General features: G+C 31.7%; 5 protein-coding genes across 9 annotated transcripts in view; 3 read left to right on the top strand and 2 right to left on the bottom strand.

The window, feature by feature from the left end:
* Positions 1–9,374, top strand: part of LOC134701495 (uncharacterized) — a 23,998-nt gene extending 14,624 nt beyond the window's left edge. The window contains exons 5-6 of the mRNA XM_063562649.1: positions 2,050–2,192; positions 8,283–9,374. Of these exons, the coding sequence (XP_063418719.1) occupies positions 2,050–2,192; positions 8,283–8,964 (825 nt within the window). The 3' untranslated portion in view covers positions 8,965–9,374. The remainder of the gene's footprint in view (positions 1–2,049; positions 2,193–8,282) is intronic.
* A 4,817-nt stretch (positions 9,375–14,191) lies between these two features.
* Positions 14,192–28,120, bottom strand: LOC134701538 (uncharacterized). The gene is made up of 12 exons (XM_063562688.1): positions 26,860–28,120; positions 25,374–25,461; positions 24,722–24,894; positions 24,249–24,347; positions 23,357–23,429; positions 22,840–22,896; positions 21,334–21,441; positions 20,108–20,578; positions 18,842–19,080; positions 18,233–18,322; positions 17,241–17,389; positions 14,192–14,572 (listed from the first exon to the last, which is right to left on the bottom strand). The coding sequence occupies exons 1-12, from the start codon at positions 27,823–27,825 to the stop codon at positions 14,383–14,385; spliced, it is 2,703 nt and encodes a 900-aa protein (XP_063418758.1). The 5' UTR covers positions 27,826–28,120; the 3' UTR covers positions 14,192–14,382.
* A 4,905-nt stretch (positions 28,121–33,025) lies between these two features.
* Positions 33,026–47,554, top strand: LOC134701362 (26S proteasome regulatory subunit 4). Its single transcript, XM_063562498.1, has 12 exons — positions 33,026–33,083; positions 39,548–39,601; positions 40,175–40,271; positions 40,751–40,875; positions 42,810–42,995; positions 43,627–43,755; positions 44,156–44,252; positions 44,993–45,081; positions 45,414–45,514; positions 46,118–46,214; positions 46,535–46,744; positions 47,366–47,554. The coding sequence occupies exons 1-12, from the start codon at positions 33,081–33,083 to the stop codon at positions 47,498–47,500; spliced, it is 1,323 nt and encodes a 440-aa protein (XP_063418568.1). The 5' UTR covers positions 33,026–33,080; the 3' UTR covers positions 47,501–47,554.
* Positions 47,555–56,883: 9,329 nt separating this feature from the next.
* Positions 56,884–111,857, top strand: LOC134701490 (kinesin-like protein KIF28P). Of its 4 annotated transcripts, XM_063562642.1 has the most exons (25): positions 56,884–57,145; positions 62,076–62,261; positions 72,599–72,805; positions 81,318–81,446; positions 82,431–82,565; positions 88,285–88,445; positions 90,083–90,194; positions 91,333–91,400; positions 92,056–92,207; positions 93,549–93,566; positions 94,228–94,242; positions 95,739–95,820; positions 96,500–96,636; positions 97,136–97,196; positions 97,824–97,953; positions 99,883–100,146; positions 100,565–100,672; positions 101,402–101,547; positions 102,148–102,408; positions 102,877–103,043; positions 104,118–104,176; positions 105,590–105,625; positions 107,022–107,139; positions 109,335–109,460; positions 109,874–111,857. In XM_063562642.1, the coding sequence occupies exons 1-25, from the start codon at positions 57,095–57,097 to the stop codon at positions 110,029–110,031; spliced, it is 3,087 nt and encodes a 1,028-aa protein (XP_063418712.1). In that variant the 5' UTR covers positions 56,884–57,094; the 3' UTR covers positions 110,032–111,857. The 4 variants fall into 4 exon arrangements, with proteins under 4 accessions (XP_063418712.1, XP_063418715.1, XP_063418713.1 ...); XM_063562645.1 differs by lacking the exon at positions 105,590–105,625; XM_063562643.1 differs by lacking the exon at positions 94,228–94,242.
* A 5,123-nt stretch (positions 111,858–116,980) lies between these two features.
* On the bottom strand, positions 116,981–119,964 carry LOC134701413 (uncharacterized). 2 transcript variants are annotated; one of them, XM_063562562.1, is made up of 2 exons: positions 119,591–119,660; positions 116,981–118,817 (listed from the first exon to the last, which is right to left on the bottom strand). In XM_063562562.1, exon 2 carries the CDS (start codon positions 118,807–118,809, stop codon positions 117,289–117,291), a length of 1,521 nt encoding a protein of 506 aa, XP_063418632.1. In that variant the 5' UTR covers positions 118,810–118,817; positions 119,591–119,660; the 3' UTR covers positions 116,981–117,288. The 2 variants fall into 2 exon arrangements, with proteins under 2 accessions (XP_063418632.1, XP_063418631.1); XM_063562561.1 differs by lacking the exon at positions 119,591–119,660 and adding an exon at positions 119,731–119,964 and having other exon boundaries at positions 116,983–118,817.
* Between the last annotated feature and the right edge of the window lie 5,189 nt (positions 119,965–125,153).

Raw genomic sequence — 125,153 nt, forward strand, 5'->3', positions numbered from 1 at the left:
ATGGTTCAATAAATTCAAAATAATTGATAGCCATTCATTAATTGAATATTATAATAGATAGAGATAAACTGTAAAAAACAATAAATGTTGGCAAAGTAAGATCTACAAATAAGTTAACATGACCAAAATTGTCAGTTGACCCCTTTAGGAGTTATTGCCCTTTATAGTCATGTTTTAACCATTTTTTGTAAATCTTAGTAATCTTTTACAAAAATCTTCTCCTCTGAAACTACTGGGCCAAGTTAATTATAGATAGAGATAATTGTAAGCAGCTAGAATGTTCAGTAAATTAAGATGTACAAACACATCACCATCACCAAAACACAATGTTGTCATGAATCCATCTGCGTCCTTTGTTTAATATTCACATAGACCAAGGTGAGCGACACAGGCTCTTAAGAGCCTCTAGTTTAGCAATCTCACAGGTACAATTCAAGTACCGGTACTTATCCTGTAGGTTAATATCAGCAATATCTTTGAAAATTTCTAAAATAGTGGTTTTTTTTAAAAGTTATTCCCCTGACTGAGAATATTAAATTTATGGAAAATGGACTCGTTTAAGTGCTCTCACAGGTACAACTCATGCCAGATTTTTATAAAACTTATACTTTAAGTTATAACCAGTTATATCTCGGACTAGTTCTATAATGGTGGACAGTTGACTTTTTTCAAAAATGAGTGGTGCCTTTTGGAAATATTCAATAAGCGCAACTCAGGGGACATAAGAACTCTGTTCTTTTATTCCTGTTCTTGTGTTCACAACTCATTGGAAAGCACACAACAGAATTTTATGAATCTTTGTATATAATAAGGACCTTGATGTGCAGCTTATTGACAGGAAATTGGAATTTCAATTTTTTTTCTTATATTTATGCTCCTTTGAACTTAGAATGTTGACCCAAAATTAATTAATATACCACTGCATTAGAATTTCATAAATTTTTGTAGATAATAAGGACATAATTTGAAGATGAGCATATATATCAGAAATTTTTATAAGTTAATGTTTTATGGACTTATTAGTCTTTAAACTTAGAAATCTGGTGAGATTTTGTTAGTCCAGTGAGTGACAATGTCGGTATGTGAGGGTGCTTTCAAAGGTTCTTTAGTCTTTCAGATGCTTCAAGTACTGTAAATTCAGGTATTATTGCAAGGTTTTTATTTATTCGAATCATTTGAAAATGCTTATTTGGGAGTACAGCAATAATAAAATCTGTCATTCTGATAACTGATAAAATATATCCATATGCAGTTTTTCCTGCACAATAATTAATCTCATATCTTTTTCTTTCTTCAAAAAAAAGCAATGAAAAATACATGTACATGCAATAACTTAAATTCTGAATTCACAGTAATCTACCAAATTAATTTCATTGATTCTAATAAATGTGCCTTAAGTTGTATTAATCTAGTATAAAACAAGAAAGTGTCCACAGTACACGGATGCCCCACTCGCACTCATTTTCTATGTTTACTGGACCGTGAAATTGGAATAAATTCTCTAATTTGGCATTAAAATTAGAATGATCTTATCAAAGGGAACATGTATACTAAGTTTCAAGTTGATTGGACTTCAACTTCATCAAAAACTACCTTGACCAAAAACTTAAACCTGAAGTGTAACAGACGGACGAACGAACAGACAGACAGACGGACGGACGGACGGACGGACGGACAGACAAACTAACAGACGAAAGGACGCACAGGCCAGAAAACATAATGCCCCTCTACTATCGTAGGTGGGGCATAAAAACAACTTCATGCATACAATTAAATTGTATCATATATAGATATTTATGAAGAACAACTATGAATCTTAAACATGTTAACTATGAAGAATCAGTAAGAGAAGGCAGTGTCTGGTTAATGATGATTTGATAAAGTTGAGATAAATTTTGTATTCCTTAAGATAGAAGTTCTGTGAAATGAGATCCTAGCCTTAACCAACTGGTTTTTCTTTTTCATTGAGTTTTGACAAATCTTTTTATTTTATTACCATGGAAAGATTAATCTTCTAATATTACATTGCTATACAACCATTTTTTATAGATTGCTTATGATTTGATGAAGGAAAGGTGTTTAGATGCCCACATCACAGAACTGAATAAAACTGGATTCAGTCCTTACAACTGTATCTATAACATAAATACTGTGTGTTTGACCTACATAAAGGCATATCAGTATTTATCACAGTAAGTATTTTAGTTGATTATATATACCAGCAATGTTGAGTTCTAATAATTATTTTAAATAACAATAATAGCTGATTAAAAGTAATAAACTTAAAAGAAAACCACAGCAAAAATTTAACAACAAAACTATTTCAGGATTTTTATGCCCCACCTATGATAGTAGAAGGGCATTATGTTTTTTCCTCTGTGTGTCCGTCTGCCCTTCCTTTCGTTCGTTTGTCCATTCATCCCGCTTCAGGTGAAAGTTTTTGGTCAAGGTAGTTTTTGATGAAGTTGAAGTCCAATCTACTTGAAACTTATAGTACACATGTTCCGTATGATATGATCTTTCTAAATTTAATGCCAAATTAGAGTTTTTAGCCCAATTTCTAGGTCCATTGAACACAGAAATTGATAGCAAAATTGAGAAAGGAAATGGGGAATGTGTCAAAGTGACAACAACCCGACCATAGAGTAAACTGCCAAAGGCCACCAATGAGTCTTTAATGTAGAGAGAAACTCCCGCACCTGGAGGTGTCTTTCAGCTGGCCCCTTAAAAAATATGTATACTTATACGTACAGTGATAATGGATGTCAGACTAAATTCCAAATTATACACAAGAAACTAAAATTAAAAATCATACAAGACAAACAAAGGCCAGAGGCTCCTGACTAAACAGGAAATATTTGTCAATAATAGCGGATTAAAAGTTAATGAACTTAAAAGAAAACCACAGCAGTGGGGCATCCATGCACTATAGACACATTCTTGTTGATAATAATTTTGTTACCATTAATTGTGTTAGGATTAGAGAAAATCAGGTAAAAATTTGTGTGTTCTCTGAAAACATTTCTTTTTAATCCTTGCTAGATAGGAATGAAACTTATCAGATGGAAAATATATGGTAAGGAAAGATGCCAATATATTTTTAAAGGGTTACTGTTAAAAAAAATAATTTTAAGTCAAAGTTCATCGTCGATGTCACTAAAATAGAAAACAAAAATAAAATGGTTTCAAGATGGTAACCTGTGTTTCCTTTTTTATTCATACTGACAACTTTATATGTAAATGATTGATTTGTTGTGGATCCTGCGACTTAGAAAGCTTGACATGTGAATAGTGATCTGGTGGCAGCTACGGTGGTGTTAATTTCAGAAGGTGGAAGACCTGGTTGCTTCATGCTTTGTATATACGGTAGATGCCTCATGTGACAAAGTTTTTGTTTGTCACATGCCCATTGTCCTTGACCTCATTTTCATGGTTCAGTGACTACTTGAAAAAAAAAGTTCATTAATTTCTCTTTCTACTATGAGAAATAGGATAACTGTATTTGGTAAGTTTTGGTGGTCAAGTCCATATCTCAGATACTACAAGCAATTGGTGTAGCATATTTGGTGTATGGAATGATTGTAAGGTGTACATGTCTAGCTGGCAGGTGTCATCTGACCTTGACCTCATTTTCATGGTTCAGTGGTCAAAGTTTAGTATTTGAGATTTGGTCTTTTTTTCTAACACTTTATGCAATAGGTGGCATATATTTGGTGTATGGAAATATTTTATGATGTGCATGCCAGGCTCACAGATTTTATTTGACCTTGACCTCATTTTCCTGGCTCATTGCTCAGTGTTAAGTTTGTGTGTTTTGGTCTGTTTTTTTTTTAACTGTAAGCAATATGTCAACTATATTTGTTGTATGGAAGAATTGTAAGCTGTACATGTCTGTTTGGCATGGTTCATCTGACCATGACCTTTTTTCATGGTTCTTTGGTCAATGTTTAGCTTATTTGGTTAAGTCTGTTTCTTAGAAACTATAATTAAGGTAAACTATATTTAGTGTATTGAATGACTGTAAGGTGTACATGTATTTCTTGTATGGTTTATATGACCTTGGCCTCAATTTCTTGGAACAAGTTAAGTTTATGTGATTGTTGTAGTAAAGCTTCATATTTAGGACTATAATATCAATGATTAGTACAGAAGGCGAGGCATTTCAGCATGTGCACTCTTGTTAATCAAAATGTCAAATGTCACTGTTTACGTTGATAAAAATTGACTGAAAATAAAGTACAAATAATTGAAATTAATTGTTTCTAGGTAATGTTTTGAGGCTCCGTTCACTTGGGTTAAAGCAGGGAAATGTTGGAAGCTGATAGATTTTGTGTTCATTTGGTCAAAAGTCAAGGTCTTAGCTCCTATGGAAAGCTGAACTCAGAATTAAATTCTAAAAATTATGGTTTCTAGATAAAAATGTTCTGAATAACTCTTTAATTTTTTTTAATAATATTTTAACTGGACATGTGCTTCCAGAATCCAGACCTGACAATTGTCTATAGTGTATGCCCCAAAAGATTATATTTATGAAGTCCTTGCTTAGTCATGTCTTGTAATTACTGTAAATTCTAAAATTATTGCATGCATTTATTATTGCAATTTTGTCATTTCAGTCTAAAATGTGATTTTAATTTTTCCAAAATTAAGAAAAATCCTGTTCAATTCATATAAAAAATTTCAGAATGCATGTTTAATTTATTTCGAATATAACCATGTCACATAATAAAATCATCACAATAATTTGTTAATTTACAGTACCACAGTATTCCATCACAAAATATAACACATACAGGCAAAAAAGTGAAAATTGTAAGATTGTAGTACTTGTAACGTGACAGTACCCAAATTGCACCTATTTTGACAGTTTTTTTCTGATAAAGACAAAAATGTCCATTCCGTGTTTATTTTGTAGCCGTATCCTTCTTTAAATACTTATATAGGTACTGCAATTTGATTTTTAATCCATATGGGATCCTAGAAAAATTGGTCTAAACTGACCTCCAAACCAACAATGATTCTGAAATGAGGAGTACCAAAATTACATCCATGCTCAAATTCGCATTGTCAAAAGTCTAATAACAGAGTTTTTGTTTAATTTCTTCAAATATTTTGAACAATTGTATATTGGTCCATGCTTGCTCTTCATTTAAAAAATAAAGGATAACATATTGTGTTTGATAATTTTAAAAAGATGACGTTTTGATGACGTTGCATGGCGACGTTTCAGTACATTTTGCTTTTTTCAGTAAACACTTCATCTACTGATAAATATTGTGAACGTTTTGAGCATATCTCAATATGTTTATCTATGTTGAAAGATGTGCATAGTATCAAATCATAAAAATACAAATTGTTTAGTCTCTAGAAAATCTTGTAAGATGGCCACTGCTATTTTTACTAAATAGGTGCAATTTGGGTACCGTTATGTTATATGCTTATTTATCCATTGACCAGACATCCAACTGTTTTTATACAACCGCAAAATTTGAAAAAATTTTCTTCTTATATTGCTATCACGTTGGCGTTGCGTCGTTGGCGTAGTCGTTGTTGTCGTCCGAATACTTTTAGTTTTTGCACCCCAACTTTAGTAAAAGTGAATAGAAATCTATGAAATTTTAACACAAGGTTTATGACCACAAAAGGCAGGTTGGGATTGATTTTGGGAGTTTTTATCTTAACATTTTAGGAATTAGGGGCCAAAAAGGGCCCAAATAATCATTTTTTTTTTGTTTTTCGCACAGTAACTTTAGTTTAAGTAAATAGAAATCTATGAAATTTTGACACAAGGTTTATGACCACAAAAGGAAGGTTGGTAGTGATTTTGGGAGTTTTGGTTTGAACAGTTTAGGAATTAGGGGCCAAAAAGTGGTCCAAATAAGCATTTTTCTTGGTTTTTGCACCATAACTTAGGTATAAGTAAATAGAAATCTATGAAATTAAAACACAATGTTTTTGACCACAAAAGGAAGGTTGGTATTGATTTTGGGAGATTTGGTCCTAATAGTTTAGGAATTAGGGCCAAAAAGGGGTCCAAATAAGCATTTTTCTTGGTTTTCGCATCATAACTTTAGTATAAGTAAATAGAAATCTATGAAATTTAAACACAAGGTTTATGACTATAAAAAGAAGGTTGGTATTGATTTTGGGAGTTTTGGTCCTAACAGTTAAGGAACAAGGGGCCCAAAGGGTCCAAAATTAAACTTTGTTTGATTTCATCAAAAGTTGAATAATTGGGGTTCTTTGATATGCCGAATCTAACTGTGTATGTAGATTCCTAATTTTTGGTACCGTTTTCAAATTGGTCTACATTAAGGTCCAAAGGGTCCAAAATTAAACTTAGTTTGATTTAGACAAAAATTGAATCCTTGGGATTCTTTGATATGCTGAATCTAAAAATGTACTTAGATTTTTTATTATTGCCTCAGTTTTCAAGTTAGTCCAAATCCGAGTCCAAAATCAAACTTTGTTTGATTTCATCAAAAATTGAATAAATGGGGTTCTTTGATATGCCAAATCTAACTGTGTAGATTCTTAATTTTTGGTCCTGTTTTCAAATTGGTCTACATTAAAGTCCAAAGGGTCCAAAATTAAACTTAGTTTTATTTTAACAAAAATAAAATTCTTGGGGTTCTTTGATATGCTGAATCCAAACATGTACTTAGATTTTTGATTATGAGCCCAGTTTTCAAGTTGGTCCAAATCAGGATCTAAAATTATTATATTAAGTATTGTGCAATAGAAAGAAATTGTCAATTGCACAGTACTCAGCAATAACAAGAAATCTTCAATTGCACAGTATTGTGCAATAGAAAGAAATTTCAATTGCACAGAATTGCGCAATAGCAAGAAATCTTCAATTGCACAGTATTGTGCAATAGAAAGAATTTTCAATTGCACAGTATTGTGCAATAGTAAGAAATATCTAATTGCACAATATTGTGCAATAGCAAGAAATTTCAATTGGAGTTATCTTTCTTTGTCCAGAATAGGTAGTTGAATCAACTTAAATCATTGTTTTATACAATATACAATGTATATTCACTTTTACTACCAACTGATAAATTAAAACAATCTTCACCATTCACTGATACATTTTAATATTTTATGATGTATTTAAATGAGTAATTATTGTTGCAAACTCCATTAGAAATTTGAATTGAGATCAGTTTTGGAATAAAGGATAGGGGGATGTGAGAAAAAAAAATGGGGGGGGTTCAATTTTTCTCATTTGAAATTTCATAAATAAAAAGAAAATTTCTTCAAACATTTTTTTGAGAGGATTAATATTCAACAGCATAGTGAATTGCTCAAAGGCAAAACAAAAATTTTAAGTTCATTAGACCACATTCATTCTGTGTCAGAAACCTATGCTAGGTCAACTATTAGGTCCAAGGACACAGTTATCGTCCTTTGGTTTTCATTGTCTACGAATATAGTCCCTAGTGTAAACAGTGTATAGCTAACATGTTTTATTTAATACACTTTCCCAATTTATTTCTTTATATTAAATGCATGAAATATTAAGAAGGGGGATGTAATTACATGTCAAAAAAATTGTGGTGCTGAAACTTTATGTTAAGTAGTGAATTGGTCCAGTTCTAAAAGGTCAAATTTTATCACGTCTGAAGCTGTCAAACTGAATTTTACACCCCCTTAATACAGAATTGTCGATATTTTGAGGTGCGATTTTTTTAATTTGAATTTATTGTCTTAAAGAAATGCACTACGAAATAACTGTGTTCTCGGGCCATTAAATCACAATCCAAATTTAGAGCTGAATCCAGCTTGAATGTTGTGTCCATATTTGCCCCAACCGTTCAGGGTTCAACCTCTGTGGTCGTATAAAGCTGAGCCCATGGGGAGCATCTGGTTTAGTGCTGAAATGAAATTGCATGGCTCTTAATAAATGTGCTGTTCAGACAGAAAAGAAACAAGTTTATACTATGAGGGGGGAAAGGAACTTTATTGGGATTCTGGGATTGGGTGTTTTTAAGCTCAGGATTTCGGGATTGATCCTTTCAGGATCTGGGAATTATTTTTTTCAAATTTTTGGATGTCAGGATTTAAATTACTTTAATTTGGGACCTCAGAGTTTGTTGGTTATGTTGATAAACATGTTTCTCCCCTCTTCTATTATAAATCATTACAATGTTAACTTGACATTTTAAAGCATGCCAGGTGCTCTGTAATTTCAGCCTTGTATGATAATTGAAACAAATGAACGTTATACAATTATTAAGTTTAATAAGAATCTCTATACAAAAATAATTTTACTGCAGGGTCCAATTTCAAAAAGAAATAAAAGATTGCAAGAAACACCTGTTTGAAATGGTCAGGGCTGAAATTAATTCAGAAAAGTTGAAAAAAGCTAAAGAGAGAAAGAAAAAAGAATACAAAGCTGCTAATAAAGAAAGGCTATCTCACTTAGGCCGAACATCAAAGTTTAAAAAACAGAAAAGAAAGATGGATTTTCCTGTTCATCAGTTGGCTTCAGAATTAAAGGAAAAAGAAATTACTAATGAGAGAGAGGAAAAATTAGAAAACATTCCAAGCAAGGATTCTACAAGCTATCAAAATTTTACAGCTGCCAAACAATTGCCAGAAAACTGCAACTCAACAATTAATTTGCAAGCTGGTTTAGCACATGTATCTTTGAATAACAATTTACAGCAAGAATTTAATGAAACCAGGCAAATGGCAAAACAATGTGCAACACAAAAGTCACAGGAAGAACAATGTCAGGTTATTGCTGTTGTGAAACACGAAAGTGTCGACTTTCCTGACGGACGCAGATATACATGTAGATCAACTATAGTACCCGATCCTGTCAGCGTTGAAGGAAAAAGTACAGCCACACAAACTGAGTCAGATAAATGTAAAGATGTAGGCGTTCAGTGTGAAATTATAGATTGGAACAAATATCAGAAAATGATCGAACTAGCAGAAGTCGTTCTTCGGTAGAATATAAACCTACAAGGAAATGTGATCTTTTGCCATCACTTGGAGTCTGTTGTTCAGTCATCTGTCCGGTGAAAAATATTTCAAACATCTTCTCTTCTGAAACTACTAAACCAATTCCAACCAAACTTAAGCTGAATGATCCTTAGGTTTTTTAATTTTCTGTTACGTAAAAAAAAATGGCTGTGGCTAAAAATAGAATCTATATCAAATTATGCCAATTGAAAAACTATCTTTTATTATATTTGTATATGTGTTTGCTGTTGATTTTGAAGGTTGATTTTTTTTCAAAACATTCCAACTTATTTTGGGTCAATTCTGGTAAATTAAAGTAGACAAAAAAGGATAGTGATCGATATCATGAATATCTGTGATATCTTTGTTCAATATATATTTTTGTGCCATGATTTATACAGTAGTTTTTTTAATAAATTATTTTGTTGCTTTTGTAGTTGTTCTTCTATTGCAAAATCAATTGAAAATCAGAAACAAGAGGAACTGAAATTAATTAAGTAAAATTGAGAATGGATATAGGGAATGTGTTCAAGAGACAATAACTGACCAAAGAGCAGAAACAGCAGAAGACCCATTGAGCAGAAGAGCATCAATGGGTCTTCAACACAATGACCAAATCCTATCTGTTTTGACTATTGAACACATTTCTTCCTTTTCTATTGCCAGCACAACATGAATGTGGATTTTTTATTATTCATGGATACCAATTTTTCTGGATTTCATGGGTAAAGGTAAACCAAAAATTTAAATGTTCAACAAAGAATGAATTGTCTAAAGACTTGTATACTTGCAGACTTAGGCAAAACCATGAAATCAAATATCAACAAAAATGCATATTTTCTTCAATCTATGAAAATTGTTACAAAAAAAATAATGACTCCAGTTATTCCTAAAATGAAAATATATTCTACTACATTGTACTAGTTTTTTTCTAACGAACATAACTATCCATGAGGATTTTACATGATTGATGAAGATATATTCTGCATCTAATTGACAAGGGCTCCACTGGAAGCTGAAGGATACAGTAGATGCAACTGAAAGCTTTTTGGTAGAAGTGTTTTTCTCACTCTAAGAGCACTATCTCCTAGGATTAAATAGTTGATTAATGGATTAAGTCATATGTCCAATTTTTGCAGGGATTGACCCATTAATGATCTGAAAATTAATTGAGGTGATGACTTTGAGACCATCTACAATTAAAGTCATCAAAGATACTAGTCCAGTCAATCTAGCATAAATTTGACTCTAACCTGAAAGTAATTGCAACAAAAGATTTTAAAGTTGTAATCTTTAGCATTATACCCTAAATATACACAGAAAGAAGTCCCATAAAATCTAACTTGAGGAAGACTAAAAAAATCACCATTTAAAATTCCTATGGAGATTTGCATTGAAAAGGGAGATAACTCTTGCAAAAAGGCAGAAATATCAATTAAAATTGACTGTAGGAGGAGTTAACTGGAAACACTTCTCTAATGCAAATTAAAACCTTTCTTTCTTAGGAAGGCCTCACAGTTACCGATGGTTGCGTAAATTGTTTAAAGTTATTAAAGCTCTTTTGGATAGTTGTCTCATTTTCAATTATACAACTCTTTATTACTATATCATCATCATCATCTTATCCAGATAAATATTTAAAATCTATCTGTTTTAACCAACTGACATAAGCTTTGGTTCTAATATCTATGAAATAATTCAAAGTCTAAACACTTGCCATATTGCCATATGTACACAAAAATGTTCTGAAGAAGTCCTCTGGTAGGAAATATGACAATCTTAAGTCACTTAAGATTTAAGTTAATTACTCTTACCACATGGTGGCATGCGAGATTCGAAATTCACAATCTCTAAGTGTTGACTGGCAAGTGATACAGTAGTTTAAATACAAAGACCACTTGGCCACAGAGGCACATTTTCACTTGTGATACAAAAGTAGCCAAGGGAAGCAAAGGAGTAAGTGTGTTTCACCCTCGGCCATGATTTACTTATGTGTTTAAAATTACAATCACTGACTCTATCAATTAGTCCAAACTATCACTTGTTTCATTGTTGGAAATTTTTATTAAGCTATAAAACCTCATTAAAAGACATGTTTTAATACACTACTGAATGTCAAAATTGGACAGTCGAAAACTCACTGATAACTTACAATGATTTAGACATGTTCAAAACATATCAAATCACAAAACTACTAATGTAATTTTATTTTGAATATAACAAGCATTTAAAATGTGAAACATTAATGAACTTTAACTAGGGCTACATTCAAACTGCCCATGTGTAACATGTTTTGTTTACACAATTTTTAATATTTACATCTTTATATTTACATACAATTAATACAAATTTATGTATGGTCTAAGTACCCTTTTCATAAACTTTATTATTTGTTATAACCTTCAACATAAAAAAGTAACCCCTTAGATTGCATCCAGACAGGTGAGGCAAACATTTTAATAAAATGTTTGAATTGAGCTCAATTCTAAATTTAAAATTGAATTTGTTATAAAAATTTACAGGTTGAAATTTTTTACTTAAGGTGGTACCTAACACTACAGGGAGATAACTCTGTAAAATCAGCTTAACGTTTTAATTACGTTGTGTTGTTAAGGGAAAATTAAGCTTTTCAAAGATTAAAATAAGTTTTTGTCAAACTGCTATATAACCAGTGTAATTTTTCTGATAAAACGGTTGGTTCAAATTTTTTTGAAATTTTTATATTTTTGTCAAAGGGTCAAAGTAAACACTTTGTCAAAATGTTGAGAAAATTAACCGAGCCAAATTAATTTTTGTTAAAGTGTTGGATACCACCTTAATGTTAGATAAATTGTTTAAGCCTCAGTGTAAATGCAGCCAAAGACACATAAATATCATTATCTTAACAATTTTAATATCTCCTTCTGCACAGAAGTTTATACAAAAATAATTCCTAATGATGAGGAAGTAATTTGATTGTTTATTCACAATCATCAATCCCTAAACTAATGGTCACATATTGAATTCAATGGAACATAATTTTACATAATTTTCAAATAAAAAAAATAATATATTGAAAATTAGACAGATTGCGACGATTTAAAAAAAAATGATTTCAGAACAATTCTAGGTGATCCACTACATAAAAGACATAACTTTTTCTACAAAGAAGTAAAAGCAAGCTATAAATTTCAAAACTATAATATTGATAACATTACACGAAAAGTCTTAAAATACTTATGATATATCAGGGCATAGAGAATATGACAACACAATGTTGACTGAAAATGTTTTGCCCTGTATAATTTTGCAAAATTTCCAGAAGCATGCTATGGTTTTAGTTCATTTTTTTTATATTCAAAATACAGTGATCCTTTAATAATACATTGTAGTGAAGTTAAAAAGAATTTTTAATAAAAAATATTTCTGGTAAACAGCAACACAAATAATAATTGTAGATGGTTTTGAAGCTGAAAGGAGTTTCTCGACTACAATTACATTTAAAGATGAATAAGAAAAAACCTTTCATATCATGATATGGAAAATTATAACAAAAATAAGACTTAAACAGACTAAACACCAACAATGAAATCACATTTAAAGCATAATACTACATGTATTGTGGATTCAGTTATTTTCGTGGGTACCAATTTTCTTGGATTGCTGAAAACTTGCATCTTCGTGGATATTTGATTTCATGGTTTTGCCAATATCTGTATACAAAGCATATTGAGAATAGGTACTTAGTTGAACATTTGACTTGGTAGTTAACCTGTACCCACGAAACCCACGAAAATTGGTATCCAACGAATAATAATGAATCCACAGTATAACAATAATTAAAATACTCAAACTCATAATGTGTCGACTATTTATCTTACAACTGGTTAGTTCCATCTGGTGATTTTTTATAAGCAAAACCATGAAATTAGGTATCCATGAAAATACAAGTTTTCATATTTCCAGAAAAATTGATACCCACAAAAATTTATAAATTTACAGTATTGTTTTGGATTTAACACAACCAGTTATAGCTATAAACAATTCAACTCTCGAATGTAATGTCAAAAATTATAATTTACTGGGAATACATTTTTTGTTAATTTATGGTTTATTCAAACATTCACATTTACATATCCAAGGGCAGTAACTTTGCTATTACCTGTGATTTTAATATGTGCAAGAAATCAACATTTAAAATTTACAATAACTCTCACAAACATACAAAGATACTCAAAGGAAACTTAAATCAATGTATCAGCATGACTGCATTTTACATAATGACAATATATATATTTTTTTACCAAATTAATTTAAAAAAATAATTATAAAAGTATATGCCTTCTTTACTCAATTGCTGGCTATCAAACATAAGAGCTGCCAAATGTATGTGTTAAACAAAAAGTTGAAAATACAGAATACCACTCAAGTCCCTTAGCATTGCACATTTTAATCAATTCTTTTCTAAGCATTTAACTTTTATTTAACATCCATCCAAATCATAGCTTTATGCTCTTTATTCAAAGCATATAACAATCGTATAACACCATAGAAATTACTAGTTGTTATAAATGTGGTACATAAACATTTTTAAATTGTACATGGATCTTGAACATTGCTTTCAAGAAAACTGAGACTAAAAAGACAGATATGCATTCTATGATATCACAATGACTATTTACAGGTTACAGGTATATTTTAATATTTGATGGGTGAAGATTCCATCGTAGGATTTCAGAGATCTCAATTTACAAGCATATAATGGCATTGAAATATATTAAAATGTAACATTTTAAATATAAAATAGCACTGTTGTATGAAAATAGACAGCATTAACACTTATTTCACAAAGTTATTATTTTTTTAATAAATTTTAGACCCAAGCCTCTGTTATGGGAACAAATCAATAAATAAAAGAAAAAAATACTTGTTAAGATATGAATCCATGACGCATAAGTATCACTTTCCTAAACTTCCAATTAGAAGTAGTGTGGATCAGTTTTTCATGTATTAGCAGCATGAAATTTCCCGTCAGCACGATATTTACAGCACTTTTCTTTAATGTAAGCCTTGTGAATTTACATGTTAGCACTATGTAAAACAATTTCTAAATAATTTTTTTTATGTAAAAGCATAAGTTACAGCACTATATTGTCAAAACAAAAAGAAAACAGCAACAAATATTTGTAAATTCAACAATTTATGATGCATTTATTACTACAAGAAAAGCTGTGCGACTAGCATTGCATTAGTTGGAACTCTATATTTGCATTTTGTAACATTTTATAAATTGGCACTAATTTCACATGTTTGTCCAATAACCAAAAAAATAATAAAAAAATAGTATATGTACACATTTTTATTGTATTCACAGTAAATAATTAATCCTAAATCTTTCTCTGTTTGTTTGCCTAAATTGTCTGGTAATCAGTGACCCCCTTTGTGCTTCTTTGTCTTTGATTTTTTTGGTTCTTGGGCAGTGATTGCTGCTTGATGGGCAACTTTCAAATCTTTCTTTATTTTATCTTTTAGTTTTTTCATCTTGCCAGTATCAATGTCAGCCTTGACCATTTGAAACAGTAGTTTCTTGTAATCTTTCAATTCCTTACTCACTTCACTGAAAATATAAATATAAATCAATGTTTTATGGTTTTTGAATAAAAGGAGATTGTGCAAATATCAATTGAAGGCTCTAAAGAGCCTGTGTTGCTCAACTTTGTCTATATGCTCATCAACAAAGGACACTCTCAGACATTGTAGACAAGAAAAGAATCAATGACAAAAATTTCATATTGCTGATCATGGAAGTCTGTTTAGTGTAGCTCTATATTTTTAGCTTTTGTTCCAATAACAAAAGAGAGTAAACAAAATTTCCTAATAAATGGACAAAAACTCCTATAAAGAGTATTCTAATGCAATTTTTTTTCATTGGCTCAAAGTTACCGTCAAATCTACAGTTGACCAGGCATAACTAAGCAGGGACCCGCCATTTTGAATTGATTGAATCAACAAATGTTCGATTACTACTATATAATCGAAAATAAAACAACACCTACCTCGAATTAGCCTTTTTAATGTAATTTTATCAGAATTGGAAGCGTACAGGTAACATAATAACCCCCAGTTTGTAAGTTTTCATTTGTATGACGTCACGTTTAGCCATGCAGGTCTTTGTGCCAAAATCATACATGAAGTTTAGCTGATTTTTTTCTTTTTGTCAAATTTAGACATTTTTTTCAAGTTTTATCGTATTTTTATGCCCCACCTACAATAGTAAAGGGGCATTTTGTTTTCTGGTCTGTGCGTCCGTTCGTCCGTCTGTTACACTTCAGGTTAAAGTTTTTGGTCAAGGTAGTTTTTGATGAAGTTGAAGTCCAATCAACTTGAAACTTAGTATACATGTTCCCTTTGATAAGATCATTCTAATTTTAATGCCAAATTAGAGAATTTATCCCAATTTCACGGTCTAGTAAACATAGAAATGATAGTTCGAGTGGGTCATCCGTGTACTGTGGACACATTCTTGTTTCTTTTTGTTATGCATTAGAATCGGAATAACAGTACTGTAGTTGAAGACTTGCCACCATCAATTTTGATTTGAGGGTCGCAAATCTCCATTTTACTGTCTCCACTACGCGTCGCCAGTAAAACTGCATTTGTGACCGTCAAATCTACAATTGACAGTGGCAACTCTTCAACTACAGTACTGTTATTCCTTAAATAGTCTACTAACTATTTGGCAAAAATTGACTGGTTAGAAGGTCTTGTAATTCTTATCATTTTTGTTTATTTTTAAAAGTTTCTATCTATCTATATTATAATTGTTAGCATATATAGCAAAATGCAAAAAATGGTGAAAATGGTTATGAAAGGGCAATAACTCCAACAAAGAGTCATTGGACAATTTCAACCATTTTATCTTCATTGCAGATCTTTTCTTGGTCATCACTTTTAGTTTCTTTCTATCTCTTATAAGTTTTAAGAAATAAGACAACACCAAAAAATTGTACAAATCATCAGCAAAGGGCAATAACTCTAAAAATGAGTAAACATACAATTTTAATCCATTTACTTATTTGTAATCTGATCATTTTTGCAATTTAACGTTTCTCTCTATCTATAATAATAAATTTCAATATAATAGGCAAAAAATGAAAAAAAAGTGGTAAAAGGAGTAGGTCCAGTAAGACCCCTTTTTGGCCCCAAAATATAGCAGTTTTACAAAATTGATAAAATGTAAACTTTTAAATATTTATTGTACAGTAGAATGGTCCTGCTACATAAAAATGGTCTGTTTTTGACAATGCAATGCACATATATCAGGTACTAGCACCATTAAGTCAGGCTAAATTACAGAAATCTTCACAATTCTAGCATTTTTGTTAAATTTTAGGCGATTTTCGTGTGAAAAGAAAGTGGCCGCATTAGTGTTCATCCTTAATATTAAAATGTAATTTGTATTTTATGATAATACATAACATATATAAAGATTGAGGATGAACACGGATGCGGCCACTTTCATTTTAAACAAAAACCATCTGAAAAGTGACATTTTTTGGCATATTTGGTAGATTTTCATATTTGAGCTTGAATCGGGTCATTTAAAATGACAAAATCAGTTAAAATCTTTCACATAAACTTATTGATTTAAATGAAATAGACACCTAAGTGTTTAAAAAGTGGTCAAAATCCTTCGTAAGATGAACCTGAAATTTGAGGGCAAAATCGGTCCTTACCGGACCTATTCCTTTGTAAGTAAAGACACAACAACTATTGGAGTCGTCAGACAGATTTAATGTAAATGGTAGATTACCGTATAGTGATGAATAAAAAAGCACTTGACCCTTCAGTCTAGATGAGTAAAGTATGACCTCATTACAGCTCTTTTCATAATGCTAGTAAGACAAAGGTATGATGGACTTGCATGTTTCTTTTGTATAAATGTTTGCTCAAGCATTGTTAATAAGATTGACGTCTGCAAAAAACATATGTAGGCAGAGTTAAACATGCGTATAGGTATATTTGATTATTTGATAATGTCCCATCAAATTTAAACAAAATTTATATGCAAGTCTAAATCAGCCATTTTAAATTGTTTCAAGAGTTTCAATCTAAATTACAATACTTGAGCAAAAATTGATACTATCAAAGCAAGAAAGTCCATCAAACCTTTGTTTAGCTAGCATTATGAAAAGAGCTGTAATGAGATCATAACATAAAATTAAAACAATTGTGAATGAGAAATTTATCAGATTTAACAGAAAACAGAATAAGGATACACTTACTTAGAGAAATACTGATATGCCTTTAGGTAGGGTAAACAAACAGCAGTCACATTATCTTTGTCAACAGGGACACAGTCAGGAATGAATCCAGTCTTCTTTAATTTATCCATATCACCAAAACTTCCATCCTTCAATATATCATAGGCAACCTGCAAAAAATTACCAGGCATATAAAGACTTTATTTATTCTAAATCAATTTGCATCTTCAACAGGTGTTTCTACATTATAAATAAAGAAATGCAGCCTTTGTGAATGACAGCCACTCAAAATTTTCATAATTAATATAAGAATGACCTTTGTTACTTTATTTCTTGAATTCAAAACAGTTATACTAAATCAACTCTCAAACTAATTTAAAAGAATTTTTTTTCTTAAATTTCTAGATAAAGGAATGAAAATGAAATCAGTCAGTCAGGTAAATCAATCATTGAAGCTGACAAAAATGTAAACCATTAAGCTTCATGTTCATTCTGAACATATTGATGATCAGTGGTTAATGAATAGCAATAATGTAGTTGGAGTTCCCACCATTTATTGTCAATTTCAAGGTCTCCAATGCAGAAAGGATATATGTGACTGTCAAGTTCAAATCATGGAAGAAGTCAACTTGACTACATTACTGTTGCATCACAAAAAGAAATTGTTGGTTAATGCTGAATCCTGTGAAACTTTTTTTTTTGTAGCATATATTTCATTGCAAAACATGATGTCATTCAAATGTAAACTTTCATGAGGGATGATATTTCATGACTTGTACAATTCAGATATCAGATAATATCCAATTGAAAAGACGATTTCTAGCTTGGTGTTGTTATATTTTTATGAATGTCTTAATAATAGAACATAAATGCATTCAAGCAATTCAATATGGTGGCTCCAGAGGTGTCAATTATGGATTTGATGACACATTATACCAATGAACAAAACTATTTCATATAGATTGCATTAGAAAAATGAATATGATTACAGAAAAAGAAATGAGAGGACAAACCTTGAGATCATATATTTTAGTTCCATCCAAAATAATTTCATATTTGTCAAAAAACACAGCACATGTCTTTGAATCTAGTCCATGAAATACCTGAAAGAAAATGATGGTGTTAGTATAACTAAATTAAATACTATTTACACATTTTTTCTCAAAATGATTCTATGAACGGTGACAGTTATTGATCTGTAAAAAAAAAAATTATGCCAGATAGTATCTACTTGTCTACTTAAAAAAATCAAAGTGCATTTATTAAAAGAAAAGTTAGAAAAATTCAAAATGAATATTTTAACAAGTGAAACTGCCGCCTTCTGCTCTGACACTGATGATACCCCCAACCAAATATTTCGGTAAACATAAAAGTTGTTGAGTGATGAATCTGAAAATGTATCATACTGTAAAGCTGAATTATATTTAACTCTGAAATCAAATTTCATAAATCCTTGTATTGCAGTTCCTGAGAAAAATGTGATGAAAACTTTCAACTTTGCTATCATGTGTAAAATGATAAAAGTGTTAGGCAAACAGGAAGTTGTTGAGTGATGAATCTGAAAACGCATCACACAGTATAGCTGACTTATTTAAACCCTGATAACTTTTTTAAATCCTTACTTTGAATGGACCTTTTGGTTCAGGGATCCAATTGAAAAATTCTGCCACTTTGCCAGAAGTCATTAAGTAAGGACTATTTTCCACTTCAAAGATGTAAGATTTATCTTCAGTTACACATGTAATTCTCTTTAAGCCATCTTCAGACAGTTCCACATGGGCAGCCACCACAGCCTTCTCCATCAGATAATCTACAGCACTCATACTATTATCAGGGTCATTTATTGTGATTATTTCTTCACCTAAAATAAAGTTCAAAATATAAACATTAAGAAAAGCTTTATCTTATTATGTATAGCATCAATAAACTGTTGGCATACAGACACGTCTTGTCGATGTGTAGTTTCAATAGAACAATATAGATGTAGAACCTTATTCAACGGCTATTTCAAATGTTTCAATATCCCCAATATCCTAAGTTGTGTGTAAACAAAAAATCTCTGTGTAGTGATATTGGATATTTTTAGGTGTAATACCACCATTGATTTTCCCCTATTAGTCTTTGTTAAATTTGCACTTTTCAAAAAATTGTGCAGAATTTATCTTTGTTTCAAATAAAGAAAAACTTCATTGACTTGGCATGAGTAAAGTTTTATCCTGTCCAGTTCTATAGAAAAAATTTCACATAACATTTCATTGCATATAAGAAAATAACCATCATTGGAAGTTAACCAATCAAATTTCTCCCCTTATTCTATCTGTGCACAAGGTTTAGTCACCATGTAACCTCAAGATTACAAAATTTTCTATAGAAATCACAAATAAAAAGTAATGGTGTTTTGAAATACCCAAGACATATGTTTATGACACAGAAATAGTTTTACTGCAATAAAATGTAGGATTAATTACCTACAACGGTCAAATTCAAGGGAATATTGTTTTAGACCTACTTGCGTTTACAACCGGATGTGACGTACCATGATTTGGTGGTATTACACCTTTTACAAGTGATTGAGCTCAACCATTTATGCTGATTTGGAAAGTAAAGGATTATAGAATATATGTAAAAACTATGGAGTTATTAAAATGTATCTTCATAAGTTTATTTAGAACTGCAAATCATAAAGAATATGTGTAATTAGTTTCAAGATGACATTATACTTTTAAACAGACTGATTGACATTGACATTGACTGGAAAAGATAATCAAATATGGGGCACATAGAATTATTATGATACAAATACTAGTCATATCTTTTTATCTACATAAATAGTTATCAAAGGTGCCAGGATTATAATTTAGTACGTCATTAAGTCATGGCATACTTACTAGATTCCAGAATAACATCCGGACCAGATCCATGAGCATCCACAAATTCCTCATCCGGTTCCTGATGCTGTACCTCCTGATGCTGTACAGCATCTTCAAACTTGTCATCATCCTCCCAGCTATTAGGAGGAGTGTTAGGATAATCATCTTTTAATTTACCCAGTGCTCCAGATCCACTTGCTGCTTTAACATTCTGAGCTTCAGACTTCCTTGGCACATCCACAGCCTTAGATCCACTTGGTGAATCCACTTCCATCTTTTCATTAAACATTTGTGCTGTATCTTCCACTGCAGTCTCGTCTATTTCTGTCTTATCTTTCTTTTTCTGTGTTTCTGTTCCTTCTTCTTTCTCTCTATCTCCTTTGTTTTTCTTGTTTTTCTTCTTCTTTCCTTTTCCATCCTGTACCAAACTTGCACCACCAATAGGTACTTTTACTACTTTCACATTCTCATCAAACTGTAATCTCTGTCCTGATTAAAAAAAATATAGAAAAAATATATAGAGAAAAAAGACCAAACATGCATGTTACATTGTTACTTCAAGAAACAAGCTTTTCTTGATGTATCCTGTAACTTCCACTGATTAGCCAGGTTAGTAGTCTGTTGATATATATGTATGTACACATTTCTTGAAATACAATTGTACAACAGTTTAATGCATTGTGTTTTTATCTATTCAATTGTCTATACTTCATTTTAGAGACTTCAGTGATGGATTTAATTTCATTGTTCTCTCTATCATGTAACTTAAGCATACTTACAATTCATTATTAGTTAAATTATATTTCATGGCTATTATTAAAGTGTTGCCTATTATTTCAATACATTTTATTATGGTAATTAGATATTTGAAATGAGACAGGAGGTAATTTTTTAATTGTTGTAAAATTGTCCAAACCAAGTTTTTATACTATTCCTTCAAAAAGTCTTTAATATCTATAGAATAGACATTAGTTTATACAGTTAAATAAGCTGCATTTTTTATATGTCTTTGGCCCCGCATGTTATACTCAGGTGTGCTTCATGTAAGTGTTTTTCTCTGTTTCAGGACAAGCATGGAAAAAACATTACTGGATTTTTAATTGAAACCCTTAAAAGATTGTCAAATGCTTTCAGTTACTTGATACATTGCTTATGTGGCATTCTTCTCCCCCTTCCTAGAAAAAACTGCGTTGCACCTTAAAATTCTTTTTTTCAAGTACATTTTGTACAGTAATATGACTTACTTGGGTTCCTCTGTACAGCTTCTACAAAGTATTTTGGGGGAATAACTCCATCTTCATTTCCAGCACAAAGTATAACATTATTAGCTGACCGGAAAAACTTGAATCCATCTAAAATAAATAAATTGTCCTATATAACATACTGTGGATTCATTTATTTTCGTGGGTACCAATTTTTTGTAGATAAGGGAACACTTGCATGTTCGTGGATATTCAATTTCGTGGTTCTGATGCAGTCTACATACAAGTCTATAGTAAATTTGTCATTCACCTGTAACCACGAAATCCACGAAAAATCTGTAGCCAATAAATCAATGATTCCACAGTATTTAAAATAAATTATTTAAAATTGAAACATGGGTGAACATTAAATAGGACAGCATACTAAATTTGTACAAGTGATTCTATGGTCAATGTAAAATGTATTGTAAAATTTACAAACTGATCATTCAATAATTTAATTTTGATTGGCTGACGTCATTTTGTTATGAGCCCATAGACATAATTTAGTCATGTGACCGTGACGTCATCAATGTTTTTTCATGGTTTTCTACAGTTTAAAATGGAATTTAGAATTAAATTATAAGAAATGACTGTAATATTTTTTCTGTCTATTTGAAATAACATAAATAAATGTAGTGCACACTGTTAAATAACCCGCTATGCGCGTTATTCAGTGTGACCACATTTTTTATGTTATATCTTCATAGACAGAAAAATTATTACAGTCATTCCTTAAATAATAAACTGTTGACAGAAATATGGTCTCATTATATATAGAAAATTCAGAAAAAAGACAATCTGACGGACAGCTACATAACATTGATAATTAATTCAAAGTTTCTGGATCACAAACAAGGAGCAGGGCCTTGAAGTGGTTGACAAATTGATAGTAATGCAACTGTATTAATTTGAGTTCTATTCAATGATGATGTCGATGAAGTGATGTTTAACATCCAGTGGCAAATATTACAAACATATCAGAAGAATATTTGTGGGTACCAATTTTCATAGTTTGAGGAAAACTTGCATATTTGTGGATATTTAATTTCAAGTCTGTATACATTTCTTAACAACATTTGTAATTACTTGAACATTTAAATTTGTGGTTTCCCTACAATGCCTATATCAAGGAAAAATAGGTCTCAAATGAATATTGGTGAATCCACAGTAGTATTAAGGTGGTACCCAACACCTTGACTAAAATTTGTTTGGCTTGTTTAATTTTTATAATTTTTTTACAAAATACTTATTTGACCTTTTGACAAAAATATAAAAATTTCAAAAAATTTAAACCAACAAATATTTCAGAAAAATTTCACTGGTAATATATCAGTTTGACAAACACTAATTTTGATCATTGAGAAGCTTAATATTCCATTAACAACACAATGTAATTAAAACTTTTAGCTGATTTTATAGAGTTATCTCCCTGTAGTGTTAGGTACCATATTAAATATTTTCTAGAAACATTTGAGTATCCGGTAGGAATTCTTGATGATCTCTTACCTTTTAAAGCTGTCTCTAGGTTAATAAATATCATAACTTCACAGGATTGTCTCATGCCTGTAAAAAATATATGGTTAGTAAAATAATTAGAAACAAGAATGTGTTCATAGTACATGTACACGGACACCCGACTTGCATTTTCAATTTCTATGTTCAGTGGACTATGAAATTTGGGTCAACTCTTATTTAGCATTAAAATTCAAAAGATTATATCATAGGGAATATATGTACTAAGTTTTAAGTTGATGTACTTCAAAAACTACCTTGACCAAAAACTTTAACCTGAAAGAAGATAGACCTAGTTATCAGTTTAAGGAAAGAAGCATAGATTAAGATTTTAGACCATGGGATAACTTTAACAGATGGTTTAGTGATTCCCTAAATTATCAACCATTTTTTCTCAGAAATTTTTTTATCAGTAATTATTCAGTAATCAATAAAAAAAAAAAACTTCCACGAAAGGGGGAGGGCTAGCACTGTGGGCCCCTTTCCACAATCTGCCTCAGCAAAGACTTACCACTGATGACTCCATTTTCTCCTGGTTCTCCTGCAGCAAAGTGGATATGGTTTCTATTCATTCGACTTAAGCCCTAAAAAATTTAAATCAACTTTCATTTATTTGTTCAGTGTGTATGATACATACATATAGAAATTGCAATTGAAATTACAAATAAAGTACTGTCTGTCATATGTTATATGAAACATTTAATTTTTGACATTTTAAGAGTACTGCATTAGGAATAACAGTACTGAATTTGAAGAATTGCAACCATCAATCGGGGATTTGACGGTCACAAATGCAGTTTTACAGGGGACTCAGAGCTGAGCCAGCAAATGGATATTTGCAACCATCAAAACCCTGATTGGTGGTTGCAGCTCTTAAATACAGTAATGGTATTCCTTAATTGACATATAGATAATATGAAATAATGGTTACTACAGTACAAGAACCAATGGCAAAGCTCAAAACTTTGAAATAAGAAAACAAAATCGTTGAGTACTGGTTATTAGAAATGAAGATATTCTAACCTTGTCATTTCAGTCAAATAATTTCACTTGTGTTGGACTGATGCTGATGAGATACAAAAACAGAGTGGAAAGTTGGTACTGTGGATTCATTATTGTTCGTTGGATACCAATTTTCGTGGATTTCGTGGAATTCAAATGTTTAACGAATTACAAATTTTCTAAAGGAATGAGTGTAGACTTTGCCAAAACCACGAAATTAAATATCCACTAATATGTAAGTTTTCTCCGAGCCACGAAAATAGGTACCCACGAAAATAAATGAATCCACAGTATTTGTATATGTATTTAGGTCAGATGGTGTTAGACCATTTATTTTCTGTTATACTAAAAACATAAAACTTTTTGGAAGCAAAGACACAATAATTAAATAAACTACTTACTGTGTTCTTTATCTTCTCCCAAGAATTATAATAAGTTCCATGGATAACCATAGAAACTTCCTTGGCAGATAGTAGTGGTTTTAATTCAAGATCCTGCACCTGAAAAGATACAAATATTCATTTATAAACTTAAATAATTGCCAAAAACTCTATGAAAGCTTTGTCAGGATACTCAAATTAACCCAACAGGGTCTTGGTTTGTAAAAGGACATTTTAAACAGCAACAATAGAAGGTACAAGAAAAATTATCAAAATATTGTTATGTGATGTCATTGAAAAATAATGTTTTCAGGGTTCCCACCATTTTGGTTCGGGGAAATTTGTTGTTAACAATGTTTTTGAGTAATGGTAGCATTTAAGCAGTTACTGGTAACAAACTCTTTTTGATTTTACCATTCAAATTAGTTTATTTTCGCTTAATTCAATAGTATTACCTTCTATGGTTTAATGTCCATAGTTTGATTATTACTTACTTCAATACTGTGTCCTTGGTTTGCTCGGATTTTCATTTTTCCTGTTTCTTTATCTGGCTCCATATGAAATCTCTTTTTGTCATTTGTTTCAACAATTCTTTTCACATCTTCAAGGTTATAATCCCGTAGATTGTTTTGCTTTTTAAGAATTTCGTCAACATACAGAAAACCACCTTGAAAACAAATTAAATGACTGTCAGTTTTAAGTCAAATGTAAGTGCAGCATTTTATTTTATTATAGTGGCTTCAAGCAACAAAACCCAATCAATCAAACCATAATAATATTCACAGCTAGAATAATATTTCACATTGCATGTAGTTCTATGTAACTTACGGAAGAATTTTTGAATTTGTTATTATTTTACAGATATTATATGTAAGAATTGGGGCCATCACACAAATAGCTGACTATGCAGTATAGGCTTGCTCATTGTTGAATGCCGTGAGTTGAGGAACTTATAGTTGTTCATTTCTGTGTCATTTTGGCTGTTGTAAAGATTTGTCTCTTTTTTTTTAGATTTCAAGCAATTGATCCAAAATGTTCAAAATCCAAAATATTATAAATGACAATAAAAGTAAAACTTTATTTTATGGACTATTAACATTTTACAAAATTACATAGGTTTTAATCATAAGTGAACTATACACCTACCTGGCATCATTTTATATCCCTGTTTTTCTGCACCATGTCTCAGTATAAATGACAGTGCTTTTGATAGCTGGAAGTCTGATTTTTCTCCCTATAATAATTATGTAAAATAAACTATAATTATGTTGTAATACTGTGAAAGTACTTTATTTCATGGGGTACCAATTTTTTGTGGTTTTCATGGATGACATTATCCGCGAATTTAAGTGTCCAACGAAATAAAACAACCATTGTCCAAATCAAGACATCATGGAAAGATACCAATGTAGGTTTGACTACTGTTATGATCTATAGAATATATTGAATAATGCCAAATCTGAGAATACTATAATAGTAGTCACAGGGCAAATGCACTATGAACTACAGCTGCATGCAGGATTATATCCATTTAATCTTAAATAACCTAAACTGTACAACTTTTGATATTTTAATTCTCATAATAAATATTTTTGATCAATGAAAGTCAGATTTCCGGTACTGATATAGTAGTATGATAAAGTGTTCATTTTATATCCTCATAGTTCTCGTACATATGGGAAATGAAAATTTCATGCTGGGCTTGATTTTGTTAAGAATTATTTTACAATTCAAGATACATGTATAGCATTGTTTATGTTACTATATTCTTTAGGTGACATGTTTATGGCCTAATAAACACATTTGATGGTCTGTTGATCACTTTATCTTGTGTTAATTAGTGTTGTCACTACGATTTATACGGGTCATTGTTTACTAAGCAATTTCCTTCAATCCAGACTACATGTAAGTGTAACTGTCGTTTCTAAACACTTCAATTTTTCATTTTTTCCTTCTTTCTAGATAACTTAAATCAACGAATTTATAAACCCAGGAACATGTAAATATTGCTGAAACCACAAAAAATTGATACCCATGAACTTAAGTACTCTCACAGTATTGACAATTAAAAGATAAAAAATGTTTGTTCACTTTTTCTACTGATTAGATCTGTAAGAGACACATTTCCTAGTCATGAATATATTGCTGTATGACATGTTATGATTTTAATATATAATATAATACTCAACCAAAGTAAGCGATCTTATTTTATTAACTGTTTTAGAGAGAACACAAACCTGGGAGCATTGTTAGATGTGATGAGGTGAACTCGTTATCAGTATTAAGATAAAACTTTGAGCAAGTCAAGTGTGTGCTAGTTCAAAACTGATGATAGTTTTGTTTGCCTCAAGATTTGTAATTTTGGCAAACTTTTTCTATGCTGCAACTTAATTTGTAGTTGTTTGCCTCCTAGTCCATCTAGTACTTTTATTTCTTGGTGGACACCTATCTTCCTTTCTAAATACTAAGTTGTGCTGTCTCGTTTACTTATCCAACATGAGTTTAGAAAACTTGACCTTGTAATTATCTAAATTCTTGATGACAGTATCATAGGGTGTATGAAATATTTACTGGCATGATTGAAGCATGTGGAAGAAAGAGTATGATTTTAGAACCTAAAACAAAATATTACCCATGATCTTTGCTGTCTCCTGTCATTATTTTGTTGATAGACTCTTCTATTGATTCCCTGACCTTGCTGGTACCCATCTTTGTTGTCAGAATATTCTTGATTTCTTTGATCTCTACCATGACCCTCTCGTCTTTCATCATACTTCTGGTACTGTCTGTCATAATTTTGATGATTATCACGGTTTCTATTATACTGCTGATTCCGATGATCCCTGACCTGACCCTGTCCCTGTGTGTCCTCCCAATTTTCATTATGTTGTTGACCTCTACCTCTATTGCTGTGTTGACGTCTGTAATCTTGTCCATGTTGGTTTTGATTGTAGAATTCTTTTCCTTGGCCTTGTTGTGCATTCCATTCCATATTTTGACTATCAAAATCTTGTTGGTTTATGTTCCTTCCCTGGGAACCTGATGCCCCAGTATTTTGGACTTGCTGTGACTGGTTTTGGGTTGAAGCATCAGAAGACGAACCTTGATTCTCCTGTATACAGTGTTCAGGTAAGCTTCTATCTGGACTTGGATCCCTGGTATGATCCTCATCATTTTTGTTTGTTGGCCGTGATCTGTCTTGTCTGTCTGGGCTAGTATCTCTCACATGATCTTCATGATTCTTGTCTATAGGTCTAGCCCTATCGTTGAAATTGTTTTGACCTTGTTCCATATCTTCCTGGTGTTGTACATTTGGTCCCTTGTGGTAAGAGGGTTTACCAAATCCGCCACTTTGTGGTCTCTCTTCTCGGTTAAACTGTCTGTTGTCCTGTCTGTAATTGTCTCTGTTATTCGGTTGATTACCTGATCTATTATTACCTCTGTTGTATGGTCTGTTACCACCTCTATCATATCCTCTACTACCACCTCCATCATATCCTCTTCCTCTACCTCCACCTCTCTGATTTCTGTCGCCACGTCCTCTCGAAGAACCACCATCTTGGTGCTCATACGCTCTTTGTCCAGTTGGTTGATCCATGACAAAAGAAAATGCTAATCTCTGAAAATATCTTGTACGCCACGTCGTGACTTTTCAAAAAATTTCACATGCAAATGGAACTTCCATAAATGCAACTTTCACTTTCACTTTACTTTCAATCGGGATCAAATCTGTAATTTCCTTTTGGAATTACTATTTTATACTTTGTTAAATCTGACTGAAAATGTTATTAACGAAAACCTCGCCTAGAGTAATATATAAAATACACACGACTTTCACTTCAGTATAATGTCAAAAGGCTTGTTTGGACTCTTGGAAACTAAAACTTAAACGGAAATTGTCAAAGGGGAGATAATGTACTTTCATTTTTAGTTCTCAAAAGAAATATCACTACAGACCATATTATGAATGTAAATATTCATATACAGTAATGACCAATAATAATCTGTAAATAGCAGCAACGTTCTTTCAATTCCAGTGCCATCTCGTTACTTGTATTTTTTCTACTTTAATAGGGACTTTTTATACAAAAAAGAATAGAAAGATCCAGCTGTTTTTTTTTAAATATTCCTTCCTTTTTCATGGCCATGATAGTTACCATAATAATCATCTAATATTAAGATATGATGCTATTCAAAGTAAAAGTGTCTTTTTTTGACTGCCAGCTAAATCAAAATGTTATAAAGTTTTGTTTAGATTTCTAATACCATGATAAGAAGTTTCTGATTTCAATTCATTTTAGGAAATAAGTCAAATGTTGTACACATATCTCAGAAAGGAATTACATCATTCAATTTAGTTTTTATTTGTCGTGTATATAGAAAACGGTTCTTAAACTCATCCAGACATGGATCTACAATCTATCAAATCCTGTGTCTTGGCACTGCACAAAATCATGTTTTTGTCTGACTGTTTAATATGACACCTTTATACTAAAATCCATCATGGATGTTGGATGTGTACCGATTGACAATTAAGACTTTACGGATGCATGCTTTTTCTTATTAGTTGTTTTTGGCTTTGAACTAGCTGTCAGTTGCTGTGAGTACTCTCACATCTGTATTCAGTGTCATTTTGTTGTTGTGATGTACAAGTTCCCGTCACATCATGTATTTGTAAGATGTATTTTTAATTGTGTCCATCTGATGAAGTAAGCCTTTTTTTAACTGATATTTGTTACACAATGTGTATTCCAATCTACTAGTAACATAATTAATACAACTTCAAGTAAAAGTACATGTATCTTCCAGACATTTATCGTACATGTATTCTGCCGACGTAATAGCTAGACTACTCTATAAACCGTCACAAGTGACATTTATGGCTATTGTTGAAAGCTAATGAATGACCCTCTGAACTATATAAGATCCAAGTCCTACAAAAAAGCGCCCGGGGAAAAGAAAAAGCGCCTGGGTGAAGGAAAAAGTGCCCGGGGAAAACATATAGAAATTGTAATGGCATGAGACAACTTTGTGTCGATGAAATAAGTTATGCACATTGATTTTTTTTTTGCAAATTCAGATATTAGACATTTGTAAAAAAAAAAAGCACAAAAACAAGTATGAATGTATCAATTTAAACCATTATATATGAATACTATTTCGAAAGACAGATAATAATAGATCACAGCTTATGCTGAAGATTTATAAAATGTTAGATATCAGAAGACATGTTTTTTCAAAAACGATATCAAAATGAAAAATGTCAAAACGATTCAAATTTCACAGACAAATTTTAATTTTATAAAATTAAAAGAGTTACACATGATTTAAGAACGATAAAAGTGACATGCACATGTATATCATCATCAGCAAATAAAACAATTATACTATGCATGTTAAAAGCAGGTGTTTGGTATAAAACAAATAACATTGAATCACCGATTAGCAGACGCGGTTTAAACAGTTTTGGTTTTATACAAAAAATTATAATAAATTTTACAATTTTTACGGCATATTCCGCAAGGCCAGAATTTCATATTTGCTTCAGCAGTGGGGTTGACCTTTCTTAGTGACAGGCATGTTGAAACCCTTTCACAATCTTCCAATGTCAATTCAAGTGTGTTTAATAAAATACAAAACTTGGGAGAGTGTTAACTGATTTTGATCGAGGACAATATCGTTCATGATTCTTCTATTTCCTCTTGTTTATATTAATGGCTTACTTACTTATATACAATTTTGAAATCCAAAATGTAAAAGTGCAACAACACTATCTACACACTTTAGACAAAACAAACAAATTCAATGATTTTAATTTGTTTTATTCAGGAAAACATTTATTGTTATAAAATGTTATTATTTTCTTCTCCCGGGCGCTTTATTCCCCGGGCGCTTTTTCTTTTCCCAGCCGCTCTCGGGGGCTCCCGGGCGCTTTTTAGTAGGACCGTAATATCCAGCTTTGAACTCGAACAGGAACAGCTTGGTACAAGAGATTCCTAGAGAAAAATTTGGTACCGGAGATTCCGCCAAGGTCTCCCCTCTCGTGGGTAGGCTGGGAAACATGCACTTAATATCCGAATGCACTCCACCAGGACTGAACAGTTATACCACTATACGATCACGTGTCCGTGCATGTGACGATTTAATGAACATTTGAACAATTCAACTTTAGAATCTTTCTTGTAATTACATTATAAAATTATTTAATCCAATTACTGTCTTCGTAACATCAGAGATATATAATAAATAGTATATGTCTCTGGTAACATATGTATAGTTCGTTCTTTGGTTTAACTGTTACAACACTGTCCCAGGTTAGGGCCACATTCTGTATGTATTTGCCTGTTTCTGTAATTCAGTGGTTTCGTTTGTTGCTATGTTGCATATTTGCTTTTTCCGTTCATTTTTTTTTGTACATTAATTATGTCGTTAGTTTTCTCTTTTGAATTGTTTTATATTTAAGATTTCGGTGCTTAATATAGCTGAGCATGCGGTATGTAACTACATTGGGGCAAATGAGGCAAATGCCTCGTGTTGGAAATTATAAGAAGAAAAAAAAACCTGAAACTAAAGACTGTCTTCGTATCAAATTGTTTTCACGGAAAGTGTCTTACAAGAAGCAAGTTATCTTCACTCTCTGATGTCGCCCTTGTATGTTTTTCGGGATTCATGTATTATATTCGACTTTTTGTTTTCAGAGTTGATGGTCTATTGTTAAATTAGTACTTCTGTGTTCCGGGTTTGTCTTTTGTTCATTTATTGTCCTACTTTATGACTAATATTCAATTTTCTATATTTATAATACTAATCTTTCACTTCTGTGCATGTCTCACCTAGTTTCGAGTGATTTAAACGACACGGAGAAAATACTCATGTGTTCTTAGTATGGATTGGTCTAATTAAGCGCCTGTGGATAAAACTAGATAGCTGACACGGTTTAAATTAAAGTAAGACAACATATTTTCCGGTATCAAATCATTTGAAAAAAGTTACAATGTATTGCCATATGACCTTTCACATTGAAGGGTTAAACTTGCATTGAGTGGTGTTCAGACTCGTTAATAGAAAAAAAGGGAATATGGATTAAATTGTACATAATGACTTGACTATACATGCATTATTCATATCATTTTAAAAATTGTATGTTTTGGAATATCATAGATATAGTTGTGAAAATGAATAATCAGTCCCCAACTTGAATGAAAATGAAAAATCTTGCTTCAATAGTGCAGAAAATGAATAATCTGTCCTTTTAGTTTACAATAATAAATAACCGATCAAAAACAAACCTCCTACCCCCCCTCCCCCTCCCCCCAGCCCATAATATTAAATGGTCGTCCCCTTAGTGTAATACATTTTTTTCTATTATTCTGTGTAGATTAGTTTTCATTTAAGCGGGATGAGTTGGCAGAACTGTTCATATAGATTTTACCTTTTGTAAGAATTGGCAGGAGAAAAAAAATAACGGGTCCGTTCGCGCCCATTCTCGTTCGCACCTACTCATGTTCGCCCCCTTTCACTATCGCACCCAAAGTCCGTTCGCACCCTACATGTTCGCGCCGTATTTTAATTGGTTTTGTGTTTAATAACTTTAGCTTTGTAATCAAATTTTGGCAAGTGTATTCTTATATTTGTTGTCATTGTCCCAAAATAAAGTGAGACAGCATTTTTTTTTGTGTTGAATAAATCTTAATCATGTTTTGGATAGTGTATTGTTAAAAAAAAATCCTTTCTAAATGAAGTGGGATTCTGTCCGGCAACGTTTTATTTTGTGTTGAATAACTCTTAATCATGTTTTGGTTAGTGTATCATTTGTGTATTGACCCCCCCCCTTTTCTATAACTTTGCGAAAGTGTATTGGGGGTCTCATTGGGGGTTCCGATCCCGGATCACGCTTTTTGTTTTGGTCAGATTCCCGTATCCCGCTTACACTATTTACGTTAGCAATTCTCATTTATTTGTCATTTCCCGGGTCCTGCAAGACCTCATTTCCCGTTTTCACGCCACAATAATTTGACTTTCACGTGTCACGATTACAAAATATCGGCAATCCTGCGTCACGATTAGACCCCAATGAGACCCACTGTATTGGTCGCGAACGAACCTGATACCTTTACGAATGGGGGGATTTTATAAAAAGTGCATAGTTAGTAGGATAGACATCCGCGGAAACGCAATATAACGACATGAGAATATCTATTTTGGAAGGTATAGATAACAAATTCTAATGCAATTTGGATGTAACAATTTTTTTCATTGGCTAAAAGTTGCCGTCAAATCCACAGTTGACCAGGCGTAACTAAGGAGGGACCAGCCATTTTGAATTGATGAATCAACAAATGTCCGATTGCTACTAAATAATCAAAAATCAAGCAACACCTACCTCGAATTCGCCGTTTTAATGTTATTTTATCCGAGATTGAAGCGTACAGGTAACGTAATAACGTCCAGTTTGAAAGTTTTCATTTGTATGACGTCACGTTTAGCCATGACGTCCTTGTGCCAAAATCATTCATGAAGTTTCGCGGATTTTTTTTATTTGACATATTTAGACATTTTTTCAAGTTTTATCGTATTTTTTCTTTTTGTAATGCATTAGAATCGGAATAACAGTACTGTAGTTGAAGAGTTGCCACCGTCAATTTTGATTTGACAGTCGCCAGTAAAACTGCATTTGCGACCGTCAAATCTACAATTGACGGTGGCAACTCTTCAACTACAGTACTGTTATTCCTTAAATATCAATATATTGTACGTTGTTTGCTATAGCTTTAATGTGAATACGAATTGTCTTTGGATATATCAGGACATTCAATGCGCATGCTTGATTATATTAATTAGTTTCCGGTAAAAATGGTGAGGAATGATTTTGGGTTTTTGACTTGAATGTATGCTATTTCTCTCTACGACCGTACGACAGTGTCCCTTCTTCACAACTACATACCATTTTAAAACAAAAACGTAACTGTCGAAAAATCAAGCGTTTCAAATGAACTGTGCTTCTAAGAAAATAAAAAAACAGGCCGGCTAACGATGATTTGACAAAATTGAAAATAAAATGATTTTCCGTTTACAAAGATGAAATATTAACCAAAATTATTAAGGTCCCCTTCATTTTTTCCTTCTTCATCAGTGTTTCCAAATAAAACATGTTTGTACGCAGGGCCCAAGTGGTAGAAAATGAAAGAAATAACTTATATCAGCCCTGGGGTTGAAGTCATAAAACTTTGCTCAGTGCTTACAGCACAAAAATCATACTTGAAACACAAAATCCAGTATTTTGATTGGTTGAGTCTGAATACGAAAATCGTGCTCCGCAAGACAAAAAATAATGTTGAATTTTATCAACAGATCATTGGTTTTTATACAATGAATGGTGTTTATATATCTCAACTTGTACAATTTGCTTGTGCATGTAACAATGTTTTAGATTTAAATGAGAACAATTTATGTATTACTGAAAAATAATTACACTAGGGTTTTCAATATCACAAACTTTATACTCAAATGCACTCATGTTTAGTGAAAGGTCCTACAACATGATCAGTGAACAAAACTTAATTGGATCGACACGTAAAGAAACGATCATTGTCATTGGTCGCTTCAAACCTGATTTGACCTTCAAGCGCTGAAGCTCCGCCCAGACAACTCACATGATAAACATAGCAAGAGTTTTGTGAATGAATCAATGGGTGAAATGTGTATTTGTTTACACATATGATCGGGAGTTTCCCTTTTTTTCTAGTTATGATGTGTGAATTTTATAAATGTATAAGTATTATTCAAGTCTTTTGTTTTACGTTTGATCAATCTTCTATCCTTTCACGGCGTCACGGAGATATAAAGTCAATTAGATCCCATGCTCATGCACAGGCAGATCCAGCCTGAAAAAGTGTGAGTTTTTTTTGTTTTTTTTTGTATTTAATTTGTTTTTTGTGTGTGGGTTTTTTTTGGGGGGGGGTCATACAATACGGGAAAAATGGGTGTTCCAACCAGTCCAAACGTCTCCATTTAAAACATTGATCGTCAATGTATTTCCACTGACATGTTATTTCTGTTTTTAAATGTTTAAAAAGGAAGAAGATTACGTCAATAATTAATAAACGACAAAAATATTCAAAAAACTAACTAAACCATATGCTCCACTAAATGGTCAATCAACGGAAGGGATGGATGTCATATTCCTGACTTGGTGCTGTATATATGTTGTTGTTACCAATTATACGTAAATCAAATGTATCTGATTTTATGCCCTTTATGGGCCCTGTAATTTGGGAAATACAAAATTGTCTATTCTATTCTATTATATATGTCGGTCTAGTACACTACATGCACTTCAAATTTGTGGATTAAATTTCATCGGGTATGGAAAATCTTAAACTTCAGTTGTCAATAGCAAAACCAACATGTAACATTTGACACAAAATAAAAAGCTAACAAAACATGTTTAACTCCGCCACATACTAATTGTAAGAGCCTGTCCAAACCAGGAGCCAGGATTTAGTGATTGTCGTCTGTTGGTGTGGGCATATTTGTTTTTCGTTTATATCGATTTTACATAAATTTTGTCATTAGAGTTCTTGTTTAAACTACATTTGTCATTTCGGGCCTTTTATATTGGACTATGCGGTTGTTAATTAATGAAGGACGTACGGTGACATATAGATTTTAATTTTTGTGTCATTTGATCTCTTGTGGAAGAGTCGCATCATTGACAATTATACCACATCTTTATATGTACCACATATCAGGCGCTTAATTTTTTTTTTTTTTGTAAATACCGTAGATACTCGCTTATAAGTCGGAAGTTTGGGAGTAAAATTCAGAACCCAGAGAGGGGTACCGACTTATAAGCGAGATCTAGAGACCAGAGGAAAAATCCAAGCTCGAGAAAAGTGGTCAGGAGTGAATTTCCTGGTCAAAACTACGTTGGTGATTACCAAACCTACTTAAATCCCTAAATTGAAAGTTTTTGGCGAAAATAAATGACTACAATACTGTCTTTGTGTTTTATTTGTTCTCTGTTAACCTTTTTCTGACAATTTGTGTTGAATTGCCAACTGTTTCCGGTTTGTGTATTGATTTTCATGGTCAAATGGTTTGTGCATAAACCCAAAAAGAAAGAGCCAAGAACCAAAAAAGTAAACGAGATTACAATGTACCAACTATGTAAAAGGATTAATTCAGTTGAGTTATTGTGTCATTGTTGTGATATAATGATATCAATTCAATACTTACAAATCATACAATAATAAAAAATAATTTTGATAGTCATTTCTAAGATCAAATTATTATTCATTAAAATGTCTCAGGTAAACACAAAGATTACAAAATTAATAGGCAAGCCAATATAATCCATTGATAACCCCTAATTAAGAGACAAAGAGTTGTATTCACTAAAGGTGTGAAAAATATCAGTGATAGGTGAACAGATGACACTAATGAGTTGGGAGGTATTTTAATATAAAGTTGATTAGCTTCACTTAATTTTTTTTAATCCTTTAATCATCACAATATAAAAAGAATTATGAAGTCTACATGCTTCTTTATATTAACACTGAGTTATTTGTGCTGGGAAAATATTGATTGACTTTAAAAATTTTAAGGTTCATATTGGTTTAAGTTCGCTTTTCTCAAACAATAGGTTGTTAGTCATACCCTACAAAATCATTGATGCATTACGTAAACAACACATGGCCAATCTGTAATCAAACAGTGAACAAAACAACAGGAATAAATACATCTTTATTATTAAAAGATATATAAATTATCAAAATCAACTTAATTCAAATCAAACAAACATTCATGCTGGAAATGAATAGTATTCCTGTATTTGCATTGGTTTTACCGGCGTTCAGTAACTGTCAGCTGCAAAAAAAATGTCCCAATTTCGTCCGACTTATAAGAGGGTCAAGACTAAATCCTCAGAATTCGGAGCTAAAAAGGGCATCCGACTTATAGTCGGATCGACTTATAAGCGAGTATCTACGGTATGTGACAAATGCTAAACATCACAACATAGTAGCTAGTATCAACGGCGATGTATTTTTTTTTACCTTGTTATATGTATTAATGTTTTACATGTGCATTGGTTTGGTTCGAAAAGACGAAACACTATATATCTGGTCATTGCTATTCTTTTTGCAACCATTTCGCACTTCATCATACCTTGGCATACATGAAGTATGCTAAGCGTTCTGTTTAACTGTTAATATAAAAAAACATGTTTTATTCACATCTTCTTGTGTCCATATAAAATTGAGAATGGAAATTGGAAACGTGTCAAAGAGACAACAGCCCGACCATAGAACAGACAACAGCAGAAGGTCACCAACAGGTCTTTAATCCAGAAATTCCTGCACCCAGGGGCGTCCTTCGGCTGGCCCCTGGGCAAATATATATACTAGTTCAGTGATACTAGTAATGAACGCCATACTAAACTCCAAATTGTATACAAGAAACTAAAATTAAAAATAAATACAAGACTTACAAAGGTGAGATGCTCCTGACTTGGACATAAATAGTTTTCACATTAACAATCATGCACATTGCATTCTACCAGTGGGGGTAGGGGAGGAAATAAAACTTCCATCAAACGACGTGTCATGCCCAAGGTTCAGAATTGAATATATAAATTACACAAAATTGCTGAAAATAGACCGCCTGGTGGTTACAGTTATTTTGTCTCAACAAACTGTACGACAAGGGTTTTACTATTTGTTGAAGTATTTGTTCATATATAAAAAAAAAAAATCTTTTTATCCGATGGATAGATGGCCCATTTACAATCATACTACATCTCCATATTTGTACATTACGATCCGAACATTCGAAATGCATCAGGGGCATTATTAACGAGTTTGCTTTGCTTAGTAAGAACTGAACTTGTCACAGACAGGATGAAAACTTATATATTGCCGAACAGACTACGAAAAGGACTTTGCCAAATGTTGAAATCCGAGCCAGACATTTTTTATTGGGGGGGGGGGGGGGGGGGGGGTATTGATAGTCGTTTCTTAACAATCATACTGCATCTCTATATCATTGTATCATCGGATGGTTTCACCCAACAAAATGGAGGCCATAGTGGGAATATTTTTAAGCTCCGCAAGGGAACTGATGGTTATCTCCTAACAAAGAAAACAGCAATATAACTGAAAACTAGAAAATTAAAAACAAATTTTAACAATAATAATGTTTCACCAAGTCTTATGGCCAATCATATTTCTTTGGTTTTTCTCTGGGTCCGTGATTATCTTTTTGATATTTCTCCAAAATTTGACCAAAACACCTGGCAGCCGAGTCCAAGTCTTTAGGTATAATGCCCGGTAATGTTTATCTAAAACTATTGCCCCCATGGAAAGTTGTCTTAAACCAAAACTTCCTACCGGAAAGTACTTAATTATCTGTGTTTGTGTTTACAAGATGAGGTAACACTCTACTGAAAAATGTGTCGCATGTATTCTCATGTTTACTTTTTTAAATGAAGGTTTTGTTTCACCTTCTCAAGATCCTTGGTTATATTTTTGACTGTTGTGGATGCGTCGCAAAACTGCTTTTTCTCAACATCGACGTCATCATGCTTGTCATAAAACAAGAAGGATTTCAGGAACTTGTCAGCAAAAACCTTAAATAAGCCGTGATAAAAGCAATTGAGGAAATAAATCAGTCTGATATTCAAGGATTTTATAGACATACCGGCTATTTTAATGTTTAGATATTTTGTTTTGTTTCATTGCAACATTGAGTAGTTGTAGTAAATTCTTTTGAAGTCACTTGAGTTCATTGATGAAATTAAATCAATACTATGATTGTTGTGGTTATCTTATTGGCCAATGAAATCGATCGATACATTTCAATTTCTTCAATACAAACAACTTTGTAGTGATCGGGCAATCGCTAAACATGAGTGCATTTGAGTGTAGTTAAAACATTTACTAAAATTATGATCGGTATAAGGACATTATTCGTAAATATAGCTCAACATGCAGACTTATACGTTCAGGTATTTCACATCCAATTTTTTATGGAAATATTCTTGTTAAAGCACAAAAATGTCAGTATTCACCTCAGAAACTAACAAAACCTGATTCAAGCAATGAATTATAGTTATCCCATACCATTGTAAACTCGTACCAACGTCAACTCGTACCACTTTACAAAAACTTGTACCAATGCAAACTCGTACCACTGCTAAGTCGTACCAATTTATTTAAATGGTGTTTAATGATGTATGTAATTTACTTTCACTCAATACCTCTCAAGTCTGTAAAATGTATATAATTTGAAAGTACAATGACCAATTTGCAGCTATAAATGTTCCCTGTCTATTGGATAGAAAATACCGTGGCAGATTTGCTTTGTTGTCTCCTTTGACTTTTTTTAAAACTTTTACTAATTATTATTGAATTTAATTTTTAATCTTTCCAAATTAATTTTTCATGAATAAATCCTAGCACTTAATCAAAATGATTTCCAAAATGAAATTCTTACTTTTTATAAATAACAAGTTACCACAGGCACTTGTCTCAATTTTTTTCCCCCTATATACCTTAATATAACACATTACATTAAGGTATATAGGAAATCTTTTTTTGAGACAAGTGCCTGTGCAAGTTACAATGAAATGTAACCGTTTCCTGTTCCCGAATTTTCCCGCCAAAAAGCACATGGCTTTCAACAATTGTAAACATAGCATTCAATTTGTGATCATGGATTACAGCATTAATTAATTTAATTTGGATATAGATATTCAACTTAAGGTACAGTTAAAGCAATGTTTTTTTCTTTCTTCTGGATTATAACTACTTTGAAATATCAGCTTAAAAAATAAAGCTTTTTAGAAAAACATTCGTATTTTTGTCTATAAAATCCAGTATAAAATTCAAGTAATTCAACATTAATTTTATTTAGTTTACAAAATAAATAACATAAAATATTTGTAATTTTTAATATATTTTCGATGGTACGAGTTTGCAGTGGTACAACATCCCAGTGGTACGAGTTAACTTTTTTGGTACGAGTTAACATGGTACGAGTTTCCGTTGGTACGAGTTAACTTGCTTCCAAAGCAATTATACATCACCAGAACTGTCATCAATTACATGTAAATAACTAATTAGGAATATTTATGAATAAAAGAAACATGTAAATAGCAGTTAATGTTTACCGACAAAATCCATGAATAAGAACGAATATTATTTTAAGTTACATTTCAGTTTCTGAAAATTGTTGGTGAAAATATTGTTCAACAACTTTCAATTTTGCAAAGTTTGTCCTGTTTCACTTAAAAAATAAACTTTTGACATTTCTTGTTACAGGGACAGCAACAGTCTGGAGGACAGGGAGGTCAAGGGGACAAGAAAGATGACAAGGTAAGTCAGAGGTCACAAGAATCCTGTAAGGTAGTTTTCTACTTCTACTTTGTATTGGTCACCTGAAATTTATCCTGTAGGAATTGTGACAAAAAGCAAACTTACTTCTCTAGTCTTATCAAGAATAGAAAGATCCAGGGCTAGCTGAAGGTTGACAAGTAATAATAAGTAAAGATTACTGAACGAAAACATAGGGGGTTTAGACACTTCATAATTCTTTAACAACAAGTCCGAAAGGTATTTCATTCAAAATGAAGTAAAGATATGAGAATAAGTAGATGATTTAACAAGTAAGGAAAGCCTTAGTTCTTGATAAGTTTCCATCTCTTCTATTAATGTTTGACATTTATGAAGAAATCTTCTCATGTAGTCTCATTTTTAGCAGCAACTTAATTATGGGTGTCATTATATGGCACAAATGTGATTGTTTTGCAAAATTTGACAAATCATTAAAGTTGCAAGAAACATTTCAGATTTCTCCCTTTTGTAGATTAAAGAAAACATCATTTTCTCTTATTTTAAGATAAAAAAAATCCCTTTGAATAAAGATGACAAATTGGATTTTTTTTTTAGGAAAAGAAAAGGAAGTATGAACCCCCAATTCCAACTCGTGTTGGTAAAAAGAAGAAGAAGATGAAGGGACCTGATACAGCCAGCAAACTCCCACAAGGTAAAACTTAATTAAAGCTAATCATAGAATAACACTAATTTGACTAATAAACGCTCATTATGTGCACATAATTTTGTGATCTTTTAGATTTGCTTTGAGATGTTTTCCCAAGTTTATTAAAATTTAAGTATCCAATTATTTAAGGTACAACTAGAACCATTCACTGTAGATTGTGAGTTTGAAAGGTTTAAACATTTGATATTATTGAAGATTAATAAAAAAAAAATCTTGTGTTAGCTTTGCAAGATTGAATTTGTAATGATGTTTCAGTCTAATTACATTATTTATCAACTGAAAGTTAACAATTCAAATGTATGAAAACTATGTAAACTGCAGTAATCATAACTTTAACTTATACCCTCTACCAGAAAGATTGCCAACTTGGACTAATAATGGTAATTTTAGAATTGTATACAGATCCACATGAACAGAATACTTGAAAACCCTAATTATTATGTTTGATTTATTAATTTGAATAGTCACACCACACACAAGATGTCGACTGAAGTTACTGAAACTAGAAAGAATAAAAGATTATTTACTGATGGAGGAAGAATTCATCCAGAATCAAGAGAGATTGAAACCTCAGGAAGAAAAACAAGAGGTACTGCACCTGAATGAGAACAAAAAATGAAAAAATTAAGCAATGAAAAAAATTAATATAAAAAACAGAAGTGGATTGATTCCCAATAAAACAACTATCCACCAGAGGTTTTGTGTTAGCAACTATGGCTCACCATATCACTTTCATAAATGAGCAAAACCCATATTGCTAAGTAAGCTATAAAAGGCGTAGATATGACAAAAGTTAAACAATTCAAATGAGAAAACTAACTGTTTTATGTACACAAACAAACTATAAATAGAATATCTTATACAGCAACAAATATGACCTTCGATTAACAGATTCCTAACTTGGGCACAGGTATATACTGAATGTAAAAAGGGATATACATGTGTGTGTGTATCACCCCAAACCAGGGACAGTTGTTTAACATCACAGCATAAGAACAAACTGTAAAATTCAGTTTCAAAGGACTTTAGTCATCAGATGGATAAAAAGCACAAAACTAACAATACTCAAGGCATAAAGTACTGATTAGATAGTACTCTCAGTTACTACATGCTAGTTCAAAGCCAATAACAACTAATAAAAAAATCATGAATGCAAGATTAAATATCAATCTGCACATTATTCCTGTGTAAAGGCATAATAAACATCACCTTGGGCCACACTTAAAAATATTTTGTTTTGCCCAAACCCTACCCAAAGGTTGAGACAGTGGGTAGGTAGGTAGGCATTTTCTTTTTGTCGAGCCTTCGACTTTAGTCGAAAAAGCGAGACTAAGCGATCCTACTTTCCGTCGTCGGCGGCGTCCACAAATATTCACTCTGTGGTTAAAGTTTTTGAAATTTTAATAACTTTCTTAAACTATACTGGATTCATACCAAACTCGGACAGAAGCTAGTGTATGATCATAAGATGGTATCCAGAAGTGAATTTGGTAAAAATAAAATTCCTTTTTTTCCATATTTTACTTATAAATGGACTTAGTTTTTTCTGCGGGGAAAAATTTTATTCACTCTGTGGTTAAAGTTTTTAGAATTTTAATAACTTTCTTAAACTATCCTTGGTTTGTACCAAACTTGGACAGAAGCTTGTTTATGATCATAAGATAGTATCCAGAAGTAAATTTTGTAAAAATAAAATTCCTTTTTTTCCATATTTTACTTATAAATGGACTTAGTTTTTTCTGCGGGGAAAAATTTTATTCACTCTGTGGTTAAAGTTTTTAGAATTTTAATAACTTTCTTAAACTATCCTTGGTTTGTACCAAACATGGACAGAAGCTTGTTTATGATCATAAGATAGTATCCAGAAGTAAATTTTGTAAAAAAATAAATCCATTTTTTCCGTATTTTACTTTTAAATGGACTTAGTTTTTCTGCAGGGAAACATTACATTCACTCTGTGGTTAAAGTTGTTAAATTTTAAAAACTTTCTTTAACTATCCTGGGTTTGTACCAAACTTGGACTATTATAAGATAGTATCCAGAAGTAAATTTTGTAAAAGTATAACTCCATTTTTTCTGTATTTTACTTTTAAATGGTCTATAATTTTCTTCCAGTTAATATTACATACAGTCTGCAGTTAAAATTTTCAAAACATTTATAAGATTAATTAACTATCCTAGATTTTTACCAAACTTAAACAGAAGCTTCTTACAATCAAAAGATAGTATCAAGAGGAATATTTTTATTGATTTTTTTCCTCATTGTTGTTGATCCTGCGATTTACAACAAAAGTAGGCGAGACACTGGGTTCCGCGGAACCCTTACAAATTTTTTTTTCAAAAAAAGAAATTGAAGTATCAGATGTTTATTAGTCTTCATGCCTATTTGATTAAAAAAAAACTTCTTCAAATCAGGACAATAAAAGAATTTGAGTAGGCAGCTTTTTTCTGGGTAGGTAGCATTTGGACAAACAAACCTATTATTTATTATGGCCTTGTGAAATGCTTTATTTTCTACTAAAGGAAGAGAGAACTAAAGTTGATGAGTTGAGAGGATCACCAATGTCAGTGGGATCTCTAGAAGAAATCATTGATGATAATCATGCCATTGTCTCCACATCTGTCGGTAGTGAACATTATGTCAGTATTCTCTCCTTTGTTGATAAAGACCAATTAGAACCTGGATGTTCTGTTTTATTAAATCACAAGGTAAGAAATAGTTGGATTCATTACCGGTGACATCTCAGAGTGGAGGAGAAAAGGTAGAGATAAATTACTTGATAAGGAAAATTAAACCCGATTCTATTCTAGACATTTTGAGATAATTTATTTAGATTTTGTTTTGTTATTTACTTTATCGGGAAGATTATTAACAACTAAACATAGATATTCCTATTATTATTATCAACGTGCATGTATTAGGGGGGAAGAATAAAACTGGTATTTTTTCTAAGTCCCAAATGGATAAGAAGCTAAGGTATTTATTTAGCTCAAATCAAATAATTTCTACTACTTGGTGGTGCTTTTTGCATGCTTAGCTATTATTTCTTAATAATTGATGACAAGGACTTAACAATATCTCTATTGACTGTATACCTAGTTGGTTTTGTACAGACATTTCATCTTGAATTATTCAATAAATTCCTTTGATTTTTGCTATGCAGATAATGGTGACATTTTATTTTTTAAAACGTCTGAGATAAATTCTGATCTTTTAGAAACTCTGAACACTAAAGATTTATATTGCAGTTGATGTACTGTTAGATGACATAGATGCTATAGTTAGTATATTATATTGGAAAACTAGATCACTGCAACCTACTTATGATACTATTTATAGGTACATGCTGTGGTTGGTGTCTTGGGAGATGACACAGACCCTATGGTCACTGTGATGAAATTAGAAAAAGCACCACAGGAAACCTACGCTGATATTGGAGGTCTTGATCAACAAATTCAAGAAATCAAGGTAAATTACAGTATTTTCTTATTAAAGAAGCAGATATCTTACTAAATAGCATCAATTTCAGGTTTTTTTTCATCCAATTTATTTGTCAGTTAGGCAGCATCTATTTGATTTTCTGGGCGGGGCTATGGATTTTTTTGGAAAAAAGTTTGTTTCCAGTTTTAGGAGAAAAAAATAACTTGTTTTTGACCCTGAGAAAAAAAAAATGTTTGTTTCACCCTCAGCTGTAATGCTAAAATTGAAAGAAAAAAATTGTTTTCGACTTGTCGCCCAAAAAATAGATTGTCTTTCGCCAAAGGCGAAAAAAAAAAGTTTGTCCAGAAAAAAATCCATAGCCCCATTTTAATGGGAAAATCCTTAACTATGAATGAGTTTAGATTAGATTATCTCCTCTTTTTTTTAGGAATCAGTAGAGTTACCTCTTACACATCCAGAATATTATGAAGAAATGGGCATCAAACCTCCTAAAGGTGTTATATTATATGGTCCACCTGGTACAGGTAAGGAGATCTATATTTTCTTATTATATCATCAGCACAAGTATAAAAGCTGTAAAATCAGAAAGTTTTGTACAATTTAGAAATATTTGCAAGTTTGCTTGGTTATTTATTGTGATTTTAGGAATTGTGCATGCAATAATTTCAACAAAAAAGTTCAAATGCATTTTTTTTTTAAATCATTGTTCTTGCAAAGTTTTCTAAGTAATAAACAAAGCGCAAATTGATGAGTTTGCAGTAGTTTAAAAGTATTAATTCTTGTAAGAGTTTTCTTATCTTGAATTAAGAAATCAGGGAAGAAGTGTGACTAAATATGTAGGATTGTAATTTTGAGTTTCCTGCATTAAATGTGACAAAACATTTTTACATCACCCTTCAAGAAAATGGACTCATAAATTTAGATTGACTAGTAATTATCTCCCCTTAATAAGGAGGTCCTGTCTTGAAACAGATTTCATGACATTTGATGAATAGAAGCTCTGATGTATATATAGTATATGCTTGTTGTGATGACAGCTTGTAAAGTTTCAGTTTCAATTTTTTCAAACTTCAAAATATATTAAAGGATGAATTATCGGGTGAAATATGATATGAAATTTTTAAAAAAAATACTCTTTTGTGTTACACTATCAAAGTAAATATATTTTGTTACAATAGAAGTAGCATTAATGAATCTGCAATTATGATTTGGATTCTATCAAAGTTGTGGATCTGATTATATTAACTTTGATATTTCATTGCAGGTAAAACTCTATTAGCCAAAGCAGTGGCCAACCAGACATCAGCAACATTTTTAAGAGTCGTAGGATCTGAATTAATACAAAAATATTTGGTAAGTGAAGAGTTTATTTGAAATTCCTCATGATGGCTACCGCAGGTCTCTCCAATGCAAGGGGCTGACCCAATCAAGGCAGAACAGGTTTATTTGCAATTAGATATACTTTATTTTTATTTTAATATCATGAGTGTTCATAGAAATGGGAAATATATACCTCCTTTGTGTTATTGTCTTTTTTTTTTAAATTCACAGCAATAAATTTTCTTTGAAAGTTGACCAATTGTTGATTTGCAGAAATTGTCATAAAAAAACATATTTCTGAGCTTTTAGATTTTGTTTAAAGGAGAAAAAAGAAGTTGACTTATGTGGTCTTTTATTATTTTTAGGGAGATGGTCCAAAACTTGTGAGAGAATTATTTCGTGTGGCAGAAGAACATGCTCCCTCAATTGTATTTATAGATGAAATAGACGCTGTTGGTACTAAAAGGTGAGTTCTTCTATTTAGACTGACACAAACAATGATGAATGCACTTTGTAGAAAGACTACATATGTTAAAGCTGTGTACTTGTAGATTTTGATTTTCTTAAATTGTACACTAAGTTACTATTATATAAATTGGTGATTTCCCATATATGCCACAGGGTTAGTTTGTGAAGAATGTGTTATGACTATTCTATTTCGGTAACACATGTTTTTTTCTCTGTGGGTCCTATTTGTAAAATGTATAAAAATGCAGCCATATGTTGTAAGAGCAAGATTCTCAATATTTATACCCCACAACGGGGACATTAAGTTTCACCCCTGTCTGTCTGTATGTCTTGAAATTGGTTCTCATTCTTAGCTAAAGTTTGCCTCAACAAAATTTTATTAAACTTGTACCTAATAGATATTACCCTTACACTTTTATCATTCTTGAGTTATGTCCCTTCATAAAATGAAAAATTGCTGAATTTTAGATTTCAGTTCTCTAATGTAATTTTGCCTCAACAAATTTTTGTGACACTTATTCACAATGCTTATTACCACTTGACAGAGATCAAGTTTGAATTTTTTCTGTCATCACTTTTACCATTATTATGTATCTTACAGATATGAATCAAATTCTGGAGGAGAGAGAGAAATCCAGAGAACTATGTTAGAACTGTTGAATCAGCTGGATGGTTTTGATTCTAGAGGGGACGTTAAAGTGAGTTTTGAAAGAAATCATTAGAGATGTGAGAGGGGGTAGTAGGGAAAACAATTCAATAATTAGCACTAGAAAAATGTCAAACTTTTAATCGTTAACAAGTTTTAGTTTTTGATGGGGTGTAAAAATAACTGATTTCAGTCTTTTTGCATGAAAGGAAGTAGCATTCTTTTTTTAAATATTTGTTAATGGGATAAAGGTTTTGATGCAATATAAAATAACATGGAATCATTTTAACTGGCAACTCTGATTTACAAATAAACTCACCTTAAAGATTCTTGTACATAATTAGGTAAGTGTATTGTTTTGATCATTTTCAGGTTGTTATGGCAACAAATCGAATAGAAACATTAGATCCAGCTCTTATTAGACCTGGAAGAATTGACAGAAAAATTGAGTTCCCTCTGCCTGATGAGAAAACCAAAAGGCGAATCTTTAATATACATACCAGCAGAATGACATTAGCAGAGAATGTAAACATTGATGACTATGTCATGGCAAAAGATGATCTCTCAGGTGCAGATATTAAGGTTAGTAGATTGTTCTTAACTTTTTTGGATTTGAGCGTCACTGATGAGTCTTTTGTAGAGGAAACGCACGTCTGGCGTATATAATTAATTTAGTCCTGGTATCTATGATGAGTTTATTTACTTAATCTATATTTAGATAAGAGTGGCATTGTCATACAAAAATAGGTTGATTTATATCAATGATAACAAAAGCTTTATCATTAATATCTGTTGTCATTATTTCCTTGATAAAAAATTGAATTCAGAATGGAAACTGGGAATATTTCAAAGAGACAATAACCCCATCAAAGAGCAGAAAACAGCTCAAGGACACCCATGGGTCTTCAACGCATCGAGAAAATCCTGCACCCTGAGGTGGTCCTCAGCTGGCCCTAAATAAAATTGTGTACTATAGAAAAACTGTCATCTAGTGTTTTTATGAAAATACCCAACAAATCGATTTTAAAAAATACAGAAATAGGTTGAAAGTTTACATGAAAAATACAAAGAAATAGCTGGCAAGTTCTCATGAAAAAAATGCAAAGAAGCACAAATGGTTTCTTTTAATATAAAATAATTACTAATAAATTTTCTGGATGCTGTAAATTTAAATAAATTATAAACTTCTTGAACTATTTGCAGGCTATTTGTACAGAAGCAGGATTACTGGCTTTGAGAGAAAGAAGAATGAAAGTAACAACTGAGGACTTCAAACAGGCTAAGGAAAATGTGCTCTACAGAAAGACCGAGGGAACACCAGAGGGACTTTATTTATAGTGATAAAAACAAACTTATTTCACTTGTTTCTTGTAAATTAAAATTTATAAATGATTCAAATGTATTTTTTCCACCTTTTATGGAATAGTATTCACTGTCTCTATGCTTATTATACCCCCGCTTTAAAAAGGGGGGGTGGGGGGGTATACTGTTTTACCTCTGTCTGTCCTTCCGTCAGTCCGTCCGTCCGTCCCATGAATATTTTTCGTCGCATTTTTCTCAGGAACTACAATATAAGGATTTCTAAAATTTGGTTTCAGGGTTTATCTAAGTCAGCTATACCATGTGATGCGTTTTCAAATTGATCACTTGACAACTTCCTATTTACCAAACACTTGTATGATTTTACTCATGATAGCCAAGTTGAAAATTTTCGTCACATTTTTCTCAGGAACTACAATACAAGGATTTCTGAAATTTGGTTTCAGGATTTATATAAGTCAGCTATACTGTGTGATGTGTTTTCAGATTCATCACTTGACAACTTCCTGTTTACCGAACACTTGCATATTTTTACACTATTAATATTATCCACTTGCGGCGAGGGTATCATCAGTGAGCAGTAGCTCACAGTTTCACTTGTTGATTTTATTTGGTAGTATGATCGAATATGTTGTCCATTTGTAGCTTTGTGACCCCGAAAAGGTATGACAAGATCGAGTTGAAAGGATGGCAAAATATTTTAGAAATTCAAATGACATTGTCATCATTATCTTTAAAAAAAAGTAGAAAATATGGTGTTGAATATTAAAGTTTGGTATTAAATTCTGAAGCAATAACATTAACTTTTCTTATAACTGCAATCATGGTCTGTTTTGTGCACTTCAAGTGCTGTAGTTTGTATCAAAACTGCTCAGTCTTTAGTTTTTCTGTTGTGTTTTGTATACTGTTTGTCATTTGTTTCTTATTCATTTTTTGCCACAGTGTTATAGCTTGAGTTTGCATATCCCTTTGGTTTCTTTTGCCTCTTTGATTAGCCTTGAACTGTAATGCCTTATTAAAGATATATGTGATTTGAATTTTGGTTAGCTATGGTTACCTCTAATTAATTATTATTATTATTATTATTATACAGTGTTTATAACAGCGCATTATATAAAATTAAAATTACCCTAAGCGCTTTACAATATATTTCCATATACATATATAAGTATTAACAATAAAATATAAAAGCCCATGTTTCAAACTTTTAAAACAAAAAGATTTGAAAAATCTAGCATTTTACTGCATACAAATGTTGTAAAATATCAATTGTTTGAAACATAAGCTGTTGCTTTACCTTGGACAAAAATCATCATTTTGTGATTCCCAGTTGATATTTTGAGATATTAATATATAAAAGAAAAACTTACATTCATTACAATAGTTCCTGTTATATTCATTCACCACAGTTCCAGGCTTAAAGCATGGCATATGGTATATTTATTTGTCTTGTTTAAAATCATATTTTGACCTCAAAATGCATTTGTTTTTTTTGTGTCGTGTTATTGGCATGAAGTCATCATCTTCTTATATTCATAACTTTAAATGGATTTCAGTGCATTCATAAAAAAAAATATACAATAAAATGCATTAAAAATAGTGGTCAAAAACATGGAAAGATCATAACATGGATTGAAGGAAAATTGTTAGATAGATAGTTTATTCTCATAAAACCATGCAAGTACAAAGGTTACAGAGAAGTTAAAAAAATAATATAAATAATAACAAAAATAAATGTTAGTGTTACCTAATTGCATACCTGTTTATTCATAGGAATTTCTTTGGATCTTAAATTGTTTGGCCTAGATGCAGAAAGGGCAACCTTTCTTTGTTCGGAATTTCTGACAGGTAGGGAAAACTTCAAAAGAGGATGCCTATTTTGTATTATTAACTTCTATTTTTTAACTCATCCCAGCAACTTCAAAGAAAGATTGCCAGGGGCGTAGCTGCTGTTAGGCACTTAAGGCACGTGCCTACACATAATATTTATACGACTGCAACAATTTTATTTTTTGGTCGTATATTGGTATTCATTGGCGGCATCGTCGTCGTCTTCTGAATACTTTTGGTTTTCGCACTATAACTTTAGTTTAAGTCATAGAGCTGAATCCAGCTTGAATGTTGTGTCCATACTTGCCCCAACCGTTCAGGGTTCAACATCTGCGGTCGTATAAAGCTGCGCCCTGCGGAGCATCTGGTTCACAAATAATTTTTTTTATTTAAAAAAAATGATAAACAACCTTATCTGTAGATGAACTCTACAAATGATTATCGAATGTCATGTGTACACTTGTCTATCCTATCATTTATAGAGATATCTTATTTACTTTCAAATTAAATAAGATATCTTATAAAAATTAAAGATATCTTAATACTTAATAAGATATCTTGTTAAATAAATAAGATATCTTCAAATTTGAATAAATATAAAAACGGCGTGCCATAAGCTACGCCCCTGATTGCATATATATGTTGAAGTTGTACATCTACTTTAATTGAATATTGAAAGAGGCCAGTACACGTCTGTGTAAACAACTCTTACACTTTCAACCCAGAAAACTTCACTGGAAGATTGTGCACTTGCTTTTATGGAACTGTTGAAGAAAGGTACAAGTTTTTGCAAATAACACACTCCAGGTAACTGCAACTACACTGTAGACATTCTTCAATAGTAACACAAATTATTCAACTTAACCATTTGAGGCTTTGACTCATTTTTTCTTTCTTACACCTATTTTATTGGAAATTTTGATAGAAGGAGAGAAACAAAATGAACAATATGACCAGATCTACTTAAAATTAGGTTAACTGCAATGGCCGAAATCGTCAGATAATAAGTTATGCCAATATGCATGGGAATTGCTGCTTTTAAAATCGTGAAAAATGACAATGCACGTTAAAGAACCTTTTTTGAACCGATGGTTAACCCAGTGTTTTATGTTGCCCAACAAACCTCTTTCCTCAGAGCATTCCAAATTCCTACCTCCATTTCAGCAGTCAATATCTTTTGTGTTTGATAATGGGTTGTCCTGAATACTCATAAAATATACGACATTGGACAACATTATGCAAACCGCAATCAATTAAAGAAGTTTAAAAAAAACGTGTATATATAGGGATTGGTGCTTTCTCTCTTGATGAACGTAAATTCACACCACATTTCAATTACTAGTAACTTAAATTGGAGAGTGCTGATCAAATCTGTCTGAAAGTGGTACACATTTTCGTTGGTTTGACCACTAGTTTATGTGTTGCCGCCCAACCTGAATGCATTCAGTTCGTGCGACTATTTTCTCTTAAACTAAAAATAAAGTGAAAAGGACAGCACGCATTCACTTAAATAACTAAAATTGTATTGATTATTAAAAACACGTATACTAAGGGAAAATGAGCCGAAAAGCTAAAACCCATTAAGGGTAATATAAATAAAGACTCATGTCTCAAGAATAAATTAGTATACAAAAGTATAAACACGTATATAATTGGTACAGAGATGACAGCTTAAAACTGTGTGCCATGAATGACAGAAAAAGTGCGCTTGTTCTTACCAATGCACTTCGAAATAGTGGTCTTTACAGACTTGTTTGTTTTCTTTTCTGTTTTCTGTTTGTATGTTGTAGTTTTTTGTGTTGTTGTTCTTATATATATACATACTTCAGTGTGGATAAAATAAAACAAAGATAATTTTGCTTCCTTGCTAGATAGATTACTGGAGCAGAGCAATGGTTGGCATGATGAGTCATGCAATTTTTTGTTGACAATAGAATAGTCCACTAACCTCTCATTTGCCAATTGGATGATTCGTAATATTATTTGTTTTTACCGCTATAACACTTACAGTATTTAAAAAGCACAGCGGGTTTGTACTTCATTTTAACTTTGAAATCCTTTTAAATTTCCAATGTCTTGACAACGACACGCGGAAACTTCCCAAAACCCGTAAGTGGAGTTGCTCTATAAGAAATAGGATATTGACATTTCACTTTTAATTCTATAGCAAATACGCTGAATACACTTAATATAGAAGAAATCAAAATAACCAGGGCTTTTTTCAGTATGTGTTTCTTTGTTCAGATAATCAACTAAATTTTGAACTGGATCAACCTTCATTCTACAGCTGCAAACGAAAATTATGTATGCCTAGATATTAAACATACCATTGAACTTGATATAAAGGCAGGGCCGTAACTACTTTAAGGATATTACATGTAGATAATATGATTTATCTCCTGACTTGCATTAACATCGGACATTACACATAAGGGATTGTCTCAGTTTATTCGAGAAAACAAAAACTTATATGTCAATTTTCAAATAGTGATCTTTCCATTTCCGTGTGTATCTGTTTATTTATTCTAGCATATATATGTATTGCATCTTATTGTTGCGGAAACGGTATCACTGAGCCTCTCATGGGTTTTTGTATAGTGTGATTACTTTGACATTTTTATAGTGGTTATCTGAGTACTAGACCAAAATTCGGACGCACGAAATTTATAAAGTTTATATAATTCCACAATTTATTAGTATTTTGTCGCCGGATTTTAGTCACCGGTGGAATCATCAGCTTAGTAGCCTGAGTCAGTGCATCGGTACTGACGTGATGTTAAACATGCATTTCTCAAATTCCAGTTGATAAAGAAAGAAATTAATTTTAAACAAAATTATTAAAAAATAACGTCATCGTTTAAAACCTTTTTCTTTTTTATTAGAATTACCATGCAGTAATACTTCTTCGTTAAATCTTCATTAGTGATTAAAAATACAGTATAGTCATATTTTGGCAAATTAATATCCCTGCTGCACGTTTGTTTGCAATTGAAATTATTGTGCCCAGTGAAATCTGCCGCTGCAAATACTCCCATATAGGAACAACGGCCTGAGAAGTGAAGACATTTTCTGACCAAAATCTCATTATTATTTTATGGTTGATACCCCAAGTAATGTCCAAGAAAGAGGGGGGGTTCTCCTGATTTCAGAACTACATGTACTTATATCGGACATTAAGTGACCACTTGCCGAAACTTTAATAGAGGTTAGAACAATAGCCAATAAATACAGGAAACAACCAATAAAATGTATGGCATGCTATAGGAATTTAAATTTAAAAATCCAAATAATATTTAAATAAATCGAGCTGTACAGGGGGTACTACTAAAGAAATTAATTTTAAACAAAATTATTAAAAAATAACGTCATCGTTTAAAACCTTTTTCTTTTTTATTAGAATTACCATGCAGTAATACTTCTTCGTTAAATCTTCATTAGTGATTAAAAATACAGTATAGTCATATTTTGGCAAATTAATATCCCTGCTGCACGTTTGTTTGCAATTGTACAGGGGGTACTACTGTTGTCTTTATTGTTGCGTTTAGACAATAGAAAATGAAATTACTCCTCATAATTACCTGACTGCGCATGTATACATTGGACCTTAAATTTACAAGGATTTCATATTTTTTTGTTGAAGTCTCCCCTAACAATACTGTTCAACGTATTTAATTTACTGTTCTGTACTTTTAACATACTGATTAAATTTAATTTTGGAATCATAACATTTGAATCTATCGAGGTTGTCTGTTTTGTACAATGATATAGATAAACAAAAAATAGATGTTTATACTGGTCTAAATATTAATTGAAAGATCTACTTTATTTCAACCCTTAAATTAAGCCTCTTCAGGAAAACTATGAATCGTAAGAGATACTAATGTTAAGAAAAACCTTGCTTTGGGAAGAATCACAGTGATTTTAATGAAAACAATCCTGAAGTCGATTTCTTCCAAATGCTGGGCTTTGTTATCGACATGTTTTTTGTTGAGTTTAGTTGGATTTTAACAAATAACCAACAGTCTTCAAATGGGTACGGACTGTGCACTTTTATTGGTCGACATGTTTTTGCCCATATTTATATACGGCATAGTTGATACACAATCGTTTAAGGCCAAGTTTCTTAATTTCAAATTCAGATATATTTTTGATGCTCTGTAATTCAAACCCCAACATTTCACAACTCCCAGAGAGCTTGAAATTAAGGACTCTTTATACTAGTATCTATTGGCTTCATACACGTACTAGGACCTATGACAAGTATGAAGATTAAGGCTTTCTCACTAGTAACTTCCCATCTTTAAGCAGAAAAATACCAACTCTCCCATCGATTGACTTTTTATATCTTAGTTAACTGTTTAGATATAGGAAGATGTGATATGAGTACCAATGAGACAACACTTCATCCAAATAACAATTAAAAAAAGTAAACCATTATAGGTCAATCATTACGACCTTCAACACGGAGCCTTGGCTCGCACCGAACAACAAGCGTTTGCTTGTTTACCATTACCATGAACTTCATTTGTATGCATGTAGGCCTGACACAAGGGCTGCTTCGGCAAGTTTATCACGACTTGGTTGACTTATACAATATGTCTGTATCTTGACTGAAACATTACATATTTTGAGGAATTAATAGAATAATAAGGTATAAGATGCCAAAATTGTTGTATATCGGTATAAATGTACTGTGTCTATGTGTATATTGTGAAATTTTGACAGAAAATGAATTTGCATGATGAGTAATGCCCTTCTGACTCTATCGTTCTCATTCTGATTTGAGTTTTTGCGATTCTCTCAACATTTTAAAGTAATTGTTAATAGATTAAAGAGATTCGAACAGTAGTTATATAATCTCTGTTGCTTGACAAAGTTTTTTTCTGTCGAACTGGATTAGTCAGTCCAATGAATAACCATATTTCTTCACCCTAAGCTGGTTGGCTTGAGTTGTACGTGTAGTTTGCTTGTCTGTAAGTCTAACCATGAAAACAGTACTTTTGTTCGCTTGCAATTGATTTCAATAGTCAAATATTTCATACCTTCGTGAGTGAAAAAAGGACGATTTGAAATCCTATTTGGCCAGGTTGTTAGGGTTCCATTTTTACAAAGAAATTGAAAAAAAGGATACAATATCCTTGCATGAGCAACAGGACGGGTTTCATATGCCGGTAGCACATTAGATCACAAACGGTTTATGATGGGATTCGTGTTGCTCAGTCTTTAATTTTTCTATGCTGTTGTTTGTATTTTGGTCTTTTTCTCTTTTTTTTTAAAAGACATATGACTATGAGTGTCCCTGTTGGTATATATCTGTTACCTTTCTTAACAATAAACAAATAAAAAAAATGGTAAGTTTTTGTAAGTTCAACAAAACGTTTGCTCTACATACTTATAAGTAGTCTAAATGACATAAATAGACTGCTTAACTGTAAAAAAAATAATAAATATGTCAGAATACAGTTGTTGCACAGTGATACTGCGTGTTGACTGCAAAAAAAAAGTTGACCACTGAAGTTTTTTAGAGGTCATGTGGCGCTAAGTTGCCGGGTTGCTGTCTACTTTTCCTATACCATATATTTATGGACTGTAAATATATAGTTAAACTGATAAATTCATATTCAGTTGGGGAAAACATGTTTTAAATTATCATTTTGGCTCATTTATGGGCATTATGTTTTCTTTTCTGTGCATCCGTCCTTCCGTCTGTCCCGCTTCATGTTAAATTTTTTGGTCGAGGTAGTTTTTTATGAAGTTGCAGTCCAATTGACTTGAAACTTGGTACACATGTTCCCTATGATATGATCTTTCCAATTTCAATGCCAAATTATAGCTTTTCCCCTATTTTCACGGCCAACTGAACGTAGAAAATGGTAGTGCGGATGGGGCATTTGTGTACAGAGTCGGATTTAGGAGCCCCCCCCCCTTTTTTTGGGAAAAAAAATTGGTTGCTTATATAGGGAATCACTGAAGCGTGACTGGAGCGGGCCACCTCTTAGGTCAGTCAGTTGGCCCCCACTTATGAAAAATTCTGGATCCGCCACTGGTGTACAAGGGACACATTCTTGTTTCAAATGAATGTATGGTTATTTTTAAACCAATCCTTCTAAAACTTTTGTTCAAATTTCAGTTTTTCTTTTGAAAAACAAAATGAAAAAAAAAATAAAAAAAATATATATATATGTTCCAGACCGTATGAGTATTTGGACCGTACGCGTACGGTCTGGACTGTATGCGTATTTTTTCAATTTTTTTTCAAAATACGCATACGGTCGGACCGTACGCGTACGGTCTGACTGCGTACGGTCTGACTAATATTAAAAAAGTTGGTCAAGTTTATTAGATACAAACGCATATAGCAGATCAACATAACTTTCATAAAAGTGCAATTGTAATTGAAATAAAAACTTTATATTTTAACTTTTTTTTTAATTCACGCTAATTAGATATTTTAATCTCTTGCATTAAGCAGGTCGATCAGTAATACATTAATTGTATTTATTTATGATCACTGAAATTGAAGATATATCGGAAGTAAACATAACGTGGGAGTTCAAATGTTTTAGAATATTTAGCAACTTTACCAAAAAAATGCAAATGCAAAAGAACATGCATGAACTGCATACATGAAGATGCTAAAAATATAACGTTACTTGAAATGTGTCACCTTGGCAAGAGTACCGGCAAAACAGGATTCAAATATACAATTAAACAAATACCTAATTTCAATTGTTTGTTTGTTCATTTTATCTATCTAAATGTAATAAATTATCAATAACAATTTGTAAAATTAAAAATTAAAATTGATCCAATTTAACCCATATGATCAAATAACATGTATGGTCAGCTCGTACTGGACCGTACGCGTATACTCATACGGTCGAACCGTATGAGTATACATATACGGTCCAAATACTCATATGGTCTGGAACATATATATATATGGAAGTTTTTAACGACCATGACTGGCTATAGTCCTCACACGGTCGGTAATTAAATTTAAAAAAAAAAGTGATCACTTATTTTTACCTTCTGCAATTAAGCACAGTAAAGGTTTTAATATAATTTGTGTATTGAAACTTTATAGACATTATCAAATTGGAAATCACCGCCATCAATTGTAAAGCAGCAAACAAAAAACCAACTCGTGCAAATATGATTCTATTTTTTTTCTCAAACAAACGAGAAATTGGCAAAGGGATAAATTTAGAAAAAAATAAGACACATCAAATATCAATTAGAAGGGCATTAAAAAATCACAAGTCGAAGAAAAAACCTAGAATATAATTAACAAAAGTACTATTACAAAGCATATGTTGATCTTAGACCATCTAATATTATATCAATTTAGTCCTAGATATTGGCCATGGATTAATAAGACTATTAACGGTAACTGTATGCGTCACTGAAATCTCTTTAATTATTTACTTTATTATCTTGTTTAATTTGTGTATTGTCTTTTTTCGCAGTTACTTAATTTCGTCATTCTTTTTCACCTGAGATTGACATTTGATCAGCTGTCATCAAGTCACGCCTCCCCGGGAATCTTTTGTATTGTGAAATCTGATTGGTCTTTACTTCCGGGTACCTGTCAGATATCACGAAACATCGCAACATAGTAAACACGTGAAATGTTTACTTGCACTCTAAATACCGCGGTCAAATAAATTTAATTAAGATGATTGTGACCGGAAATCAGTTCAAATATCTGGATTTATAAAATTACGGAATTTATAGAAAACACGACATAAGGTTGTCAACATTCAAAGAGAATACACAAGCATGCCTGGAGATAGTGTGAAGGTTGCTGTTCGTGTTAGACCATTTAATCAGGTAAGATGCCAATACACATTCCACTTTCAATATTAGCATTGTTAGAAGAATTGCCATGATATTAAAATAGATATAAATGAATGACTCGAGGAATATGTGTAAATAATACCATTTCTTGCATGATAATTTATATCGTAATAAAAATCATAGATCATCACAATTGTTTAGTTCCCACAAAGACATGTAAAATTATATATAAAGTATTGTATGTCTCTGGTTCCATCTTAGGATTGATTTTATTGTGTCACTTCATCTACATGTATGCTATGACTGAAGATAACTTTTAATACTGGATTTTTTTTTGCACTTATGAAGCAAATTTTATGACTGCAACTGAGGAAACTGAAAAAAAAATATCAATTTTTTGCAAAAACAGTTGAAAAATTCTTGTCTCTTTAAATCTATCAAAATTTCTTAAAGTCAAAAAATATTTTCATCATTTCTATTTATAGCTTTTAAATTATTATTTAATTGGACACATTTATTAAAATTATAATGTTTATTTAAAAGACATAATAAAGTACCAAGTTTTACTGTAAAAAAATATCACATTCCATTGGATGAGTTTATTTGTGATGATGATGAGGCCCTGATGATAGAATATGCTAAAGAACAAAAAAGTTGAAGTAAGGCAATATTTCATCTAGAACTCCCCAAAATACCTATGCTATTTTGGGGAGTTCTAAAATAGCATAGGTATTTTGGGGTCCCTATTTTGTATGTCAACTGTGAGCTTCACATACTTTGTTTTGCAACAAATATCTAAACATCTAAAATATGATCTACACTTTATATACTGTAACCAAAAAAAGGAATTCTGTCAGAATTAATTTATTTTGAATATATTTAACTGTAAATAAGAATCCCACGCAAACAGCATGCACAGCTTATTAAAATCATTGCCCCGCACGGTATCATCAGTTTGTTGATGCTGCGCTGAATAATAAAGGGGAAAGATATAGTTCAAGAATGTCAATCTGTATTATTTAGCACACCTACGATCATGACAGTGTATCAAAGAGTTTTTTTAAGTCAGTGCATAGGACCTCAAATGCATTCATTAAAACCCCATTTTATCTTAAATGAAATCAAATAAGCAAAAAAAGAAAATTTGAAACCTGCTAAGGTTTTCTAAAAACGTCATAGTTTGATAGAAAATTTGTAAGGAAACATTTTAAACGAATGAAATATTTTGAATGTAAAAACGCTATGAAATATATAGATTTATTATAATGGTAATATAGTGTGTATTGAAACCAGCATGTCAGGTTATAAGATTTAAAGTGATATTAGATTAGGTTCTCCATGACAAATTAGCATGTCTTATTCAAATCAGAGACATACATGTATAATACATTATATGTCTCTGTTCAAATGTAAAAAGAAATCCATATATATAGCGGATGAGGTTTATTTTAATACAAAATATGAATTTAAGGATTTGTAATCATTGTGGAAACAAAACAAAAGTAATCGATGCCCTGTGAATTTTGAGTGTACTTTTGAACTGATTAATCTCCCAGGGTCGTATAATTTTATATTTTTTAATTTCATGGTTTAAGGTCGCTGAAAAATTTGATAAATCATGAATGTAAATTACCATATTAGTATTGAATTGTTAAATAGATTATTAATTCCTTGGTTTCTAATTCAATTCCAATTTTAAAAATTCCATACATGTTCAGATATCAAATGTGTTAAACAATTATTTTTAATTTATAAATATATCAATACATTTATGTTTAATAATCAAGTGCACATGTCCTTTGAACAAGGTCCAAAGTTTTTTTTCTATAATTTCATACATTATTCAGTGGCTCATCTTAATAGTTGTGCCAATTAGAAGTCTCCCAGCCTGCCTCTTTATCTCCTCCAGATACAAGAAACAATGTGATGGTGGCTTTATTTTTTGTCTAGAATTGTCTCTGGTTGATACAAATCTCTGAGCATATTATATATAGCTGAGGGTATTGTCAGGGATGTTCAAAATTTTTAATTGGACAGAAAAAAATAAATCAATAAGGACATACTTGCTGAAAAAATGGAGTGAAACACATTCCACAAAATAACTGAGTATTTTGAAAATGAAAAAGTATACCAAATTGTTTGTTAGATATTTGAAGTCTTCTTTGAGTTACAAATGTACTTTTTACTGGATCAAATGTTCATTCTTAAGAATTCATCAAACTTAAGAATTATGTTTGTGACATTGAAAAAATCTGGTTTCTTTTATCAAATATTCAATTAAAATTTACAATTATTTATTTTAAAACTGAATTGAAAAAAAATCAAATGTCCATTTCCTATTTAGAATATTTTTTCAGAATTCTTGTGTTGGGGTTGATATACCCTTTGATTAGGTTGTTTAATAGTTTTATGAGGATAGCTAGACATCTCACTTTACTATAATTGTAATATCATCTCCTTTAAAAATCAAAAACCTTTTATCTAATTTTTTGGTGAAACAGAGGATATCACTGAATCTGTCTGCAAAATGATATACACCTTGAAATTTGATATACATGTAAATGTTCGGTATGCAGACGGACAAAGTTTAAACAAGAAATAAAATAGACCTTTCTTCAAACCATTATATTGTTCTGAACATAAATGAAATATTTGCCACTGGACATTATATAAAGCAATCAACTATCTAACTATTTGTTATATTTTGATTTGAGAATGGGGATATGCTGAGCAAGGCAATATGTGCATTTTTGTTGGTCTGTCAAGAGAGATAAGTACAGAAATTTCATAGCACATATAATGTGAGAGGGGGGAGGGGCAAATATAAATTTAAGGATTGGGGAGAACTTTGTTAGTGGTTCAGCCTTAAAAAAATATATTTGTATAGCCATGAAGGAAATAGTTATCCCACTGATTTTATAGTCCTGAGCATGTGATTAATTTGATTGTTTTTTCCTAGATCATCATTTGTCAATAGCACTGATAGTAAATTTAAAATTTAAAATGTTAATTTTTGTGAAATATTTATAGATAGCGTCATAGAACTGCCCATTCCTCTAGGATTGAACCCTTTAGTTACATTTTTACGTAAATAGTTGATGTTTTGTGGTATTTGTTTGTATTTTATATGATTCTGGAGAGTCCTTATAGGACCACCTAGATAGTTATGTAGAAATTTTTATTATATATCAAAATTTATGACATTCATTTTATTAAAAAAAGATGGAAAAAGGTAATAACAGGATATAGTCATTGTGAGGCCAGACAAAAAAGTATGTGTGTTTACTGTCACTGTCAGTCTGTGTCACATGCTTAAAATATAGGATAAGTAGGGTTTTTTTTTTAATTTTCAATATTTTTTTTTACATTGAGTCTATAGGAGCATCTTTGTAACTTTAACAGTGCTGAATCAGAAATGGTAAAAAAATAGGGTAGGGGATAAAAATTAGGGTATGTAGGAGTACAGTAAACACACATACGTTTTATTTGGCCTGAGTACTCTTATTGGGTATCAGTTCCATCATGCCGAGTGGCTCTCATAGAAGTGTTAAGACTTGATTTATTTAAATCGGTTAAAAACAAAATAATCCTGTTAAAAAGAGTTTAAAAAATTATCTCTGTCATACATAATGATATCAATAAAAATAAGCTGTTACAATAATTACATAATTGCATGTATACAAATTTAACATTCCATTTCACCTTGTGTTCTTTTTCAGCTTTTTAATATTAAAGGGCAAAAATTGTTTAAATAACAAGAAAAATATTTAAAATATGAAAAGATAATGATTATTATTTTTATTTTGTTCAGTTGAAGTTTTTCAAGGTTTCAAAATTTTATTTGGAAATTCCCAGTAAGTGTTTTTAAGCAGATGACATTTTTCAAGGTTTTAAAATTTTATTTTGAATTACAATTGTAGAAATGTCCTATAGTGCTTTTGAACTCAATGGTACCCGGGTGTAGGGTTGTAAAATAATAAAAATAAGTGATAGTGAAGTACTTAGTACTTTAAATTGTTATTTTATTTATTATAAGGTACTTAGCATCAAATACTATAATGGGTTGTATAATTACCTCCCCTGTTTGGCATACCTTTGATATCAAAGAAGATTAGAGACATTGACAATGAAAGAATTGTCTTTGTATTTGTTTGTTTATTTGTATTTCTATAAATCTTAGAAACCTTTTGTGCAGAAAACCACATGGTTACAAATGTGATATTCACTTATGAAACAAAAATTTCACTTCATATTCGTTTCATAATATGATTTATAATATGTCCAATATATTTGTTTCGCAATACAATTTATAGTATGTCCAATTTATTTGTTTCATAATTTAATTTATAGTGTGTGCAATAAACTTTGAAATTCTTTTGCAAATTGTCCACTCATTTATGTTTGCACAAACTCAGAAATCTGTCCTTCAGAAAATCGTCCTTCAATTAAGATAATGGTTAAACTGTTTGTTTTGAAAATTACAAAATGACAAAATGTCAAATAAAGTGGCCATAAAATGTGTGGTTAACGTGCACACACATACATGTTTTAGATTTGACAATCAAAATCTAGAAACCAATATGTAAAATTTTCTCTTGTTTTTATTGTTGAGCCTTTGACTTTTGTCACAGAAAAGTTGACATAGGGATAGTGATCTGGTAGTGGCTACTGTGGCTAACTTCTTAAAAGCTTTATACTTTTGAAGGTAGAAAACCTGGATAATTCATACTTTGTATATGGAAGCCTCATGTTACGAAGTTTCCGTCAGTCACATGTCCAAAGTCCTTGACCTCATTTTCAAGGTTCAGTAAAAAAGTTCAGTAAAAAAGATTTTTTGTAATGATAAATTCTCTCTTATTATAAGTAATAGTAATCGGGCGGTTGTCACTTTGACATATTCACCATTTCCTTATCAATTTTATTACTATATCTGGTATGTTCATATTTTTTAATCCTTTTTCAGAGAGAGAAAAATGCAGGGTCAAAGTGCATCATATCTATGTCTGGTCAAACAACGACCATCAAAAACCCAGAGAATAACGAGACAAAAGCGTTCTCTTTTGACCATTCCTACTGGTCACATACAGATTTTGACGAAAATGAACTTGGACTTAACATTGCAAAAGCAGGATCCAACTACAGTGATCAGGTTGGTTTCATTACATGGAGAAAGAATTAGTATAACAGAATAACAGATTATAGAATATAGACAGTAGGACAGAGATGTTGTTTAAAAGTCAGTCCTCAGAATCAAAAATTATGAGGGATTTATATTAAACACAACTTCAGAAATTCAAAGAATGACATTGAAATTCAAAATAGATTTAAACAACTGTTGTACACACAAGGTGATTCAATGGAAAATTCAATTGAAAATTACTTTTCCTAATGTTTATTTTTACATGCATATTGTTAGGTCACTCAGGTCTCTTGCAATATATTGTACATGTATTATAACAAGATGGTATTTTGCTATAAGTTTATTAACGTTGCCTAGACCGATGTGTCCAATACAATAAAATACACAAATATATATACCGAATATAAACAGCGTCAAGGTTTCTATTAACTTGACCATTATAGTTTTAATTCTCAAGATACAGGGATGAATATCTATTAAGTTGACTCTAATTGACATGTTTTGACCAACCTGGAAATTGATGTTCGAAGAATACACGTATGTCCAGTGTTATAACTAATTGTTATTGCTACATGTCACCACCTGGTCTGCATGTAAACATGTTATATGCAACCCAGCGGTCAACTGAACAACCTTTTACAAGGTCATGATTTACTTAATAGATATTCCCCTGTATTTATTTTATTCAATTTAATAAACATTTTAAGAATATATAATCATCAATATAAATATAAATATATTTTATATATATTTATATATATATTTTTAGCCTATCATATTGTCACATTCCTCCCTTTCTTAAGAAATATAATTTATATTTTAGTTAAAATCGGTGACAATATGAATGCTTGCAAATTTCCCTAAAAACAACAAAAATATTCATAAATAAAATCATTTCAAAAGTTCAACAACATCTAAATGTTCAGCAATGTATAGTTCATACAATTCTTGTGTGAATAACTAAGTTCGTAACATCAAATATCGGAACTTCTTATTTCCAGAAAAAGGCGCAACCATCAACTACGGACCGTCTTCATAACCCCGACTCCAGTGAACTGCTCCTCTGATCGTCGTTGTCAACTCCAACAATCCATCTGTTTATCTGCAACGCCAATTCCCGTCATTTAGAAGTTCTGCAACCATTCAAACTTCATGTGATCCACCATCCGTACTTCATGTGATCCACCATCCGACCTTCATGTGATCCACCATCCGTACTTCATGTGATCCACCATCCGTTCTCCATGTGATCCACCATCCGTACTTCATGTGATCCACCATCCGTCCTTCATGTGATCCACCATCCGTACTTCATGTGATCCACCATCCGTCCTTCATGTGATCCACCATCCGTCCTTCATGTGATCCACCATCCGTCCTTCATGTGATCCACCATCCCTCCTTCATGTGATCCACCATCCCTCCTTCATGTGATCCACCATCCGTCCTTCATGTGATCCACCATTCGTTGTTGATTTACTCCTAACTGACCTAGCTTACCTACTCTGTTAATTCAGAGTCCCTGACTAGGTTGCTCAGTTATCACCGGCTGAAACATTACAGGAAAATCTACCTGTGATGCTGTAGAACAATTCCCTTTACCAATAAAAAGTTATGTGATCGTATAGTTTTATGTACATCTAAGCGTCTGCGTTGTGTCCAATGATCAAAGCCAATATCCGACACTGGATAATGGTTCTTAGTGGCTGGTTCTCAGTAATGGTGCAGAAGCTATTTTACCATCTCTGTAGGCAGTACCATCGCCCTCAACATCAGTTGACACTATTTGATCGCCACCAAGGTATCGTGTGACTATTTGAATCTCTCTATTACTAAATTCTCTTGGCTAAACACCTATTATTAAACTTAAGAATATATTAATAACAAAATACCTATAAAAATAGCAACAACATAAATTAATGCTTTTACTAAATTGGATAGTTCAAAGTCGTCCTCAAGTTTTAACTGCTTCAATTTTGAAAAAATAAAGTATCGATATGTTATCTATTTAAAATAAGAATAAAAAATTTAAACTCAAATACAAAAACAATAAACTAATAAGATAAACTTTTCTCTAGTATTAGTACTGAAAAATTGTTTTATAAAGGTTTGACATTCAACCAACACTTTCCTTCCTTTTTCATAAACAAAGCTGTGATTCAGAGATTACTGATATTTATAGGATTTCTTAACAATCAACAATTTTTCAGCGAGCAATCTGAAGCGAGAATTAGAATGATTAATCAAAACAAAATTATTTTATATACACATATATTTATTTAAAAACAATCATCACGAAGCCTACGTCTACGACATGTTAGTCGTTCATTTTATTAAGATAACTAGAAATGTTTGAGAGAAAACTTAAAATTAATTCGTCTTTCTTTTCAGACTTTTTCACAGTTCGTTTAGTTTTCTTTGGTATTCTTACTTCATCAACAGACATTTTTTGACTGCGTTCTGAATTGTACCCATCGGAACTATTATTATCCGACATTTCGCTTGAACCGGAAGTGACAGAAGATTTGTCTTCCTCGTTTTCACGTCGGTTTCTATTTGCTATTTTTTGTTTAAGTTCTGCGAGCGGAATATCATCCTCGTCAGAAGATGTTTCTCTTTCTTGTCGGTAACGATTTATGAGTCTTTCTCGTGGATTAGCAACCGGAAGTTCACTATCACTACCGTCACTATCCTCGGGAGGTACAACATAATTTGTTTTCCTTAATTGCCTACCTTCTAGATTGGTTGGAATAACCCATTCATCAATCTTAGCTTTTTTAAGGTGTTCTAAATGGACTTTCTTAGCGACAGACCCATCTAATTGGTTTTTAAGGACAAATGTTACCGGAGAAGTTTTTTCAATGATTCTGTAATAAGGCTTCCACTTAGTATCTAACTTACTTTTTCTTAAATGATTTTTGAAATATACCGGATCCCCAATTTCTAAATGAATTTCTTGTCTATTTTTATCTGCGTTTTGTTTTTGTTTTTCTTTAGACTTTTTCAAGTTTCTATGAACTAAAATGAAAGATTTGTGTTGTTGTTCTAACAAAATCTTGTGCGGATCTTCACCTACATATTTTCTTCTAGGTTTCAACAGGTTATCAATTGGAAGAACTGGGTCTCTATTGTATAAAAGAAAAAATGGAGAAAATTTAGTTGATTCATTTTTTTGAAATCTAATAGCTGCTATTGTTTGATTTAAGCATACGTCCCAAGTAGACGCATCACTTTGCAATTTCTTTGCCATGACGTCATGAAGCGTCCTGTGAAATCTTTCTACTTTCGCGTTTCCCTGTGGATGATAAAAAGAAGTTGTTATGTGACTTATATTTAATTCTTTCAAAGTTTCTTCAAATATTTTAGAGGTGAATTCACCGCCATTGTCTGACACTATAACTAAAGGTACAGAAAAGTTTGGGATTATTTCCTCAATTAATAAATGAACAACATTTTCCGAAGTTTTATTTGGAACAGGAAAAGCCAAAGGCCACCCACTGTAATGACAAACAAAGCTAACAATATACTTATTTCCTGACAATGATGTAGGATAAGGTCCAGATAAATCTACCCCTATCTTAGCAAATGGAAATGGTGGTATATCAGATATTTGTAATAAAGGTTTTGTTTTACCTGCACTTTGAGATTGACAAATAACACAGGAATTAATATAGGAATTAAGTTCTTTATATAACTTTGGCCAAAAATATTTTTGCCTAATTGAATCGTGACATTTGTCAATTCCTAAATGACTTAGATTATCATGATAACTTTTGATGACCTCATTTCGTAATTGTAATGGAATATAAAGCCTTAACTTTAAATCATCATCAGGGTGAGAAATGTAATAAAGTATATCATTGATAATAATATGTTTATTATCAACACTTTTTGAAGCCTTACCTGTGTTTATTTGATTAATAATTTCCGAAAGTTCTATGTCTAAAGATTGTTCAATTTTCATGTCATAACCAGGAATCGTGCATTCCTTAACGCTAAGTTGATCATCTTCTTTATAGTTACAACTTGCAAAATCTTTTGGATTGAACTCATTTGAATTCAAGGTATTGATTTGAAAAGCCTTGTCACTTATATCTACTTCAATTGTTTCACTTTGATTTTGATTGCCTTCTTGACCCGGAGGTCTTCTTGAAAGATAGTCAGCAATAGTATTATCAGTCCCCGCTAGCCATTCAATCTTACAATTGTAACTTGCAATCCCTAAAGCCCAAAGCTGTAATTTTTTGTTACATTGTGGCGAAAGCAATAAGTACTTTAAAGGCTTGTGGTCAGTTCTGATAATAAATTCAGCTCCATGAAGATAATGATCTAATTTTTGTAATGCATAATGAATGCTAAAGGCTTCTTTTTCAATAGTAGACCACCTAGACTGTGTATCTGATAATTTATGAGATAAAAAGTAAATAGGTTTTTCTTTTCTTAAACATGATAAATGAGTCTCTTCTTCTTCGCAAGGTTGCGTAAGACATGCACCTATGGTATCATTAGAAGCGTCAGTATATAAAACATAAGGTTTCTTCAAATCTGGATATGCTAATAAAGGAGTTACAGTTAAACTATCTTTCAAAAAATCAAAAGCTCTTTGACATTCATCATCCCATTGAAATTTAGCATATTTTTTAGTTAAAGCAACTAAAGGTATAGAAATCTTTGAAAAATTAGGGATAAATCGTCTATAGTATGAACACGCCCCTATAAAACTTCTTACCTCCTTAACAGTAACAGGGTTTGGTAACGTTTTTATTGCCTCAACTTTGGCATCGTCCGGTTTTACACCGTCGATATTGATTTTAAAACCTAGATAATTAGTTTCTTCCTGCAAAAATTGACATTTCTTTAATTTCAATTTCAAATTATGTTGTCTCAATCTGTCAAATACTTGTTGAATGTGATCAAAATGTTCTTCTAAAGTTTCAGAAAATATCAAAATATCGTCAATATAAGAGATAGCAAAACTTAGATCTTGTAAAACTATTTCCATCAATTGACTAAATACAGCAGGACTATTTTGCAATCCAAATGGCATAACATTAAATTCAAAAAGTCCCTTATGACAAACAAATGCTGTTTTTGATTTATCTTCTTCCGCCATCTTAATTTGCCAGAAGCCTGCCCTTAAATCAATTAATGTGTAAAACTTGGCAGCCCCTAAAAGTGTCAATATATCATCGATAACCGGAAGTGGATATCGGATTGCTAAAGTAGAAGAATTCAGGGATCTGAAATCTATGCAGAAACGTGTAGTTTTATCTTTCTTATCAACTAAAACAACTGGTGAGGAATAGTTACTGTTTGATCTTCTTATAATGTTTGCTTCTAACATGTCAGTTATTGCTTTATTGACTATTTCTCTTTTGTGTAATGGAGTTCGATAAGGTTTCAATTGAACCGGAGGATTATCCCCTGTATCTATTCTCATTTTCACAGTGTCAGTTTGACCTAATTCAGTATCCTTGAAAGCAAAAACATCTCTATTGTTATTCAACATTTGTAACACCCGACCCCTATGAACATCAGGCACATTAAGATCAGTTTCAAAAACATTTTCAATTTCAGAGTGCTCTTGAGTAGATTCAAGTGAGACAACATTTTCTTCTAAAACTGGTGAAGCCCTTCCTATTGCTATGCCCCTTCTAAACTTATAAGTTTTATTCGTAGTATTTACTATAAGAACTGGCATATGACGTTTTTCATTAAAGTTTGCAACTGAATTAGCAACCATTAACCCTGGTTGATAACTCAAATGCCCCTTAGTAATTGGTGAAATTTCAAAAGATTTAGAACTTGAAGTTGTATAATTTTTATTACCTTTTACATAACAGATATTACTTGTCTGAGGTTTAATTACAGTGGTTTGAGCAAGCCTAACAATTGAAGCTATATGAATATCTTCCACTAGTGGTACATAAGTTTTATTTATCCTTAAACATCCCAAATCAAAATAAACTCTAACACCAAATTTTACTAACCAATCACGACCCAAAATTGCATTTCTGTTCATGTCAGATACTACATAAAAGGTATGATTCATTTTGTTCCCTTTCATGTTAAAGTCTAAATTTATACTTCCTAAAACATTTAAAGAAGCCCCGTTAACTCCTTGTAAATTGACTTTCTTTTTTTCTAATTTTGGTAATCCCTTAATTGAATTGTAAATCTTATTATGCAATAAAGATACTGAAGCTCCACTGTCAATTAAACTTCTAACTTTCATGTGTGCAATTTTAATCAAACAAGAATTTGGATTTCCTGCTAAATTAATTTCAAATGTTTCTACTTGTTCAGATTCATTTTCAATTTTGCTTTCTGATACATTTTTAAATGATTTTTGTTCTTGATAAGTTTCAATATTTCTAGTTGGTATATTTGAATTTCGCGCTCTAACCTTTTTATTTCCGCTGAATTTTGAATTTCGCGCCATATTTCCTTTGTTTACTTCCGGTTTTGATTTAAAATTTCGCGCCATTTTTTCTTTGTTTGCTTCCGGTTTTGATTTGAAATTTCGCGCCATTTTTTCTTTGTTTGCTTCCGGTTTTGATTTGAAATTTCGCGCCATTTTTTCTTTGTTTGCTTCCGGTTTTGAATTACGATTGTTAGATCTTTTATAATAATTTTTATTCCAGTGATAGGTAGAATTGTTAGAACATGCATTGTTAAAGTCTGTTGATTTGTTATTTATTTTTTTTAACCATGATTCATATATATTATATACAGGTTTTGTATATCCATAATTAATTTTTCTCTCAAACATCTTATTTCCCTTAATTCCCTTAAAAGTCTCCCTATTGGCTTCAGCATAAAGAGACCGTCCTAGTTTAAATTTTCCCTTGGTTTCCTAAATTGTTCATTTGATCTTGCTCTACAATTTCGTTCATAATGACCTGGTTTACCACAGTTCCAACAGAAGAATGTTCTTCTTTGTTGTCCTGTTAAGTCAGACTTGTTTTGTACAGAATTAAACCTTCTAGGATATGTATTTGCATTATGCCTTATCGTGTTGTCATTAAAATTGTGTTGTACTGAATTAAACCTTCTAGGATATGTATTTGCATTATTACTTATCGTATTGTCATTAGAATTGCCTCGGGGTACATGTAATTCGGCACGCGAACTTACTACATTTACATGAAATTTCGGTTTATCCCTGCAATATTTTGCCTTATGGCCGAATCTGTTGCAATTGTTACATTTCACACCTATTTCTCGGTAATGCGATATGTCCATTGGTGTTATATTACGCTCATTACTGTTATTTTTTTTCAAATCAAATTTTCTTCGTAATTGTGTTTCAGCCATTGCCGAGTTTACTGCTTGAGCCAAAGTTTGTGGATTGTCACGCATTATTTTCATTCTCAAATAATCCTGATACAACCCATTTATGAAAAAGTTAACTAATTGAAGTTGAACTATTGGTTGATTGATATCTTGTCCCCTAAAAGCATCTGTTGCCAAAGTTAAAATTCGTTCTCCAAATATTGGAACATTTTCGCCAATTTTTTGATTAACCTTATTCAGAAGTTCAAATGCATATGATGCATCAGGAATATGCCCATAACGAAAATTCAATTGAGTTTTTAGATTTTCCCAATTATTATTCACCTGATCAGTTTCTCTTAACCACCTAGCAATGAAATCACTTACTGGCCCTACAGATGTTTGATAACATATCATTTTACAATCATTCGGACTTAAATTTGCAATCATTGCATATTTTTCTATAGAACGAATCCATTGAGAATAAATTTCTGAATTTGAACCATCAAAGCCTTCAACTATCGAATTGACACCGTTTGCAGTTAACTTTTGAGTAAGACTTTGAACTTGTGTTGCTAAATTTTGAAAAACTAACCCTACATTAAATTCTTGTTCAGCCATTTTTGAGAATATAATAATTAAGATTATCAAATAAAATATCACACGTACCTTAGTATTTTTCAGAATTCATCCTGGTCACGGTTCACCAAAAAGAGTCTTATAACAAGATGGTATTTTGCTATAAGTTTATTAACGTTGCCTAGACCGATGTGTCCAATACAATAAAATACACAAATATATATACCGAATATAAACAGCGTCAAGGTTTCTATTAACTTGACCATTATAGTTTTAATTCTCAAGATACAGGGATGAATATCTATTAAGTTGACTCTAATTGACATGTTTTGACCAACCTGGAAATTGATGTTCGAAGAATACACGTATGTCCAGTGTTATAACTAATTGTTATTGCTACATGTCACCACCTGGTCTGCATGTAAACATGTTATATGCAACCCAGCGGTCAACTGAACAACCTTTTACAAGGTCATGATTTACTTAATAGATATTCCCCTGTATTTATTTTATTCAATTTAATAAACATTTTAAGAATATATAATCATCAATATAAATATAAATATATTTTATATATATTTATATATATATTTTTAGCCTATCATATTGTCACAGTATAACGTCATGAATTAGACTTATATATCACAACAAATCATCAGCAATCCACATGCAATGTTTAAGAGCCATTCAAATTATTGAAATTGATCTCATGTGTCAGAGGTTACGGACCTGGGAGACGTAGAGGGCAAAACCACCCTCCCCCTAATTTTTTTTTTTTTATTTACTCAAGATGCATATGTTTTTAAAGCTCATAATCTACCAAAAATTGTTTCGTCTTAATGCATTCCCTTTCTAGAATAATGAAAAATTATGTATTCACTCCTGTGTGTACTATATACTGGGGGCTTCTGTTCACTGTTCTGTTTTGTCTATACTGCTCAGCTATACCAAACAATTTGGGGACAAAAATTTGTCACAAAAAGATAAAAAAAAAAATACGGAAACACCTGGTATATCATATTAGTCAAAGAAAACGATCAAGGTACGGTATTATTTTGGCTATTCAGTTGTTAATTTAAAGCATACCAACATTCGACTAAAGGAAAAAAATACAATTGACAAGGAAAATAACCCAGATTGTTAGTGTTTATTCAATGACAGAGAGATTACTGCTCCTGTTAAATTATATCGATTTTAACCGATTTTGACCGTTTGAAGTAGATAAAGAGATCATATTGTGGTTTTAAAACAGTGAATATAATAAATTCCTTAGTGGTATTTTGTTAGTAAATTTGATTGAAATATCAAGGACATACCATTATATCTAATATACAGTTGTAAGAATTTAATTTCGGTGCTGATCATTTGTTTGTTCGTTCAATGATTTTGATATGGAGATTTTAACACACTAGATCAAACTTTATAGTGTTAAAATTCATTGATTTCATTGATAAGCCTTTCAGTTTTACTATGTGTTATAGCTAGTTGTACATGTTAAAATCCCAAGGTGAAATCTTCTTGTTTTTTTCTCCCAAGGAGTGCAGATCTTTATATGCACATAATAAATATATTTAAAATCTATGCAGGTAAATTAAACATAGGGCATTTAAAGTTAACAGCTTGCTATTTATTAAAACAAAAATTTGAAAATATGGCAAAACTATATATATTTTTGATTGATTGATGGTAAATAGATATAAGAATATGGTATGAGTGCCAATGAGACAATCCTTTATCCAAACCATTAGAGGTCAAAGTATGGCCTTCAACACTGAGCCTTGGCTCACACAGAACAGCAAGCTTTAAAGGGCCCCAAAAAGACTAGTGTAAAACAATTTAAACTGGAAAACTGATGGTCTGATCTGTATTAAAAACTCTTATGAACCACATCAACCAATGACAACCACTGAAAATCAGGCTCCTGACTAAGAACAGGTGCAAACAAATGCAGCAGGGTTAATTGTTTTTTTGTGCCCATTTTACTGTAGAAGGCATATGTGACCAACTTCATTGAAAAAAAATGTCTGAAATATGTACACACAAATGCCTGAAATACGCACACACAAACAATTGAAACAGAGAGACAAGGAAGTATGAAGTTGGCATTAGGGCGTAAGTTTGTGAACCTGGAAAAATGTTGGCTAGACAAAGCCTACCCAAAAAACACCATAATTAAAAGAAGAAAATTTTATTTAATTGTCACCATTTTATTTGTTTATAGAGACAAGTACCGTATATAATGACCTTGGTAAAGGTGTGTTAGACAATGCCTGGCAAGGTTATAATGCTGCCTTATTTGTCTATGGACAGACAGGATCAGGCAAGAGTTACTCTATACCACCATTTTATTTGTTTTCAGAGACAAGTATATAATGACCTTGGTAAAGGTGTGTTAGACAATGCCTGGCAAGGTTATAATGCTGCCTTATTTGTCTACGGACAGACGGGATCAGGCAAGAGTTACTCTATAACACCATTTTATTTGTTTTCAGAGACAAGTATATAATGACCTTGGTAAAGGTGTGTTAGACAATGCCTGGCAAGGTTATAATGCTGCCTTGTTTGCCTATGGACAGACAGGATCAGGCAAGAGTTACTCTATGATAGGATATGGATCAAATAAAGGCATTGTACCAATCTTATGTGAGGAGCTGTTCAAAGCTGTGGAACAAAATGACGATAAAAGTAAACAGTTACAGGTGAGAATAAAGTTAACAATTACAGTTGGCGTAAACGAATCTTTTGGCAATTTCATCATGTTTACTGCTTAGATGTTAATAGATTGTTAAGGACAGTATGAATTTGAAATAAGCAGGTTTAGTAATTCTTGTCTACGTTATCAGTGTACACATTCATGAAGTTGGTTGCAGGTCCACATTTGGCATTCTTTGTGGGCAAATCTGTGGACTCCATACTTCTGCAAGTATAGTTGGCAAGTGGAAAAAGTAAAATCCATGTAGTCTGTGGTTTACTTTGAATATTGTTTAAGTAACTGCGAGTATTCTTTTATACAATATTACTGTTAACCAACTAAATTGCAATCTTCTACCTGACATTTGGTCCCTGATGGAGACTTGTCTCAATGATAATCATACCATAGCTTCTTTTTTATGTTTTCATGTGAATGCAAGATGTGATAACATTTTTATAAACTTTATTTTTGGTAAATTTCATGTAAACACCTTTATAATTTTTGCAAAACTAAGGTTCCATTTCTTTAAATTAAAGTTGAATTGATTGTATTTGACAATAGTTTACCTGTGTGCCTCTTTTTAACAAAAAAAAATAAAATCTTTTTTATGAAGATTCTTTCATTGACGAGAAAATGTTGACATTATTGTTCATTGACATTTCAAAGACATTATTTTTTTAATCAAAATTTGTATTTACAAACCTTGGCATGTTTTGAACTTCTCTATTAATAATTACCATGGAAAACCTGTCTGTTCCATTATCAAGTAAATGTATTGTTATGGAACATGTAAAAAAGTACTAAAAGGCTTTTTCAAACATTTGAAATTGAATTTATGTAGGCCAAGAATTTAGACGATTGCAAAATAATTATCTCTACAAGCCCTTGTGAGAATCAATACAAATATTACCAAGATGATGATAATTATTGCTGTATATATTCACACATACAAACAGAAATTGATGAACCTATTCTTATATCTCATTTCCAATAAATATTATATTACACATAGATAATTATTAATTCATAGTGTTTTGTTCTCATGTAAACTGTTAATAAACAATGAGGTTATTCAAGTTTTATGCTTACGCTGCTATAGTACATTTTGTTGAGAAAATGATATTTTTTGCGACGCTTGTGACAAATTTGTTGAATGCAAAATATAGGGATACTATAATTTAAGTCTGGTATAGGAAGTGTATTTAAGTTTATAAAGTTTCACAATTTAGAAGGTTTAGACTTGGATGATTCTCATATCGTTTACCTTCGTTATGTTGCTAAGATTCTGTCTTTCATATGTTTGTTGACCTTGACCTCATTTTCAGGGTTCAAGGACTGATTAAGTATTGTCAAGTTTTTTTGTTACCGTTATTGCTAATTGTCAGTAAAAGGATGTTCATAGTTTGTATATGGAATCCTAACAAGTTTTTCATGTCTGTTAGACATGGTTTGAAATGTGAGACAGGGTTTGTCTGTTAAACAGGGTTTGTCTGTTAGACAGGATTTGAGTTGTGAGACAGGGTTTGTCTGTGAGACAGGTTTTGAGTTGTGAGACAGGGTTTGAGTTGTTAGACAGGGTTTGTCTGTTAGACAGGGTTTGAGTTGTGAGACAGGGTTTGTCTGTTAGACAGGGTTTGAGTTGTGATACAGGGTTTGTCTGTTAGATAGGGTTTGAGTTGTGAGACAGGGTTTGTCTGTTAGACAGGGTTTAAGTTGTGAGACAGGGTTTGTCTGTTAGACAGGATTTGAGTTGTGAGACAGGGTTTGAGTTGTGAGACAGGGTTTGTCTGTTAGACAGGGTTTAAGTTTCGAGACAGGGTTTGAGTTGTGAGACAGGGTTTGTCTGTTAGACAGGGTTTGAGTTGTGATACAGGGTTTGTCTGTTAGACAGGGTTTGAGTTGTGAGACAGGGTTTGTCTGTTAGACAGGGTTTGAGTTGTGAGACAGGGTTTGTCTGTTAGACAGACTTTGAGTTGTGATACAGGGTTTGTCTGTTAGACAGGGTTTGAGTTGTGAGACAGGGTTTGTCTGTTAGACAGGGTTTGAGTTGTGAGAAAGGGTTTGTCTGTTAGACAGGGTTTGTCTGTTAGACAGGGTTTGTCTGTTAGACAGGGTTTGAGTTGTGAGACAGGGTTTGTCTGTTAGACAGGGTTTGAGTTGTGAGAAAGGGTTTGTCTGTTAGACAGGGTTTGTCTGTTAGACAGGGTTTGAGTTGTGAGACAGGGTTTGAGTTGTGAGACAGGGTTTGTCTGTAAGACAGGGTTTGAGTTGTGAGACAGGGTATGTCTGTTAGACAGGGTTTGAGTTGTGAGACAGGGTTTGTCTGTTAGACAGGGTTTGAGTTGTGATAAAGGGTTTGTCTGTTAGACAGGGTTTGAGTTGTGAGACAGGGTTTGTCTGTTAGACAGACTTTGAGTTGTGATACAGGGTTTGTCTGATAGACAGGGTTTGAGTTGTGAGACAGGGTTTGTCTGTAAGACAGGGTTTAAGTTGTGAGAAAGGGTTTGTCTGTTAGACAGGGTTCAAGTTGTGTTTGCTCTTGTGAATCTAATACGTAGTTTGGATTCTTAAGTGCATATAACATCAAATAGTTGACCTACTTACAATTTTGAAAACATTGCTTACATTGTCTTATTGTGGCCTTTTATAGCTGACTATGTGGTATGGGCTTTGCTTATTATTGTAGGCCATACGGTGACCTAAGTTGTTAATGTTTGTGTCATTTTGGTCTTCTGTGGATAGTTGTCTCATTGGCAATCTTACCACATCTTCTTTTTTATATTTTGTCTGTTAGACAGACTTTGAGTTGTGATACAGGGTTTGTCTGTTAGACAGGGTTTAAGTTGTGAGACAGGGTTTGTCTGTTAGACAGGGTTTGAGTTGTGAGAAAGGGTTTGTCTGTTAGACAGGGTTTGTCTGTTAGACAGGGTTTGAGTTGTGAGACAGGGTTTGTCTGTTAGACAGGGGTTGTCTGTTAGACAGGGTTTGAGTTGTGAGAAAGGGTTTGTCTGTTAGACAGGGTTTGAGTTGTGAGACAGGGTTTGTCTGTTAGACAGGGTTTGAGTTGTGAGACAGGGTTTGTCTGTTAGACAGGGTTTGAGTTGTGAGACAGGGTTTGTCTATTAGACAGGGTTTGAGTTGTGAGACAGGGTTTGTCTGTTAGACAGGGTTTGAGTTGTGAGACAGGGTTTGTCTGTTTGACAGGGTTTGAGTTGTGAGACAGGGTTTGTCTGTTAGACAGACTTTGAGTTGTGATACAGGGTTTGTCTGTTAGACAGGGTTTGAGTTGTGAGACAGGGTTTGTCTGTAAGACAGGGTTTGAGTTGTGAGAAAGGGTTTGTCTGTTAGACAGGGTTCAAGTTGTGTTTGCTCTTGTGAATCTAATACGTAGTTTGGATTCTTAAGTGCATATAACATCAAATAGTTGACCTACTTACAATTTTGAAAACATTGCTTACATTGTCTTATTGTGGCCTTTTATAGCTGACTATGTGGTATGGGCTTTGCTTATTATTGTAGGCCATACGGTGACCTAAGTTGTTAATGTTTGTGTCATTTTGGTCTTCTGTGGATAGTTGTCTCATTGGCAATCTTACCACATCTTCTTTTTTATATTTTGTCTGTTAGACAGACTTTGAGTTGTGATACAGGGTTTGTCTGTTAGACAGGGTTTAAGTTGTGAGACAGGGTTTGTCTGTTAGACAGGGTTTAAGTTGTGAGACAGGGTTTGATTTGTGAGACAGGGTTTGTCTGTTAGACAGGGTTTGAGTTGTGAGACAGGGTTTGTCAGTTAGACAGGGTTTGAGTTGTGAGATAGTGTTTTATTATTTTTATTATTTTTACATAAATGAGGCCGTTAGTTTTCTTGTTTGAATTGCTTACATTGTCTTATTGTGGCCTTTTATAGCTGACTATGTGGTATGGGCTTTGCTTATTATTGTAGGTCATACGGTGACCTATAGTTGTTAATGTTTGTGTCATTTTGGTCTTCTGTGGATAGTTGTCTCATTGGCAATCTTACCACATCTTCTTTTTTTATATTTTGTCTGTTAGACAGACTTTGAGTTGTGATACAGGATTTGTCTGTTAGACAGGGTTTGAGTTGTGAGACAGGGTTTGTCTGTTAGACAGGGTTTGAGTTGTGAGACAGGGTTTGTCTGTTAGACAGGGTTTGAGTTGTGAGACAGGGTTTGTCTGTTAGACAGGGTTTGAGTTGTGAGAAAGGGTTTGTCTGTTAGACAGGGTTTGAGTTGTGAGACAGGGTTTGTCTGTTTGACAGGGTTTGAGTTGTGAGAAAGGGTTTGTCTGTTAGACAGGGTTTGTCTGTTAGACAGGGTTTGAGTTGTGAGACATGGTTTGTCTGTTAGACAGGGTTTGTCTGTTAGACAGGGTTTGAGTTGTGGGAAAGGGTTTGTCTGTTAGACAGGGTTTGTCTGTTAGACAGGGTTTGAGTTGTGAGACAGGGTTTGTCTGTTAGACAGGGTTTGATTTGTGAGACAGGGTTTGTCTGTTAGACAGGGTTTGAGTTGTGAGACAGGGTTTGTATGTTAGACAGGGTTTGTCTGTTAGACAGACTTTGAGTTGTGATACAGGGTTTGTCTGTTAGACAAGGTTTGAGTTGTGAGACAGGGTTTGTCTGTTAGACAGGGTTTGAGTTGTGAGAAAGGGTTTGTCTGTTAGACAGGGTTCAAGTTGTGTTTGCTCTTGTGAATCTAATACGTAGTTTGGATTCTTAAGTGCATATTACATCAAATAATTGACCTACTTACAATTTTGAAAACGTTCACATTCATTTTTGCATAAACCTATTTTGGATGAATTTTAAATTTATATTATTTTCACATGAATTCTGCACAAGATTAGTCGTGTGGATTAGAAAATCAAAAATACATGCACATAAAGTACATAATGATAGTTTTGAAATATTACATAACTTAACAAGTACTTAAAAATATATTTATTGAAATTTCACTAAAAATTTAAATTGATATTTTACTTAAATCCATCATAGCATGCAATATACTAATTCCTAAAATTTAATGAGATTTAAATTTGGCCTTTAAAAAAATTGATGATGTAAAAAAATGAATTTTGCAATCTATGCATCATACTTATTTCATTCTTTTCAAATAAATTATCACAAACCAGAAATAAAATTGCCCGTAAAAATTGAAGCAATGCATATACATTAGGGATATACGATGTAAAAAAGATATAAAATCTTTACGGTATATATACCAAATGTTTGAAGTACAATTTTATATGTAGATTATTGACAATCTTTTTTATCGATCGTACATATGCAGTACCTGTTTACAAAGTTTTATGACATTTCTAAAGACACCTGAATTTATGCCCAAGGACAATAATACCGTACTTGATAAAATTTGCTTCAACACTTTGAATATGATAATACCAAAAAGTCAATACCATTTTATGACTTTAATTGATCTTGAATGCTCTTTGACTAGTTGTAAAATAACAACTCGACACGGATAGAATAAGAGGTTTAAATTGTATATTATGATATTAAATGTAAAGATCGTATTTCTACAAATAAACAGAAAGAATTTAACAGACCATAGTGAAACACAATTCAAATTCATAGAAGTTAATAACCTAGGCCAGAAATTTAAAGTATAAATTTCTATGAATAAAAGTTTCAACTGTTAATTAATTTACTAGGTGGTCACAGCGTTAAGTTATTTCATAGTTAAAATATTAATTAAGATATGGGTTTTTCCTAAAGTTTAACAGTTTAGTATTTTCTGAAAACTAAATGAATTTTACAGAAATGACCTACTAATGATGGTTTAAAAAAATATTGTGATCATTGAAATGAATTCTATTCATGCTGGCTTTGTAGACATTTAGAAAAATTGGTTCTCATATGATCTGATATACCTCTTTCAATACACTCACATATAATTTTACATATAGGAATCTTTCTGTGTTTATATTATTTTTTTTGTTTAAACAAGTGTAGCAAAAGGTGGCACAGTTTTAATTTCATGATGGCAGCAGTGACTTTTTTCAATTATTTATAAAAATCTGAATTTCTTATTTTTACTTTTTTTTTCATTTAGGCAGACAAAAATTTGTCAAGAGGTTATTTATAATGAATCCTGACCTTGTCAGTCTTTGTTACTTGACCTTGACCTCATTTCCATGCTCTTAAGTTTTGGTATTGCATCTATGGCTATTCCAAGCAATGAAAAATGATATGTCAGCAATACTTGGTTAATGAATTTGTTAAAGGAATAATGATGGCCAGTGGTCTAAATAATTTCTACTGAGATCAAATGAACCACACTTTGATTAAATAAGTATAATTAACAGGTCATAAAAGGGATAAATAGAGTTATAAGAATTAGAGAAATAAAAATAATCAATAGGTCAGAAAAAGGATAAATTGAGCAAGAGAAACTGTATTATAACATTTAAATGATTGTGAATAATAACAGAGAAACCAAAGGAGATCACTGAACAAAATGTTTAAAAAATGGTTTAATTTCTACAATAAAATAATCATATTGTCTAAATAACACTTTAACTTTTAAGTCTTGACTGTAAAACATAATTTCATTAACCCTAGGGCCAAACATAAAATTGTCTCTTGATACCCACCATAACACAAAAAAAAAAAAATATTATTTTTTGTCTATCTGATGAATTAAGCCTTTTTCAACTGATTTTTATAGTTCGTTCTTATGTTGTACTGTTATACCACTGTCCCAGGTTAGGGGAGGTTTGGGATCCCTCGAACATGTTTAACCCCGCTAATAGCTGACTATGCAGTATGGGCTTTACTCATTGTTGAAGGCCATACGGTGGCCTATAGTTGTTAATGTGTGTGTCATTTTGGTCTTTTGTGGATAGTTGTCTCATTGGTAATAATACCACATCTTCTTTTTTATATATTAGCAGCGAATGAATATTACAATCATTATGTTCTTTACTGCTTCATATGGTAATTTGGCATAAGCCTTATACATATGAGCTAAGACATAGGAAATGACTAACGAAATCATTTGGTATTAATGGTATAATTTGTATAGACGAATTACAACACCTCCTACATTGCCAAATCAGCAGAACTAATCCATGTTAATCCCTAATGCATGTATGTTGACTTTTCCTTTTGTTGTCTGAGCTAACATGTTATGCTGTCTGATTTCAGTCTTTAAATTCCAACTATTTATAACCAGAGAAGCATGATATATTTGTTGAATGAATCAATATTATTACAAAAAAGAATACAAATTATACATGAAAATTTATAAAGTTAAACTTAAACCTAGATGTTTTAAACAGCTCTGCTTTCAAAATTTGAAGTAAATAATCAAAATAAATTTGCTGTGATAATTTATTTACATAGCATTTTGAAATAATTGTAATGGGGTTATTATTATCAGTAAAAATGCTCTAAATCAAAGTGAATTGGTGCTTACATGTAGGGATAATACGACCTTGATCCACTTTTGGTAATACAAATATATATACCTGAGATTTTGTTTTGAAATGCATAGAAGGTTGAGAATAATGACAAAAATTATATAATATTTGTCTCTTATACCAGTATATATCAAGTTTTGAAGGACTTACGATTTCACCTCCTCTTAACCTAGTAATATTTTCTCCAGTATATTATTTCTGATGTTGACCGACAATACACACAATTATCAGTTTGGTACGATTCAGAGATCGATATACTATGTAGGTAAATGTGTATTATGACCAAAGATGCTCTCTAGATGTATTTGGTTATTTTTTGTTGTTTATCATGCATGATTGACATTTAAAATTCCACATCTCTTAATTTTTTATCATGAATATCTTCTTCATTGTTTGTTCAGCATCAATGTTTAATACATATATAAGAGTAGTTGGGGGTATACATCAACACAACAGCAATTCAACACCATGAAGTCTATAAAGATTTTAAAAAAATCACATTTATTTTAAAGGACACTGATCAAGGGTAGAGTAAAAGATGAACAAGATATTCATGATAAAAATTATTAAATCAAATCACATCTTCTTAATTTTTGTATTCAACAATAAACAGGGATGTCTATAGCATATGTCTAGTTATAAGCTAATCCTAGTCTAGCCATGTGAATAATTTAAGAGACTTGTTGATCATGAATATGAAGACTTTTTCAATGCCAAGATTGTCTTCTATTAACTTCTAGTATGCAAATTATCTAATGCTACTGCGAATTCATTATTATTTGTTTGATACCGATTTTTGTGGATTTCTTGGTTACCCAAAGCAAGAAGCACAAATTCAATTGTCCAACGAATTACAAATTTCTAGTGGAAATCAAATATCCCAGAGAATGTTTTCAATAATCCATGAAAATTGGTACCCACAAAAATAAATGAAACATCAGTAACTCTAAAGTCTCAAAATTAAGATTGTATCTATTTCTTCTGATTGAAATCATCTTTGAATTCAAGTTTTGCTTTACCAGTGAATCATTTATGTGATGGTTGTGTTTTATTTTATCTTGCAGGTATCTTTTAGTATGCTTGAAATCTACAATGAACAAGTCAGAGATCTACTGGTCAAAGCTAAACCACAACAGGGTGGATTGAAAATCAGACAAAATCCACAGAGTGGATTCTATGTTGAAGGTTTAAGGGTAAGTGAGCTACTAAAAAGTCAAATAAAAAAAATACCAAACACTGTGGAATATTTAAAACCCAAAGTCCCTTATTGAATGCCAAAATCAACAATTCAAACACATCAAATGAATGGATAACAACTGTCATATTCCTGACTTAGTAAAGGCATTTCCATTAGTAGAAAAGGGTGATTGTATCTGGTTTTATAGCTAGCTAAACCTCTCCCTGGTATGACAGTCACATACAATTCCATATTGACAATGCTGAATAGGGAAATGAAAAATAAACCAATTCTCTTCGAATATGTGAGACACATAAGAGTACTATGTAGACTATTACTATTTGTTAGATACTAATTTTCCTGGGTTTCTTGGGTATGGGAGAACCATGAATTCAAATGTTTACAATTACAAATTTGCAATCGGCTTTGTATGCAAAGATTGGCTAAACAACAAAAATCAAATATCTATGAAAATGAAAGTTTTCCCCAATCTATGAAAAATTGATACCAAAGAAAATAAATAAATCTACAGTTGTCAAGATCGTTAAATTACCTTATTGTACATTTATAGTATAACAAAAGGTTTAGTTAGACAAGAGAAAGATGATGTAAGCTCTGGAAAAAAATAGCAAATTATGGATTTTTTTTGTGCGTTTGCAATTGTAATTGTTTTAAAATTCATTAAAATTGATTACTCAAAGTATGTTTCAGACATGACTTTATAAAAAAAAAAAAAAATTTTGCAATACTATTTTTAAAAAGTGTTCCCTGAAAGACAAGTCTATTGATTTGGTTTCATTGATTTACATGTAATTATGATAGTTTTTAAAACTAAAAGACAGGTTCTATTGTAAACACTGCATTAATCGAAATTTTATTAATGAGTCTGCATTTTATCAAATAGAATTTGTCTTTTTGTCTTCCTATTACATTGTATTATATTATTTATGAAAAGAATTGATTTTTTCATGAAAGCAATTAAAATGATTGTCTTTTTTAGCTTGTACCTGTTCGTAATTACAAGGAAATAGAAAATTTAATGGAACAGGGAACAGTTAACAGGACAACAGCATCAACAAACATGAACGCTACCAGTAGTCGATCACATATGGTCATCACCATTAGATTTGCACAGGTAAAGACCTAAACTAAAATGTGCTTTACAGCTCTTATCCATATCAGCATAGGAACAACTTTTGCATAAACATAAGATTGAAAATGGAAAAGGGGAATGTGTCAAAGAGACAACAATCCAACCAAAGAGCAATGGTCCAAAGCCAGTCAAACCTGATATAACAGTAAAATCTATCAGAGCCCAAACCTATCTTGTCTGGTTACTCTCATCTGGTCCTGCTCTAGTCATACCTTTGCATTTTGAAGGTCAACTCTATGGTCTTGTCTTACAAGGTCAATTTCTCTGGTCCTTGGTCAGGTTACCTTTATACACAAGTTTGACTATACATGTACAATCAATTTCTGACTGACAAGTGTATAAAACCCTATTCTTTTTTGTTTGTGATTGTGTTGTAATGACTCATGTTTGATTAATGTTGTTCAGTAGCAAATATTACATGCATTAATAGGATGATTACATGTATAAATATAAAACCTGCTTTATACTAGTCTGACACACTGAGGGGAAAAGGTCACCAAAGATACCAGGCTTATAGTTTTATTAGCCAGGTGCAGGTTGCTTCTACAAAATACCATTTAGTTACCTTAAAATCTAAAAAGTTAAGACTAAATAAGAGTACCAAGTTTCAGGGCATAGAAAAGTAAAAAAAAAGGTTTCCAGACAAGCTTAATGTAAGTTGGCTTAGTAGTGACAGACTAAGGATTGATTTAGTTTGAGATTAATATAACACCTATTGTAACACCTTACCTGAACATAACATATTATTGTAATTATTTATTTACATGTAGGTCTTATCAAGAGGAATTCTATATAAGTTGAAATAATTAATGGATAAAATTGATTTTTGGTCAGACCTAATGCAATTTGTGTATTTGAATGATACTTTATGAGGTCATGCCCTCTCTTCAAGGTGTTTTATCTTGTATTTGAAGGTCTCCTTTTTGAATATATAATGGGTATGTATATATATTATGCATGGCATAACCGTAAATTTTGGCTCTCCCTTGACACCATTTGCGAGTATGGTCTTGAGGAAAGGATGATAGTTCGTCCAAAGGGGACAATAAATAGCTGACCGGTGTTAAGAGAGAGCCATATCTCTTGCACATTAAAGACACCCTTGTAGATTTCGAAAAAGAGTAGGCTAATGCCACTACAAGGCAGCACTCACACCTGCAAAGTGGAAAGGGATTAAGGCCCGATTAATATAAGTTACAAAACTTGTTTCTCAATCCACTATAATTAAACAAGTTTAAACCAACCTTAAATTGCCTAATGTATGATCAAGACTTGTTTTAAAAGGCAAATAGAATTGTTAAACTATCATAGGTGTTTTAAATTCATTAAAACATTTTTATCACATATTGTCCAGTAGCAAACACTTGATGAATATTAAAGATAAGACAATAAATGAAAAAAAGAAGTACTTGCAAAATTGATAAGCAGGAATGAAGTAGGAAAGGGGGATAACTTTTTTAAAGAACAAATACTGATGTGATTGTTGCAAAAGATAATTAAACAATTTTAAATTTTATTACTGACTACAAACTTACTAGTAACAAATAAAGACTTTGCTGGGGTCTAATATCTTTAAAACTACACATAAAAATGTATCTCATCTTTGAAATATATTTGGTTTTCTTTTGATTTATCATCTAAAGACACTTAAAATACTTAAAGATGATTTTTAAACTGTAAATTTGATAGATGGTATACCTCTGTTCCATGGCAAATATAGACACACTTCAGTTTATAACTTTTCAGAATTCTTGTGGGAATTTCCCATTCAAACTGAGTGGATTAGAGGGATTTTCTTCTTCAAAAAGCTATTTATGACAATTTATCGTAAACTAACTGATTTGTTCGTAACCATAAGAAATTTTGTGAAATGGGAACAATTTATTTATAGAATTCAATCTGTGTTGGCTGCCACTTATTATTTTGAAAACAAAAAATCTGGAGATACCAAAAGATATCAAAATTTCATGAGGCAAACTTAGCCTCATCAATAATATTTTTAACTTTGGTTAAGTCTCGGTGAAATTCATCGCCAACTTTTCCAGACTCGCAGTCATTAGAAATAACTTGACACATTGTATGGTTATACGTAGGTTGAAGGTTCTATGTTTACCTTTGAAGGTTTTTGTTGTTTTTGTCTTTTTTATTTCATTTTATGATTGATGTATACTCCAACTCTCCTTGCAGTAGTATCTTGGTATATCAATTTTTACGATTGATCATATTTGATTTTTTGTCTTGTTTGATGTCTTACTCTTAATTTATTCAAAGCAGAAACTTTGTCTGTCTGGGGAAATGTAAAAATCATTTTGATAAACAAGGCATATACATTTATGAATTGCTACATTTTTGCCAGTCTTATATCTTCCTATAAAGTACAGAAAAAAATAATTTTCTGAAAAAATATTTGATTTTCTCCAAGTATGGAAAATGCTAATGAAGGTTTACATTTTTGACTTCCCATTAAAAGAGCTTGTTATTCACATGCTTGACTATTTAAACTTGTCTTATTTAAAAAAAATGTCTTGAGCTTTTGTTAAAATAAGTCGAAAGCCCTGAATAGGTTGAAAATATATTTTTTGTGCCAGATTTCTACTTGTCCTGGGTAATTTAGCCATCAAAGTGGCAATATAATTGTATATTGGTAAAAAATAACAATAAAGAAATAAAGAGAACAATAAAGACATAAAAATGTCTCACATGATTTACATTTTGTTTTTATTATATTTTGACACATTTTAAAAAGTTTATAGACTATTAGATCATAGCAATGACAGTAAAATTTTGGTTTTAATAATGTTAGAAATAAAAGATTTAAAACATTGAAGCTAATGGTAACTGAATAATACATGATGTCATGAATATGAATGACATCTTGACACTAACATTAGCATAAAGGGGCATTTGCTCATTGTTGAAGGCCTTACAGCTATCTCTGACTGTATATGTCTGTGTCATTTGGTCTCTTGTGGAGAGTTGGCAGTCATATCTTCATTTTTATATTTCATCCTTAAACATTAAACTCTAGACCATTACTCTGTTCTGTAATGACCAATAGTTGATTAATTTTAAGTCCTTCAATGACGCAGCATTTACTGTTGCATTGGATTTAATGTTTAAGTTCTTTATGTTAATATTTGACTTTCGTGTCTTTTGTATTTGCTTTCAAATATTAAAGAGGTTTGTTTTGTCTGTAAAAAGAGTAAATCATTTTATAGATGTGTGGAAAATTTTATTCTCTTAAGGCTATGAAAACAATTATTTGTTAAATCTGTAAAGAGATCATGCGTCTGTTGGTTGCATGTTTGATCTTGCAAAAGAAAAGTCTTTCCTATCCTTCATATGACCTTTAGTCTTCCTGGTACATAGAAAAGAATGACCTTTTTTACCTGGCCAGAAACGAGAATCTTCTATTATCACCTAGATTTAAATCTTTTGATCTGTTTTCACCTGTACTGTAACTTCCTGGTTTTAGCATGACCCTATAAATTCATCCACTCTGATTCTTCCTTAATATAAAAGTTAATTTAACATCTATTTAAAGTTAAAATTTAAACTTTGTGTAAATAATTGACATCTCATATATTATTAATGAGTTCCATTATGCAAAAAATTACTTAAAGCAAATTTTCGGTTGTTCTGATGTTGGTACTGTTTGAATCAATAAGGAAGACGAAAAAAGATAGTAAATGACTTTTTGAGACAGTTTTATTAGCATGTAAGAGATGTAAAGAAGGTTGTAAAGTTACATAAGAGTTGATACTTAATGTTTAATTACATTTTTGCCTGACAGTCCAAAAGAATTTAATAAGCCATTTATAGCTTGGGTGCAAAAGAATGTGCTTTACAATGTTTTTATTGATGCTTCCCTCTGGTGAGTTAAAAAATGTTGAAGTAAGTTGTCAACATCTAGCTTAAATCAAATTGGTCATTTAGGCCAGCTTACTGCAACAAATTTAAAGAAAAAAATACATAGAAAGCACTGAAAATTCATTGAAAAGGGGAGATAACTCTTTATTTTGTACAAAATTTTGTTGCATTGTTAGTGAACTTTAAAATCATTTTCTGAGCCATCCACTGATGATTCAAAAATATCTTTGACATATATATCCTTTGTATGATATAAACATAAAAAATACATTGGAGCCGAAATTTAGTGGGGAAAAAATTATGTTGTGCCACCCATATCAAAGGATTTAGATATAGGAAGATGTGGTGTGAGTGCCAATGAGACAACTCTTCATCCAATTGCCTGCTATTTACTTTGACAGCCTCTTTTAATTCTTCATCATGAGTTTTTAGGATTTTACTCCTTGTGAAAACATGAGGAAGAGTTTATATCCTTTATGACTGAAAAAGAATTAGTTCTTTAACTGGTAGTTTGTAAAAAGATACCATGCCTTTGAACTGGGCAAAAGCTTTATCTTTATGCTTGATTCTGTTTATCCATCTTGTCTTTGAAAAAGTCTCTTATAATAAATCCTGATATACAATTCTGCATTTGCCCTGCAAAAACTTCTGTAAGATGTCCTTTGAACCCCTTCATGTTATCTATGCTTATTCCATCAATAAGGAGGTTGAAAAGAAGCCTTTCCAAATCTTCTATTTTAGAAGAAATTAAATGGTCTGACAAGAGTGGATAACATTGACAAGGATTTTTTTCAAATGCTAAAGTTCTATGTTCAAAAGTTAAATAATTGGTTAATTTAGTATGGATATATTCATGATAGAAACATTACAAAACGCTTTGATTAATGTGGCTAATCAGTAATGGAAAATCAATCTATACAGAGTTTGATCAGAGGATTAAAAATACATTCTGATGCTGTAACGAGATAATTGTGTTTGAATTTTAAATGTCAGATACATAGGGTATAAATAAAACATACATTAAGACACTTTTATAACCATAACCGCAAAATGTATCTTTTGTACCTGAATTGACTTTTTCAAACTTAAATGCATATGAGTGCAAGGTCAAATGTCATCAAAACTTTTGCTTCAGTGTCAGAAAGGTAGCAATTGGATGAGGCTGATTTCCTGATTATTTATTTATCAGAAAAAAAAATCTTAGATGTTGATTTTAAACTTATTTATTAGAAGGGAGTATCCACTAAATGTCAAATATTTGATACTTTTGAAAATATTGAATTTATTTTTTTCTAGGTAAAAACAAAAATGATATTTATTTTGATACATTTATTTACATTTCTATTTCATAAGGTTAACTTTTGAAATCTTTCTTGTTAATTTAAATACAAATATGACCTTGATTGATTGATTGATTGTTGGTTGCTTTTTGCACAGGGACAAATTTATTAGCATGATATTCATGTGGACTTCATGATATTTATAGGTTTCATAATGAGTGAGAATGGGATATCCCTTGATTGATCTCAGTTATTTAATTTCAATATCACCACAAAATAGCCAAAAAGTGGCTTTAAAACACCAACAATTCATTATAAATTTGACCTTCGGAAACTCAATGTTTCAAAATTGAAGGATGATGGAGGTCATTTCATTTTTCACCAACCAGAGTGAAAATAACATTTTGTCATTGGCTGTTTATCTAATGTTCAAGATGTTGATTGCTCTCATAATGTTTCAGAGTACATTATGTTTTAAAGAAAATTACCAAGAATGCAATTTAATATGAAGAAGTGAATCAGTTATTCTATATATTGCAATTTTATCACAGGTGTTCCAAACAGATGGAGGAAGTAACACCAGGAGTAGTGATATTAATTTGGTGGATTTGGCAGGAAGTGAGAGAGCAGACTCAACAGGAGCAACTGGGGACCGTCTCAAAGAGGGTTCTGCTATAAACCAGAGTTTGTCAACATTAGGAAATGTTATTAGGTATTGAGCACAAGTTATAGATATGCAATGAAAAAATTGAAATATAGCTTGAGTGCTGAATATGATGTTGTAGTTGAATGATGATGTTTTGCCATCATGGGAAGTCCATCCTTGGGTTTTGAAATTTTTGGATAATCTTTAGAATTTAGTAATGGTAACAAAATAAGGGTATATATGATATGGTATGAATGAACATAGACCTCATAGACTAATCTCAAAAGATTGCATTTTTAATTCCACTGACAAAAGTTTCAATAATTATTAATACAGGTTGGTCTGAATTAATCCACATTGTCAAAATTTCGTTTTCATATGAGGAGGATGGGGAATTTTGACGCTATTTATATACCGGTAGTTTTAAGTTATGTATAGATTTGAGTTTAGCTGGCTTTTCCAATTCGACACTTTATTTGTCAGTTATAGAATGCACTTTATTCAATTACTTTCTTATAATTTACTTTTTGTTACTGAATTTATAATTTTCACCAGTGCAAAGAAACCCATGAACAAGGTACATGAAAACTACGTTTAAATTAGTTACAGTTTACTGTGAAATCTTTTATAAAGAATAAAAAAAATACTAAATATACAAATGGAAATTATTGCCATATTTAAAATACAGGGTGTTTTTGTAATCAAATATAAACATTGTAATTTAATTAAAACACAGATTTTAGTGTTACTGTAATATCTGATTTTAAAAGTTAATTGTTCGGCAGGTCCTTTAAATTTGTAACAATAAAACTCATAACCTCCTGGAGACTTTTAAAAATATTTCATTACTTGCGACAAATTGTCCAACTTAATAGTTCTTAAACTGCCAGTCACAGGCTGGTAGCCTTGCCCTTCGAGGTTAAATCTTCTCAAACTTTATATTTAAAATATCTCACATCTAGGTGTCCAAATTAAGTAATAATTTCCATTCTGCATCTGCATTATTATTTTTTTGCCCCATTCATTGGCATTATATTTTCTGGTCTGTGCGTCCTTTTGTTCGTCTGTCCTTTCTCCCTTCTGTCTGTCTGTATGTCCCACTTCAGGTTAAAGTTTTTGGTCGAGATAGTTTTTGATGAAGTTAAAGTCCAATCAACTTGAAACTTATAAAAAAGAAGTTGTGGTATGATTGCCAATGAGACAACTATCGACAAAAGACCAAAATGACACGAACCTTAACAACTATAGGTCACCGTACGGCCTTCAACAATGAACAAAGCCCATACCGCATAGTCAGCTATAAAAGCCCTGATAAGACAATGTAAAACAATTCAAACAAGAAAACTAACGGCCTTATTTATGTAAAAAATGAACAAAAAACAAGTATGTAACACATAAACAAACTACAACCACTGAATTAGGTTGTCAGAACACCTGTTCTTTATGATATGATCTTTCTAATTTTAATTAGATTTTACCCCATTTGCTAGGTCCAAAGGGGAGGGTTGGCTCTCCTTAGGTAAAAAAGTTGGATTAAAAGTTAAAAAAAAAGAATCAAAGCCTGATAAAGACAAGCTGAACCAATACTTCCTAAATTTCATGTTTCTAGAGTATACTTAGGTTGTGCATAAAGAATACCTCCAGAAATATGAGAAAGAGTGAAAAAAAGTTTATGTACATGTTATTCTATATAAATGTTTCAGTGCTTTAGCTGATCTTGCCATGGGAAAGAAGAAAACACTGGTTCCCTACAGAGATTCAGTACTGACAAAGCTATTACAATCAGCATTAGGAGGGAACAGTAGAACTATCATGGTTAGTTATCTCCAATAAGTTATTATTAATACCACTCAAAATCATGCAACAGTAATGTAAAGAATTCAAGGTGTCAAATACTCAAGGTATTCATGGGATCCTCAAAATATTGTTCCAAATGTTTGAAATCGGCCTCTGAAGAACTTTCCAAATTGGAAATACTATGTTTCTATATCCCTACACTGATTATTATTTTAGTATAACATGTTTGTATTAAATAATGAACACAACAAAAGTTTTTCCTCATTGGCATTGAATTGGCACTATATTTTGGAATCTTTGGTTTTCAGTGCTCTTCTACTTCATCATTACTAATTTTGATTTTTAGAATTTTGATGATTTTAGGCCAACTTTAAAATCTTGGTTAAACAAAACACACATCTTTGGCATACTAGTTATAAGACCCATGATGAGTTTTAACGTTCATTATCACTGAACTAGAATGTATTTGTTTAGGGGCCAGCTGAAGAACGCCTCCGTGTGCGTTAATTTCTTGCTACATTGAAGACCTGTTGGTGACCTTCTGCTGTTGTTTTTTTTCTATGGTCGGGTTGTTGTCTGACACATTCCCCATTTCCATTCTCAATTTTATTTAAGACAAATGTGGTGCTATGTAAAATCCTTATATATTTTCTATTTTCATTTTAAAAAATAATTGCTTATCAGAAATATTCAGCAATGTTTGTTACCTTGAATAATGAAATACGTGTTTGTAATTATTCTTTCTTTTTATTAATTTATTCTTTCTTTATTTTGCCTTAATTTATCGGAAGTATTCAAAGTTTAATTGATTTTAAAAGCTGATACTTTTATATTAAGCACATTATTTTTTTCTTTTTCTTATCTCATCTTAATTGACTTTTAGCCTAAAAGAAAGATACATATCTAAATTGTTTCTAGTTTAAATGTCTGAAAATGTCAAGTCATTTTTTGAAAAACTAATTGAGCCAAGAAAATAAAAATCGGTTACAGCAATTTAAATATATGTGGTTCTTTTTTTTTTCTGCGACCAACTTTTCTAGACCTATGATTTGATGGCTTAATCTTATTTTTAAATGACCGTTTTTTACAGTACAATACAAACACTGATTTAATAATTATGGATTAGTTTAACCCATAAATTTTCTTTTTTTGACAGATTGCTGCCCTAAGTCCTGCAGATATAAATTACGATGAGACCTTATCCACACTCAGATATGCCGATCGGTAAATTATTGTTATAAAATGTTTGCTTTCTCCTACTTGCAATGTTTATCTTTCTTTCTGTTTAGAACCTAACTGTGAATATAATGTATAAATCACAGCACCTTTGCTCATATATGTGTACATTGACAAAGTTCAATAACAGCTTTGACGAATGAATAGGACAAAAAGGATGACAACTCACTTAAATTATAACAAACAATAAAGATCAAAGAAAAAAAAATCTTCCATGCTTTTCAAAAAAAGATATTAGTTTTGTACCCAATGAAAAGTATGAAAATATGAACACAACACTTTACAAATTCCTTGCATTTGAAGTGCTTTTCTGGATTGACCTTCATCTTGAAAGTTAGAGGTTAAATATTTGAAAGATAAAGGTGTATAAGAACCTAACAGTTGTAGAAGAAACAAATGAACTAAAAAGACTTGATAAATTTATAATTGTCTCTTTGTTTTTTTCATAGATTTTGTGGGTAAGGGTGAACCATGAACTAAGGTCTTCAAACAAATTACGAATTAGGTCTTTCCAATTTTCACGTTGCAGGAAGAAAAAAATGATAGATTATTTCTATATTATCTGCTTTCTAACATTCACAGTCTGAATTTCTAGAACATTTTATCAAGATAGACACAAAAAAATAATTGTTGTGTTTTACAGTGCAAAGAAAATCCAAAATAAAGCAGTTATAAATGAAAGTCCAACCGATCGTATGATCAGAGAGCTGAAGGAAGAGAACGCCAAACTTATGGCCTTGATAAAAAAGAGTGGTCTTGGTGGAGGTCATGGTATGAGCAAAGAGGCAACGGAAGGTAATTGTTATATTTTTCGGAGTATCTTGTTTGATTGTGAAAACAGATTCTATTACTCATAATTCTTCATAGCTAATCTTTGTGTATAATTTGAAGTCACATAATGTGTGCTGGTGAAATTAATCAATTGGTAACCTTTAATAATGTCAAAGGTCAAAGTAGATATCGAATACTGTAAATTCAGAAATTATTGCAAGGTTTTTATTATTGCGAATAATGTGACTGAGTTGTAAACGCAATAATTAAAACTCGCATGTTGAAATTTTTTAAATTTATTAAACAGAATTTTTCTCAATATTGCAAAAATTTAAATCGCGTTTCAGTCAGAAATGGCAAAATCACAATAATAAATGCAGACAATAATTTATGAATTTACAGTTACTATTACTAAGGGGAGATAAATCTTGAGATATTGAAAATGTTAAAGTGAATTTCATGTATAATCTATGTCACAGAAATAGTAAAAATTAGATTTCTAGTTTAGTATTTTTTATACTTGTATATGCTGATATTTAGCACCCTTAATCCCAATATAAATTAAATTAGAAGCAGGTATTGTAAATCGTAGCATCTTTCATCCTGATGTATCATATTAGAAGTATTTAATTTTGACTAGATTGGCCAGGTTTAACACATATAACGTGGAATATTTGGAATCCGTATTAAAATCACTAGTCACAATAGTATTTAGATTTTGCATAAATTTGTTTTTATTCCACTGAATGTCTGTTGTTATGTGCTGTGTTGATTCAGGAGTGGTGTGTGCACATATTCTTACAGAAAAAAACACACTAATAATAATGGCTTGTTTATCATAGTCGGATTATTTGGGGCTGACTCCCCCAGCTGAGGGAGAATTAGTTAATGAAGTTAATAAGTGAACATTATATTTTTCTTGTTCAAAAAAGAGGACCATTTGTCTTAATTTTTGTATATCATTACTTCAGAAATCTTAAAACTAGAAATTACTATTAGAAATTTTTGCCATGTCAATGTATTATAAGTCAGGGATTGGTACTGATCCTGCTTAGATAATGCATAATTTTGATCTGTGAAATAACAAAAGACATATAAAAGAACATACACAAAAAATAGAGCAAAGGCCCTTAACTCTTCTTGAAACCAAAATAGTTCAAAATATTTACAAAATAAAAAACTCTAAGGGAAATCCAAATGATGAGGGATGTCCATGAAACCTGACAATAGACTATATCAACCAATGGAAATTCTTGATTATGACAGACAAAATTTTATGAAGCCAAATGCTTACTACCAATTTTAACGGTTTGTGATTTACGTTAACTTATTAATTTATATATTTAATTAATTTTAATAATGTAGAGGAGAATTCCAGTGAGGGTAAGTTGGTCAAAATGCAAATTTATGCAAATTGTTTTTTTAATTATTTATTAACCAACATTGTCTTGCATGACTTTTATAACATTTTTATCTTTTTACTGATAAATATATGAAATTTTATTGCATGTTATAGGTGATTGCTGTTTTAGATTATTATTGTATCGAATAAATATGTGATCTACGAAGAAATTAATGTATTTCTATCTCAAAATATATAATTTCATTTAGTTAGTAGGGTATATATTAATTTGGGTCTTATTATTTTAGCATTTTTCTATTTCATTTAATTCTCTTTTGACAGATCTATGATAAAAAATAAAAGTTGTGCTGCATAGAAAACAAATTGAAGCAGGCAATTTTTATTTTTAAGATTGTTCCTGAACTAAATAATACCTTTTTTTTTCCATAGAAACCTAAATGATCAGTAACTAACATTAATTTAGGTGGTTGGTTTTTAGTCAAAGGGGAGGTAACCTAGTGTTTAACATGTGACATCATCATTATGATAGTCAACTAGAATTAGTAAAATCTTATTGGTTAAGATGTGATATGGTAGTCAAACTAAATTATTAAAATTAACATTCTAGTTATTTGAAATGTAGATTTTAAATTTTGTGCCATGTGCTTAAAAATATGATGAAAATTGATGTTTTGTTTCTAGAACAGTCTCGTCAAGGTGAATAATTAAGTCAAGGTCATATATATGCAATGTCACTTTGAATGAAATGAAGATCTTGTGTCTGCATGTCACTTGCAATAAAATTACAAGCTTCCATTTTGTTTTCTGTTCCTATAATTATAAAATCACCCAATCAACTGTATAGATGTGTATATTGTTATAAATCCTACAAAGTCTTCTCAACTGGAGGTAAAAAAAGCCAGATTCTTTTTAGTGACACAGGATCCTTATTTTTTTCAAACTATATGGAATGGTAAATTCCCTTGGATTTTCCTTTGACGTATTCTAATCATTTAAAACATTTACTTTTCCAACTTGTATTTCTTTTGTATTGAAATCCTGAGCTTGGATGTTTTTTTCCCTTTGGAGCATTTTACAGATTGAAGCATGACCATCATGCATGCTGTAAACCTCCCCTCAGCCATTTGACACTTGCTCACGCTCAGCATGCTTACAATGAAGATTTAAACACAATTTCTAGTTTATTATGTCAATTATTTAGTGTTTTTAAGTATCTTGAAAAATTCTAATTTAAAATTATCAAATTTATGTTCTGCATTTTTTTTTGCACATTATCCAAATCATGATTTTAATCGCAAGCCTTTGCCACTTTTCAAACTCCCAACATGTTTTATGCCTGGGATGCAACTCATTTTATTTGTTAAAGCCAAACAAACATAGAAATCAACATTGTTCTTATTAATTATTGATCTAGAATTCACTTTATTTTAAATTGTTACTAGAAATGTGAGTAAGAAATGCAGATGTCCTTGAAAATATCAATTTACAATTGCATGTACATGTATGACATATTTATGGAATGCAGCTGTACCTTGTGTACTTTTTTCATGCACATTTTATGCACGATATACACAAAGCATGATTTACAATCGATTATCTGTCACTTTATATTGATATAACTTTTTTTTATTTTAAGTAGCATATTTATGTAGCATTTTCCATCTTTGATGTTATATCATTTGCGGGTTAAAATAACTTAAGTGAAAAAAAATTCACAACATGAAATCGTTAATTGATCATGTATATTTTTTTTTTTTTTTTTTTAGATCTGATCAAGAAAAACTATTTTATTATGGACTTGAATGTAAATGTCAATGTCAATTTTTTTTTTGGTTGTCTTTCAAAGTTTTAAGTTTAATATCCTGAAATTGAAAAAAATATATATACTTTGAAAGAAAACTTTTATAAGAAGAAAAAAAATCTTTTTGTTGTGTGGTCAAATGAAGACACATATGAAGTCTTGCATGGTGCTCAATGTTTCTAAATGGTATTGTTTTTCTGATTAAGAAATAAAAGTAGTACGAAAGATCAATGAAATTTAGTAATTAATATTTTAGAGAATCCATTTAGTTTAGAAATTGCACAAATTAGTTCCCTCACCAAAAATTATAATTGCCAGTTCTTTAGAATTTAGGATTTTATTCTATGATGAAACAAATTTTAATGAGTTAGAATCTATCTTATATTTATAGAGTTAGAAAAGATGTTGAAAGAAAATGAACGGAAAATGCAAGACATGCAGCTAACATGGGAACAAAGATTAGAACAGGCTCGGTAGGTTTACCAGTTAAAGGGGAAAGACTCTGTTCAAATAATTAATTATTGGAATTTCATGAGAAACTTTAATGAGTTTGTAATACTGAAATTTTTAGCAGGTTATATTTTGCTGTTGGTTTTTTTGAGTATTTTTGGGGGGTTTTTTTGGGTTGTTTTTCTATGGTCGGGTTCACTCACAATTGTCTCTTTGACACATTCCCCATTTCCATTCTCAATTTTATTCTAAATAATTACACCCTGCTCTAAAAAAAAATTAGGTTATACTGTTTTACCTCTGTTTGTCAGTCTATCTGTCAGTCTAGCCATCAGTCCAGTGAATATTTTGATTGCATCTTTCTCATGAACTACATTACAAGGATTTCTGAATTTTGGTTTCAGGGTTTATATTTGTCAGATGAAGAGAGGCAGAAGATACCAATGGGATATTGAAACTCATTAGTCTAAGGGGTACAGACAACGCCATGGCAAAACTGAAAAATCAAAAACAAAAGACAAACATCTGAGTATACATAACACACATAGAAAACTGAAGACTGAGCAACATGAACCTCACTAAAATTAAGAATGATCTCATGTGCTCTGCATTTCTTAGCAGATCCTGATCCACTTTGGACACCCATCATATTACTTATATAAAGTACAGAATAATTAAAATCGTAATGTTTGCATTTTTCAGAAAAGACTGGGAAAGATCAAAAGTGTCTTCTCCTTCAAGTGGGGACCAGAAGAAAGATTGGGAGACTGTGCCTTACTTAACAAACATCAATGAAGATCCTATGTTATCTAATGTCATTAAACATTGCTGTTATAAAGGTAAAATTGGGATACTGTGACCTACTTAACACCAATGAAGATCCTGTCATATTTAATGGACTGAAAAGGCAATACTAAGAAACTGTAACTTACTTTATTTATAAAGAAGATTCTACTGAAGATGTGTATTTGTAATGTGATGTAAATTAGTTTTCACAAAGTAATTTTATAGAAACTGTGACCTATTTTTTAACACTATTCAATATCCTCTTGAACACTATTTAATATCTTTCTACATCAGTTTCTACAGAAATATGGGAATCAGCATCCAATTTATGATTATTTGCTTGAGTATATCTTTATTGTTAGTGTTGATGTCAGCATACTTAATTCAGTACTTGTATCACTGAAGGAAAATTAGATTTGATTTTTTGTGCACACTCCATATTTCAACATGCATTCCATTAATGTGGTTTTTTTTTATTGTTTACTTTAAATTAAATATCTAAAATTATGTCCCAGGATTATCAACATTATTTGCAATTTTAACTTTTTCCAGGAACAACATTATTGGGCAAGACAGGAAACCCAAAAGTCAAAATTGAGGTCAGAGGACTGGGGTGAGTTAAATATAAAAGCTTAAAATATGAAAATTTTTCTATACCCCCGCTTTAAAAAAGGGGGTTATACTGTTTTACCTCTGTCTGTCCTTCCGTCAGTCCGTCAGTCAGTCCGTCCGTCCCATGAATATTTTTCGTCACATTTTTCTCAGGAACTACAATACAAGGATTTCTGAAATTTGGTTTCAGGATTTATATAAGTCAGCTATACCGTGTGATGCGTTTTCAGATTCATCACTCGACAACTTCCTGTTTACCGAACACTTGCATATTTTTACACTATTAATATTATCCACTTGCGGCGGGGGTATCATCAGTGAGCAGTAGCTCGCTGTTTCACTTTTTTTTTTATTTGCAAATGAATGATATTGGAGTGAATTGTTCAAATGATATTTGAAAAATTAAATGTGAAAGTGAATTAAATTACCCTAGTCATACTTTTGCCTAGTTTTGATTTGAAAAATGCTGTTTGTGTAATTCCGAAAAAATCTCCTGGTAAACATTAAGAGTAAATTCATAACCTCAATCATCATAGTTTGAATGAAACAGTAAGGGGACATAACTCAATTCCTATAAACTCTGGATGTATAGTTATCAAGATGTTCAGTTATATACTTGATATTTTAGAATACAACCATCACATGCTGAACTTATAAACATAAATGATAAAGAGATGTTCTTAGAACCTGGTTCCAAAACAGCAAAGATATTTATTAATGGTCATAAAATCAAGTCCAAAACCAAACTGCAACATTTGGTAGGTGATATTATGGTTAGATTTAGCAACAAAGTATACTAACTTGTTCAATATTCATGTTCAGAAATTTTATGATGTTTTTATAATGCAAAAAATGAAATATATCGTGAATCCCAATAGTAAAAACCTCAATATTAAATCTATACGGCAATACTAGTTAAAAGTTTTCTCAAATTTTTAGCTCACCTGGCCCGAAGGGCCAAGTGAGCTTTTCCCATCACTTTGCGTCCGGCGTCCGTCGTCGTCCGTCGTCCGGCGTCCGTCGTCGTTGTTAACTTTTACAAAAATCTTCTCCTCTGAAACTACTGGGCCAAATTGAAGCAAACTTGGCCACAATCATCATTGGGGTATCTAGTTTAAAAAATGTGTGGCGTGACCCGGTCAACCAACCAAGATGGCCGCCACAGCTAAAAATAGAACATAGGGGTAAAATGCAGTTTTTGGCTTATAACTCAAAAACCAAAGCATTTAGAGGAAATCTGACATGGGGTAAAAATGTTTATCAGGTCAAGATCTATCTGCCCTGAAATTTTCAGACGAATCAGACAATCCGTTGTTGGGTTGCTGCCCCTGAATTTGTAATTTTGAGGAAATTTTGCTGTTTTTGGTTATTATCTTGAATATTATTATAGATAGAGATAAACTGTAAACAGCAATTATGTTCAGCAAAGTAAGATTTACAAATAAGTCAACATGACCGAAATGGTCAGTTGGTCCCTTTAGGAGTTATTGCCCTTTATAGTCAATTTTTAACCATTTTTCGTAAATCTTAGTTATCTTTTACAAAAATCTTCTCCTCTGAAACTACATGGCCAAATTAATCCAATCTTGGCCACAATCATCTTTGGGGTATCTAGTTTAAAAAATGTGTGGCGTGACCTGGTCAACCAACCAAGATGGCCGCCACGGCTAAAAATAGAACATAGGGGTAAAATGCAGTTTTTGGCTTATAACTCAAAAACCAAAGCATTTAGCGGAAATCTGACATTGGGTAAAAATGTTTATCAGGTCAAGATCTATCTGCCCTGAAATTTTCAGACGAATCGGACAACCCGTTGTTGGGTTGCTGCCCCTGAATTAGTAATTTTGAGGAAATTTTGCTGTTTTTGGTTATTATCTTGAATATTATTATGGATAGAGATAAACTGTAAACAGCAATTATGTTCAGCAAAGTAAGATTTACAAATAAGTCAACATGACCGAAATGGTCAGTTGACCCCTTTAGGAGTTATTGCCCTTTATAGTCAATTTTTAACCATTTTTCTTAAATCTTAGTTATCTTTTACAAAAATCTTCTCCTCTGAAACTACTTGGCCAAATAAATCCAAACTTGGCCACAATCATCTTTTGGGTATTTAGTTTAAAAAATGTGTTGGGTGACCCGGTCAACCAACCAAGATGGCCGCCACAGCTAAAAATAGAATATGGGGGTAAAATGCAGTATTTGGCTTATTACTCAAAAAACAAAGCAATTAGAGCAAATCTGAAAATGGTCAATTGACCCACTAAGGAGTAATTGTCCTTTATAGTCAATTTTTAACAATTTTCATAAAATTTGTAAATTTTTATTAACATTTTCCACTGAAACTACTGGGCCAAGTTCATTAAAGATAGAGATAATTGTAAGCAGCAAGACTGTTTAGTAAAGTAAGATTTACAAACACATCACCATCACCAAAACACAATTTTGTCATGAATCCATCTGCTTCCTTTGTTTAATATTCACATAGACCAAGGTGAGCGACACAGGCTCTTTAGAGCCTCTAGTTATTAATTAATCTTGTATTCTTAATGACAAAAGGACAACTTTAATTATAGATATTATTTTAATTTATAAATCAAAGAGGTTTAAATGGTAATAAAACTTGATAAAAATAGTCTTAAACTCATTTTCAAGACTCTATATTTTATATCTTTATATTTTTATAGGACAGATTAAAGTTTGGTTCGAGTTGTTTATATCAGTTTATTGGTTTTCCAAAAGACCGAAAAGCCAGTGATCCAATGGATCGATATAATTTTGATTATTTCATGATGGAGTTAGCAGAACATGAGGGTGTTGCCATGGATATCCAGACCCCTCGTGTCCATGAATCTACAGAAAACATACGGTCAGTGATGGTTTTCCAGGAGTTTATGGATTTGATGCCACTGGTATCTGAAGCTAATGCAATCAGTGAAGAACTCAAAAAGGTATACAACAGCTTTTAAATTTACAATGAGAAAAAACAATACCATATTAATTGAGAGTGGAAATGGGGAGGATTTCAAAGAGTAGAAAACAGACCAAGGCCTCCAAAGTGTCTTCAACAGAGGGTAAAAATCCTGCCACAAGAGGTCAACTTCAGCTGGACCCTAAATATGTTGTCATTTATAAAAGGCTGAACATGAAAAAGATGAAACAATTCAATTGAGAAAACAAATGCCTTATTTATAACAAAATAATTTACGAAATATGACAGACATGAACCAACAAAAACCACTGAACTAAAGGCTTTATTTAAGAGAGAATTGAAACTGTGACAAAGTTCACTAGGGGGTACCTTAATTTATGAATTAGTTCCAATAATCTGGCTATGATGAAGATTAATTACAAGTTTTATATTTGCAGAATGTTATATTGGATGCTGAGGTTAAAAGTGAAGCTAGTCATGATCCAAAAGGTCAAGCAACAGGGAAAGATGTCATTATAAAAGTCACAAATAAAAAGACAAACAAGGTAAGGGCATCAACTTTAAGGTCAAGGCAGTAAAGAGTCATAACAAGGATAAAATATATAGTTCCAGTATATGGAGATGATCTTTATAGATTATGGTTGATTATCTAAACGAGATTGATTTTCTCGCTTGAGCCGGGACGGTGAAAGCGAGAAAAGCAATCGAGTTGAGATGATCAATGATAATCTGTTTATTGCTATTTTACCTATGACGATGTTGTCAATTTCGTTCGCAATGCCACATGCCTGCATAGTTTCTAGCAATATTTTTTCATCTCAAGCAAGTAGCATGATATGAAAAATTATCACAAAAAAGATCATAGGAAAAATGCACAAAATAGCGATTAGAGATTTTTATCGCTTAATGCTTTTATTTTAGAAAGCTAGAAATATCAAAACATCAAGACTATGAAAACAGCAACAAATTTAAAGAGAGCAGGGAAAATCTGCCTAATATATCTTGTTTGTAGGAAAATTAATCTTGCATGTAATCTGGAAAAAAGGTGTTTCTTTCTTTCTGTAATAGAAAGAATAAAAAGAAATGCATGGTAACATGTCAATAGACAGTGACGCCAAAATATGAAGAAAAAAATATATTGAGTTTACAACATGCTCTTCAACAATGGGTAATATGGCGTTTACAGATAATTTATATTTGATCTCAAAACTGACTTCCTAACATTTTTTTATCAAGAACCTACCAATTCATTATTTTATGCTCTTCTTTTAAAGGTATGGATTTGGTCAAAAAGTAAATTTTTACATCGGAAGGATTTAATGGATGAAATGTATGTTCGATGGATGGATGGAGAAAATGTGATTGTTAAAAGAGACAAAGATCCATTCTGGGATCCTGTGGAAGATATATTCCTAGGAAGGTAAGAAAAAATTAAGAAATTTATTTAAAAATATTTGATGAAATAAATCACCATCGTTTCAAGTCATGTTTAAAATTGTCTTTAAAATATGAAATGATTCTTCTACATGATTTAATACATTGTACACGAGAAATTGATAAGTGCTGAGCCACTTAACCATAACAAAATCTTATGTTATTGATTTGTTGAAAGAAGGAGTTCTTTTAATACAGTGACTTTTAGAAATTAAAAGAGAGCTCAAGAAAAAACCTACTAAATGTCATATGATGAGAATTACAAATTGTCCAATTACTGCCTTTAATGAAATATTATAGACCTAAGTGAAATGTATTGCAACATCATTTTTTTCCCTCTAAAGTTCTTTTTTTTGGTGCTAATTCTAAGAAGAGAAGATAATTCACAATTTTGCTAATTCTATGAAGGGGGGATAATTCACAATTTTGCAAAGAGCAGGAAATTAAACCAGACAATGATTCTGATGAATTTGTGACTAAAAGATAATTATTCAAAACAAACAAATTAAAATAATAAAAAACAATAAAAAGTCACATAAACAAACAAAAAAATTGCATTTGTAACAAATGTTTCTATTTTTTTCAGTGCTCATATACTGCTTCAAAGTTTGTCCTATTGTGTAGAGATAGATGAACATTTTACATTACATAATTATCATGGAAAAGAGGAAGCAGTAACCCAGGTGAAACTGTTACCCTGTGATGGTAAGGGAGAGCTATATAGTGAAGATGAGATTATAGAACCACATGAAATGATAGGAAAACCATTCAATATGATATTTATGTTACCACAATGTATGGGTATTCGATGGACCATGGAGAACCAGTCTAGAGGCATTTACTGCAGGTATGTTTGGAGTTAATACCATATCTTAGGGTAGGGGTCAGTTAGGGGTCAAAATGGTTATAAATTTACCGTGATTGTTCAAATTATCTTTATTCTGATAGGTCTGAGGTCTTAAATAATTAACTGTACCATATTTTTGGGAATCAGTAAAAAAAATTATTGTCCGAAAGAAAGTGTTCATTTTATCGTCATGCACCAAATATTACTGTTAACATCATTTGGTGAGAATTTTCCCTGTTTTTCGTCATGAAGATTCCCCCATTACCAACTCATATCTCTTTCATGAAGTTCTGCTGATATCCAATTTATGGTATCAGCAATCTTGAAAACTGTATAACCTAAATTACTAACACATAATTTGTTGTCAGAATTAAAAACTAAACAAAATTAATTTAAAAAAAATTATGCAAAAACTTTTAATTTGACATAGAAGAAAATTATTCATCGGAAATTTATTTTTCATTTCAGGACAAAGTTTTACAATCAGGAAAATGTTATCAGTACAAAGAAAGTATGGGGTAAAAGTTACGCAGATCTCAAAATGAGACAGCAAGTTACAATAAAAAAAGTTACGGAAGATTTTCTGAGGTATCTCCAGTCAGATAATATGGTATTAGAACTGTGGGGAACTCAAGGTAATTTAAAAAAGTACTGGAATACAGTTCACTTCTGTTTTCAAAATTAATAGTTTGTTTTGTTACAACTGTCAATTTTTCCGAGATACATGTCACCTTTCACTAAGTTAAAGCAATTGAATTTGGTATTAAAAATATTTCTCGAATTCCCAGGAAATTTTTCCCCAAACTGCTGACTTTTTTTTAATAATCAACATGGGGTTCTAATTTTTCATTGTTAAAAACTTAACCATGGAGTTAAATTTTCTTGCTTTCTTCTGTATTTCCTATTGTGACTTCAACATCAAAGCTATTTTTTGTGACAGACATAATTTATATCAGAGTTATGTCACCATTTCATTAAATTTACAATTTCAATTGGTATAAAATGTATAACCTATCTTTATTGCAAAGATAGGGATACAATGCACTTATGAATTTCATTCAAACTAATCTAATATATATATCACTAAGTTACAGGATAAAAAACATCTTAGTCAAAATTATTTTAAAAGTCACCTAATTTTTGAGCATTTGATTTTTAAATGTCCACTAAATATGTGATAATTACAATCAGGTACAAAAATCTGTCATGTACCCTATCTTTAACTTTAATCCCATCCCTGGAAGAGATCTTTTCAGGTGTCAAATTATTATGGTTTGTCTTCTAAACAAAGTATTACGTAATCACAGTGGTGTTCCCATAATACAGACATAGTGCTTGTGGTGTATGCCCTAATATTTTTCAATTATTTTTTTTTTGTATCTATTTATAGTCAAAAGCTGTGTAACCATACATACATGTATAGGGTATAAATGCTCTTATATTTTTCATTCATGGGTTGTTTATATCTATATATAGTAACATATTTGTAATCATACATACATGCATGTGGTGTTTTCATACATGCATGTATTCAGATCACAATAGTATTACCATGCATTACATCACAGAAGAGTATGTGGCCAACTAAGAAAAAGCCATTTTTCATATAAAACTATTGACAACGCTGTAGCAATATCACATGATCTAAAACTTTCAATTTTCTGGAGTCTATATAAAGTCTTAATCTAAATATTGTTTTGTGTTTCTAGTAGACGAAGATAAACAACTAGCCACAATGATCAATGGCCACAGTAATGGTACATCAGACGTGAGTAAAACAATTGTTTGCTTTTTTTTTATTTGTTATTATCCTTTTTCCTGGTTGATCCTTTGTGAATAATCTCTGATGTTCTAACATTTCAAATTTTCCTTTTTTACCAAGCAGGTAGTAATAATTTAGATAATATTTCATACAATATTTTTTAAGTAATACATGAAGTAATGATTAGGGAAAAAAATATAAGAATTTTAGAAAATTGACATATATATAAATTATATCTAGTTAATTTAAATTTGCTTATACATGTATGTGTTTCAAAAACCTAATTCATGTATGTTTCAAAAACCTAATACATGTATGTGTTTCAAAAACAGAGATATAGTTTGTGCTTTTCAATATATTCAACTTGTGATATGTAAAATGCAGAGTTTCCTGGTGCTTTATTGTTTAATTTATCTCTTTATTTGAAACAGTTCCTCATAAATATTTTATGATTTGGTTGTTGGGTTTTTGAGTGACTAATTCATCACTATGTGTTTTGTAATAGAATTAATAGTAAGATCACTAAAATGGTTTGGTTGCACAACACCAAATTTGGGAATAGGCAGAATTTAGAATGTTCTCTTTGTTTGACAAACCGAAAAACAATTCTGAAATTTACACCAACTCATATTACATTTTTTTATAAATAAATGAAAAGTAAAAAAAAATCAATTCATATGAAATTGCTAATAGACGGTCCGAGAACACAATTATTTCGTAGTGCATTTCTTTTAGAACATAAATGAAAATATAAAAAATCCCACCTTTGCTTTCTCAAAGAAACTTTTACAGTGTGTTGTACTACTTTTGGGACAAATTATATCAAAATTATAGAAAACTTCATCGTCTCTAACTCAAAATATGGACAATTGTATGTTTAGGGCGTCTTGAAATCTTTTGACAGCTTCTGAAGTGCTAATTTTCAACCTTTTTCAGCTGGACCAAATCACTACTTTCCTTTAAAATTCTGGACCCAAATTTTTTTTTAAGTGTAATTTCATCCCCCTACTTGAAATTTGAGGCATTAAACATGGAGAAATAAATTTGGAAGGGGGTATAAAAATTAATGGCAAGTAACCCACTGTCAACACTAGGGACTATATTTGTGAACAACGAAAATCAAGGGACGACAATGGTGGTCTCGCACCAGACTCTATTTTTTTGTTTTTTTTTTAAATTAATGATTGTGAGGAATTGTTATTTGTTTATGTTTCTATTAATTAAAAATGTGAATTCATAGCATTTATAATTTCCTGAATTAAAAATCATCTTAAATTTTATAATTTAAAATGAAAAATTATAGATTTGAATTTAGCAACTTCAGTCAAAAACTTGACTGATTTATATATTGGATACTATTGCCTATGAATTCACACTGTTTTCTTTTCCTTATACTAACCATGAGTTATCTCCCTTCAGGATGGTAACGATATGTTGACACAGTTACAAAGAAGGGTGAGGTTACACATTTTTTAGCAGAGACATTTAATTCATTAGTTAGGAAATCACTTTTTCTATCTCGCAATATAAAGATATATTCTTAATCAAACTAACAATTAGGAGAACAAAAATTACCTTTTCAGAAACTAATGTATTCTGCATAATATTTATAGTTTACAAGTCCACTAAAACATGAGTGGTAAAAAAAATCAATATTTAGCCAAAAAGCTGATTAATGTGACACTATTTTATTTAGTTTGCAGCAATGTCATTTCCCATAACCCTTTAAATTCTGAACGGTGTCTATGCCTTCAGTTTTTGTCAAGTTGAAAATATTCTTCTTGCTTGATAGAATAAAACTTAATTGTCTTTTAATCATATTCAAAATTGACATTTTTGTGTCATCATTTGATTTCTTATTGTTTTTTATGGAAATAATTAAAAAAATATGAACAAAAATGAAGATAACATCATCCATGCAAGTTTAAACATTTTGAAGTTCAATTAATGTAAATCTTTCATGTTGTATGGACAATTTTAAATATTCATGTTACTATATGACAAAAACAAAATTATACTCTGCTTTATGATCAGCCATAAATGTTAAAATTCACTTTTACAATTTGTGATTCTTTTTTTAATCTGAGGGATATTATGTGATGTTTGACAGCTATCTAACTTGTGTTTTAAATGTTTCTGTTTTAGATATATTTGTTACATTAATACTTGTATTTGCACAGATATTTCATTTAATTTATATAAATCGTATGACTATGAGCTTTGTTTTGCATAATGTATTTTTTATCTTACTGAACGATGATGGTTCTGCCAACAATAATGGCGATATTTTAGATAAATTGTCAAGAGTTTAAATCTGATAAGAAAAAATTCTTGTGTCCATGTTTTGCTGCAAGAATCTGACAACACCCATTCCTTCAAGATGTTCTGGTAATTATTACATCAGCCAATCAAATTTTAGTCTTCAGTTTTCTGAAGGTGTGCATCACTATGACAAACACAGAGGATCTCGGAAGTTCTTTTAAAAAACTTAAGTTAGAAAAGCATGGACACAGGTTCAGTAATGTAATTAGATTGCAAGAACTGTCTTGGAAATTGAGCTCTGTGGCTATGCTGATATATAACCAAAAATTTAATACCTTTAGGGACATATTTAATTCTTAAAAATTCTAAAGTCATTAGCTTACCAGATGTCCATGAAAAAGCAAAGTAAAGAAGCAAATTGTATATGGAAAAAATTGTACCATGCATAGGGTTAAGTTCATAAATTTTAAATAAGAAAAGTGCATGCTTGATTCAATTTTTGACTTTTAGTCTTGCAAATGTAAATTGTTTTTACGATTCATGAATATTCATAGCTTTTTGTAAATGAATTCTATATTATCATTAATAGGAGGAAGAAATCGAAGGCCTACATGAAATCTGTGATACGCTGAAGAAAGAAAATTTTGGTTTACTAAAAAAATTGGAAACACAGAAACAAGCTACAGCAATTGCCAATTCCAGAAGAAGTAAGAAAATTAATGCATTAATATAAATTCACCTATTATTAGGTTTGGAAGAAAAAGTGCATTTTCATTGATATTTAAACTCTTAGATTCTCCAAAGCTAATACATGTACAAATGAAATTGCTTTCCCATTAATAAAAATGAGTCAACCAGAATTGATATTGTAAAACCCTTTTTGAGAGATTGCATAATTTCAAAGACATCACAGAGACCCAACTTTGTAATTTTTCTCAAAAGAAATGAGCTTGGGTATATAGTTTTAAAAATGTGTCTGATAACCATGCCTGCCCTAACCTACATGGCTAAAAATAGAAAATCGTAGTAAAAGGCAGTTTTTGTACGCCTGTCTATGCATGGTATACAGTTGTCTGTTTGTTGTCCACTCTTCAGACAATTACTAAAAAACACTTCCACCAAAGTTTATGAAACTTTTTGAATTGTTTATATCTATTGACGTAAGCTCCCTTTCTATTTTTATAGATTTCAGATTTTTCGTTTCCATGTTATGACGTTTTAACCTTAAAAAAGCGGGGAAATAGTTTTCCAGTTTTCGAACAATAACTAAAAAAATGCTTCCATCAACTTTAATGAAACTTTGGTGAAATGTTTATTTCTATTGATGTATGCTCCCTTTCGATTTTTATCAATTTCAGATTTTACGTTTCTGTGTTATAAAGTTTAATGCTTAAAAAAGGGGAGATTTCCCATTTTTTCAGACAATCACTCATTATCACTTTCACAAAATTTTATGAAACTTTGATGAATTGTTTATATCTGTTGACTCAAGCTTCCTTTCAATTTTTATAAATTTCATATTTTAAGTTTTTCAGTTATGAATTTTTATACATGTACTTAAAAAATAGGATTTTTCCAGTTTTGGGACAATAACTAAAAAGAATTTCACCAACTTTTATGAAATTTGGTGTATTGTTTATATCCATTGATGTCCCTTTTGATATGTATAAATTTCAGATTTTACATTTTTGGTGTTATGCAGTCTTATTCTTAAAAATATGAGGCTTTTTTCCAGTTTTTCTGGTAATAAATCAAAAATGCTTTCAGCAGTTTATGAAGAAACAATGATGATTTATTTGAAGCAAAAAGACAAGTAAAAAGGGCAAAGGGTGTATCATGCCCTCATAGCGCAGCTCTTTATTATTTTATATCACTGAACCCAAAACATTAGACAAAATCTGACATAGGGTTAAAATGTTTATCAGGTTTAGATTTATCTCCCCTGGAATTTTCAGATGAATCAGACAAAACAACAGTAAATACAGGTGAGCAAACACGGGCACTTGAGAGCCTCTAGTTATGTTTACCAATATCCAATAATTAGGTCCAAGTACACAGTTATGGTTCCTTAATTTTCGTTGTTCATGAATATAGTCCCTAGTGTGGACAGTGTTTAACTTGTCATTTTTTTTTATGCGGCTTCTAAATTTATGTCTTTATGTTTTATGCCTCCAAAAAAATTACACTGAAAAATTTGATTCATAAATTTTAATGATAAGAAGTGATTTGGTCCAGTTTAAAAAGGTTAAAAATTAGCATTTTGGAAGCTGTCAAAAGATTTCAAGACCCCCTTCACATAAAATTGTCTATGTTTTAAGTTAGAGCCAATGAAGTTTTCTATAATTTTTATATGATTTGTCCTAAAAGTAGTAGAAAGCGCAGGTGGGAATTTTTTTAATTCCATTTATTGTCTAAAAGAAATGCACTACGAAATAACTGTGTACTTGGACCTGTATGGATCGACACATTTGATTTTGTAGTTTTAACAAATTCTGTATATAGTCAGGGGTCTTAGTGGTGGATTGGTGGAAGAAGCCTTAACTAGTGTATCACTAGCTGTCAACACTGAGGTTGTGGGTTACAATCTCTCACATGTTAAGGTGTGGGCTCAATCTAAAGTTTTTACTAGGATTGTCAGTTTCCCATCAAAGGTTGTGGTTCTACGTAGGATACTTAAGCTTCCTTCAAGAATAAATGCTGACCTCCATGAAATAGCACAAAATTGGTGAAAGTGGCATTAAACACCAATCAATCAATTAACATGTTTAATTAACAATTCTGTATACTGTTCAATATGAATTCTGTGGAATAAGTCTAAGGTTAAATTTAATGGAGAGATCAGGATATTTGCTAGTTGAATTCCTTGTTGAAGCACTATATAAAGATTTTCTATCCATTATAGGTAGTACTGCTGGGACACGGAAAGAAGAAAAACCAGGATTAGATGTGGATCTTGCCAAATCATTGAAAAATTTCTTTAAAGATATAAAATTTGTTCAACACAATATACAGCAAATGAAACAAAATGGTGAGTTAGTGGTATAGGACCAAAAAAAATGTAAGGTACAGGTTATTGAACGTCTTCCTGCTCCTTTCTAGGAAAATAGATTTGAGTGAAAAATTCATTATGTGAAATTAATCTTTAAAATTGTTTGTAAAATTTATTAATTACATCTCTAGACTCTGGGTAATTCATTAAAGCGTTTGAAACAATCTTTAAAAAATTGTATATTTTATATAAATCTTGTTTACAGAATTTTTGATTCAAAGAAGCAAACTCTCTTTTAATATTTATAAGTTTCAGATTTGAAGTTCATGAATTACAGAAACTTGATTTCAGGGACTTTATGGTTGATATAGGACAGACATATCATGGTCTGCGGGCACAGCATTTAATTTTCAAATAATTACTATGTCAAGCATTTCTTTACTATTTTTCAGTTGATGAAGTACAACAAAGCAAAGAACAGAATGGTAATCTGCTGACAGCATTAGAACTTCAACAAAAACAGTTACATGATGTTGACCTCAAACTCAATGAAAGTGTCAGATCCTTAAAAGAAAGTGTTGCAACTGTTATTAAAAAATCCAAATCGTGATATATAAATATGGCGCATTCTCAGGTGTCATGGTCTTTCAAAGTGATTGCAGGTAAATCTAAGATGGAAGACACTGGTAAACAGCATTTGTGATATATTTTCGCTCATTAAGCAATCAGCAAGTTGTGTAGACATGTGATAGCTATTGTTGTGTATACGTGTGGTAGCTATCAGACAATCATCACACTAGTTTCCACAAAGGTGTGCTGTAGCTGACAATGACCAGTATTACATGTATAATATACACATAATTTGCCACCAGTAGTTTCGAATTAGGGACTTTTGTATTGTATTATAAGATGGACTATGGGGCTTTATGCAATAAATCGATGATCATAAAATATTTGCAATATTCACATTATCATTCATTCATCTACAATCAATCTTTCTTTGAAGTTATAATCAATTTTTGTGGATATTGGAATCTTTTCACATTTTTTGTACAATCAAGTTTGAATGAAATTGAAGATCCTACATCCAAGTTTTAGTCTTAAAATATTCTGACCATAAACATAAATAAGTAATAGTTTTCTCTTTTGAATATTGCTTTGGGACTTTCATAGCTTACTATGCAGTATGGGTTTTTCTCATTGTTGAAGGCTGTTCAGTGACCTATAATTGATTTTTTTTCTTAAATAGTTTTATGTAATCTAATAGATGTACATACCATTAAAATGGAAAGAAATAATTAAATATTCACTGATCAGGACGCTGAAAATGGCAATTCAAACAAACATATGATGTGGTTGGATACTTTTATTACTGAAAGTGCTACAAGATATGATTATATAACATTGTGAAAGCAGATTGTAAATTCAGAAATTGTGATGTTTTTATTTATGTGAAAAATGCTACACTAGCCAGAGGCGGATTTGGGGGGGGGGAGTGGGGGCAGGGAGCCCGCCCCCCCCCCCTTTTTGGAAAAAAATTGGTTGCTTATATAGGGAATCACTGAAGTATGACTGGAGTGGGCCCCTTCTTAGGTCAGTCAGTGGGCCCCCACTTATGAAAAATTCTAGATCCGCCACTGCTATCAGGTTCACAATTATAAAAATTTGCACTTGTAATTTCAGTTGTGATTTTCCTTCTACCAGAAAATTTCTGAATTTGCAGAATTAATTGCTGCACCATTCTATTACTGCAAGTAAAATTCATATCAGTTTAGTGTAGTCTAGCTACATTTTCAAATCTGTCCTAATTTTCAACCTCAACACTTTTTTTTTTAAATATAAGTCATTTCATCATTTACTAAATAATTTGATATACATGTATATTTCATATTGACCATTTCATTGTAGATGTATTTTCTTTCTGTCCATTTTATTAAACGTGTATTTTTCATTCCTTTCTATTCTATTTTACTTGTGTTTTTCATTCCGTCCATTTTATTATACATATGTATTTTTTTCGTTCCGTCCATTTCAGGCATTTTTATTTTGTGGTGAGGGACACTATATGTTTGTGTATTGATTTATGAATTATCATACAGTAAAACCTGACTAAACCGAACCCTTTCAGGACATGAGATGTTGTTCGGTTTTAGCAGGTATTCGGTTTCATCAGGTTCACAATGCATAAAATGTGATATGATTGGTCTTCAGAACAAGTTTGGTTTAGACAGGTTTCCGGTTTATTCAGGGTTCGGTTTAATCAGGTTTCACTGTACATAGTTTGTGAATATGTTTACATAATTTATATATTTCACTAATGTGCAATTGTTTCATATTTGATTATGCATTGAGTTTCATTTCACAGAATTGTTTATGTATTGTTAAAAATTTAAAGTTTATTGGACAAAGAAACATTAAAGGATTAAAAAAGTTAAATTAGTTTGTTTCATTTGAATAATTAATATTTGTAAGTTTCATCCTCTCCTAGAGGTCCATCACACAAGCATGGTTTCTATCCATTGAGAAGTCGACTGTACCTACATGTATATAATGAAAGAAGATGGCTTATAAATGACATGACTGTCTTCACTTCAGATGCTTTTTATGACCCATTTGGTGGCATCATGTTCATCTGTTTGTCTGTTTGTCCCTCTTCAGGTTAAAGTTTTTGATGAAGTTGAAGTTCAATCAATTTGAAACTTAGTACACATGTTCTCTATGCTATAATCTTTGTAATTTTAATGCCAAGTTAGAGTTTTTATCCCAATTTCATGGTCAACTGAGAATAGAAAATGATAGTGGAAGTGGGGTATCAATGTTCTATGGACACATTCTTGTTGTTACCATAAACTTATAGTAAAATATTCCTTTCCTATATGACTAGGTATTTTTTTCCCCTTGAACTCTACACATACTTTATAAGGCTTCTCAGTGCTCTTTTTCATGGTAATTTCTGAACCTTGGTAAGAACTTGACCTACCAACTTCTTTTTTTATTCCCTTCTTAAAATTATGTATTGTTGGAGGACAAAATTTAATATAAGGAAGAGAATAATTGTCAAATTTTATTATGCCCCACCTTGTGGCATTATGTTTTTTTTGGTCTGAGCGTCTGTTTGTTTGTCCTTACATCTGTTTGTCCCTTCCTCAGTTTGTTCATCCACCTGTCTGTCTCACTTTAGGTTAAAGTTTTTAGTCAAGGTAGTACTAGTTTTTGTTAGATTTTGAAGTCCTATCAACTTGAAATTTAATACACATATAAAAAAGAAGATGTGGTATGATTGCCAATGAGACAACTATCCACAAAAGACCAAAATGACACAAATATTAACAACTATAGGTCACTGTACGGCCTTCAACAATCATCGGAGCAAAGCCCATACCGCATATTCAGCTCATGTTCCCTATGATGCTTTTTTTTTTTTTATAGTTTATTAAATTATTGATACACAATAAATATTGACCACTGCACTTTTAGAATACAACTAATGAATCATTTGTTTTTGTTGATTCTAGTTTCCTGATACTGGCTAATCTTTTTATCTTTGTTTGTTGTTATAGATTTATTGATTACCATGTTAAGTCATTTAAACTCTGTTGTTACAGGAAGGTGCTAAATAGTTTTCTGGACAATACCTACTTATTTGTCTTATAAATTGGTAGTGGTTAATTGATTTTTATTGACATTATACCTAACCTTAAAGGTTGCCAGACAGGCTGTGTCCTGAAAACTATTGTACTATTGTGAAAGGTCCTGAACCTTCAGCTCACATACTGTGGATTCATTTATTTTCGTAGCTACTAATTTTCGTGGATTATGGAAAACTTGCAAGTTCGTGGATAGTTAATTTCGTGGTTTTGCCGATGTCTACATTGAAGCCTATATAAAATTTGTTATTCGTTGAACATTTAATTTCGTGGTTCGCCAGTAACCACGAAAATTGGTCTCCCACGAATAATAATGAATCCACAGTATGTGAGGTTACAGTTATTACCAATAAATTTAACTAGAAACCCAATTTCCCATCAATATGTCCAGGTCTCTATAATGCTTTCAAGGGGTAAGAGAGAGAAGTTCTGTGCTGTATTTTGCATTATTCATTGTGTGTCTTCTGGTGAGCACATTGTCATCAGCATTGCATTCGTTGATGATTAGATCAGTCTGTGGGTTGCCACTAGTGGTGGGTCAATGCTATTTGGTATGCAGCTGTATTAGCACAGGCTCATCTCATTTCCATGGTTATTGTTTAGTCTTCTATTTTCAGCCATGGTTCATTGACCATATTGAATATTTTTCATAACGTATATGTTACAGTAATTGCTATTTTAATTACAATATCTGCATTTTACTATCATAATAACGAAAAGGCGAGACATTTCTCTGTGTTAACAGTACACTTTTAATACGTTTTAATGTTGTTTCTGACTTATACAATGAATCACATTCAAGGAACTTCAAGTTATATTGCAAAGTTCTTAATTATTTAGTAGTTAGTAAGTATATCAAAATGTACAAGACTGATTAATCATCTTTTGGTAAAAAGTTATGAATCTGACAATGCCAGCACATCCATTCATCTAGCCAACATTTTGGATTCAGGAAAATATTTTTTTGAGCGAAAACCTAATATGATAGTTCAAAGGAAGAAGGCCATACCTCATTTAAAGATCTTTTTAGATAACTAGATGGCAAGGGCATAGCAGCAATTGTTATACCAAGTACTGAAATTGGGACAAACTGTACGTTTTAATTACTATTAAAAATTACTATTAAAAAATACTATTAAAAAATTCTATTAAAAATATCGAAAAAGCGAGACATATCTCTGTGTTAACAGTTCAATTTTAATACGTTTTAATGTTGTTTCTGGCTTATATAGATATAGGATGAATCACAATGAACCCCAGTTCAAGGAAGTTCAAGGAACGCCTGGATGCCAAATTTTCAGACAGTTTCCAGACAATACTTTTTAAATTATAAACAATATAATATCTTTACGGAACATAAATTAATTTGATAAGTTACACATGAGGTGAGATAGAGCACAATTGATTTTGTGGCCACTAGATCTAAGGTCAAATTAACAGAAACGACTATTATAGAAACAGTGTGGACAAATTTTGGTCAAGACTCTGGATTTCAAGTTAACAATTAAGTTTCCCGATGAAATCATTTAAGTCAGAAACAACATTTGTACATATTTGAATGTCTCATTTGGATAATTTCATCTTATAATGAGTTTGAGACTTGCGGTTTGAGACCACTAAGGCCAAAAGAAATACTTCTAGAAGCTATTGATATCCAAACGAGAGGTACACATATTAGATGTCATTATTTCAGCTTCTGCACTTTATCAATTGTGCAATTTGTATACAACATTATCCATGCACATACAATACATATCTTTGAGAACGTAACCCACATACCAGGTTAAATAAGACCAATATCTATAACTATGATTTCATAAGGTCGAATATCAAGGTCAAATCAGCAATAGATAGATAGAAATAAGGATTTATTTGTGGTTATCCAGGACTGAGGTCTCAACATTTCTATGTCCGAAAATATCTTTTAATCCATAAACAATTTCTTCATCAACTGACTCACTTTGATAATGCTCCATTGAGTGATGATGATTAAACAAGACGCTTTTGGTTTTGGTTTTATGTAGGGCAAACGAATGTACTTGTAAATTGCCGTCTGAAACAGGAAGCAAAGAGAGGCGAAAGATACCAGAAGGACATTCAAACTCATAAATCGAAAAATCAAATGACAACACCATGACTAAAAATGAAAAAAGACAACATAGAAAACTAAATAATAGGCAACACAAACCCCACCAAAAACTGGGGGTGATCTTAACATAGAAAAACTAAATAATAGGCAACACAAACCCCACCAAAAACTGGGGGTGATCTCATCTGCTCTAGGAGGGTAAGCAGATCCTGCTTCACATGCATCCGTCGTGTTGCTAAAGCTTTAGCTTTCATTTCTGAACAATCTTTTGAGCCATGAATTTATATCAGTACAGATCGTTTTTACATAATGAGCAAGAGTAAATATTACTTCTTAATTACGACCGATTAAGAATTCGTTTGGAGACCAGGTCAAGGTCACTGCAATAATGAAGGAACTTGAAATTTTACAAATTTTGTGATTTCAGTCATACTTTTGACCATATTTATAATCATTAACAATCATATAACTTTTATTGAAGGTTGCTTTCGATTTTGAAGTTCCTATATGTTACGTTTCAATGCCAAATCAGCAATAATAGCACAGGCACTTGTTCAGAAAAAAACCTCAATACGGATTTTTTTTCTGAGACAAGAGCCCTGTGAATTATAGACTTGCATAGGAGAAAAATCTGTTTCTGTACGATTTCGTCTGAAACGAATGTTAACACTCAACCAAACCAGCTTGAAACTGTTCCATTGAAAGACTGACAAAGCACTTTTTGAAAGGTCAGTCGGCCAAAGGTCAAGATGAAAGTGCTTGAAAACAGACATGGGGTATGTGGCTCCGTTCTAGAACTTTATTGCCAAGCACTACTCTGGTTTATAGTCAGACTTGAGATGAACTCAATATGTAATGATTTTGCGGTCAATGTGTCCAAGGTCATGGCCACATAACCAATTATTTTATAAATTCCTTTTTACAAATATTCGTTTTTCAGATATCGTTTGAACCTTATACATCATAGTTTGTTAATTTCATTTCATATAATGATTATAAAGGATGGCAGTTAAACGTCCAGTGGCATGTTACAAGCATATTCATGGTGCGATAATAATGTGATGCAATAATAAACCCCGATTAACTATACCAGTTGTCAGTTTGATAAAGCTCAGTGCAACCACTTCAATACAATTTATCAAGAAGCGATGTAATGTTATGATTCAAATCTAATAAAGGCAGGCTGGCCGATAAAATATTTACAAATGTATATTATGTCCAAGAAAAAGTTATGGTAACGAGTTTCGTCTTGATGAAATTTCTTCAGGATAGTGTTGTAAAGCAATTGTCAACCTTAAGTGACCTAGTGGTCAAAGTAGTTACTAATGTAATCACTAGTGCGGGTGTACTCGACCCCAATCTTAATTGACTAGATTTTCAGTTTCCTTATCGTTTTCTCCGGACACTCCGGCTTCCTTCACCAATAAAAACTGGCCACCACAAAATAGCACAAAACCGGTGCTTAAAATGGGTATAAACACCAAAAATTAAATCGAATAAAACTATCAAATATTGGTACGATCAGAGACATATATACACATGTGTATATATTTCTCTGGTACGATATAAGTTCAAATACTAGTAAACAACTGGAAAACTCTAAAGGTATAGATATGGCAACTATAGAAACCGTCAACTACCATTCACTGAAGTAATACAACTAATACAACTAAATATCATATTTTTTTAAAACACGGTACCACTTATCATAAGAGTGAATTACTAGTACTTTCATCCGGTTTTTTTTTTATTAAAATTAAATTAAACTGTGACTTTATATCAGAACTCCATAATGTTTGATCTAGTCAGTTTTACAGCCGATTCCATTGAGTTTGTAGATAAAGTAAATATCTTTGATTGGCTTGCTTGTTAGCTAAACAGTGAAGTTATTATAATATTAGGTAAAGTATACTACCCTCCTTTCGGAGTAGTCTAGTCCAACAGACATTTTGATTTGTTATCTGTCAGACTAGTCTACTATTCAAGGAGGTAAGTTTATCTAACCTAATAATGACTTCACGGTTCAGCTAAGATATTACCTTTATCTACACACTCAATGAAAAAGGCTCCAAAGAACGACGGAATATGTGTTATAGAAAAAATAAATTTAACATGCCATTTTTCAAATATTTTAATACTCGTCCTCTGGTATAACTGTAAATTCCTCCGTTTCAGCAAGAGCCTGAAATTCTTTCCATCCTCTTTGAAGTCTTGTTGTAAAGCCTCGATATGGATCTAATTTCGAACTATCCCATTCATACTTATTAATAAAATACATTTCAAGTCGAGTTTGCCTACTCAATAAAAACGTAGGATCGTTAAGATCTGTCCGATATTCACGAGATCGCCACACTTTTTCCTGTTCTTCAGTTGATTTATCGTTTTTCACAATGTCCAGTTCAATCAGCGGCCAAGCTACTTCTCCCTCGATTGTAAAGTCAAAATCCGGGAGTCCGTCCGAGGAAACCCTACAAAAGTCTTGAAGTTCTATGAGATCAGTTAGCGCATTTACAACTTTGTCCGGAAGTAATGGCCATGCCCCTTCGGAAGACACTTCCGTATCGAAGGGTTCCCATTTTTCTATCCATTTGCGTAGAACGGTTAAGTCCGCTTGTATTGTGTCTGCTATCGGGAATTCTATTGTGTTCGGGTCCTGTCCTTTCATATTAGACATACGTCCATCAGTGCGCCCATTAGGTTCAAGTGAATCGTTGAAACTATCGTCTCCAGTCGTTAATTTGTTACAAATATCTAAGAATCTTTGTAATAAGTCTCGGTATTCTTTTTTGTATTCAGTTATTTTTGAATCGCCTTTTAAATCATCTAGAATTGCAGTAGAATCTGTTATTATATCCGTAAAAAAGTCATCGTTATCAAGAACGTTCGCCACTTTACACGTTGGTAGCACAGTTTTAATGTCTGAAAATCTTAAATACATTTTTGTATATTTGAATAAAACTAAAAAGATTGGAGATCTCTTCCAGGTTTCATAAAAATCACTGTTATAGTCGTAATCATCAACTTTCTTTTCCTCCTCTTTAAATTTCTCATATTTCTGTATTACCACATTTTTCATGGCGTCTTTAAATTTAGCAGTCGAGTACACATTTTTTCTATGAGGAAATATATCTATTAATCCTTTTGACTGGTTATGAATCGAGATGTCCTTAATTGTATAATTAGTCCGTAGTAGATCTTCCTCTGCCATTGACATTGTTGGTACTACAACGGGTTCCCTGCTAGTGGAGCGTTGACTCTGATCACCGGATGATCTTGCTGTCTGATCACGAGGTGTTCCAGTTTCGCTCTTGTTTACGTTTTTTGTTCCTGTCTCGTTTGGGTGTTCTCCTGAAGCTACGGTATCTTGATTTATTGATATCGGCTGTACAGTTGTTTCATCTGGTTCCTCTTCCGTATGTTCTGCCTCGTTCTGAGTCTGTTCCGTTTGGTTCTCTAATATCCTAGTATCATTACCAGCATTATTCACGTACGAATCCTTCTGATTAGGTAGTTGACCCAATGTCTCTCTAGGTGTGTCCACTATTTTGGAAGAGGGGATGTGTCCGTTTTGATGCGCAGTAGGTATAACACCGTTCTCCCTTGTTTGATCAAACGGTTCTACTTTTGTGGAGGTGCTGTTCTTACAGCCCATAACTTGACCTGTAAATTAGGTTCATTGTTATGTTTGTTATATGAACAGACATGTATAATATATGTGTATAGATGATCATTGGAATGTGTAAATACATCTCTATGGGCAATTAAATCCATTTAGATTCAGACAAAATCCTTGCTTAATCATTGATAAAGCGGATTTATTGTTCCATACAATCATACCCGTATTATGAATATATACTTATTGCGTAATAATGTGATACTAATATAATTTTAAATGTCTAGATTCATTTGAATAAAATCCTCTTCTCCTCAAACATAAATATTATTTTAATTGTATATCAAAGTTTTGACACTATTTATCACTATTCATCATCCATTCAAAGTATTATATATTTAACCGTACGATGTGTGTTTTGCTCATTGATGAAGGTCGTATACTGCCCATAAGTTGTTTTCATTATAGATTTTTTTGTTTCTGGTGAAAAATTGTCTCTTAGGCAATCATACACATCTTGGTATATATTGACACTTTTTCATCTTCCAAATAACATTTTTCGTATCTTAAAATGTTCAGTTAATTTTTGAGAAGGTTATGCATCTCACTAGTTGCATTGCACTTTGTTTTATTTTTGTGCCGTTTAGTATAATTGTCTCATTGATATGTACTGCATACCCTGTCACCCTTTTGCATTCGTAATTAGCTGGATTATTTTCATGTATGCGAAAAACAGAGATTTTTTATTTGTTTTAAATATGTAAAATTTCTCGGTCAAATTTTACTTCTACTACAATCACGAATTTTAAATCCGACATACCTTAAATTGTTTGGCTCGTAGTGACTTTCCATATTGATATTTATAGGATTATCACACTCGAGTTTTAAACTATAATGAGCAAGTCAGATCAAATTCTTATTAAGCTATTTAATCTTAAATTTCAGTATACTAAAACTTACCAGATTAAATTATTCCAGACAAATATCAAATAAGCTGACCATTTTTAATTTATCAGTGGTGATGGCACATTATGAATATTCCAATACACAAAATATCAGTGACATTGTCGAGGTTGAACGAATCTTTTCTCTTTAAATAACTAAAGTATTGTATTATTTGAACACTATATAGCTACTTATATTAAATTTCTAATATATTTACACATTATCTCTAAGGACAACAATTTAGAACGTATATGACATACATGATTTCATTAAGTTTAAATTCCAACTAAAGGAATTCAATCATGCATTAATAATTTTACCGTCATTAAAAGAAATATTATTAAAATGTTTTGTCGTGCTTAAAATGTGTTAAATGATGCTTCATTTGAAAGTTGCAATGTTTTTATTATAAACATTGATTGATTGATTGATTAATCATTGTTTGTAATGGCCAGTGGCAAATATTTCATGGATTTTCAACTTGCATGGGGGAATTGATAAATGGATTAACAGCTTATCGGTAGGTTAACCGGAAGCAGGGTTTTCATATTACAGAAAAAAAAACACGGGCGTTATCCAGTGGCTTCTAAAACATGCAAGTCACCTATTGACCATTCCAAAAAACTTATGCTCAAATACTTTGAGGTTCAAAGGTGGTGCATTTTCCACAACCTGCACTTTTTAAGAGCTTGATTAGTTATATATAGCTCGAGTTGGTATTTCTCTGTATTATGCGTCCAGCATTAGTTATTAAACAGGTTCCTTACTATGAAGAAACTTGACGTTTGGTGTGAACCAATGCTCCGTGTTGAAGACTGTACTTTGACTTATAATGGTTTACTTTTACAAATTGTGATCTGGATGGGGAGTTGTGTCATTGGCAATCATACCAAATCTTGTTATATATATTGATGTTGAAGGAAAGAAGTTAAGCTAAAGCATGATTTCTTTATCCGAGCTACATTTTTGATAGGTATGAACATACTCACATACAGGCTTTAAATGAATTACACCAGACGCGAGTCTCGTCCACAAAAGACATCAGTGACTCCCAAATAAAAAAAAAGTAACAAAAAAAAAAACGAAGTTGAAGAAAAAAAGACACACAAATTTTTAAAGGAGTTGTCGAATTGAACAATTGGAAATTGACATCATCAGCTTTGATATAGATTCTAGTTGTCCATCTGTGTCAATATCTAGGAAACGCAGATCTACTTCCGGTGGTATCACGAATCTCACGTTCACTAGGAAAGCAGATCTTTGATGGTGGTATCTTAAATCTCACGTTCTCTGGGACATATATCTGACGTACGCACTAATTTGAATGTGGGTCACAGTAATATATCTGAATAGGAAATTAAAAAAAAAATGCCAGATGCTTTTTCTGTTTGTCTTTGAGACGGCTATGTATTAACTCTGTTTGGCATAGTGAGTACTAAAATTATGCAAGTCGGTCAGAAGTGGCGCACAATTAGTACCCATTAGATTATCTACAGTTTTGGTATACTAGTATCAACCAAACAAACTTAACAAATGTGTTTTTGAAAGAAAGAAATTGTCCAGCATTTTGATATTATCATCTTTGGTGTTTTGTTTTGGAATCAGTTTGAATCATCACACATACACAAAAAGTAACTTAATTTATGTAGTCGATCAGTATGGGAAATTTATGGATAAAATGTAGACAAATCAAGGGTTACACAAATAATTTAAATGATTTTGGAATCACAATATTGTCCATATTTTACTATATATATATATAGAAAGAGTGGTGGTAAGAACTTGTGAAAGATGTTTAGTTAAAAGATCATGACGACACGGTTTTTATCGTTATTTATTAGAATGTCTGGGGTAAAATGTATTCAAATAAATATTAGAGATTGTAATGACTTTTTCCCTCTATCTACCTAAGAACAAATTTGCGATTTTCTAAAATCTCCTTTACGTGAATGATGTAGAGGTGTATTTGGGATTCACAGTTTTGCAGTGAAGTCAAATGAAGTTCTTGTTTGTAGCTTTGTCTGCTGGAACAATAACATATTTGTTGTGAAGAGAGAGTATAATCCGCCATTACCTCGCTCTTCTTGGAGGTCATTTGTCACAAAGAGACGCAAAGTATACAAAACGATATTTAATTTTTGATAGCAATAAGCTAAGTATAGTTAAATATTACTTTCAGTGACTTCAAACATACTATAAACGAATTTATTTGTTGTTTTCTGGACCGAATTTTAGTCTTCCTTCAGTCGTAATTAAAAGAGTTATTGGATGGTGTTTTTCTTTCTTCTTCACTGTCTTTATTTTACCGTCTTTTTATTATTCCCGACTGAAAGAATTAAAAAAAGAAAAGAAAAGATAATTGATGTTTCAAAGTTTTGTTTAACTACTCCGCGTGTCCATTTACCCGTCAACATCAGGAATCCTACCACAAGTATAGGCCTGCTCTAATTCCAAAATGGCAAAGAATTTCTAGTTTTGATTGAATATTTATGAACGGAATCCATACCGAAATTGTTCACTAAAGGCAAATATCATCGACCATTAGAGACCCTCATCGCTAGTCACGACCGTTAGACTACCACGTGTTAGTACTTCTAGTAAATGAAAGAAAATTGAAGCTCTTATGTAAATATTTAGTTCAAAAATAGAAACACTGCATGTTATTCTACAGTCTTATAATAACCTTTTGAAGATTGTATTTGGCTGATTTAAAATACTTGATGGTTTTTTTTAATACAAAAGGGCCAAAGCAGTGGCAGTGCCACCTCTGGCTTTTAAGTAAATTGCACGGATGAAAATGTTTTAACACATTACCTAGTCAATTTAAACAAAAGAAGTAATATGGTTTAGAATACACAATTTAATTAAAATATTGATCTGTGATAACGTTATACTACATATTGATCTCTGATTTCGTTATACCACATATTGATATCTGATTTCGTTATACTACATTTTGATCTCCGATTTCGCTATACTACATTTTGATCTCTTAATTCGTTATAAAACATTTTGATCTCCGATTTCGTTATACTACATTTTGATCTCTGATTTCGTTATACTACATATTGATTTCTGATTTCGTTAGATTACATTTTGATCTCTGATTTCGTTATACCACATTTTGATCTCTGATTTCGTTATACTACATATTGATCTCTGATTTCGTTATACTACAATTTGATCTCTGATTTCGTTATACCACATTTTGATCTCTGATTTCGTTATACTACATTTTTTTGATCTCCGATTTCGTTATACTACATTTTGATCTCTGATTTCGTTATACTACATTTTGATCTCCGATTTTGTTATACTACATTTTGATCTCCGATTTCGTTATAATACATTTTGATCTCCAAATTTTGTTATACTACATTTTGATCTCTGATTTCGTTATACTACATATTGATTTCTGATCTCGTTATATTACATTTTAATCTCTGATTTCGTTATACCACATTTTGATCTCTGATTTCGTTATACTACATATTGATCTCTGATTTCGTTATACTACAATTTGATCTCTGATTTGGTTATACCACATTTTGATCTCTGATTTCGTTATACTATATTTTGATCTCAGATTTCGTTATACTACATATTCAGTTCTGATTTCGTTATACTACATATTCAGTTCTGATTTCGTTATACTACATTTTGATCTCTGATTTCGTTATACCACATATTGATCTCTGATTTCAATAAACCACATATTGATCTCTGATTTCGTTATACTACATTTTGATCTTTGATTTCGTTCTACTACATATTAATCTCTGATTTTGTAATACTTCATTTTGATATCTGATTTCGTAATACTACATTTTGATCTCTGATTTCGTTATACTACATATTGATCTCTGATTTCGTTATATACTACATTTTGATCTCTGATTTCGTTATACTACATATTTAAATATCTTCGATCTCTGATTTTAGTATACTACATATTGATCTCTGATTTCGTTATACTACATTTTGATCTCTGAGTTCGTTATACTACATTTTGATCTCTGATTTCTTTACACCACATATTGATCTCTGATTTCGTTATACTACATATTGATCTCTGATTTCGTTATTCTTCATATTGATCTCTGATTTCAACTGGTTCCCATAGGAATGCATAATGTTTGTACATTATTTTTTTTATCAAGCATCTTGATAAAGCCAGTTTCAGTGGCAATGTGTTGTTTGTTTGAATCAGACCTCGTTTTTAACCGGATTTTTGAGACAAAAATGTCGGTTATTGGTTTGGTGATGTACGGCGGTCGGTCGGTAGGGCGTTTGGGCGGGCGGCCGGGCGGCAATCAAATGTTGTCCGTGCATTAACTCATGAACCGTTCAACCAAAGCTTTTAAAATTTTAATATGTTGTTACTGACAACTAAATGAAGGTCAAGTTCAATAATGACGATTTTGACTTCTACCGTTCAGGTGTTATGGTTCTTGAAATATTAAAAAATGGAGTTTCCAGTCGTGTTCGTGCATTTACTCGAGAACTGTTCTACCAAAGCTTCCCAAATTTTTATATGTTGTTACTGATGACAAAATAAAGGTCAAGTTAAATAATGACGATTTTGACTTTTACCGTTCAGGAGTTATGGTTCTTGAGAGATTGAAAAATGGAGTTTCCAGTCGTGTCAGTGCATTTACGCATGAACTGTTCTACCAAAGCTTCCCAAATTTTGATATGTTGTTACTGATGACAAAATAGAGGTCAAGTTCAATAATGATGATTTTGACTTTTACCGTTCAGGAGTTATGGTTCTTGAAAGATCGTAAAATGGCGTTTCCATTCACGTTGTTGCATTTACTCATGAACCATTCAATCTAAGCTTTTCAAATTTTAATATGTTGATACTGATGAAAAATGGAGGTAAAATTTTAAATTGACGATTTTCACTTTCACCATTCATCAGTAATGGTTCTTGTGATATTGCCAGGACACAAATAAATGTTAATAAATCCGGTTTGCTGTCGTTGTGACAGCCTCTTGTTTGTTTTTTTACAAAATTATATGATTAATTGTCCGCCTTTAAATAAGATAATTTATATAGTAGTCTCAGTCTATATATATGTCTAGTTTAAGTTCATTCAAGGATGTCAAGCGTGGCGGAATACTTGTAGTTTACTATACCTGAAATCCTTTGTCCATTCGTTATACTACAATTTGATCTCTGATTTCGTTATACCACATTTTGATCTCTGATTTCGTTATACTTTATTTTGATCTCAAATTTCGTTATACTACATATTGAGCTCTGATTTCGTTATACTACATATTGATTTCTGATTTCGTTATACTACATTTTGATCTCTGATTTCGTTATACCACATATTGATCTCTGATTTCGTTATACTACATTTTGATCTCTGATTTCGTTATACCACATTCTGATCTCTGACATCGTTATACCACATTTTGATCTCTGA

This window comes from Mytilus trossulus, unplaced genomic scaffold (genome assembly GCF_036588685.1).
Source record: "Mytilus trossulus isolate FHL-02 unplaced genomic scaffold, PNRI_Mtr1.1.1.hap1 h1tg000244l__unscaffolded, whole genome shotgun sequence".
Classification (NCBI taxonomy): Eukaryota; Metazoa; Mollusca; class Bivalvia; order Mytilida; family Mytilidae; genus Mytilus; species Mytilus trossulus.

Excerpts from the sequence above, each read along its gene's own strand:
- LOC134701538 (XM_063562688.1), bottom strand. The coding sequence starts at position 27,825 with ATGGATCAACCAACTGGACAAAGAGCGTATGAGCACCAAGATGGTGGT. Across the intron at positions 25,462-26,859 it reads GGAGACAGCAAAGATCATGG|GGAGAAAAATCAGACTTCCA; the intron begins GTAATATTTTGT and ends TAATTATTATAG. Across the intron at positions 17,390-18,232 it reads CTAAAATATATGATCTCAAG|GTTGCCTATGATATATTGAA; the intron begins GTTTGTCCTCTC and ends AATTTTTTGCAG.
- LOC134701362 (XM_063562498.1), top strand. Across the intron at positions 45,082-45,413 it reads AATTAATACAAAAATATTTG|GGAGATGGTCCAAAACTTGT; the intron begins GTAAGTGAAGAG and ends TATTATTTTTAG. Across the intron at positions 46,745-47,365 it reads TCTCAGGTGCAGATATTAAG|GCTATTTGTACAGAAGCAGG; the intron begins GTTAGTAGATTG and ends AACTATTTGCAG.
- LOC134701490 (XM_063562642.1), top strand. The coding sequence starts at position 57,095 with ATGCCTGGAGATAGTGTGAAGGTTGCTGTTCGTGTTAGACCATTTAAT. Across the intron at positions 90,195-91,332 it reads GGAACAGTAGAACTATCATG|ATTGCTGCCCTAAGTCCTGC; the intron begins GTTAGTTATCTC and ends TTTTTTTGACAG. Across the intron at positions 103,044-104,117 it reads AGAACTGTGGGGAACTCAAG|TAGACGAAGATAAACAACTA; the intron begins GTAATTTAAAAA and ends TTGTGTTTCTAG.
- LOC134701413 (XM_063562562.1), bottom strand. The coding sequence starts at position 118,809 with ATGGGCTGTAAGAACAGCACCTCCACAAAAGTAGAACCGTTTGATCAA.